The sequence below is a fragment of the Echeneis naucrates genome, chromosome 14 (genome assembly GCF_900963305.1).
Source record: "Echeneis naucrates chromosome 14, fEcheNa1.1, whole genome shotgun sequence".
Classification (NCBI taxonomy): Eukaryota; Metazoa; Chordata; class Actinopteri; order Carangiformes; family Echeneidae; genus Echeneis; species Echeneis naucrates.
In genome coordinates, this window is record NC_042524.1 from 11,500,519 (window position 1) to 11,644,697 (window position 144,179).

Genomic DNA, 144,179 nt, shown 5'->3' on the forward strand with positions numbered 1-144,179 from the left:
TAAATCACAATACAATAAATCATCATAGTTATTCCTATGTCACATTATTGAACATTTTAAAACTCTATTCTCAACAAACGCTCCACCCTTTACTATGCAATTTGTTCCACCCTCTGCTTAATATTCATGGTGGTACTTTAAATGCTGAGCCTCTGTCAGGAGTGTCGGTGCCTCTCTTGTGGAGTTTCTGGGTCTGGTGGTGCGTGCCCGCTGTCTTACTGTTTACATTTTTCCTGAGTCAGAGCCTTAAGCTGCTACAACTCGTGCCACCATGTCTAAACCATTGTCTGACCATGAGAGAAAGAAACAGATTTCAGTGCGAGGCCTCGCCGGTATTGAAAATGTTGCAGAACTGAAGCAAAACTTCAACAGACATCTCCACTTTACGCTGGTCAAGGACAGAAATGTAGCAACCAGAAGGGATTACTACTTTGCTCTTGCCCACACTGTGCGGGACCACTTGATTGGCAGGTGGATCAGAACCCAACAGCACTACTATGAGAAAGATCCCAAAGTAAGTTCAAGTCACAGAGCAAAATCACTGAAATGTAATTTACTGATTAGTTAGACAAAGATTAGTAACACTGCTGTTATTTTATTGCGACGCTAACAAAAATATAAACCTAAAATTTGCCATTGACAACATCTTATCTTATAGTTTTGAACAAGGTATAGAGCAAAGACCTGCATTTATATTTGATCTGAGAACGACAGGAAAAACTCAGATCATAGTAAAGTCTGTTGCTCTGTGATCTGTGGTTTCATTTTCCTAAGGAGTATTAATTTTGGAGTGTAACTGATTGCATATAGTTCTGTACTGAAGAAAGTTTCATAGGAATTTGAAATTTACACCAATATTATTTGATGCTATGTCTATGAATTTGGTGTTATAGCTGTTTAGTTTTGCTTCATGATATGTGAGAGAGAAATATCATGCCCATAGGTTTACAAATAACAATCTAATGCTGGATATAACCAGTGAATCTGAGCCTTTTTGGTTGATGACCTCACTCAAAGGACTTATTTCTTTTTGGGGCCTGTTTCTCAAATTTCTAGCAGCTGTCAGTGAGTGATTTGGTCACTTTCGAAAGAATGAGTCCTCTTCATTCAATGCGATATATTCATACACTGTCATGTGCTGTTTTCACTTGTAATTGAGTACTTATACATTCATGGCCTTGCTACATGAGTAAAGGATGTGAATATGTCTAAAACTACTTAGAGCGGGGGTTTGATATTCTCAACTATACAAGTAACCTGATATCAGTGTAATGCCAAGTCTTGACATTTAAACTTCTTAGCACTCTGCTGGTATGATGCTGTTCTTATAGTGTGTTGAAACATTACACCTCCCCATGACCCTCTGTTCCCATTCTGTCTGACCATAGAGCACCTAGTCTTTACTTGTGTCATATGAGCACATACCTCTGAGGGCATCAGAGTTCATTTAAAAGCACAAATCACACAGAAGCTTTATCTCTGTAAATATAGCAACTGCAACAGAATGAACCTGAAAGGAACAATAGGAAGCTGGCGTCACTGGAATAAAGTGTCAAAATTGCACACCAAACCATATTATTCCTTGAAGAACTTTCTGAAAACTGTGTGTAATTACAATAGGAGTTTGAGAAGCACAGGGGACCTCAGCTCCAATTGCATTCCTTATTAGCTCTACTGAATGAAGAGGATCATTTTTATTTTATGTCAGGAGAAAATATCCCTGGATGCTTTGTTGCACTCTTACTGAAGGCCTTTTGTTCAGGTACTAAGTATCAAAGCTTTAATGCAGAAGGATCACTAGTGAACTAGTTTTCAGAAACATTATAAGACGGCGATGGACTGCAACTTCTAACCAAGAAACCATCGTAGCCTCTCAAAACTGTGTCACCCTGGTCTGCTACTCTAGACTGAAAGGTCAAAGCTGAGTTCTTTAAAGGTCTTAACAGAAACATGGAGGAGGATGACGTTCAAACTCAATCGAGAATTTTATGCAAAGTCACACACTGAGGTTACTATTACTACAGCCAGAATTATTGTTTGCATTGCTAATATATTTTACTGGAGAAAAAAAGAGCAGATCAGCATAATTGGATGAAACAAGGATGGAAGTCAAAAAAATTGGAACATAGATTCATTTATAATTCAAAAGATCCTGTTAACTACTCAGTGATATGGCTCTGTCACTTGTATTCATTATTCTTTTACACAGCATTTCTCCTGTCAAGCCAGACTTGAACTCCACAATGAAAGGGTATCAGGCTCAGGCTGACCTTTACAGTGACCTCTACAGGAGCTATTTTTATCTGAGCCAAAATGTTGGTGTTATGCAATACCCAAAGTAATGTGTACACCCCCCACCCCCTTTCCTCTGCCTTTCCTTAGCCTGTATCTGCCCCTTCATTTCAGATTAAAAAAACCACACACTAAATGGCAAAGGCGAAACACAGGCTCAAGTGGCACATTTATGCACACCCAACCATCATAAAATCTGAGGGTTTCCCTGAGAGTGTGATGCAGATGCTATTGTGACATTTGGCATATGATTTCTCATTGTCAGTAGCAGAGTAATTGCCATCATGACTGTTGATAACAATACTGATTGCTCAAAAAATATCTGGCAGTGTTCGTACTGCAGTATCTACCGGCTCATTCAGTTTGATCCTGATTGACTGTCTTACCAAACGCAGCGGGTGTACTACATCTCCCTCGAGTTCTACATGGGCCGCACCCTTCAGAACACCATGGTGAACCTTGCCCTTGAAAATGCCTGTGATGAAGCCACGTACCAGGTGGGACAAACATTCCCTGTTTATTCCGACACATAACCATAAAACATTTTGAAACATCTGTTAAAAAAACAAATTAAAAAAAGGGTTGGCATGTCAGAATCACCCTTTCACTAGTCCCTGTTGCACTCCTCTGTCCTCTGTAGTTGGGTCTGGATATGGAAGAATTGGAAGACATGGAAGAAGACGCTGGTTTGGGTAATGGTGGCCTGGGCCGTCTTGCCGGTGAGCATCTTTTCACCCTTCCTATTTGAAAACATTTTTGAAAATTTTTAAATCGGGTCGGCTGAATGGTTAATTTACTTTTCATGCGCTGTCTCTCTGGCTTTCAGCCTGTTTCCTGGACTCCATGGCTTCCCTGGGTCTGGCTGCCTATGGTTATGGTATTCGCTATGAATTTGGCATTTTCAATCAGAAAATTGTCAATGGCTGGCAGGTCAGAAATGTTTAACTTGTCTCTATAATCCACAGAAACCTATTTTTTTCCAGTTTGTGAGAATAGCTATTTCATTTTCACCTCCTATCTCCTGGATCAGCTTCCTTGATCACCATCATGACCCGATGTTCCCGATCATTGTCTGTCTAAGCTTGGAGAGCCACACACCTTATGAGTATTTTTTTTCTCTCCTCTCTATGAATGCATGCCATCATTCAGGTTGAGGAGGCTGATGATTGGTTGCGCTATGGCAACCCCTGGGAGAAAGCCCGTCCTGAGTACATGCGCCCTGTGCATTTCTATGGCAGAACTGAGCACCACCCTGATGGCGTCAAATGGGTTGACACTCAGGTGACAATATGGTTTCAAACTTTTGACTGCTACTGTACATAACAGGCTTTGAAAGATGATATTTATATATTTAAAATGTCTGTCTGTCTGCGGTGGTGCTGGCAGGTAGTGTTGGCTCTGCCATATGACACCCCTGTCCCAGGATACAGAAACAACATTGTCAACACCATGAGGCTGTGGTCTGCAAAGGCCCCCTGCGACTTCAACCTTAAAGACTGTACGTGTCGCGGTTACGCTCCAATGTTCTCAATCATTCAACAGACAATGAGAACAAATTTGAACAAGATGAGTTTAACTATACCTGTTTTTCCTGTTACAGTCAATGTTGGTGGCTACATCCAGGCTGTTTTAGACAGAAACTTGGCTGAGAACATCTCCCGTGTCCTCTATCCCAATGACAATGTAAGAAATTATGACTGAATTACCTTTTAATCAACCAGAGCTGCACTCATTGGTTTTCCATGACCAGGTTAATTTGAAATAGAGGGAAGAGCTGAACGCTGATAAGTAAAGGAGCTGGGGACTGTATGGCTCCTGTAGGACTTAGGTCTCTTCTATGAGATGGATTTCCATAAATTGCATCCAGTTAGTATCCTTTGTCTGCAGCTACTGTGCGGTCTTTCAGCTTTCTCTGACATGATCGTTTATATCTGACTTAAAGCCTGACCACCATTCTGCTGACTCCCTGAAGGCTGAAGGAGGAGGATTTAGGAGATAACCATCTAGCTCAAGATATAACTCATGTCAGGGCTGGTAATTTATGTCTGTGCAAGTGAGAGCAGTAACTATAGTGGAGTTGATATTCCAGCTTTGTTTAAATTCCTTTTAGTCAATGCTGTGTGTCTTTACATTAACCATGAAACTTTTAGGTGATTAAATAATTAGATAATTAAAAAGAAAATGATGAGTTTCACCCATGCAGAGTTAGAAAGGTTCCAGTTTCTCAGACGTGACTGCTCTTCTTTTTTAAGGTTAGTGAATCGTATAGCTATTTGGCGACTTAAAAATGTGAAATTAAACATGAATTACTTTTCAGAGGAAGAAAAATAGACTTTTAACTCTCATACATTTTAAAGCATGCGGTCATTTCCACAATGGATGTACATACTTAGAGAAGCTGCATCGGGACAACTGTGCATGAAAAAGTAAATAAAATGTTTGCAACTGCATCACAACAACAGATATTAGGGATAATGTTCCTTAAATGCAATCAGCAGGGGCTTGAATAATATTTTTAGCAAGATGAAAAGTTTTCAATTGTCCATCAGTTGGAAATATGCAAAAGGTAATGTTTAGTGAATAAAAAAATATTCATGGTTTCCTCCAGTACAGAAAAAAACTAAAATTTGTCTTTACCCTCAGTTCTTTGAAGGTAAAGAGCTCCGTCTGAAGCAGGAATACTTTGTGGTGTCTGCCACCCTTCAAGACATCGTCCGTCGTTTCAAGGTCTCTAAGTTTGGCTGCAGGGACGTAGTTCGCACAGACTTCAACAAGATGCCTGAGAAGGTGAAGTGAAAAACTAAAAAAAATGTTTCTGTCAACAAGGATATTTTGTCCTGAAGTTCTTTCTGCACCTTTGTTAAATTGTCCTTGTGTGTAGAACAGGTAGGTGGGTGCGTTTCATTGTATCTTAGGAGAGTATTTCACGTGAACAGTATCAATGAAGCACTTAATGATGTATGCTAATTCTGTGCACACAGAATTCATTTAATAATGCTGTGCACACACAGGTTGCCATCCAGCTGAATGACACTCACCCAGCCATGGCTATTCCTGAACTGATGAGGGTTCTGGTTGATGAAGAGAAGCTTACATGGGAGATGGTGAGCAGTGACCCCAACAAAGTCTCACACTTAGATTAATCAATTTTCTTATTTTTCTTCCGGGTGTTTGGTTTGAATGGCTACAACCACCACAAATAATATTGCATACATAGAAAAAATTCTAATGAAATAAAATAAAAAGTGATCAAGGCTCTTATAATTTAAATACCTTGTGCAATCAAATGTACAGTATATATGATTGTCCTTCCTCCTCCTCCAGGCCTGGGACATCTGTGTGCGCACCTGTGCCTACACCAACCACACCGTCCTTCCTGAAGCTTTGGAGCGCTGGCCAGTCGACCTGTTTGCTCATCTGCTGCCCCGTCACCTGGAAATTGTCTATGAGATCAACCGTCGCCACCTAGAGGTTAGCACTGTACATTGCAAAGATATGGTAATCTACATGCTGTATTATTTATAATGTGTCCTTGTGGCTCAACCTCATTATATAGGGCGAGGTAGGATCACATTGTCATTCATATGTATTCATCCTTTTTTCTGTCTGGTTGAACATGAATCATTGCAAGGGAGGTACAAACTAGCAGGCCTTGATGGCATCAATGAACTGATGATGTGAGGATTACAATCAGGGATAAGAATTAAAAACAATGCAAAGCAAAAAACAACAACAACATGAAGTTACATATTTGAGGAAGCCAGAATAAAAAGCAGCACGATAATTAGAATCTCCATATTTGATCTATGTGTGTATTTTTTAGATGGTAAGATGGTCTTAGATTTCAGACAGTTCCCCTTTGAGGAGAGATGATAGAAACACCCATTAAAATGCAAAGAATGGCTTTAAAGATTGCTATGAGTGCCTAAGTGCTGCAATGTAAACGCCAAAGAGCAAACTGATGTTTATTAGCTTTTAACTGCAAAAATCTGAGAAATATTTCTGCCACGAAGCGGTGTTAAGGTTTTATGAGGTGGTAAAATAGTACAGTTCATTTCTTGATATGATATGATAAGATTTGAGAAAAGATTTAACAGCATACTTTCATATGCATGAAGATAGAAATCTATGTTTCAGCTAGCGAAATAAAAAATAAAAAAACACAACCTGCACCCTAGTTTGTCTCCTGTTCCTTTTCATCCTGCAGAGAGTTGCTGCCAAGTACCCTGGCGATCATGACCGTCTGCGCCGCATGTCCCTCATTGAGGAAGGTGGGCAGAAGAGGATCAACATGGCCCACTTGTGCATTGTGGGTTCCCATGCTGTCAACGGCGTGGCCCAGATACACTCTGACATCCTCAAAGCAACGATGTATGTCCCTAAAAATCTGCTCTAATTTGTGTGTCATTTTCTGCAGGGAGTAAATCAGCTCATGTCTGCGTAGCATATATAGATAGTGGTATCGGCCACATAAACCTCCAGTCCCTGAGGTTTCATGTTCTGCTGCATCATCTGTGTGAACTGATGTATGTGATGCTTCACTCTGTTTGCAGTTTCAAGGACTTCTATGAAATGGAGCCTCATAAGTTCCAAAACAAGACCAATGGCATCACTCCTCGCCGCTGGCTGGTCATGTGCAACCCCGGGCTGGCTGAGGTCATCGCAGAGGTTAGCTGTGTTTCAAACGCACAAATAACGCACCGCTCATATGGCGTGGTTCTCCCTTACAGTGGAAAGGGATGTATCTCTCACATGTCCATTTCTTATGTCACTTGTACTTTTTTGTCGACCAGAGAATCGGTGAGGACTACATCCGTGAGCTCGACCAGCTGAGGAGTCTTCGCAAGTACATCAATGATGAAGCTTTCATTCGTGATATTGCCAAAGTCAAGCAGGTGAAATAACGGAGACGTAATTTCATCTCAATAATAATTAACGCTATTATTAATTGGAAGATAAGTAGTTAGCTGATGTTATTACAGCTTCTGCTCAACAGCAAACGAGAGATGATACCTACTCCAAATTACACAGTATATCTACTCTGGAATAGACTGTGAATGCTACGACATGTGGGCTCTGGGTTAGGAGGTTAGTTCATGAACCGGCATTTGTTTTATGCAGCAAAACATATTTTTTTCATTGCAGGAAAACAAGCTGAAGTTTTCTGTGCACCTGGAGGAGCATTACAAGGTGAAGATCAACCCCAACTCCATGTTTGACATTCAAGTCAAGAGAATCCATGAATACAAGCGACAGCTGCTCAACTGCCTGCACATCATCACCTATTACAACCGTGAGTGCAGCTGTGAAATGCTTTACTAATTTCATGCGGTTGTTTAACCCTTTAATGCCGTGCATATCATATTTGATGCATGCATTTATGAGACCATCCCCTCTGCGCAATAAAAGAAAGAGAGATTAGAAAAAGGCAGCTGTTTGGATAAAAAATAAAGCTGCAGATGTTACAGATGACCAAGGAGAGAAGGTTTTGTTATTGCCTGAATTGGGTGGACTGCCCGATGTAACAAATATGGTATAAACAAAAAGGCAAATATGCTATCTTTCTGTTTTTTACATTTTATTAAAGGGCCAAATAAAGACTTCAGATTACAGGGCTGCATGAGTTTGAGTAACACACCTTCACATCTGTCTTGTAATCTCTTGATGTGTACTAGGCATCAAGAAGGAGCCCAACAAGCAGTGGACTCCAAGAACTGTCATGATTGGAGGCAAGGTTTGTAGTTACATCATGCAATTGGGTTTAATCAAGCTATGATAAAAACTTCAAGTACTTATTTCTCCAACTGTCCATTTCCTGCAGGCTGCTCCTGGATACCACACGGCCAAGATGATTATCCGACTGATCACAGCTATCGGTGAGGTGGTCAACAACGATCCTGTCGTTGGAGATCGTCTGAAGGTCATCTTCCTGGAGAACTACAGAGTCACATTGGCAGAGAAAGGTAATTACTTAATCATTGCACGTTTTTTCCACATCCATCTGATCCTCCACTTTCATCCCAGATGTCCCCAATCAGGAATGTTTGATACACTGATGAAACATCAACAGAAAACGTTCATTAGAGCGATCAATGCTCCGACTCTTGCAGCCATCCCTGCAGCCGACCTGTCTGAGCAGATCTCCACAGCTGGCACCGAGGCCTCTGGCACTGGCAACATGAAGTTCATGCTGAATGGCGCTCTGACCATTGGCACCATGGATGGAGCCAATGTTGAGATGGCCGAGGAAGCTGGGGAGGAGAACCTTTTCATCTTTGGCATGAGAGTGGATGACGTTGATGCACTTGACAGGAAAGGGTAAGGAATGAAACTTCATCTAAATTTGCTGACTCTGTATTTCCTCTACCTTAAGTTTATTTTGTCTAAAGTCAATACCACACTGTTGCCTCATGGATGCGTCAAAGTTGACAAGTTGATCCTTGTCTCTTTATCTATTGACACGACAGCTCATTACATCTATTAGTATGAGGAAGTTGTCTGTTACCTGCTCTCAGACAAACAGTCAAAACATTTTGCCATCACTGCTTTTGTTGATCCAGCAGCTTGAGTCTCTCTCGGGTTTTGATTGTGACCTCTTCCTTGCACTCTGCCTGCCAATGTGTCCAGACTCACATTATTTTTCCACACAAACTGATGATTTCTTCACTAAGAGCTGTTGCCTCCGGGAAACCTGCTGCTTCTACTGCATAGAAACTGACTGCTTTTCTTTTGTGAATGGGCTGTTTACTACAGCAACCACCCAGTGCTTTTCTCAACATGTTTATGTTTCAGATACAACGCTGAAGAGTACTACAACCGCCTGCCTGAGCTGAAACAGGCTATTGACCAGATTGCTGGAGGCTTCTTTAGCCCAAAGCAGCCTGACCTGTTTAAAGAAATTGTCAACATGCTGATGCATCATGACAGGTAAAGGCACATCTAACATTAGCAGCCTGCGGTGCACACATGCACGCTCACATACAAATAAGAATGTGAATAAACTTGTAGGCTAGTGCAAAAAAAGAGAGAGAAATATACTAAGTCTACTGCATTCACACTAAAAACCAGTACAACACTCACAGAAACAGATATTAACACCACATATGTTCACATAGCACAACGTACATTTTCGAAGTATTTTTTCATTTATTAATTGTAGTATTTCCTTCCCAGATTTAAGGTTTTCGCTGACTATGAAGACTACATCAAATGCCAGGAGAAAGTCAATGCTCTTTACAAGGTATGCTCATTTGGAAGTAATAGATGAAAAAGGGGCTTTATGCATTTTCTAATGGTGATTTTAATTTGAAGGGTTCTGTCACAAGTGATACCACTAATACAAGGAGATTCAGAGTTATTAGTCGATTAATTGTTGATCCAAATCATCTTCTCCACATCAGAACCCCAAGGAATGGACCAAGAAGGTGATCCACAACATTGCTGGATGTGGCAAATTCTCCAGTGATCGTACCATTTCCCAATATGCTCGTGAGATCTGGGGCATGGAGCCAACACTCGAGAAACTTCCTGCCCCCGACGACAAGCACTAAACTGTCCAGGTGTCAGACAGCACCCTGACTTTCCCCACTTTTATCGCCACACAAACACTTTTTTCCTGGTAAAAGCCCCCATAAACCTTCATCTGCATACATCAGCACTTAACTATTCCTGTTGTACTACAGCGAATCTCACACAAACTTGCAAGTTCACATGTCTAATACCTGAGTATTCACAATATCCAGGCTGCTGACTGCTGTGATAAAATCCTTGTAGTTATTGTTGGGAATGCAGAAATTGCTCATTTGCTGTCGTGAATTGGAGCTTTGTGGTGGGCTTTACAAATTCAATGCTGATAATGTTTTTATTTAAAAAAAAGCTCTTTTATTTCCACTCGGACCCATTCTGAATAAAATTTGTCTTAAATACGTCAGCCTGGGTGATGTTTTTCTCAGTTTCAGGTATTTCCAGATCATTTCTTTAAGTATCCACAAACACAGAAGAAATATGCCTTTCATGGATTTTTTTGCAGAATTTTTATTCAATAATGATTATATTTTGTACACTCAAGTTGGAGTTAATGATTTTTTTTTCTGTATTTTTGCAATGAAAATGCATTTAAAACCTTTCAGGTGTGAACTTCAGCTGTAAAACAAGAATGGCAATTCAACTGAGTCACATAAATCAAATAGCATCCCCTTAAAACTGAAGTATATCACATGGTATTTTTAGTCATTTCCCCTCAATCTATCTGAGTATTTCTCTGGAAATAAAAACAAAACAAATACACTCTTAAATGTCCAACGTAATGTGCTTCATGATGATTATGTCACTTTAGCATACATGAGCATACATTACCAGCCGTATTATCCATTAAGTATGACAGGCACGTGATTGAACGCTGAGCTGCCTTCAGCGTCTGCAGTGACCTCGTCTGTGTGCACTATGCTGGTATGATGAATTAAACTGTTTCAGCTCACAGTGCTGCAGCCAGATGCAGTACACAAAAAGCCCTCTGCAGCTCTCCCCTCACACACACACACACACACACACACACAAAACACTGTTCATTCAACGTGGTCACTTACGATAATTACTCATCACCTTTGTGGTAAATTCACAAACAAACACAACAGCATATTCAAATCTTAATGGGAAAAATCATTTACTTGCCTGTTACCTGTCCAAGAAAAAATTCAACAAGTTCTTTTCTTACATTGAAACATATCAGAAACAAACTAGGGCAAATAAATAAAGGAATGAATACACTCCATTTTTCAGCCTTCAGCTCATTGCTGCTGTTACCATCACAATTACACACATTGTTTTCTGATGAACATCTGTGGGGATGGAAGCATATTCACTGTTGGTGATAAAATTAAGCATTAGTGTGCAAGTAAGAAATTACTTTTAATTGTGATAAAACCAATGAAATATGATACCATTGAAAGGCATGTATTCTCTCATGCAATAGTGTTTTGACAATATTAAGAGAGAGTGATGATATGACTGTTCTAGTAGACCTGTTTTTGAGTTGGTGACTTTCATTATCTGAAATTTCTAGCAATTCTCACACACAGAAGAAGCTAGCATTTTAATCATGGTAGTGATTTCTTTTCTTTGATGGCATCGTCGCCTCTATGTTGCATGTGTTAAGATACACCCGGTGGTACAGAACTATACACGTGATGAAAGATTTCACTGAACCACTTTGCAGTCCCTTTAATTTGCCTTCTGTGCACCTAACTGCATTAGTAAATTGATGATTTTCAAAGTGAAACTGCGTTAGCCATAGTTTTTACTGGTTTTATTGGTTGATTTGCCTATCCCTATACTTGAATGGCCCATGGGCCCAACAACAGCGGTGCAGTCCTCCATCCACAGCAGGCAGAGCTTATACTGTATGTCAGCTCTTATTATGGGCTGTGCTTGACCACATTGTTATGTTGTTTTGTGCTAAAGAACAGCAAAGTCACAACTCCACCTAAGAAAAAAGCAGCTCTATAAAAATATATTTTCAATTCTACAAAGTGTATTTCTCAGGATTCCGGAGAGCATTAATCTGCAGATACTGGCATCCTGTTCCAGCCTGCTTGCCAGGTTTGGCTGTTCAGACAGGCTGCCAAACAAATACAAATTCATCACTCAGCTGCCCTAAATATATGGTGTTACATTATATTCAAAATATTTTACTGGCATAAAAGGAAGTAAAACAAATTTGTGGCACATAATTTGTCCTTAGAGTCATTTGAACTTTTCTCTATTTTCGTAGGTAAATCTTGCACTGGAAGCCTTCCCATGTATGGAGTTAGAAAATCACTGGGGAAACTATTTTAGTTTTTTGAATTGCCTGTTGGAGGAGCTGTTGACGCCCAAATGAGGAGAGGGAAAGGCCTTCTTTATGAGACCTAAACGTTTCTCTGTTGCAAAAATTGGTGTAATGAACCTTTTTCACAGCAGCCGTTTTTGTCCTTTCCATTCAGATTCAAAAGAGCCAGTGTCCTGCCACTGATGAGGTGTAGGGGGAGATCCCTCTGAACACTAGAAACAGCTTTTTTTTAAAGATGTTTTCACTAATTATTTATTGATTTCCTGCATTTTCTGTGGATTTCAATAAAGAGTCAGAGAGATAACTGTACAGTATATGGTCATTATAGCATTGCTAAAACAACAAATCTAATGGTGGAGTAAGACTTTTTCACAGTTCTTCGTATTAAAAGTTCTATCAACAATACATTATATAATACATAGATTGTATGGTAACAATTGTAAACTATGGTTTCAAGTCTTGATCTTTGACGCCTCCGTGTTTCTTACTTTAATGGATCCATAAAACACAAAGAGGAATTCTCATAAAATCTGGTCACGGCATGAAAACTGAACTTGTACGAAAACCATTTCCTTGAGCATGTCTGCTGAAGATGGTGCGGTATCTGCACGGGATCGAACATGGCAGTCATTAGGCTGTACTGGTGCAGGTCGTTCAGTCCCAGAAACTGGGAGGCTGCGATCATTTATAGCAGAACTTTGAATGGTTTGGTTTGACAGGAAAGGATTTACTCTTGAGAGAACTGTCCAGTGAGCATCAATACGGGTCCCTCCCTATTAATATCCATTAAAATACATGTTAGGAAAATATGAAATATCTAAAAGTATGCTGGGCTTGTTGAGAGAACTGCAACAGTAAATGTATAACATATATGTATAAACAGTATAACGCAAAGGTGTGAAATGTCAGTCATCTCTCATTTTCTGGGTTATCCATTTTCCAGTCACGCGAGTTAGGGAGCCAATCCCAGCCAACATTCTGGGCGAGGGCGGGGTACACTCTGGACAGGTCACCAGTCCATCACAGGGCCAACACAAAGAGACCAACAACCACTCACACTCAGACTCAGACCTACATACACTTTGGAGTCAACAATTAACCCAAACACGATATCTTTGGATGGTGACCCCAAGCCCGGAAATTGAACCCATGACCTTCTTGCTGTAACCAACAGTGCTAACTGTTATTGCAAACTGCTGCCAGGAATAAACCATATATTGAAATCATCCAGTATGAGTGCAATCTGAACTAACCGTACCTTCATCATACAAAACAAACATGGCCTCCCAGTTTCTGGGACTGAACGACCTGCACCAGTACAGCCTAATGACTGCCATGTTCCATGTGTGCAAACCCTTTTGAATCCTTGAGATCATTGACTCATGGAAACCACTACTTTTGGATAAAACAAAAACCAGAGTCAGACATTTGGCTTTGCATCCTTTAACCCAGATCAGACTTTTTAATATTTGACAAAGGGTCAAAGTGTTTCGTGTTCACTTACAGTACTTTTGTTTGTAACTATTAACAGAGTAAGAAGCAGAAAGCAAATGGATGTAATGTGTCACTACAGTCAAAGCTATTGCGATGTTTCACTCAGGGTTTAGTGGTGTAATAAAGTGCAATATAACTCGTTTTCTTCAGGGACAATCCCTGAGTTTAACATGTTTAAAGTCCAAGCTCATATCGGAAGACCAACAGCTGGAGAGGACTGCAGAAGTAAAGAAAACATCACTTTTGATTGTTTAAATGGCAGATTCCTGCAACAGACTTTTCCTGAGCTGTTAACTGCACTGTGGAAAGACTCTCGCACTATATGAAGCTAATCAAGAGTTCAAAAGTAGCACCAACGAGTCACGTTGCCTTACATCGCACCCAACAAGTTTTTGTTTTTGTTTTGTTTTTTTTTACTGAAGAAATACTGTCACCCATTATCATAAGGGTTGAAGGTACGTTATTAAGTTGAAAGCATGCTTGCAAAGATAGTTCTCCTCACCTCTTCCCTCCTTCAACTTAGAGCCCCGGGTCCCAACGTGTCGATGAGGCTAATCGTGTCTTTTCTTGAGCGCTATTGGCAAAGGTGCAGAGAGCTGGAAAAATTTGGCTGAAAAAGAAAAAAGAAAATCTTTGATGAATCACTTCACTTTGTCATGGGGCATCATAACAAATGTGATGCATCCGGTTAGTTGAAATTCTGTTTCCCGAAAGAAAAGTCTGATATGGCGAGAGCTGGCACGTGTCAGTGAGGGTCAAAGGGTCACAGCGGTTTACACACTGTAGTCCCAGGTGACAGCCGAGCGACCCATCCTGCCGTTTTATCTCATGTAGCCAGGAGAAGTATAATTCCTGCTTCAGAACAACATTTGTGGTTTTTACACAAGCCAACTGAGGTGTGAGGATCTCCGTGCTTCAGGTCCCGAACTAACTCAAACTTCTCTTTGCTACATTCACCAGCTGGGATACTTTGTGAATTTCTCTGTTTCTTTGTAATAACTTTGAAGTTTGCTAAACGTTGTTGTCCTCAAGATGTTTGTAAATGTGTCACCCAGGGCCTTGTGTTAAGTTACACTGTGAAAAACACTGTTTCAGCTCAATTGGTAATATGTTGGCTAAAGTCTTTGATATGAGATTTCATGGTTTTATATTTGTCTCCTCGACATTGTCAGCTTCTTCAGCTCTAAACTTATACCAGTGTGAAGCCGTTTAGGTGACACGCCTTTAATCTTCCTTTGAGATAACATGAGTTGTGCTTGTGTTGATGAAACCACGTGAGCAAAAATCACTGCACATTGACCCTGGATGGATTTCACCAACTTAACAGGAACTGTTTGCTGTTTACTAAATATGCAGAGCAGGTTTCCAAACAATCACTCATTTCCAAAGCAGCACATGAATGGAGACCTTGCATCCCATCATATTATGTACTTTGGATGTACTTAGTGTTTTCTTGCTTTCGGTGACAAATTAAACCCAGATTGTGCACATATCATCCAGATCTTTCAGTTGTCCCACCTCTTTTATGTGAAACATCAGGGCTGGAAGTAAGTCAGTCTGCTTTCACTGTGAAGCCTCTTTGGTTGAGAATTTTGGTTTGTTTCATCTGCAGCCATCAAACAGCTGCACCGTTTCTCTGCTGTCCACATTTCTCAAGAAGCCCAGTGCCTGCCAGGGCATTTGTGTGCGACTCCGTTACAATCTATATTTATTTCTCATCAATCCAGTCAGCTACCTGTGCGTTTAGGGCTAAAACATGAAAATACCATGAAAGAGGAGAAATTTTAAAGGACAGATCTCTTTCCCGATTCCAGTCTCCCACAGCTGAAAAAATGGAGTTTATTGTTTTGCGCTGGTGCACCTGCAGCTTCATTCAGCCTGACATCTCACGCTGATCGTTACACAAGCAGCCACATTCCTCAAAACTAATCGTCAGAACACAAACCAGACAGAAAAAAACCCCCATCAGATTGCATTTGTCTATGTTGCTTTGTGTACTGAAGCACAACTGTGGAATACAAACAATTACACTAAAATATACTGTGCAGGGCTACGGTGCAGTTCTCACAGTCTTCAGTCAGCATGTGTGTGTACATTCTGTTGTATAGCATGAAGGGAGGATCGGAGAGTTTGGGTGGTGAAGTGCATTTCAATAGTTGAACATTGTCCAGCATCTTTTACAATTTCTGCTACACACTTGTGCTTTTTCCAACTCCAACTTAATCTTGTTCATTTTTAACTAAGTGAAACAATCCATGTTGACTTTTGCACAGATCAATAATGAAACAATTACAGACAACTACAGAGCACAGAAACTGCCGAGGAAACACTGATAAAACCAAATGAATGAGATTGACATCACATGCACATGATCTCTCTCACACACACACACACACACACACACACACTATAGCCCTGTATTCTTCTGATTAAGTAACCAATAAAGGGCAGGGAGTGTGTCTCAGTGTCAGCAGGGAAAGCGCTGAGCACATTTATGTCCACTCCTGATGCTGGAGCTTACTCTGACACACTTCAACCCAACATTGTTCCTGCAAGGGACTCAGCATTCTACCTCAGAGCTCAATGAATCAGCTGCTAATACCTCAAGAGGTTACATTGCACTTCTAATAATCCCAAGTGCTAAAAAGCCGTTGGAATTTGAGAGGTGATTACACACTTTAACACGGTGGAGCAACAAGACAACATTTACTTGATTTTGATTTTTTGGCTTTTTTTTTTTTTTTTAAAAAGGAACTTCTCTGGAACACCTTGCCATTTATATATATAAAAAGATCCTGAACTGTCATTGGATTTCGTACATATTTTGTGTAGTGGAAAACTAACTCAGTAGGTAAGTATATAATATTTAACATCTTTAAATGCCAAGCATACTCAGTGGTCAGTCAACTGTTGATTCTCTTCAGGGTTTTCTCAGGCACTACAGCAGCATAGTATTAAAAGGAACCTGCCAGCGTCAGCATTAAGTCCACTTCTGGACACCATCTGTAACAAACTATGGCATTTGGGGACATCCTGGAACAGGTGGGCAGCCTGGGACGTTTCCAGATCCTGCATGTGACCCTCCTCTCCATACCTGTCCTGATGATGGCCAGTCATAATCTGCTGCAGAACTTTGTGGCCGCTGTTCCTTTCCACTACTGCAGCGTGTACACAAACCTCTCTCAGTCCCAGCTGAGCCTGGAGGAAACGCTGCTGATCACGGTGCCTTTCGACCCGACAGGGAAGCCTGAAAGGTGCCAGCGTTATGCTGCTCCACAGTGGCACCTTCTGGCTAAAAATGGGAGCTCTGCTTCAGGGCAGCTGGGAAACACTCAGGATGGTTTGGATGTTGAGCTGCAGGGATGCACAGAAGGATGGTCCTATAACATGACAGAGATGCGTTCAACCATCATAACTGAAGTATGGCTGTCCTTTTTATCTCAATGTTCTTTTTCTCACCAATTGTACGACACCATTTGTTTTACCTTGTGCCAATTCCTCCTCAGTGGAATTTGGTGTGTGATCTGCGCTCTCTGAAGCAAATGGGACAAACCATCTACATGGGTGGTGTTCTGTTGGGGGCTCTTGTCTTTGGTGCTCTTTCAGACAGGTAGCATTTAACTGTAGATGTTACTTGCTGCATCTTTTGTGTTTTATATGACAACCGAATTGTTCATATGCATGTAGGCCAGCAAGCCAAATAATGTGATACACCACAGTCACTTACTGCACTCTTTTTCAATCTTTCTTGTTCCAAGATATGGTCGACGCAACCTCCTGCTCATTTCCAACCTGCTGATGGCTGTGGGGGGAACGTGTGCTGCTTTCTCCAGCTCCTTCCCGCTCTTCTGCCTGTTCCGGTTTGTTTGTGGCATGGCCCTGTCTGGTCTCGGCCTCAACACATTCTCCCTCAGTAAGTTATAGAGCTGGATGCATCTTTTCCAGGACTGATGCTTGTGCAACGGTACGGTGACGACGATGAAGCCGTCAAACCAGCTAGTATTATCAGGGCTCACTGTGGCAGGCAGGACTCACAAAGCAGAGTCGTACACAGGAAATGTAAGAGATGTAGTTGTAATCAGTCCAAGGTCGGCAACGGGTACTTTAAAAATAAAGGGGCAAAGCCAAAAACCCAAAACAAGCCGATACAAAAGCTCACTAGGAAACACTGGGGGGAAACATGGACTCACTTACTGGGAACAGACAAGATGATCTGGTGCAGGAAGCTCGGGAACACTGCTTAAATACACTGGGTGAGGGAGCCAATGAGACACAGGTGAAAACAATCACAGATCACACAGGCAGGAACCAGACAGGACACGGGGAACAGACTTTCAAAATAAAACAGGAAACACATCTGTGATTCATCCCTTTCAAGTTGTGGAGTGGATTCCCACACGTGTGCGGACGGCGGTGGGGACAATAACAGGTTACTGTTACACGGTGGGACAGCTGATCCTGGCGGGCATAGCCTACTTCATCCGGGACTGGAGGTGGTTAACCCTGGCAGTGTCTTTGCCCTTTTATGTCTTCTTCCTCTTTTCATGGTAAGGAGCCAAATGAGAATTGATCTGAGTGCTCCAGCTCCAATTGCTGTTTGATACTCAAATGTCTCACACAGGTGGTTTCATGAGTCCTCCAGATGGTTAGTCCTGAACAATAAGTCTGAACACGCCATCAGGAACCTTAAAAGTGTGGCCAAATTTAATGGACGCCATGAGGAGGGAGAGAAAATTGACATTAAAGTAAGGGAACATGGTGTGTTCATGGGCAACATCACTATCTGAGGTTATTTTGAAGGCATTTGGATTGAGAGTTTGCTCCATACCTGTAGATGCTGCAAGAGTCCATGAAGAAAGAAATGTCCTGTTCTCAGGGCTCCTACACTGTCCTGGATCTGTTCCGCACGCCCACAATGAGGAAAATGACAGTCTGCCTCAGTGCTGTCTGGTATGTTTCCAAATCCTATTGTAGAATGGAAAACGTAATAAAAGCACCATTTATGAAGCTGCAATGATCCCATGCATGTTCCTTCTGTGCTCAGGTTATCAACCAGCTTTGCCTACTATGGTCTTGCTATGGATCTGCAAAAGTTTGGTGTGGACATCTACTTAATCCAAGTGATCTTCGGAGCTGTTGATATACCTGCTAAAGTTATTGTGACTGTGTCGATGAGTTTTATCGGCCGCCGTCCATCACAATGTGGTGCTCTGATTGCCGCTGGAGTCACTATTCTTATCAATGTGCTGGTGCCTTACGGTGCGTGAGAACTCGTGCACGCATGTTAAGACAGGATGCACATTCATTGTGTAGCTACCTCACTGCTGTGACATTACACCACAGAAGCAAGACATAGTTATTCTTATTACTCCACCTCTGTGCAGATAAACAGACTGTGCGTACCTGCCTGGCTGTCATCGGTAAAGGTTGCCTCGCTGCATCCTTCAACTGCTGTTACCTTTACTCTGGAGAACTGTACCCAACCATCATTCGGTAAGTAATTCAGTTCTTCCCTCTTTTGAGGAACTCTGCAGTGATCTCTATGTATGAATGAGCCAGACAACAAACAGATGGCTGAGCAATAATATAGTCTGGAGCTTGTCTGGTTTAATTTTAGTTTCATTCCGTGTATTGAGTAGGTCAACAATTGGACTGTATCTGCAGTTTCTTGTTTAAAATACTTTGGACCATTTTTTTGTTGACACAGGAATCATGTCCAGAAAGCAATAAAAATTCACCAAAACAAAATGAAGTTCACCTCGGTCCCATATGAAATAAGTGCTGAGCAGTAATGGATCACCATCAGCTCACTGGCTGCTTCATTACTTAGTAACATATAATCTAAACATGGAGTCAGTTTGACTCTTCACCGTTTGTGAAACTGTGTTGTGCCACACTGATTTTGTTACTGAGATCACTGTTTTGATGCTTTGATGCATTACTCACTGCGTGTTTGTTTGTCTGGACTAAGTCTGCCAATCATTGCAGGAGGCCTGTTGACCATGTGTCTTTCTCTGGAAACTCTGAAATCTGACATGTCACACTTCATATTCAAACACCGAAATGTTCAGTTAAAAGTCATTTCTAATCTTTTCACCCTCATTATGTTTACATGTTTAGTCCACAGAAACCATCTTCTGCTTTATGTATCACAATTTCTGATTTGGAGGACAATGCTGATGTTACCTGTTGATGCCATTCAACAGTTCCTTGTCTCTTTCTCAGTCAGAATGGCATGGGCTGGGTATCCATGATGGCTCGTGTGGGGGCCATGGTGGCCCCTATGGTGCTCCTGACAGGGGACACTTTACCATGGCTACCAGGTTTAATCTACGGAAGCGCTCCGATCATCAGTGGGTTGGCTGCAATATTTCTTCCAGAAACACTAGGCTCACCTCTTCCTGACACGATTCAAGATGTGGAGGACAGGTAAGACTGAACGTTCTTGTATCTCTGCCGGCCCTAAAACTGAAACATTCATTTTGGGAACAGTACACAGGAAGACTGTAGGTGTGGCATATTAATGGCAGATGCATCCATATTTCCATTTTCTATTTTCAATACAGGGGATCTGGGAAAAAGTCGGAAATGTCACAAAAGGAAGCAATAACCTTGCAAGACACCCAGGCGAAGGCCCTAAAGCAGACAGCCTGAGGGCAGCTGGACTGCCCTGCTGACGCTTTAGCTGACCTGCTAACACAGTAGAGTGGCACTGCTTTACCCCACCTTACTCATTTTCCTGATTACTATGAAGAGTGCATTGTGTCTCATAACTGTAAGTTGCAATGGTATTTTTGGAGAGGTCAATAAATGAAATGAATAGCTGCAGACAATCAGACCTATGTTTATTTGTTATACTGTATCTTTATGTTCTCCCTTTAGCGCATTTTTGTTTTATATATTAAATATCTATGTATACAATTAATGATCTTTCTACAGGTTAAAGACTATAGCATGCTTTTGCTGGTGTTTGTTTTTTTTTTTTTTTTTTAAACTTCTTATTACTTTATATTAGGATTTTCTGCATCAATGTGCCAATCACGATTAATAAAAGGTCATGATTAACACATCATTTTATTAATGGAATGAATCACCTGCTGCTGTTGAGTCCCTTTGCCCCATCCTTAACTTACCACCAAGCTGCCAGCAGCTTCCAGCTTCCTGACGGTGCTCTGTCATGGACGTGAACGACGAGTCGCTCCTGAAGATTCATTTTACTTAAAAAAGTAAGTTATGTTTGACTTGCTCAGGTGAAAAGTCCAACATAATTAGCTGTTTGTGTAAAATGGAATCAAAATATTTCATATTTCATATTTAAGGAAAGCCATATTTCTGTGGCAGAGATCGTGTTCTCTGCTTCAGGCCGACTGCATCTCTTTTGATTTGAAATGAATCTAACTCTTCATTAAATTCAAAATATATTCATCAATGTCTCGCTTCTCTTCTGGCCTGTGGATCTCAGCTGCACCGCATGTTTTTACATAAAGTGCCATTTAAATGGGCTGAGACTGTCAGGTGGATTCACTGAAACCACTCTGATGTGGAATCTGTCAGCATGCAGTGTAATCTATAATGCAGATTAAGTCACATTCCTGACTGAAGTCACTTTGATGCAGAATCAGAATCACCTGGCACTGTTCAGTTGATTGATGCTTCGTTGTATTATGCGGTGCACCTGAATGCAGAGGTCTCTGCATTTATCATGTGAAAAATATGGGAAAACACACCAAGTGGGTGTTTTCTCACTCTAAAGGATGTAGTTAAGTGTAATAAATGGGGGGTGGGGGTGTTGACAGTTTCGAACATCATTCTTCCTGAGATTAGTGCCGTGAGATACACTCTGTCAGTAACTTTTGTGCTTGTCTTTTCCCGTGCTGCTAAGCTTCCTCCAGCACAGAGAAATTGTATTTTGGGCTCAAACGAATAACATGATGTGGAAACTAAAACCGATTCATTTCCACTTGAAATACAGCAACTGGTAAACTGCTACTGGTCCTTTTTATTGATTCAAGTTCACGATGAAAACAATTCAAAACAACTTGAAACTCAAAGTATTACAATTTTCACGCACTTATGTTGCACAAAAAATATTAATTTATATATATAGTGGTGTGTTTTTTCAGTCTCCCTGTTACATATTAGTATGACTGATGCCTCAGACATAAAGAGTGAGCCTTAGTGTTCAGCTTCGCTGCCAACTGTGGCCACCCGACAGCACTGCATTTTTATTAAATGCTGAAATACAACTGGATACAAAAACATCAGACATTATAGAGGAGTGGACTTCGGGGTTCTGACTTATGAATCTTGCTGGTTTATGACACCACCTAGTGGTGTATGGATGCTAATGCATCAGCATATTTCAAACGTAATAAAATGAAAATGCAAAAGCTACAAGCGAAAGTGTAACGTGGCACTTTGACCTGAACATCATAAAGAAAGACAAAATGATACGTATGAATGCAGCTCTCTCTTACCTCATCAGCTTCAAGCGGAAATTAGCATTTGAAATTGTGTTTAATTAAAAATGCTTAATACAAAATGTGTGTGATTATGGCCATGTGAGGGTGAAGAATAACAGAGGATTAAAATCTTTTAGAAAAATAAATTATGCAACACTTAATTGAATAAAATATTCCTTTTTAATCTGATCATGGCCTAATAGGTTTGCTTTTTTTTTTGAAAACCCTTAATTTCTCATTGTTCTCAGATTTCACGCAGAATGTGCATTTTTATGTGTGTCTGGCATTTATGTATGAATTGTCACTCCTGAGAGCAAATCTAAAACAGCTTTGCTTTATTTTATGAACCCCACATTACCATATTAAATAGATCCCATTTCACAATCCGATTTTATGTGTCCTCCTGAGACACACTGTGTATCGTGTGCATTGTGCCAGATGAGTACAACCTTTAGCCCAGATAAACAATGAATCAAAATGCAGAGCACAGCTTTCTATAGAAATAACTACATCGTAAAATGATATGAATAAAGATTTATTTTCTCATATGAACAGGTGGATTCAGATTTCATTTTATTTTACAATCTATGACAATCTCGCATTGTTTTTCTTTTTTTTTTCTAGCATATTTCAGGAATGACATGGAGAAAGGTTCTTTTTTATTGCTGAATGTTAAATGAAATACACTTTCACTGACTGGAAAAGAATTGTCTGCTGCTTTTTTACCATGCACCCATCTAACCTTGACCACAAGGACATGCAGAGGAGAGGTGCTCAAACATTTCAAGCGAGGGTGGGGTCAGGTGGGGGTGGTGGAGGGGATGGGGGCTGGTGAGGTTATAAAATTAAACAGAAGAGACTGACAGGGCGTGCCTGGTAGCATCTTAATTGGATGTAGAGGACTGGCAAAGTGAAGGGAGTATCACATTTAAACTAGAGGAGCACTGTCGTTTCCATTTTTCAGACAAACAAAACTAGACCCAAGGGTGAGAAACTCTGAAATATCTGAAGGTGAAGTGTGACCAAGGACCATTCTCTGGAACGCCGTTGTGCATTTACCATATAGTAGGTAGAATTGCAGATCATCCATTTTAAGAGGTTTTAGACCAATAACCATGTGATAATACAAACATACCAACAGTGATGAAGCATCACTGACTCTCCTCTCTCACTGCGTCTCTGGCTATGGGTTTAACATTTCTTGAATTATCTTTTAAATATGTGGACGACTGAGGGGTTAAATGATTTAGTTTACTTTTAAAAGTAATATCATTTATGGAATAAATTTGAAATGACTAGATCTGTCAACAAGACAAAGCAGTACACATCACTATAGGAGGAGACACTGTTCGGATGCTATTTGACATTACTTGGAAGTGTGCAAGTAAAGTGGGACTGTCTAAAACAAGTGATGAATATTATTCATGGACACAGTCATTCAATGGGCATGAGTACGTGAATAAGAAAGGCTGACAACTTGATAGATGGCTGCATAATGGCTTTAAAAATTAACATGTAAATATGCATTTATATCACATTATTTCATTCTACACTATAGGCATCACATAGTTTTTTCACACACAAAACACTACAGTCACCTCTTAGAAAATGATGTAATCAAACAGCAAAATAGAAAGTTTGCATATTTTTGCATTGTATGATCCTCCAAAGTTTCACAGCAATTTCATTTTTATTGTTTACTATGGTCTGAACTCTTCTCTTCTCCACTGAGCTTTTTCCTTCTCTCTGTATTTGGGAGTGTTCGGGGAACTGGTAGATGGGATGATAAAATTTAGGGCCTCTACGTCTGAGAACCTTAGCCTTAGGTAGACCTTAAGTAGAGGAAAAGGGTGACCATGGGGTTGGGAGGGGAGGGGGGGGGGGGGGGGGGGGGGGGCATGTGGAAATCCTGAGACACTGTGTGGCCTTCTCACACAAGCCACAATAAACAGAATGGACACAGAAGGATGATGAGGCATGGGATTAGGGTCGGAGTTGAGTGAAAACAGATGCAATCTCTTTTGCCACCACCTCTGATGGCAGGGTCACCCTGTGCCAGGCGGCTCTGTGTCTGTTGGCCTCGTAACAGGGTAACATGAAGAAAACCTGCTGAGAATTAAAGAGGGGCTTTACTGGGGCAGGCTGGGGAAGGGGCAGAATAGCTGTAAATGACCTGCATAACCTACAACCCTACAGCAGCCTAACCTGCTCACCTACACTGAGCACTGTTCTGTGAGCCTCCGAGACTCCAGCAGACCCACACTTGATGTTACCGCAACAAACAATGAAATTCATCTAACAATCACATGTACATGTGAGCAAATTGACGTGCACACGCACGCACGCACACACACACACACACACACACACACACACACACACACACACACACACACACACACACACACACACACGCGCGCACTCTCTCTCTCGTTTTCTTTCCCTCGCTATACCGTTTACATTTGTCAGGCATTCTAAATCATGAACCCTACAGGCAAATCATATTAATGTAAACATACACTTTATGTTGAAGTGGTTTATATTGCGTGATATGGAAGGGATTATGTTCCAGTGGGGCTAGACTCGTCAAATAATGCAACTTGGAAAGAAAGTAAAACAGGAAACCAGAGAGGAAAAAAAAAACATAAATGTGTATAAAAAATGAGGCGTCCATATAAGAAAGGCTACAAAAACCTCCACTGGCCCTCTGGCATCGGCATACAGCAAAAGGCACCACAATATTACTCTATTTTTTACGTTGTGAAAAAACTGGCACATCTTTTTATGCTGTAAATCAAAATGTACATATAAATAGAGTTTTCCCTATAAAAAAGTCTTTGCTGTTAACTAGTAGACAACTTTTGCTAAAATGAAAATAAATATTTCATTTGTTTAGAATATCTGTCAGTTATATAAAATAAAAATATTTCTTATAGATGCAGGTCTATACTATATTGATTTTTGTTGGTTCATTTTCACTCTTTAATGGGGTGTATTCTCCGGTTTGGAGCGTGAGTGTGTAAGTCTTGTATGCATGTTCCCATGCCCACTGTTCCGCCCCGATGAGTGAGAAGTCCGACTGTCCGCCGGCCTGTAGATGGTGGAGGGCTCGGCGTTCATGTTCTGCATACTGAGAAAGGGCGTGCTCTCACCGTCCTCCTCTGACTCACTATCTGTTAGGCAGCTTCGAGACCCATAGTCCCGAGAGGCCTCATATCCTCGTGGGGCCACATGGCCATTCAGTCTGGATCTCCGCCAGCGTCGGCTACCAGTTCCACTGGACCCACTTCTCTTTGGTTGCTCCCGAGAGGAGAGGTACTCCTGGGTGGTCTCATAGTCTTCATCCTCAGCCAGCCTGTAGGGGCTGGAGGGCAGGCTACCCCTGCTGTCATTTAGATAGGTACGGCGCTGCTGCCGGTAAGGCTCCTGGCACTGGGCATCGTGTAGGGGCACCTGGTAGCGGCGCAGCAGAGGCTGGTCATCCTCCAGAGGGTACGGGTTGTGGACAGCAGGAGGGAGAGACATGGCATGGCTCGCATTGGGGGATGTGATCTGGAAGGTAGGCACCTGCGGGGGTAATGAGTAATGGAAATCCACCGGCGAGAGGCGGGCTGGTGTCGTCAGGGCTGACACATATCTGTGGTAAATACAGAGGGGAGGAAATCATTAAGGAGGGAACAGCAAAGAGCAGAGCGATAAGGGGGAAACGTACACAAAATATCGGTTAGGGTATACCCTAACATATTACAAATTCCTCTATTCCTGACCCAGTTACTCATCTGTGTGTAACAGGCTGTCCTTCATTGGGTGACATTATGGTGTAATGTAGAAAATCTTTTTAATGAACAAGTTGTCTATACTCAAAATAACTGTGGTTGTTCCTGAAGGAAGCTTTGTTCAAACCTGTCCTGAGCATGTGAACACAGTTTTGATAGTTAAAACATAGACTCGTGGTATCATCATAGACACAAAGGAGTTCCTACAGTCATGAAGCATAAACCCACTAAATGTTAGTGCCAATAATTTTTAAAGGTAACTTTCACTGACGGTGAATCACTGCAGGTCTTTGGAGTGTCTGTTTATTGGCTTTAGGAAACTACAACAGACCGTGTGAGACACAAGCCTCAGATATTCCCACAACAGTGCTGATTCAGCTGATGCAGAGGCCGTCGCCATGATGGAAGAGGCGTTTGTTACCTGGGAAGACTCTGAGGGGATGTTGGTTATGCAATCTGGCTCTGAAAAACAACTCAGTATCCAAGCCCCTATTCATGCACGCATGATTGCTACAGTGTAACCCTGACCCTGGCATTGTTGATTTCTCACAAACTAAAGCTTGCTTTGAATATTACTTATTTGGGGAACTATTGCCAACACCTCATAAAGCATTCTGTTCAGTCCTCTTCCTTGTTCTTATGATTTATATCATATTTGAGCCGAAACATTTTACTTTTTGAAATATAAACACTAATTCAACCGAGGATTCGGCAATGCCTGCTTCATTTTGGCTCACTGGTTTGAGCATGACTGAAGCTGCACAAGTTCTCATTTTTGTATCAAACAGCTCAAAAAGAAAAGGCAGCCATAAGCACAACTTCAGCCCCATTTAGTTGATGTGTTACATTAACTCTACATCTGGTCCCAGCTGTCTCCCTGGTAGACCTGAGTGTTATCTACTCAAAACTGTGCAGCTAATGGAGCCTTGCTCATCTGAAGGACAAACACTCACCAGTGGGTTCACCCTCTTGCATCTTAGCTGGTGTGAGAAAAAAAGTGTGCACACTGAGCCAGTGGTTTTCTCTGAAGTGAACAGCTTTTTTCAGGAACTATTATATATTTGACGCGGATTGTGTTGCTTTTATTTTGGCCATGTTACACTTTGAAAAACGAGACGTTCCTTCATGTGTATGAGGTGCACAAATGGGCTGAGGATACATCGGCTTTGCAATGGCAACAATAATTGCTTTCAATGGCACACTGAGCAAGGGTTAAATTACTTGAAACACTGTGACCATTTTAAATAAGTGATGTCATTAGTTCAAATGTTTTGAGATGTTAAAATAATATAATACTAGGCTAACCAGTGGACTTGTGTGTTTTTTTTTCCTTAATTTTTTATCGTCATGCAACGGTGCTCACTCTCATGGTGACCCATCTCAAATGGATCAGCTGACGACAGGCACAATCACAGTTTGATGAAGCCATTAAGCCATGAATACATTAAGGTCGATATTGATTCTGATGATTTCAACCAAAAGATGGAGATATATTAAAGAGAAGGGCAGGATGTCCTCAGGAATAGCTGCCTGTAGAAAGCAGACAGGCGTGCTCTGGTGAACTTGTCCTTCATTTCCTTTCGTCGCAAAATGTGTGTGCTACTACTGAAACACCCAATCACCAGTTTTTTGGGGGGTTTTGTGTATACTTCTGCAACATGTGTATTCCAAAATTTCACTATACGACCCAATACTGCTCCCATATCCAAGAAAACTGCTAAAGAGTGACGCTCATCTGTGAACCACGTTGGAATTCATTACATAAGGAATGACGGTAGGTATTGTGGTGTTGGAGCTCACGTTTGGGCCTGATAACAAAATTAAGCAGTGTGTCTTTAAAAAGCAACCTCAGATTCAGGAAATACATGACACTGAGTACTACTGAAATGGAAAACATTAAGAAGACCTGAAAGCACATTATTTAGAGTGAATCAATTAAGCTGTCAACTTCTCGTTCACATTAAAACAACACTGGAACATTTCGGGGAAAATAGGCTTGTTTGCCATCTTGCCCACATCACTTGAGAAGATTGATATCTCTGAGCCTTCAGTACAGAAATAGGTACCTGACAAATAGATGGCAATGATATTGCTGAAAGTCATATTTCTTCACCTCTGACAGGTGGGGCAAGCTAAATTCATGCTTCTCTGGTTTGTGCTAGACAAAGTTAACACATCCCAGTCCTGGCTCTGTGACACAAACATGAAATTTAAATGTTCTTATGTGACTGTGGGCAAGATGGTAAACATGCATTTCCCAAAATGTCACATAGTTCCTTAAAGAGGGCTAAAGGGAACACTTTTGCCAATCAGAATTACACCCTGGCCACAGAATTACTTTACAGTAGCTATATGCACAGAGTTCCCATTGAAATAAGCACTGTTTCTCACTCTTGCCTACCTTAGCGTATTTCATCATCATGCCTGCTGTGTGTCAGTTTCCACTGAGTCTCTCAGAGTGCCCTGACTGGCCTCTCGAGGCTGAGAGAGAACCAGCAGAGAGAGGAAACTTCTCAAAATGTTCATAACAAACCCAGAGCCATATCAGCGACACAGGCCTGTTTCCCACCTGTCACTGTGCGGAGAGTCTCCCAGCGAGTCAAAGGAATCCCCGTACTGTAGGCTTGGCCGATGGGGGTCAGAGTAACCACAGTGTGCGGCGCGTCGTGCCCGCGCCTCCATGCACGCAGGACTGCTGCATTTACTGGTCCCAACAGATGATGACATCATTCCCGGCGAGTCAGAGAGGATACTGTCAGAGTGTTCCAGGCTCCATGTCCGTTCTTCATGTCTGACAAATAAAACCAGTGTTAACACACACACACACCCCGGTGTGTCCCAGTATGCTTCACTTTGGGGGGAAAAAAGCTTAGCTTTTTAAAAAGAAACAAGCAGCAGTTTTCAAACAGTTAATCAAATGAATCAATCTGTTTTGTTTGGGTTTGGGTATTTGGAAAGTGATATACATTGCGTGCTTACCTGTGAGTCGATGAATGGGCTCGTGTGGAAGAGTTGTGAGATCTTGAAGAGGCATGGCTGGCAGGGAACGATCCCTCTGTTGCAGGCCGTATGACTCGCTCAGTTGCAGGGACATTCTTTGATTTGTACTATGTTGGGCCAAAAAAATGGATTTGACAGATGGACAGATGTGAAAAAGGGCCAAGCTTAAAACCATTTGGTCTTTATTTGCAGGTGTATAGATTAATAAAGTCACAAATACTTTCAGAAACTCACATCTACCATAGGGATTTCCTCTGTGCCTGGTCCTGGGTGATTGGGTCCATTAGCAAGGTTACGATTGGGATGTTCTGGACACATGTTTTGTCGCAGATGATTGTGCATCTTCTTTCTTTGTTTCCTATTGAGCAAGTACCAATTAGTCTGTCTCTTATCATTGTGGTTAATATGATTTAACAATGTGTTTTATTGTTTCATGCAACAACTACATAAATTGTTTTACCAGTACTGTATTGATCAAATAATAAAAAGAAACACATTTTAAGACACTAAACACAATAATCTAGTAGTAACTGGCTGATAGAGTAGGTTTATTCATACTCATTGTAATAAATATCATCAATAAAATCCAAGCAGTAAAAGAAATCTAAAAGCAAAGTCTACATGTTCAAAAATCATGAGTTGATCCATTTATTAGCATAACTTACTTGGTTTTACAGTAGGCAACCACACACACGATGCCCACCACCAACAGAGCCACACAAATACCCGTGATTGTCAGGACTCTTTTCTGGTAGAGTTCCTCTGCCTCTGTCAACATCACACCCACAGACACACAGCACACCCACACACATACACACATTGAGAGAAATAACAGGAAAAGAAAAGAAAAAAAAAATCAGTCTCTTGAAGTTGAACAGTCCCACTTTACATTTTTTTTTTTTTTTTTTTGGGGGGGGGGACTAAATCCTGAGCAGTATGAAGCTTCATCTTACGTGGTAACTCACTTCACAGTCAAGCCTCTCCTCTCACATAATCACAAATACAACAGATGTTGTAGCTCCCTGTGCTGCAGTAAGGCAGCGTAGGTGTGGGCAGGGACTCAGCAGTAGTTGGACTGATTTATTAACCAAATGTGTTCCATGAGGAATTTGAAAACCTTTCAAATTAATTTCAAATTACATTTGATATTATCATGGTTAAGGCTGAAGATTATTAAAAATTAAAAGCTGCAAACTGTGCAGTATTGTATTTGAACTGGAAATGTGCTGTTTTACACAATCCTTGAATTCTAAAGTTGAATCATTCATGGTAAAGACGTCTTCATCAGCTCAGGCATTTAGTAAGCTCCTTGATTTTTTGTTATAATCACACATGAAAGAGGGAATTTTGAATGGAACATAATAAAACTGAAGAAATCTTAACAGAATCTGATGGCTTTTCCAGAGAAGAGCTTATGTGAGGTTGAGTTAGCCTCTCGGTTTCCCCAGGGGAAAATGATGGCGCTTAGACGTAGTGGGGTCCCTGATAAATAATATAATAAGAAGTAATCGGATTCGTACAACCATTTCCATCTGATGGTTCCTCCATTCATTAACAGCAGCCATTTTACATGGACTTGCAAATTTGTGATGTCATCAATAAATCACTGAAGTTATTTATAGCAGTAAACTACATGTAATATTTGACCAACACTGATATAGGTACTTGTAAAGAATTTAAAACAGAGGAAATGATTCTGGTGATGGTGTAGCAGCACAATATCCTCCTGGTGCAGCACATAAATGGAGTTGTATAACAACATGATCTCTGAAAATATGCAACTTGCATGCATTTTACACTCTCAACCACTGAAGCACTTTTCTGGAAAACGGAGCAGACACAACGTGGATTGAAATAATGACAGAAAGAAGAAAAAAAAACAAACTTTAAAGTCACAATTCAGTTATTCAAACGACGGAGTGCAAGAAACATGAATAAAAAGACAGAGATGGCGTATCAAGACAAAGAATAAAAGCATGAAACTAAAGAAATCAGACAGGTAAAGCAGAAGATTCAGGAAAGGAATCTGGTAACTACAAACATGACTTAACATGCTTGTTACAGATAGAATAAGAAAAGAAACTCTTTCTAAAAAGGAAACTACCCTCACTCAAATTTTGTTAATAATTTCACTTTCCATCATACACGTATGAGAAGTGCAGGTGTTAATGATGTTTGATGGAGGATCAGTTTTGGTGACTGAGGGTACGCCATTTTAATGAGTTACTGTATGATTGGTCGAGAGATTGATCGGTTAATCAAGGGATGACATGATTTACAGTTCACACCACAGACGAAACGGGAACATGTCAAACCAAACGACGTCTATTTAGGATCTATGCTAGGACTGAGAATCAAAATGCATTGTTCCATACCCATAAATTCAATTCCAAGATGCTCTGCCAGTGCAGAGGGTTGACAGTTGGAAGAAAAGAAAAAAAAAGAAACAAAAGATTAAGAGAGTGGCACCTTCTAATTTATAGTAAAGCAAACAAAAAATGGACATTACAGTAATTGAGAAAACGTACAATTGTCAGTAATTGTCAGACTGACGTGATCAGTTATGTCACAGACAAGACACCAGAACACACTTACAGCATGCAACACACATTTCACATCACAGTACACAAACTACACAGCTATCATTTTAACACTAATACTTGGATTTCAACAAGTATAGTGACCCTAGCTGTGGAGCTTGGCTTTGGATGTTCCTTTTGTCTTTGTTGTGTATGTCTCAACCCTGTCCAGTGTTATTGTTGCTTTTACAGGAGGCACCTCACTTCTACATTTTACATGTATCTCTTGATGGCGCTTTCAGGTTTACAGACAGCGAAGCTCTATTTCATGTATCAGGAAAGTATGCGTCATCCACTGAGATTACCTGTGCTTTCAGTTTTCTGCTTTCTAAAAAAATGTTACAACGTCAGTTCCCAAACACACCCATCACATGAACAGGCAAGTTAAAAAGATTTGTTTGTGTGCAGTATCTGACTAATCGTGGTGAATAAGAAGAATTATGGTTCCTTCCTTTTATATAGCACAGTGAGGCCATAGGGAGGTTGCACCAACCAGCTGAATCCATATCTCTGGCAGCTCACTTGCTTTACTTGGGTTGAAGTGAGTCCCAGCTGTTCTTATGACAACATGCTCTTGTTAACCAAACCCTTATGGCTGAGGAGCAGAAGCCATCCTCCTTCTCTGTGGTATCTCCTGGGGATGGGAGGCGCCCTCCAGGAGGCGGGCCTGTAAGCATGGAATGGATGTGTGTGCACACATTTGTCTGCTCTTGCAGAGAAAATCTGATGTAGTCTCCTCAAATAAAAGGAGAATACAAACCTGAATTATGATTAAAAATGTAAAAATAAAAGAAAGAAAGAAACAAACCCTAATGGTGTCGCTATAGTGCTTACTTTAAAATCTAAATCCAATGCAACAGTCATGCTGGTTTTCATGAACCTGATTTAGACTGTGAATCTGCAAACTTTGACAGCTATGTACAGAAAAAAATATTCAATCGTATACTTAGACTTGGACAAGTGGAGACTTAATATTTTTATCTTAAATCATAACTTTTAATTAAATGAAGAACATTTTGAGGTATGAATACATCTTGTACCACCAAGGATTTCACTGCCCTCCCTTTTTCACTTTTAAATTTCTCTCTGATTATAAACAATCAGGGCATTGATTTGAACATATATGTGTGAGTAGGCCAAGTAATCAATGCTCAGTCTGTGTTGGCTGGATGAGAACTGGAAATAAATGCTGTCCTTGATGCAGTCGCACAGCTGCACCGAAGTTAAACAGAATGCAGAAATGCAGGAGTGATTGCTCCCACTGTCTTCTCTGCCAAAAAGCAAGTAATTTCATCACAGTGTATCACAACTTAATATGAGATAAAATTACTCGCAGTTAAGAAGGGGATTTTTACATTGCACTCTTAGCCAACATACAAAAACACTATGTGTAAATCAGACTGAAGGATGAGATTCAACTCCAAAAGCAGATGCAGTTCCTTTAAATGTGTCATTTGAAGTTAAATGGTAACCACATGAACATGTGAACACATGAAACTCACAATATGTAGTAAGAAAGCTGGAAATTCTTTGCTTCTCCTATCCTGATTGACATGTCCTATCATTATTATTATTATACTGTATCTTTGCATACCTTTCCCTTAGAGGAGCAAGTCAAATATATGTCAGATCTTAGTTGTTCATGTTTCATTAATGTCAGCTCAACTTTCAACGGCATTTAAGATTCTTCAGAGGCAATCAACCACCAGGTAACACTGATGTATGAATAACTCAGACTGCAGTAACAGTAATCTGAATGAATGCGATTCCAGAGCATGTGGATGGGTTTCAATGTGAGAAACCTATAGGGCAAGACCTATCAAGCTGTAGTCCCCACAAACCTTCATCTAATCATGGTATAAATCTGCTGTTGATGGATGTGTTTGCTGATGTTGCCGTGTTGGGTTTGTGCATGGCTAAGTTCTCTTACCCCAGGCTAGCACAGCAGTTTGACGTGGTGCTCTGGTATAGTGTGTGAAGTGCACTTATAGGATTTCTGCTGTGAGAGCAGCATTTTGTTGCTAATGTACATCTGAAGCAATGTTTGGTAGCAACAGGTGGAATTCGCTGAATGTTCACAGAAGAACAACCGTATCTTAGTTTTAACCAAGTTATTGGCTGTTCTGGAAAATACCATCTCTTAATTAACTGCTGGAGGTGAAAGCATATCTAGCTTTTTTTGTGCACGTAAGATGTAATTAAAGCTACTGTGATCATTTGAGTGAGAGAAGAGTAGCCTTTAAAAGATTTGGACCTAGTGGAAATCCCTAATTATCCGCTTTTATTAGCTTTCAAATCTAATCAATCAAGACTTGCAAGATTGCTGAGTGGACTATTTCCATGTTCTGTCATGTGTGTTCTACAGACTGACTGTTAAAATGGGGTCTCAAATCATACCAATATATTTATGAAGAAATGTTAAGCTTTAACTCATTGGATTGTTTCAAGTAGCTCCCAATAACTTATTTTCTAAGAGTAGCCGATGTACCTAACACATTCAGTTATCTGTTATGCAAATTAATTATTGCTAACTGTTCAGCCCTTCATTTGCATGTGTTTGTTGTGGTCTGAAACAAGCATCATTAAAATGTGAGTCAAAGGTAAATTGTTAGTGACTGCTTTGCCATTAGATCGCGTTGGTACATGCAGCTGACTATATGCAAATCAAAGTCCACAGAGCAACTAAAGTCACACTCTATTTGTTTCTACCACATTTACTATCAGCTTGTGTTCTGAGAGTGCACATGCAATATACTATCAGTTAAGGGGCACACACTCTCACATGCAGAGCAAGCACAATAACAGACTCCACTAGACTATGCCAGCTTGTGAATGAGTCATCAGACGATTTACAGACACAAGTATTAGGTAATAACACCAAACTAATTCTGTCTTTTCTCCAACCAGCATGCACACATGACACAAAGACAGTCTGACAGAGTGACAGAGGAGGAAATTGACATACGGTAGAAACTGGCCATAACGTAGGTTTGACAGCGATCACCAGTAAAGTCATTTGGACACCTGATGGAAAGAAACAAAGCCATAGGAAGAGAGAGAGGAGATGGGTGGTGGATGAGTGAGGGACAGAAAGAAGACAGAAAGAGAGAGAGAGAGAGAGAGAGAGAGAGAGAGAGAGAGAGGGAGAGAGAGAGAGAAGGAAAGGGTGGAGTGAAAAGAGGAGTATGCGTAAGGAAAGGTGAGGAGGGAGGGTGGGGGGTAGGGAGGGAGAAAGAGGCAGAGAGACACAGAATTAGAACAACAGCACAACTACGGACAGCAGAAGCAGAGTGTTCCCATGGATGACACCACCATGAACATGGTGCAGTGCACAGCTCATTGCATGTTGACCTGAGAAAGAGAAAGAGGAGGAGAAAGACGAAAAGAACTGGGGACTGGGCAGCAGGAGTCCACAGAGGTAATCCAGTGACAACTGTGTCTCTGTTTCAGCTGCTCATATCAAGTGAACATACTTGGATTGGGCATGAACAACCGCCGTGGCTCAGTCTGTAAGCATCGTGGGCCAAAGTATCCAGCCGGACATCTGGGAAGGAGTGAACAGATGTTATGAAGAAGAAAAGACGGAAAGTGAGGTGCAAACTCACCCCTCCACACATATTGTTCCAGGTCACAGAGAATCCACATGGAGCAAATGAAAAAAAAAGGAAAAGGAAAGTCCCTAATTTGACGTTTGTGTTCCAAAAGCTGTGCAACGCTGATTACTGTAGACACCTGTTCATATTATCATTACAACTAAATAAATGAAATTTATAACATTACTAATAAAATAACATAATATATATTAGTTAGCATACGTTAGTAACATAATTATTATAAATAATATTATTACTTTCCTGATATAGTAAATTTAGAGGAGGAGGTATTTGAGTGAAAGAAAAACCACTCAAAGTCAGTCAGCAAAAAAAATAACTATATATATATATATATATATATATATATATATATATAGTCCACCTCTTTTTGACCTGACTTCAGTCTTTACTTTGGGGATGAAAGAAAAGCAATGCTCATGAGTTTAGGGACAAAAATGTGGAACATAGCTGGGGATAAACTGTGCACTGCTTTGTAGGTGATCAATAAATCAATCCTAGAGAGGCTGTGCAGCAAAGCTGAAAATGGGGTAATGTTGTTTCTTTTCTTGGTGCCTGTTGGAAGTCTGGTAGCTTTGGTCATAACCTGCAACTGAGACAGTTTTATAACTGATACCAGAGGAGAGTAAGGTAAAGTAGAGTAAGAAAAACGAGCAAATAAAAAAATACAGCAGCATGCATCTCTGTTGACTTGTGCTTTGATACATACATCAGATTTTCTAACACGTAGTTTTATCCTTTTGTGAATGAAGACAGGCTTCTTATTATCACCATCAGGTGTGCTGGGTCAAACGACACTTCCTCATTAAGGACAGGCAGTTGGTCTTTTAGGCGTGCTGATATTACACAGTCACTACTAGACTACATGACTAACAAAAGCCATTGGTCATGATCACTGGCTTCACACAACACAACAATTCCTCATCCTGAGTGATGATATGTAATTAGAGTAACACCTTTACTAAGAAAACTTGGCCTAAACTTAAAAGAGGACACAAATGAACTGTCACTTGATGATTAAAAAATCAGATGAGGATTTAAATATCCACTGTGTTGTAGCTGACAACTCTAATATCTTAATAATATTTTAATCATGTATCATATTTCCCAAGAAGCAGTACCTGTACATGAAAATACTGTCCAAACTGTAGATATAGTAGACTGAAACAGGTTTTGCCTTTCTTCACTTGCAGATGGACATGATTTTCTAAAAGTTCCCATCACACCTAGTTGGTAATCCTGCTCATATTTTGTGTTGTGTTAACCTTTCTTGATGAAAAACAGTCACTTGATCAATTCGTCATTAAAGAGAAAATCAATCTGAACTACAAACCATGTTTGGCATTTTCATAACAAAACATCATACTGATGCTTAATATTAGAAGGACAATTGATTTAACCACTTATCTACAGTTTGTTTGTTAATGTGTCAATAATGTCTCTATTACAGTTGAGTCTGTTTATGTTTAGGAAATCATCACAAATATATGGTTCCTTTTGTGAGTAAGCTTCTTTGGATCATTTATCAACCTTACCTTTCCCAAAACAGTAGAAGTAAAAGTTTATACTTCAAAGTGAAGGAGCCGGACATAAAAGTGGGACTAGCTGTCTGCAGGACTTGTTTAGCCAGTTAGTAATACCCACTGAAGCCTGGCCTATATTGAATGAGATGGCTGTGGGGCAACAAATCCCCGCAGGCCTTCACTGCATTATCCAACTTTTCTGGACCCATGCCCCAGCTGTGAGTGAATTAACTGCAACAATTGAGTTATTGCTGCCTCCAATTTGTACACAGCGTATTGAACGGCTGTTGCAGCCGTGTCCTCATTGCTCGTCAGGCATTCTTCACTGGGCCAACTGGGCACAGAAGACGTAGCCAATGTTTCAGCTCTATGTCAAAACAGGCCAAAGGCCCTATGCTATGCTGACATATGGTTTAACAGAACATGCAACATAATATTTGACAACCATGACACACTATAATGTGTGTGTTGCTGATATATGTTATTAGGTTTTGCCGGTTGTAATGGAGCTTCTCAAAATTGTATTGTCCAGAATAAAACTTCATTACGACTATAGCTTTCATTCATATTTAGTCTATTATTTTGTGATCGATTTATAAATCCATTGGCCCATAACAAAACATATATTTTCAAAACTAAACAACAAAAGCTGATGTATAAAATTTGCTTTCTTTTGTTGGACATACATCCAACATGAGGATATTCAATTGAATTTGACAGATGGCAACCAGCGAATGTTCACATTTGAGAAACTGGACCCAGGCCATGTTTTTGCTTTTTAGGCTTCTTATGATCAACTAGTCAGTTAATCAAGTCGTCATTACAGCAGAAAAACAGAAAAAAAAAAAAAAACATGAAAGAAAACTGTTTGTTTTAAATGTTGACTTCTCCTGAACATCTTTCCAAATAATGTTTCTTGACCTTGAGTCCAACACTAAACTAAACTAAAACGTAAATGTCAAACATAAAAAAAGGGTTGTTTCTTGGATAATGTCAACCGTTTCTCTTCTTGAAAAGCAAAGCGACATCTTTCCTCCATCCTACGTTACACATGGGTCTTGATCTCCTCTGCCAAGGACCTCAAATGTAAGCAATGATTCTATTTACCTCATTGGGGGCCTCTAACAGGCATAAATATTTGCTCACTACTAAACCAGTGACTCATGACATTTTGAAAGGGCTTTTAATGTGCAGCCCCCCTGTACACTAAACATGACTTAAAAGGATGAGCACACCACCGCCTCACTCCATTATTAGTGTTAAAATACACAACAGGTGGGTAGTTAGGCCTGTCGCTGGGAAAAAAAAAAACAAAACAAAAAACTGGAATAGAGGGCTCTCAGGAAAATAAACAACAAGATCAAAAAGTATAGTTTGGGGTTGAAAAATAATACAGTGCAAAGATTTTCATGACAGTTTTGTTTTAATGAATGAATCTTGAACAAAGAGAGGTCGAAAAAAGAAAATTCTGAATTCAAAGTAAAGCAGTAAATCAGATGAGATAACTTACTTGCAGGAGAGCTGATTTACACCATCTATGAAGTAACAGTCGCCGCCATTCACACAGTAGGCCTTCTCTGTGTCGTTGCATCTTCTGGTGTGGCCTGAGCCTGGAGATAGCGTTGTGGTTACTGAGGGGAAGCAGAGAAGGAAAAATAATTCAGTAATGACCAGCTTTGATTATATTTATATTTCATGTTTTGCATATAACGATTTCAACATACTGGCCCAGTATAATATATATATATATATATATATATATATATATAACATATATTTATATTATATTTTATATATATATATATATATATATATATATATATATATATATATATATATAATAAATAAATAATATAAATAACTTAAGGAGAAAACTTGCTACATGATCATACGCAAGAGTTATATCTAATGTTACTTTGGCTGTCATTTTTATCAGTATAATAGTCTTATATCTCTGCAAGTATTCTCAGCTTTACTCATATTATACACTTATATTTCCATGAGGACTCTTAGTTCTCCATCCACAAATGTAATTGTGTCTCTAAGCAGTGTTGACACTATCTTAAGAAGTTCTATGAGCAAAGATAAATATTTTCCTGACATAGCGGAGGAGTTGTTTATGCATTGACTCAGGTCCTTGGAATGGCCTAGTATGTCATGTATCTGCACTTCATCCCCCAACTGAATAGATATATGTTTGGGTTAAGGTCTGCTTATTGGGATGAAAGCTGGGACATTTGGAGGAAGAGAGGTGCTGAGAGAGGTGCGCGGCAGCAGGATCGGGCTTGAGAAGGAGGGAGTATGCTTTTCATGTGAGATGTTGACGCATGATCCCAACTGTATACCTGCTGTCAGATGCTATTAGCACCTTAGTGGAAGGGGACAGTTTTCTGGAAGTTTAGAATTGGAAGTCCATTGCAACTACAACACATCACCTTCAGCAGCCTGTTACTTGTTTTATGCAGAATGTTGTGATAAGAAATAACCCTCGGATTATATTCAGCCGAGCCCGGGCCTCTGACATATATTAGGCTGGTTGACGCAACAAGATTTCACAAGACTCCATCCTGTGGTTGGACACATTTGCACTGTTTCATTCAGAAGCACACATCCAGTTTAGTTAAAACAACAAAGCTTCAATCCCATGCTAGTTAGCATAAAAAAGCAAACAGATGACATCAGTCATTGCTCCACTGCCCAGTGTGAGTCCAAAGAAGATGAATAAATAAGTATTTTGAAAATTACAGTTACATCATGACAACTAAATCTATGTTTGGGTTTACTTACTTTGCCAAAACACCAATCTAACATCATTCGAGATGTGTATGAGTAATGTCTACATTGAATATTTTGCATATTTAGATTCAAGTACCAGCCTTTAGGTTGTTATTCTCGATAAACAATTCAGTGTTTCCAATAACACACAGGACCTTTTCTGCTATTACAGCTCAAAGTTTTCCAAAAACATTTTCTGGTTTACCAGTTCATAAGACGTACCCCCCGGTCACTCCTGACCTCTCTCTTGGTGTGCTGGCATGTAAAACACCCCATAAAATGATCAGCCAAAGCAGTCAGGAAGAGGGAACCTCAAAACAAAGTTTCCTACGCTCAAAAAAGAAACTGTGTGCTATCTTCATATGTGGAAACAAAGGGCAGCAATACAGGCTACATGAATCTACAAGAATCTGTATGACCTGCCTGGCCTGTCCCAGAACACATCAGCGGTAGGGGGAATGTCCTGGACAGCTCATCATCAGTCCTCTGCAGAGGATGGGCTGACACACAGACGATTAGACTCACACATAATCCCCAGTCCACCTGGCTTACATGTGGGTGGACTGTGTGTGGAAAACAGATGACCTGGAGAAAGCCCATACAAGGACGTGGAGAACATGTAAACTTCACACCGAAGGGATCAAGGCTGGGCCTGTTCTGCTGTCAAAGTTTATAAGGCTACTGCACTTACTTGTTATTTATGTATACATTTTTTTACTCTTTCTCACCATCGTTTTTAGATTATGGCTTTGCGGGCATAGTCCCATCTCTGTTATCCATTAAACATTCAACAGGCCACAATCTACGCTCTCTTTATCAGATTTGCAGGAACTCATCTGGAAACCGGATTAACATACAATATTTTTATGCAGAAAAATCACTTTTTTTAAGTTATTTTTGGAACGAACTGATAAAACATTTATATGCATCTGTTGTGATATTTCTACAACTAAAATGTGATTTTTATGCCAATTGGTCTGCACATCAAGATAAAATAGAATTAAGTACAGTCTGTAGAAAAACTCGACTCAGTTTTAGGCCCTTACAGCTTTAGCACCAGTCTTCCCAAGTTGTTTTGTGTTTCCACGTGCTTGCAGTTGAAGAGCCTACACATTATCCCTCTGCAGTACATTTGTCTAAACCGCAAACACCACCTGCTTGTATTCAAAAGCTAATAGATGTAGCATCAAACATTATTTCCTTCTCTATGTGGTAAAAAAGGTTAAATGGGGCTTTTCCTTGATTGTTCAATAAACTCTGTAAGAAGTATCTAACACTGACAGTTCATGCATTTAAAGACATGGTATAGTGCAGTTGCTTGAAGCTATTCATTTGTAAATCTCCACCACTGATAGACTATTATTTAATACATGCAACTTCAAAGTCAAAACAACGAAGGCGTTCCACATCACTCTGGTAAAGAGTTCCCAGTGGCTCATAAATGCTAACCGTGGACATCCTCTTTTATGCTTAGTATTCGTTTTAACTTTGACAAACTAATCAAAAGCCATTAGAGTTTTACGGTGCGTCACAGGGATGATTGCAGTCAAAATCTTTCACAATAGCCAGATTTAGTTGTCCCAAACTAGTTACTTGAAGCAACTCTCAAATAACTGCTGCAATTCATTTTCAGTGGCTTCAAAGATGGCATCAATCCCAAAACTAACAGAAACTATCCATTGGGGACCATTTATTGGCCTGCAGTCATCAGCTGACATCCAATCTATGACACTGCACAGTTAAGTGTCCCAATTTTCTTCTCCTTCCTACTTCCCTCAGCTGTCCTCCCTCCTTTTTGGTGTCCTCCAATTACTCCCCCATAGCAGACATGCTGTTGTAACTGAGGAGAAAGGGAAAGTTCTTGTTTCAGAACGTCTTGTACAAACTCAGTTTCAGTCCTTGTGCCAAACTTACATACTTCTTACTTTACATACGTAGTTTAACTTGAATAATAAAGCAAATATACATTGACAATGAATTCTAGTGTCATGACTCCTTGGACATGACATTCCATATTAATCATTTTTATGGCTAGAGTCTGGTTAATATCAGCAGTCTATGTAAGAAAAACATTTGTAAAAATTAGATGTATACTAAAAACCTGAAGGCATATGGAATTACATCAGCAAACAGAGATTCAACAATTCATATCACCAAATTAATAATAAAGTTTAAAATGTGGTTGGTTTGATTGAAACTGCTTAAGGCCAAAGTGGGGGAACTAAAACTACAATGATGCACTGAGCATCTATAAATCACACATGTGCACCCACTTCAGGTTTTATAATAAACTTGTAAACCTTGACAAAAGTTTGCAAAAGCCTGCTGAGCAGCAGTAAAACATACATGCAGGAAATAAATGGCCTCGCCTCTATTAACATAATAAGTGAGCATTACTTTAAAAGATCTGAACAATATCCACTAGTAGCAGTACTACAGGATAATTCAAGTAATTTAAATTGATTATCTGCTTTAAATATTGAAAAATGTAATAGTTACTTGGAAGATGAGATGTGTTTATTTTGATAACCAGATCCATGTGCTTTCCACAGCCTTAACCAGATCACTTTTGCTACCATATGAAGTAGTTCTGCAGTGTGTGTGCTAAGGAAAGGAAAATAATCCTGACTGCAACTACACTTACACGCAAAAACTGGGAAAACAAGTTAGCTGAGCAACTAGAATTTCTTCCAGACAGGGCAGGATTATGGCATTAATTAGCATTTCAAAACATTGTGGTATAGTATAAAGGGTTTGGTCTAGACCTGCTCTATATCTTAAGTGCCTTGTTGTAACTTTGCTATGATTTGGCACTGTATCAATAAATCAGATTTGATTTGATTTGATTCAGTTGAAAAGTGAAGATACAATGAATATCTTGAATAATGCATGAACCTAAACCCTGAACCCTGCTGAACCTAAATACCAAGTATGTGCTATTAAAGTAGCCATTGATAGTTTTACTGAAAGTAGTAAACTAACACTTTCGCCTTCTCTTGTCCCATTTTACAGTTTGCTGTAAAAATTCAAATTTTTTGGATACAAGTTTCATAAAACCATCGTATGACAAAACAGACACAGGGAGGGTTAAAGAAACCTACTTGGCTTTGTTCACATCCATCTTATTGCACTTTGATATGACTATCCAGAAAACTAAAAAAATGACAGCCATCAACTGGTAATAATTTTCTCACTTAGTGGAAACCCCATACAAGGAGAGCTACACACAGACTCCTTCCAAGTTAAAAAACCAAAACAGTATTTTCTTTCTGAGGTGATCTGGTTCAGCCAGTTCAGTGTTTACTCAGACTGCACCACATGTTTACGCCAAATTGAAACTAATGACAAAGCTGAGAAATGTATTAACATGGTCAAAGTTATATATATAAACACCAGAGAAGCATCTCATTTACAGGATGTCAACACAAAATGATATTTCAATTACTCCACTTGTTTGGTTGTAATAAGGCTTAAAAATAACTTTTAAAAGATTTGTGGGACTCCATTATTACAATTGAGTGTAGACCTACAGAGATGTGCTATAGCCAACACAATTTATATTTCCACAAATACAAATATGCACTTATTTTTTTCACCTTGGATAAAAACTGATTACTTGGTAACATAAAAAAGGGTTTAAACAAATGTTATCATGGATGAAACAGGCTTATATACAGAAACCCTAGCTGTGGTTTTTCAAAGACAGGGAGTTTCTTTTCACAATTTCTGAATAATGTTTTAATAACTAAATTCTTTAAAAGTTGCAGCTGTTATAACAATACTGAACAAATATATACTGTACTGGGGTAAGTGATGTGATGACATGACATGAGATTTATGCTGCTCTGCTTTTAGATTATACTGTTTGGACTGGTTCATACAAGCCAGTTATTGTATGCGAATAATGTTGAATCCAAATGGCTGATCTGAAGTGGACTCATCTGTAATCATCCACTGACACTGCTGTGAACAGACCACAGCAGTTCCTGTTGACAGCTGGCAAGGCAACATGTGTAGTGAATGCTGTACGTGTTCATCATTGCCATGTAGAGCAGCTGCTCGCCTATATTAGAATGACAGTGTTTTTTCATGCGCTAATAAAGAAAAAAATCATTTATGTAATACATTTTAAATTACAATCCTGATAAAAGGCACACTATATCTTACAAAACAATCATTTGTGACGTTTATTGTGACTGCGAGCGCCTCTGTTCTACCTGTCCCAGTTAGCCTTGTCAACTGAAGGACTGTTTCCTCTATTTATTGTTTGAAGTGATCATTAATGGGAACAAAAATAACACTGTCTTTTTTGGAAAGTAACACATTTGTTGTAACTCTCCCTTCTGAGTGTGTGTGAGTGAGTGATATATATATAAAAAGTGATAAAAAAAGAATATATATATATGTATTTTTTTTTTTTTCCCATAGTTTGTCATCTTCTTCTGGAGATAGCACTTTTATCTGCTTCTATCCTTAAGTGCCAAGATGGGATAAAAAATTGTGATCAAAGAGAAACCTCAGTCCTACCTGGATCCTGGATATTTTCTGCTCACCTTGCATCACACTAATGCATTTTCACCCACTGAAAATTGATTCAAAAGTGGCATCACACTCCATTAATCACAGTCTTTATATGTGACAGTGAATATTTAGATGTCTTAAATCTAAATGACTCAACTTCCAGTAATTTGTTCTGGTGCATTTCTTTGCCTTGCCATATGGTGCTGTCTGTCTACTTTTAAGCAGGCCAATCCCCCGACCTACCAAAAGGAGACCAGGGTTCAGGTGTATTTGTCAAGGTTGACACTGCTTTCCTGACTGTGTGCTGGAAACACATTCCTTTAACCTAAGGAGGAGATCAGCTGCACTTTTAAACTGTGTTAGGGGCAGAGTTCATTTATTAGCACTTATGTGGTCATACTTGAGTCAAGTTTGCTTGGTTTTTGAACCTCAGGTTTCAACTTTCCCTGGTCCTGTAGCCCAGGGGCTGAATCTGAGTTGCAGTAGAAGAGAGGTTCCTTCTGGGTTAGTGAGAGCCACAGTGTTTAGCCATCAGCCCTTGCCACTGACTTTGATTAATCCTTCATGGCCCAAGAACTGAAAAGAAAAGCTGGGGGTGCAAACAGGACCATCTGGAAACCTTCATAAACATGCCTGTCTTTCCACGCTCTCCAAAGGATTCTAGGAAAATCGTAAAAATGAAAAGAGAGGTCCCTATTGCACAGTTTTTTCCTCTTGAGGCACCCTGTTCATGTGCAGCAAACAAAGAAGGTCTCATTCTGAATTTTTGCCATCACAACTCAGCATGTAATGCCAAATTGTGTAATGAAATACATTTTCAATTGGCTTGTCCGTGGAGTAGAGTTATACATGTGACCATGTAATTTATGACAAATGTTGATAATTTACTTCAGCTTGGCTTAATCTTTTTCACTTCCCCACTAAAATTGTACAGTGAAGCCATCACAAAACACAAGACAAACTCTGACTCTATACAGGAAAAAAGCCAATGCAGTGATTCAGCCAGTGGTGGATCAGGTCCATCTGGAATTTGTTATGGACCTGAGTTTTCACTCTTAAAAGCAATGTTATCAAAATAAAAAGTATAAATTATGTGGTCTATTTGGAAGTATGTCAGCGTGCAAGAACAGTGTGCAGACCAGGCCCACCTCAGACAGCAACGCATTTCTGCAACAAAGCTTGGTGGATCGGGAAGTCAAGGGTTCAAAATTTTAAATTTTAACTTTCCACATAAACGTATATATCTATGTTAGGAACATTAATATAATCTTTTATAGCCTCTGAAAATTAAAAATCTCTAATAAATTAGTATATGAAATAGTTGTTTTGTGGTAAGGCGTCAAAAGGTGGCAACATACTTCAATACCACACAGGAGCTTCAACTCTTTGCTTTATCCTATCGTGCATGTCATCATCATAGTTTGAAACAAGGAGAAAAATTAACGTTTGGCCAGTAAAATTGGATGGGAATGTTATACATGTCTTAAGTAGAGACCCCTTCAGCAGACACATAAAACGGTTGGTATCTGTAATGGCTCTGCCACCCAGTATGCTTTTCCACAAGTCAGTTTTATGTACCAGAAAAAAGATCTGAGTCCCCTCCAACAACTCTGCTACATCTGTCTCTCCTGCAGTCAATGAATTAACAAGAAAAATGGATAAGGGAGAAAAGTACCAAGGACCCAATTGGCATGTAAGGTTTTGGTTGAATTATGAAGTTGCTGATGGATGCATCTGATCTTGTGAAAGTGGATGTGTGGTTAAGATGATCCCTGCATGAAGGAACAGATTTTTTTTTAATCTCTGGTTTATACTCTTTTATATTGCAGGAGTATTGCTCTTGAATATTAATACTGTTGGTCTCAAAAAACTGGAGCTGATAACAAAGCATGATAAATATTGTTTGCAGAGCAGCTGCATGTAGAAATTTGCTTTTGTATTCATGAAATGTTAATACTTATTATATTATTTGGAGTTTGTTGATTAAATCATTAATGGAAGAGAATGGATGTTTTAATTTTCAAATGGAGCCCAAACATAAATGGTTTAGCAGGAGCTCAAGTCCAGACAAATGTTTCAACACTGAAGAAAGAATGAGAAAAATAAAATAAAAAATAAAAAATGTAAGGAAAACTGAGTAATACAAAGACAAGGGTTGAGAAAAGAAGATTTGCTGACATAATCTTAACTTGGAAAATATTTCAGCTTGCCAAAGCCAACAAAAAACAAGCACGTACCTACTTCTACACACGCAGTATAGACACACCCAACCAATGGCAATATCCAGCATCTTTGGCTGCAAGTGTTTTGTACAGAGTTCAAAGTGAGCAGGAGATATTTCATGTCAAATAATCAAAGAGGAATTAAATTACTATTTACTGTAGGTAGGACGCACCAAAGAATCTATTATGAATGAGACTGCACTTAAAGCTTTTTTTCAATAGAAAATTATCCACAATTCAAACACCTTCAATATGAAACAGGAATGTTTAGAAATGAACAAAATGGAGCCTGCCAGGAACATTAATCTACCGCCCACTCTCCAGCAAGACTGCCACCGCCACAACCAGTGTGTCTTCTTTTATATTCTTGTCTCCTCTTACCATTTTTCAGTCACATAGTTGATATGCCTGGTCTTGCCTGCCTCAATCATCTCAGCACTGAAGTTAAATCAAAGAGCAGCCCAGTGTGTGATTGCACAACAGCTGCTCATGCACTGCAAAGAAGAACAGTGCACTTAGGAAGGGAAGGATATGTGCGGGTGCAGAAACGTGTGTTGGTATGGCTGCTGGCAGGCACCAGTATGTGTGCAGTTGGCAACAAAATGACACATGGTGTTTTCCGCGGCACAGTTCCAGACAGGCTTGCTTCCTGCTCTGTCTTTCAGGAGCAGCTCAGGCTATGCCTGGTGTTCCAGCTGCTGCTGCTGCTGCTGCTGCTGCTGCATCCTTGTTTTGAATCTGGGGATGCCTGTTGCTTTCATTTTGTTCACTCTGACCTTAGTAACTATTGTTTACAACATCTCTCCTGGTTTGTCTATATAGTCACAGATGATCACCGCAAAATGAGGAGGAGCAACCTCTGCAGTAAACCTTCAGTGAAAATGTAAAGGGATGTGTGCTGGAATATGAACTCAATACAAACCACTGATCCAATCTGGTATAGAAGAAAGTCGATAATGTATGTCTAGGTCATTTAATCATAGTGCCACCACATCAGGTGAGATCATTTGGCTGAGTTCAGCTGACAGATTGCCAGCTTTAAGTCACCTGGTTTTAGGGCCCGTCACCTGTCATTGGTCACAATTAGATGTCTTGTGTGTCATTCTTAATCCGGATCTATTGAAATATTTAAAGCATGTTGGCAGTGAAAATACATACTTCCTCTTGTCAAATTAATCAAAACAAAGTCACACACCTCTGGGGAAATGTATGTCAAAGATTACAGAAGAGACCAGAGGTAGCAAAAGTATCTGGTTTGAAAAAGACAGGAAAAGGGCCAACATGGCACAACACTAAGAGGGGGCTCACTACTGAAAGGAAAACAATGATGATTTGTTACAATAAATGTACAATATGTTACTAGAAGATTTAATCAATCAAAATCAAACAAGATGTAAAGTGTGCATTTTCATTGTCCTTTCATGGCTGGCCTTCATTCTCAAGGAGAGGAAGACTTTGCAACCTCGTACCAGATAGAAGAAATACCACACCGGTCCATATTTGGGTCTTTTGCTCACAGCTACAGTAGAGGCCGGCTGTTAGGACTAAAGGTTTTCCCTTTGCTATTCCCAAAAAGCCAGAAAGCACAGCTTGTATGTGCATGCTGCGACCCTCCTTCACTCTTATATACACACACCACCCACACATGCTGTACATTCTGAAAACAGTCGATGAAGCGCTGCTTTTGTTAGGCTACCGGGCCTCTATGCTAAAGGATGGGTTCACTGTGAGTGCATCAGCTATTAGAGGGGATCCTGTTCAATTCACAGTTTTCACCAGCACACTCCAAAGGAAACCGCTTCCACCCTGATCCACCCTGATGATGGGAACTCTGCACCCATCACACTCGTCATTCCATAGAAAGGCCTTATTCATCCCAACAGATGTGTTGTGATAAACACAGTTGCAAAATAGCCAACCGAAAGAAGAAGTTTGATGGACAAATGGGAGGTTCAGGGTGAGAGACAGCTGTGACAACCAAACTATAGCACTGTGCCCCTATAGTTTAAACAGAGGAATGGTAAGTATATGTTTCCACTTGTGCTCAAAGAAAACTTTGAAAAGTCCAAAGACACTTAGGATTGCTCACATCCTATTCTGAAAACTGCAAAGTAATAGGAGGAACTGGGATTTTGTTTCATGTGGGTGAACAATAGGGCAGTCACAGAACAATTTTCAGTCTGCCGGCGCTGCTCAGGGCAGCACGGCAGCATAGTGGTTAGCGCTATTGCCCCACAACAAGAAGGTTGCCGGTTCCCAGCCTGGGGTCTTTCTGTGTAGAGTTTGCATGTTCTCCCTGTGCCTGCGTGGGTTTCCTCCCACCGTCCAAAGATATCATATTTGGGTTAATTGGTGACTCTAAACTGTCTGTAGGTGTGAGTGGTTGTCTGTCTCTGTCTGTCTGTCTGGACTGGTGACCTATCCAGGGTGTACCTTGCCCATGCCCAATGTGAGCTGGGATTGGCTCTAGCAACACCCACGAGCCCAAAACAGATAAGTGGTAGAACATGAATGAATGACGGCTCTGCTCACTGGACATCCAAACAACTGCAAATTATTACTGGCTCAGTACAGTCAAGCACTTTGGGCAATCTTTTTAGCTCTTTGAGAATGTTAACAAAGATTTAATTACTTATCCGTGTTTTGAAGCATTAAAACAGAGCCCTCAGTCACCCATATTTTAGGTTACCATCACAAAAAAGACCACCAGGACAGCTGAGGAGGCCTGAAAGGGAATTTTTTTATCCTATGAAATTAAGTCTCAGATAGGTTTTGTCCCGGGTCCTGGAAGAGTAATAAAGCCCAGCACAACCTCATGTCACCTCCTGCTCACATCACTCAGCTTTTCAAGTGTAACAGCTGCTTCCTTCCACACACATAGCAATATCCTCACTCATTCACACTGAGGGCTTAAGTGTCCCACATAACATAGGGAATATCCTACAAAGTGTGTTGCATTTTGATTTTCAATAACTTAGTCTTTTTGCAAAGATTTAACTGAGTCCACCCACTTGTTGCATTGGATCGACAGGATTAAAGTGAATAAAGAGAGCAAGCATAATTTAGAGAAACTTTTCCAAGTTGTTTGATTTCACATTCATTTCAAATTTTTATCTGATTCCGATAAAGATAAAGTTTAACAGCTGCCTCTTCTCTGACACATTAGCACACAGACATCAAAGCCAGTAACTCATACCATGCACAGCCTTGTGAAAAAGCCCTGAATTACTGACATATTAGGGAGAGGATTTATGTTTTATTTTTCAGCAGTCAAACATTACTTGTCAGATTTACTTGAGTTAGTTGGAGTTGAGTGACTGCTCACGTGGCTATGGCGCACAAATACATTTGAAAACTAAAGCTTTGCATCACTGTTCAAGAATGTGCCTTGTAGCTATTGCAGCAGTTTAACTCATTTATGCATTAAGTGTGATCAAATGTAATTATTAAAGACAAAATTAAAACATGCATGCCCAGGCTGAAATGGTTTTTAAAATATGTGCACCCAGATGCCAAAAGAGCTGCTGCAACATGAAGGTGTTCCTTTCCTTACGGTAACCAAGTTGCTGCCTGGTGTAAGAATTTCTGTGGAAGTGTCCCTTCAAATTGCATAGCATTTTTCACAAATTAGTAATTCCTTTTGCATTTTCCTTTGGATGCTATTGGTTGCGAAAAAAACTGTGGTGTATGTACACACCAACCCACTTATAACATGATGGCTCACTGATGCCGTATGAGAGGATGGTGTGTGCGTACGATGATGTGGGTGTTCATCCGCTTGTGACATAAACTCTTCCATTCACTCATGATCTTCCCACTATACCGGATGTTGTGCCCACTAATACAGAAAGGCTGTAACATTAAACAAAAACAACATGCAGTGTGGGTGATGATTTTGTGACTGCCTCGAGAACTTCAAAACAAGGTCTAAACTCTGACATACTGCAGCTGTCATTTGGTATGGTATGACATTGGACACAATCCCAAAATATTTCTTCTTCTTTATTAATAATTAAATTGGGCAGTTGCTCGATATTGCTTTTTTTATTTTGACTTTTATCTTGACATGCCAACTCACTCACTGACCAATGCTATGGGAAGCTGGTGCAGATAAACACTTTCTCTCTCTCTCTCTCTCTCTCTCTCTCTTTTTTTTTGTGTGGTCAATTTCATTCTCAAATAAATTGTTTATTTTTTACACTTTTAAGGCAGGGCAACACAGATCCTGATTAAAAAATATCTCTGGTATCTTTTTAAGATAGTTTGATGTTTAAGGCTACAATACAGATTATTTGCTCATATTACTGTTGAATGGTCACATTGAGCAGCATTTCAAAATCGCACTGGTTCATGTGTGTGTGTTATGCAACGTGCTTTTTGCCCCACAGAGCCTTAAGTAAATCCTGATTTTGTGATCAAGCCGGCCAGATGACGTGACCTGAGATTCTGGTCCAATCAGACAGCCACCTCACAGGAATGTTTGGACAGCCACCTCTGAGGAATGTCTTAGGGTCTGGACAGACCCCAAAACTCAGGATAATTTTGAAAAAAGTGGGCATGACTAACAACACAAAGCTTTGATCCAAAGAACTTGACAAGCTGTTCTCCGGTGGCCTGTAAATATAGAAGGCTTGGCAGATGTGAAGGCCTGTTCTTCTCAGACATGGCTGCTGCTGATGTAGCTTACCCACACCAATCGATACAATTGACTGGGTTACAGATGCTTCACATTCAGCTGGGGCCACAACTAACATCCTTTAACGTCATTACAGATGAGTTTATCTTGTTGCTTGCGCAGTAAGAGTGAGTAAGTTTTGTTTTTTTTAGTCAGGCCAAAAAGAGACTTTTGGGGGAAGTTGTTGTTTATGTACTTCAAAGTAGCACTTACTGTAATGTTTCACTTACGTAGGACAGATAGCAAGGCTTACTGGAAGAAAACAATAACAAAAAAAAAGGTGAGTGATGTTTTTTTTTTTTTTTGGAGAAGAAAGTGAATAATATAAAAATATCATGATAGTATAAAATTTTTACTCAGGATTTAGACCTAAGGTGCCTGGGGTGTAATACGCAAGCTTTAACTGACCTGAGAAAGTAAAATGCAGGATAGTGGCTCTGTTCTCTAAATAAAATATACTGTGTGATTTTATATTTTTGGTTATGGCTAACTAATGAATTTACTACTTAGTGAACATGCACATTCTAATTCTCTGTAGATGTTATTCTGTTGTTCATCAGTATTTTTGGCATACTTTGGTCTCTTAATAGACCTACAACCTCCATGTTATGGAGTAAAAATGCATAAAGGTATGTGGACAAGTGTATTAAAGTGTATATGTGCGTTCGTGCGTGTGTACATGTGTGCGTGTGTGCCTGCATGCACGAAATTGTTGCTGGTGGGCCCCAGCATGACTGCTGAGGAGCAATCATATGTTCAGCTGTGATTTCCATCAACACATTCCTGGACGCTCACACACTCTCTCAGTGGAGCTGTGCACAGCACCCCCCGAGGATGTGACCTGCAGCCTGCAGACACATGGCTGCCTCACAAGCGCTTATCACAACACAGCAGCCTGTAGGATAATGGGAGGCCTTAATCTGAAGCCACGTGGAGCCAGGCAAACTTTGACTAGTGTTGCTCTTTCGCACCGGCCTTATAGAAAACAGTTGATGATATACTACACCGTTCTGCAGAAGGCCAGCAGCCCTTACCATGCCAGACTGATTACAGGGTAGAGGTCAAACCACACGGACAACAAATGGTCCCTGGTCCTCAACATTGGGGGTTGGGAATACGACTGAAAACGCTAATATGGAAAAGGCAACAAATGCTGCAGAAACAGCTAAAAGGACCACCAGGACACACACTCTCACACACATGCTGTGTTGTGATATGCATTCAGCCACACAGGACAAATCAAACAATGAAAGATGGAGGAGCGTTTGGATTCAGAGAAGTGTAAGAATTGCTAGGCTGATTGTTCTGATATTTCAAAACTCCAAAGTGGCCAAAATGCAACCAAAGGGGAGTATTAAAGGACGGAGTATTAAAATGAGTGTTATGGCTAAAGCATTGATAACAAATAACTGAAACATTCAACACAGCAGAACTAAAATACAATTGTGCTGAATAATTATACATTAAGTGGCACTTAATAAGCTGACACCATGTGTTTCTCTTCCCTTGGAACAACAAAATGTCATGAGCAAAATGCCTACATAGGTCCAATCATTCAATACTATTGGCAAACTGAATGTCTGACATGGAGCCACCATGGGCTGTGTGCCTTTAAATGCATGAGGGGTTCACTATGAGTTTGCTTCATCCCTGAACATCCCTTTTTTTTTCTTAACCTGGCCAAGTGTGTAGTTTGCACACTATGCTCCACATCTCAGAAAGAGTTTGGTGTCACATTTGTCTTGCTACACAAATATTGATACGGGTTGCTTGGTTTGAGAAATGAGCAGATGTTATATATTGTATTAAAAATAAAAATGGCAAATGGCAGGGTGTCAGCTTCTTTAATTTGCATTTTATTTTTAATGTTTAGGCAACCAATAAAATCAAACCCCCGGGCTCTAATGTGGGTTTTTCTGACGTAATGCATATATTAACTCAAAGTGTCCATGCTCAAGCTTGTTGATAGTAAAACTACAAATTTGCAAAAAGCTAGAATCAACGCACAACGAATGCGGATGTTTTTCTTTTCTTTTCTTTTCTTTGCATTTACTAAGAGAAAATATTGAACATTGAACAACACCCAGTAAAGGAAAAAAAACTAACAAACAAAAATTGCAGATAAATGAAGCACTGCCCTTACACTACACCGCACTACCAAGTATCACTGTGCCAGTGAGTCAAATCAATGACTGACAGCTGGCAGTGCAGGAGTCTGTGTGAGCTACTGAGCTGTGTTGTGGTGGCCTGCATTCACCATGTGGTGGAGCTGAGTGATGGTTTCCCAAAGTCAGCTTTCACCAGAACAGACATCAGGCCGCCACAGCCACATGATACATTGTACCTCAGTAACAGGCTTAGTAGGATGCTTCTCTGCCAAGCTGCTTTTTGACTTTATTATCTGTCATCGTTAGCTTTCGCTTTCCGTCTGAACAAGTCAGAGTCAGAGCTGATGTTTCCACTTATTGCATTTTCCTGAGAGACCTCACACTGACAAAGCATGTTCAAGCTGTCTAAGCATGCTTGAGTGCTAGACACTGTTACTGGTTACAACACCACAAAACAACAAATACAGCAGGAAGGATGAAGGTAGCGGGCACTACCTGCATTCTAAAATGTGTGTGAAAGTCTGCAACACAGCAGGCTTTTGTATTCATCCTTTTCTTACTCCTTTCTCTCACTTCCTCACAATCTGCCTCTCTTTCTTCTGTTTCTTCTTATTGTTTGTTATTGTCATGCCGTTATCCACACTCTCTTCTTCTTTTTCTCACGCTGTCCATCTACATCTGTACCCCTCCCCTTTGCTCTCCCTCCATAGAAGGCACACATACACAGATAATACTGCGGCTGCATGCTGCTTTGGCAACACACTGCAGCAGTCAAGCATTCTTCAGTGCAGCCCTTTAACACAGTAGCCATTTCTCTTATGATCTGAGGATGACAAGCAGCTCTTGCTCTAAGTGAATTACACGTCCTTTGAATCAAAATCATGCAATTAGCAAATTTGGTTCCGATACATGTATTAAAATCCAAACAGGTTCATGGGAAAGGAAGCCCATTATTGTCACAACCATTTGCTGAGATGCGTCTTTTTCCCAGCTGTTCACCAGCATATGACAATCACAACAATATGCCCTGTTTGCTGCCATTTCCTTTTATTGACATATATAGTTTCGGTGAAGCCCTCCCCCTGCCTATGGACATACCACCCCTGATTCGCCCTGTCTTGCCTTCTCCCCTGAAGCATGATGGAACTAGGCGTGCTGCTGTAACACAATGGGACTTTTTTTTACTGAAGAGTGAACAAACACATTCGCACACACACAAACAAAAAACACACAGAGACAGACATCTAGTGATCGTGGCACATTGCACATGATACAATGATGCCATTGTTTGAATATCCTGGAGCGATTTAAGCAAACGTCAGTGTGAGTGCTGACAGACAGACGCACAAAGACCATACAAAGATGCACTATCTCAGACATATATGGAAGAAATGTGTGCATGCATATATAGTGGGGACCAAAAGTCTGACACCACTTCCTATTCATGGGAAAGAATGTGCAATTGCACATATGTGTATATTTTTGCATTGGGTACAAATATACACATATGTGGTTTGACATCCGCCTTAAGTATTAGCACCCACAAGTATCCCCTGTTTTTGCACCAGATGTAAGGATATCATGTTTTAGCGTACTTGTCGGAAAAAAGAGTGTGCTGTGAGTGAAAACACTGTCTAGTGCACCGAATCATTGCCCAGTCAGGTTTCCTCCATTGTGGATATTGTACATAGCAGACCACTTGTTCATTACTTTGTAACATTAGATTTTCTTTGATATTGTTGTATTACCAGAACTTTTGCCTGCTAAGATCATCATCTAGGGTTTCATGGGCCAAACGTTACATGTCCTTAAGCCTTTATTAAACACTTGGGCAAACAGGTGCTACCACCAGGGATTCCCCTGACCTCTGGTGCGTGCAGAGCACATTTAATCTATTTGTTCAACACAACATGATCATTAATTAGTGATTACCATTCATCTAATTACTATTAGTTGAAGCATTGAATGAACTGGAATCTGGTGTAACTAACACTCTAAAAATTGTATGCCTATGGGTTGAATGAAATATATCTTCACACCAGAATAGAGCCAAGTGTCACAACAAGCATAAATTATAAGTCATACAATATGGCTTTTATACTCCACTGAAGCTTTTTATACCTCAGAAAATAAGAAAGTCAGGCCCTTTTAAATCCAAGATGGATAACTTCTTTTCTGAAGAATTGTTTGTAGTAGATCAAACCTTCAGGTTGGAACCAAAGTGATTCTCTGTTTTCCAACATAATGGGTTCTTTCTTTATCTGGCAAGAGCTTCTCTAATAAGACAACCCAGCTTAGGCCTGTTAATTGTAAACAATTACCAAAAGGCAGCACTGAAAAATGTATAGAGTCAGGGGTGTGGGGGGGGGGGGCTGGTGTCTGAAGGTCAGTACAAGGGCACTGAGTGATGGCTACACTCCAGTCCTTCCCTTTTCCTCGCCAGCTATGCCTCTTATGCCACTGTAGGATGTCTACAGAAATCATCTGCTGTCAAAGTTGGTAATGAGAGTATTTCCTCAGCATTTAACTCACTTATTCTCCACAAGCTGTTCATATATGACTCTAGTGTGTGCTTGACCTGCAATAGCATGAACACAAAAATGGCATCACGCATGTTAACTTCCACTAAAAACCACTTTGTCATGGACTCTGTTCAACATCACAGGCCCCCTATCTGCAACACATCAGAATCTGAAACATTATTCAGCAGTCTTCAAAGGAAACAGGCAGGGGAACTCAATGTGCAAGTAAAAAGAAGCAGTTGTCCAACCACATCAAGCACTCTCTGACCTGTGTGTTCCAGATAAATTCCCACAAAGTTCTTTGTTAGAACAGCACCAGATAACATCAAGTCCTTGCTATAGAGGCAGAAGAAGCAGAAGCAAAACTACATCAATTGTATCAGCTGTGTGAGGTTCTTTTGCAGATATTTTTTGTATGGGCTTCATCCACTTAAACAACAAGCTACCCACAGCAATCACACAACCTGCATTTCATAATTAAAACACAAACTCACCGACCCACCAAATACAAACAGCTGCTATGTTTCTTTCATCTGTTACAGTACTTTGCAAACTTCAGCAATAAGCGCACACCTCTATCGGAGAAGCCTGTAAGATTCTATCACACACTTAAGACGTTTAGACACATTATACAATATATTCATGTTCTGCTTTGCTAAGTTTTAAATTTTATACTGCTTCTTTTGTTGTACCCTATTGACGTCCAAAGGCATTGTGCAGTGTAGTTTTGTTGGATTTTACAGCGACTGAAAAACTGAGTGCTCACACCATATATTGCATTTAAATTCCATCCTTCTTCAAGTACAATGTATTGTTCCACTGATTAATGGGCCAGAGACATGTGCAGACAGTTGTTCTTCATGCATGTTACAATTGTTACATGCCTGTTTGCAATGGCTCCTCTGGATCTCTCAATTGGCAAGAGAACAATCATTACAGCAACAACAATGCCAGTACATCTGTGTTACCTCACTTGTTGCTTAGGAGTCAATACTCACTGCTTTGGACATTGACAGTGCCAGTGGAGTTGTCCTTTCCCAGCGGGTTCTCCACCACACATGTATAATTCCCAGAATCCTCCAGTTTTGCTCTGCTGATCTGGACTTTGGAGTTTTTCCTGTGGGAGACAACACTCACACAGCTGAGTCAGGGGAATCAGGGAAGGGAGGAAATAGCATGGAAACACAACAAGTGAAAACATGGGGGACAGAGAGACAGTCAAGAGGGCAAGAAGTAGCATGGCACGAATGATATATAATGAACTCTCAGGTCAAATTTGACGAGGGGAAAAAAACTAACAAAAGGAAATATCAGGACAACAATCTAGTACATAGTTAAAGAGGTTCTTTGTCAGGCACTGTGGTCATAAAGGATAATCACAAGATTAAAAGTATTCTCTCATCCTTATTTTGACTTATTTATGTGATGTGATTAGCTCTCCCTACAGATTGAAAGAGTGTAACGGGACCATGCATATATTTGGTGAGCTGAACAGAGTGTTTTATTCAAGTAGAATAGGCATAATCTCAGAGTCTTTTATCCAGTTCAAACAAAACACCCATGGAATCAGAACAAATCAGCAAACAAGAAAATGAGAGCGACTGTGAATTTTATCAGCTATATTTGTGTAATTTAATCACTAAAATGTTTATGTGGAACATTGTAAAATGTAATGTACCCATAATCAACAGAATCCCTACAATGTCAATTATTTCCACCATTAGCTCAAGTTATTGAACATTAGCTTGCGTTGTACTTTGTAAAACAAACTTGATTTGTCATAACTTGTGGATAAGGGTGGTTGTGTTTTATTACCTCTAAATGTAGCTTTTTATGCTTTTTTAACACAGACAGGTTGATTTAGAATAATTATTGTTCTACATGTGAATGAGGAAAACTCTTCAAGATGCCAAATGTTTTATTCAATCTGTCCTAATGCTGAATTTCCTGGTGATAATAGCAACCATGCCCCGCCTTTAGTATCTACTCATCATCTTACACAGCTTGTGTTAGGGTTACAGGACATGGGTGATTTATACTCACTGGCTGTTCCTTATTTTGACTTTTTTGTTTTTCTTCAGTTCGTTGCCATCTTTGAACCATCTGTAGGTGGGGACAGGGTTCCCTGTGGCCTCACACTTTACTATGAGCTTTTTTCCCTCGTCCACTATTATTGGATTCTTCATCGGTTTTAACTTTGGAGCCGCAGCTGAAAACAGAGAAGAAGAAAAACCCAGAGTTATTAGCCAATATCAGTACAAACATGATTATAGTTTGGTTAGTACTGTGGTTGTATGTTTTAGGAGACATGAGACAAATAAAATGCGAGAGAGAGCAATAGAGACAATCTTCATCTCTATGGACTGAGCCAGCAGCTCTCTCATGTGACCACCAGATGTTGTCACAAGAGACTTTATCAACTTTGCCTGAGACAAATAAACAGGCTGAATTTAACTGTGGCTTTGCTACCATGAAAACATGTGAAGCAATATTCACCATTGACGGGCTGATGAAGAAAACCTGCAACCACAGACTCCTGTGCAATCTTGGGTAATTAGTAAACAGGAATATTTGAACTGTGGAGTTTATTACAATCGACATTTGAGGAAAAACAGTGTATGTCTGTCTAGTATATTCTGTCATTTCTTTTTATATGAAAAATTTGCTTTGTCCAAACACCCACATACATGTACATGGAACACTCATGCAAATACTTGCCAGCTGACAGCTGCACACATGTTTAGGAGAGGACTCATCCGAGGCGGAGCAAGAAAGAAGGGGTGACCAGGGGTCAACCAGGGGCTGGCCAAGATGCCCCTCTCCCTCTCTTTTACACAAACACACACGGTCTTTTCTTCTATGTGTAACATTTAAAATTTCATGGGTATGCTGAACTGTACAGTCTATCAAATTACAGCTATTTAACGTGCATCACCTACTGAGAATGCCAGAAAAATTAAGACTTAAAAAAGCATGACAAGCAAAATGAAGTACACAGTACATATCCTATGGCTTCAATTAAACATTGAAATAGAGGTGCACTAAAATTATTCCCTGTTGTCCTCTTTTTTGAGACTGTCCTACTTCACTGACCTAGTAAAGGCGACATGTCGGCACAGAAAGAAGAACCCTAATGATGCTGCATTTTTCCTTTGTGGATTTAAGTGGGCAGTTGTGATGGATTTTGGATACTGTTTAATTCATATCTAAAAAATATAAATAAATTAATTTATACTTAGAATTTTGAATTTAAAAAAAAAAGAAACCTCAAAATTGTGTGCAGTAATTCTAAGGCATGATCCCATGCCATTTCTGCAGAGGTCACTGTTGTGTATTACTGTTCTGAACTCCGCTCACCAGCTCATTCACATGCAGAGTTTATGTACAAACAGCAGCCCTTTCTGAGGCTCAGTAAACCTGACAGATGTGGACATTAAAGAGCTCTGTCTACAGCAACCAGGTACCTTGTTACTATGTCCTGTGTCTGACAGAGTGTGCTCTAGTCAACATGCTGACATCTAAACCCTGCTCTGCCACCTCTGGTCAATAGATACTAATTCTTCCTAATAGGTGTCCAAACATAGCTCTCTCTACCCGCATTAATCCTAGTATATGAATTTGGGGTTTTTTGTCTTATTTAAAAATTTCTGATTCACAAGGGATGCTGATGCTGCCTAAATTAATTTACAAATATGATGTAATAAGCTTGGTTTGTATAGTAATCTCAAAGTAATCATTCATAGTCCTAAAAGATATTTACAGAAATTTTTTGACCCACTGGCATAAGACATTGCCTAATTTAAAGGGCATCCATGGCTAGTTTTGAAATACAATGGCAATTCACATTACAGGCAGGCATCGTTCCAGGATAATGAATATCACATATACTGAGAGAGTCTGTCTAAGTGGAGTACACTTTTTGCTTATTTCCACTGGAATCACAGAGAGCTAAATGTTAAATCTAAAATAGCCCACAAATGACACTGATCAATGGACAACAACTATTTTTACTTCAATGGCAGCTATTTGTTACTAAAATTACTTCATGGCTAGTAAGACAGTGAACTTTCATCTGTGAACAGCTTCCTGTTGGAAAATGTGAGTGATGATATTCATGGCATCTTGAAAATAAAGATTCTAATAAAAGGAAGATGTGCTGTTCTACTGTGGTGCTTCAGGTCCATAATGAGCTTTTTCTGAAGATGGATCTTTGTGCTGCAATCATTTGCCCAGTTAGTTAAGGGTTTTACTGTCTAAAAAGGGTTTGGACCAATAAAAGGCATGCCATAATTCGGATTTGGTCATAACATTGTATAAATTGAGCATATCACCATTGAAAATCAACACGGCAAATAGTGTGAGTTAATCAAGAGCCTCTGGCAAGACCATGTAGTGAACATGAGACCTCTGTTCCAGATGTTCTTCATTTAACATTTTCTGTTGCATAACAAATATAATGTACCGTATGGGACTTTATGTTGAATAAAGATCAGACTGCACAATACCCTATGTTCTACTGATCCCCCTAATTTTCACATTAAAACTGGTTTAATAGTAAATTACCAGCATTGCTACGGTTGTACTGTACATAGTGACTCAGAGTTCTGTAGCTAAATGGCAAATTGATGAATACTATAACATATTCACTTGTGCTTTGTTTGATAAACAGCTTCATCACACATTTTCATTAACATCGCAAATGTAATTTAGCAAGACGTTAAATCTTTTACTTGAATATAATTAGAAAAACAATTTTTTTGTTTTCTGATTCTCAGTGCTTACAGAGCACGACAGGCGGCACGAGTCCATGATCCCAAGTCTGCACAAGTGAACTACTATACATGATTTCCATACACACTCAGCCCAACTGGCAGCCTGAGGAAATCCTTGTCAGTCATAGTCAGAAGAACAGCAGGAATCAGGCTGCGCCATAAAGAGGAATGTTTAGTACTTCGCCTGGATACAGGTCCATCCTTGCCAAGCAAATTAAACAAACTTTGTCCTTGCCTGGAAAATTTACAGAAACAAAGTACTGCACTTCTCATCAGCCCAGTAAGCCAGATGTGTAAGAGAGTCTGCTCCAGCTACAGGATACAGTCCTAATGAAGACACAGGAGTCCATCACACACTCTAGCTTCAGGATACAGATGTTTAACATCATGCTGCACAGGGATTAGTTGTCACATTCACATTAAACAAAGCCATCTAATCTTCCCTGCTCTTTTATCTGTGTACCAAAAGATAAATTAATGTCTCCACAATCCATACTCTTGCAGGAATTAATAAATAACACACTGACAGCTTCAGCATTGATATACAGCAATTGCTAATGTTAGAAATGACAAATGAACATCATCCAAGTACAGTATAATCAGGTCGAATCTACTTGACATAAAGCATGACAATTTTATGTACTCACAATTCATATTTTTCAACGAGAAAATAAAGAGCCATGATCATTTGAAACAAAATAATTTCTTTGAGACAAATGGCTATCTCATTTTCCATTACACCAGTGGAAAAAGTGTCAGGCAGCAATGATAAACCCCTGCCTCAACAACAGCCTGATTCTCTCTTTTTGAAGCGGAGGGGCAGCTGCAGACATGGACTATAAAAACCAAATTTGAGAATAGAAGCCTATCCGGTGTGTCAACAGCTCATGCCTTGAGTAACAGTTGGAAACCTCAGCCTAGAGAGAGGTTCAAAAACAAAGTCACTTAATGAATTAACAATGCACTGCTCATATCAGTGAGTTAACATTTCTGTTTTACTTCCAGGAGCTTAGTAAAGGAATCTAAGGCATGCTTTTGTATTTGTCTTCTAGACAAAGTTATCCTGATTACTCTGGTGTTATGTCACTTCACTGCACGTTGTCAAAAGACAAATTACATGGTGAGACAGCTAGAGAAATGGGTTTTGCATGTGGGAATGGTTTTCAGACACTACACACTAGTCACTGTAACACAACATCTGTTCGAACAGATCATTTCAACAGCCTCCCACAGCCAATACACTTTCACCAAATAATTATGCGGTACATTGTTTATATATGACTCAAAATGCTCTGCTACTCACTCACTAAGTCCATAGACATGTTGTTAATTGTGTTTTTATTTTACTTTTAAAAATGACATGTCAAATGTATGACAAAGTCCTACAATGCATGTTGAACTAATCATTTCTACTTCGCTGATTTTACCTCCCATCCAGAGAACCAAGGCGTTTTGTTGTGCAAGACTCATGTTGTTTTGAAGCTTTACCTCAGTACAATTTTAGTAAATGTCGAGACTGTAACTTTTCTTCAAATTATTAATAAATCATCATCACATGCATTACGAAATCCATAATTTTACTGCTCTCCAGCACTGACACAAATCTGGTGCTCATAGTTTGTACACATCATTTCTTCATATCTGAACTGAAAAAAGTTGATGGTTTCCATAGCTTTTTTAGATAGTTTTTGCTTTTATCAATATTTCACTATTATTGTTGCACAATGGAAAACACAAAATCGCTGCACCTTTTGGTGTTATGGTTGTCTATGTCCCCTGTGGCAAAAAGTCGTCATGATGCTGCTACAGTACTCTGCATGAATTAATTTGCTTCAAGCAGCAGAACTGGTTTCCATTTATAGTCTGATGTACTCAATATATTGGAGCCAATATGTTGACCAATAAGGCTGACATAAACCATCGTCCAGATGTCTGCAATACTTAATTTTATATTTAGCTATGCAGTCAGATCAGTTAGTTCAACTAACTGGATTATAGACAGTTTAATATACAGTTTCAATGGATCAGTCAGCATTAGAATGAATGTAAAAGGCTGGACGGTAAAACTGGATAAGTCAACAATGTGCAGACATTTATGTTAACAGTCCGCCCAACTTGTCGAATTAAAACCAAAGTTAAAGGCAAACTGAGTCCACAGTTGTCTGTTCACAAACCATCAGGTATTGAACTGAGGTCTGTTTAGATGTTATAAATGTTTCATCCCGTTTCAAAGAAAACGGTCAAAGAAATAAAAAATGTAAAATCATTTTGTGCAACTTAAACAGTAGAAATTCATCACTTAAGTTTAGTTTGTGTTGATCTTTTGCCATAATATGAATTTTTATGAATTCTGAAACTGTGGATTTCTGTTTATGAAATGTATATACAGGATATTGGCGATCATTTTGGAAACTGTAATGAATGTGTTTCTGTGCTACAAAAAGTTTTAAGTCATGTCTTATTTTCACGACATTTGCATGAGAGGGAATTTCAATGGTAGAAGGTCTGGTTATGCTGGACCTGTTGCTAAATGTTTGTCATCTGAACAATCTTTTATAGTAAGTTTTGTAATATAAAACGGATGGCAATGCTACTATTTCTCCTTCAAATCATCACCCCAGCGTATGCATAACCCCCCGCAGCTTTCACCCACTCTCCAGCTCTGTGTTTTGGTTTGCCATGGTTGAGGTCTTCTGTGAGCGGACGTTCCTAACACACAAATTCACCCACCTGGACTTTCAGTGCCTGCACTTGCCTAAAGTGGCGAGGACACAATGTTAAATACAGCCAGGTGAGCTAAAAACAGTACTATGGTATTCTCTTTCTGGTAGATGCGTAATGGCTTCTGACTCTGTCAGTTGGGTCAAATTCATCAGAAATGTAAAGGTGATGCGGATTGGATTATGTTTCCAATGCATATTATTAAGCCATGTCTCTTGACATACCTGACAATTTGCAAGAATATTGATATGAAATGGTATAAATTAAATATTCACAAACAGCATGTTTCTTTTCTCCGGTGTGACATTTGGTTACTCCCTAATCCCTGTCCACTTCAATCACCTTTGACCAATTCTATCACATTTCACAAACAAAGCTTCTTAGATCCTGAAAAAAAAAAAAAAAAAAAGTTGCCTCTAGTCAATGATTACACTTCTGACCACAACATTATTAGGAGCACAATTTAGCAATAAATTATTTTTCAGTAGACAAGGTTGTGCCACAACAAGACTTGGAAGGTCTTTGGTATAGCAGCAATTTCAAGTTTCATATTGCTGCAGATTGCTGCCTATTTTCTTTGAGAAGACTTTTATACATGTCGAATTGCTATGTTTTTGAGATTATCATGAACAGTGAACTTAAAACAAAAAAATGTCTGTCCATGACGAACTCAGCAAACTCTTTGATGTCATACACTTTTTATTACTGTATGTGGAAGTCAGTTTTATAAATACTGAAGTTCTGTTAGCTGCCTGTCTGATTAGTTTAGAGCAGAATTTTGTAAGAGTAATTATGTGGTGCATGATCACACCCGAACTGGAAACTGAGGTTGTCTGAGGCTACAACACCACCACCCATGACTACTGGCCTCCATAACCATTTTGTTGCTAAATCATCTAAGTGGCTCTATTTCACATCAAAAGGTGTGGTAGCTGTTAGGTCTTGATAAACAACATCTGGCACATAATGAAGGATCCTTCACTTCCGTAAATAATTATTACCACCCTTACTATGCAAACAAACACAGTCATACTGAATTAACTTATGTTTTTTCATCTGACCTGGTTTATGACCAGTAAAATTAACAATGAAATACTTTAGATGTCAGTTAAAAGGTAACTGTAGGCGAGAAGTACCTGCTGTGAGGTCATCTCTTTCAATTAATGTGCAGAAGAAAATTAGTGACGAACATAGGGCACACAGGACACAAGTTTTGTTTCCATGACGTCCGTCTTGGTCGACTTCCAGCCAACAGCCTCAACAGATCATAGCTAGAGTCCATGAATTTAATTTTTCACACACCCCATTTTCACAACACATCTGCACATGCACATGCAGACTGTCGGTTGTATAATCTATAAACCATAATGCAGCATATTACTACACCTATGTAAAAATTGAACTGGAACAGCTTCTTGAAAAAAAAGTTTAAATAGATTTCAAAAGCATTTGAATAATACATCTCTGTGTAAGACATGCTTGCAGCTGCAATTATGAGAAACGTCCTCCCATTTGAGTGACCACCTGATATGATCCGTAAGTGTGTCTCATGAAATGGCAGCCTCTCAGCAGCAAGCACACTGGATATGCACCATAATGGTACCAATAATAAACATGTGGCTGAGCTAATGGTACCGTCATAGTTGGATTAGGTTTAACCACAAGAGCAGCACAGAGGGTTTAAGGAAAGATCATGATTTGGGCTACAATTTACTTCATAAAGGTAAAGAAAAAACGTAGTTGTCATGGCTACAGCAGTAAACACATAGTTAATGTTCAAATGGGTATCAAACAGCAGCAGCTGTGTTAAAATCCAGTATTTTGTAGATCAACCTCTAGAACCTTGCCAAGTGAAAACAAGTTGACAAGTTTATTTATTACATCTTCTGCTCCCATCATAATTACAGTTGTCACTAAATGTCACTAAATGCTTGCAGAGAGGATTTATAGGTTTGTTTTTTGGTTTTAGTTTTGGCCAGAAAAATAAATAAATCAATTAATCAGCAGAGATAAGTTGTGCCTTTGGAGGCTCTGAGACCACACATGGATCCAGTAAACTGCTCAACACAAACCTGACTCCAGTTTTACATAGTTTCCTTGTCATAGGTCTTTACATCTAAATGCAGCTCCCAGCAAAAATATGCATGTGTGCCCAATACTACAGAAGCTAACATACACCCAGACAGGCAGTAATCTAGATTAGTTTGAGCACATTTCATTCTGTTTTTCTTTTCTTTTAGTTAACAAACCAGCAAAGCCAACTAAGTTCCTAGATGATCTTTTCATCTAAGCACAGAGAAGGAAGCTAGCTCTTCTGATGCCTTATACATACATTTTAATTCATACACATCTCTCAAATACCTGCATACCTGGTTATACTGCCTGGTTTTCAATTTTGAAAACTTTTGCTTATTTTTATATGAATTATTATTAAACCAAATCCTTTATGAAATGACCCTTAAGGACGATTACAAACTGTGAAAATGTATTGAATGGCATGATCAAGCTGCGTGAGTGAGATTCATCTCCCAAAATGTGTCTCTCTATCTTTGATGAGCTATTTTGGAGTCTTAGGCACAGAACACATCTGATGATGCATTTAACTGAAGTGCAGACACAACAAGCCTCACCCATGAGCATGTCTTCATTATGATCTAGTTTAAAAGCTATTTTACAATGGGTAAGCACCTAGCTTGACACAGGTTACCCATTTACCCAGTTTTGTGATAATTCAATATTAAATTCAATTTCACAGGGAAAGTTATCACAGTCTTTAGTTTTGGCACATTTAAAATGAAATAATATTAAAACCTTTCACACACAATTAAAAGTCTGTTGATAAAATTCAAGACATAGTGTGGCATTGTCATTTTCTGAAAAGGGGAGAAAGTAACCCAGAATGTGCTCATTAGAGGCTGCTATCTATGTGAACAGCAGCTGTACTTGTTGATTAGCAAAGGAGCCAAAAGCATTGTCCAAACACTCAATGTCCAGTGTAGTTTGGGGAGCTGTTTATCTTATGTGTTTATAGATCACAATCAAACTTGGAATGAAGATCAGTAATTATTTATATATTCAACTTTGTATGGGTGATAAAACAAGGAAATTAACCACAAATGCCAAAAACAACAGTAGCACATGTAAACTATAAGAGAAGAATTTTATATAACTACAAGACTTGAAAAGCATCTGCTATGTAATAAATCTTAACCCTATCTGCTGGGCTATCTGCTGGAAGATGACCAGAATGACATCAAAAAGGTACAAAATGGCTACCAGCATTAAGAGATGCCTTATAAGATAATTGACAAGTCAATATCTGATCAACCCAAGAATAAAACATGATAGTTAGTGCAAAAAAATCATGGAATTGCCCTCAAAGTGTCACTGAAATGGGGGTTGGGCTTCCCCATGACCTGAGGTCAAACTACAGTGACATGCTGCAGCTTGTAGGATCTTCCACTGAGCAAGCACACTGCCTCATGAATGACTGAGAGACAAGTAGCTCCTATGCTATTCCAGCAAAAAGACAAACACAGATTAATGGTTGATGACTAAACACAGACTCATTAAGAAAGACTATATAACAGCTATCACTGCAGTCAATGAAGTACTTAATTAAAACTCTTCTTCTGCTATACAAACTCCATTTTTATGATAAAACCTGGAATTTCTGACAGCGCATTTTCTGAAAATGTGATCATGAGATAATTTAAAGAAAAACTTTGCAGCACAATTATTTCCAGTCATTAGGTTTTAACAGAACTCTTAATACCACTGTACTTTGCCTCTGTCAGAATTTTCCTTTTCGTTGATTTTGCAAAGACATTATATCCTTTGACCTCCCTAGAATTTCCAAGTGCTCATAAAACCAGATGTGCCTCTACCCGATGTCCACATTAGGAGACCTACACAAGTGAGAACCTGGCAACAAGCTTTGACAAGCCAAAGGGCTACTTTGTAAGTGTTTACACTTCGGTAACAAAGTGACACAAACTTAATCTTACTTTATTTCTCTACAAATTTCTAATCTCTATAAAGTCTTTCTCACAGACACACACAAATATACACACATAAATACACGTGTTACACATGTTGCAACCTTTAATTTAATTTTACCTTTGGTGGGATCTGTCTCTTTCTCCTTTTGTCCTTTCTTACCCCCCTTCTTTCTCCCTTTCTTATCTTTCCTCCTGCTCTCCGTCATGCTGTCAGAACAAAGTAAATCCTCTCAGGAAAAGACAGAGAAAAAAAACAGGTAGTCCTGCTGGGAACGTGTGGCAAGTGGGCACCACCAGACTCTGAGTCTGTTAGAGCGTCTCTCCTCCTATATAGACTCACACCAATCAAGTACAGCAAAGAACCACCTACTCACAGCAGGGCAGAGGGAGAGAGAGGGAGAGGAAGGGAGGGTGAGGGAGAGAAAGGGAGGGAGGGAGAAGGGAGAAAAATAGGGAGAGAAAGGTGAGAGAGGCACTGCTCAAGAAACTAAGACGGGAAAAGTGAGTGAATACAGAGGGAGGGAGAGAGGAAAAAGGGAGGGAGTAAGCGAGGCATTTCCCATTGCTTTAAGGCAATCAACTGTTCCTTTACTGGATCTATCAGATAAGCAGTGGCTCAGTTGTGGCCCTGCAGCCACAACTGAGGACAGAGAAAGGCTGGTTCTCCAAGGAGTCCACATAAAAATCTGAAGTTGGCTCAGTCACACTCTGTGGCCCTGCTTGTAGCCAGCTCTGTTTCCTCTCCCACGTGAGCATCTTTCCTTTGTAATGGAACGCCACAGTGGAGCAAGACCGGTTAAGTTGTCCCTTTTGCACTGCTGACCCCACCCAAATAATTCAGGCAGAGACCTGCATTTGCCAGGTTGATGTTAGGGTCCCAAAACACTTCACATCTGGTTCTGATTTGCTGGGCACAGATTCTGTGGATATGTGTAAGTGAGTGGTGGGTGAGGTGCAGAACACGAGATCACAATCTGTCACAGACTGCTTCTTACAATATTACACAGAATCATCTCTGGCCTCCCTAGCTGCTCCCCTTCCTCACCTCTTTTGTCTATCAGTTTCCCTCTCAGCACTACAGACAAGCTCTAGCATGTCTACAGTTGTATCACTCTCTCTCTCACACACACACTTATCAGTGTTAGCCCACTTTCATCAATGTCCACACAGCAAGAATTATAATTGTATTTATATCAAAAGAGAGACAAGTTGCAAATCCATTATTTCTCACTCTGAAAGATGAGAGGGCAGGTCACCTTTCCTTCACGGTTTTTCATGTGTTCGGATACAGAAAATAGGGCAATGGGAGACAAGTAAAATCAGTGCAGGACAGGACTGAGTTGGATGACAGCAGGGGCACATGCTTGGCTCCAGAAGAGGCAGAAAATAGTGTAGAATGACTCCCCATCTGATATTAACACATGGGGATATTTTAGTCATCTGTGTGAAATGATATCTGATGGAAACAGAAACAACTATGCTGTTTATCTTCATTTGACATAGCTGAAACATTTACAATGTAATGTTCACAGCATTATTTTTAAGCAGCTATATCAGCGTGGGGTGTTCTAATTTCATGCTGACTGAACCTCACTGTCCTACTAAGTGGAAAGAAAATAAAATATGTTGAAACAGCAGAAGAGTGACTCTCAATGAAACTCGGGTGTTTAAATAAAACTATATATGAGTCATCTGCGGGGCCCTCCCGAGGTTTTCTCACTCCAGCCTCTGGAGGATTCTTGACGTTACTTGGGAGGAGACGTTAGCAACAGGGATTGGAGGGGGGCAGCAGAGGGGTTGGGTCTGAACAGGTCAGTACACTCAATAGCCTAAGTTTCATCTGTAGGAGAAAAAAAAGAAAAAACTGGAGGGATCAAATCAAGGCCAAGGTATGGCATGTCAATCAGGTGAAGTGCATTTTCTACTTAAAAAATGAAATGCTCTTTCCCCTTTTCTGCCTGCAAAGAGGTTGTTCTCGATGACCTAATCTGTCAGCAGGGGTAACTGTGGACTGGCAGGGGATACAACGTGTCAGGGAGTTGCTGTCCTACCACCTTACCCCCCCCCAAATCTCAACACTCACTTCCTCCTCCACTACTCTACATGACGAGACTCGCTCCCAGGCCTGTGTGCTTGTGTGTCTGTGGGTGGGCATATAGTTTATGTATGTGTCAGAATGATGAGTATTTGTGACGTCAGGAAAAAGAAATGTGACTTTTGGGTTGATTGGATTTAGATTTAGGTTTTTCCTCACCCTTCACGATCCCATGCTTATCTTCAAGACAACCTGTCTCCTAGGCATTGCAACACAATACAAATAAACTGCAACGGCAAATTTGCGATTGCTGGTTGTCACTAAACGTACAGGCACTAAATGATTTTTGAAAGAATGCATCACTATTAACTGCAGTGAGGTTTCTATGAGGTTGCAGGGGTGAACAGACGGCATCTGAGTACAACTGTCACAATAAAGTCCTATCTGTAGTTGTAGTTAGCAAAGTCACTTTGGTTATCATTTAGGAAATAACATAGCTTTGGTTATTTGTAAACAAGCAGATAGTGCCATGTCATCGTGAACACGTCAAGATATGATATTGTGGAAAAGGAAATTCCTGATATGACTGGTCTGTCAATGTATTTATTCATAAGTGATTTATAAGCGAAGGACACAAAGCTTCAGTCCACGAGCAAACCTTTGTATAAGCATGCCAATAGATATGCAATCTATTTGATAAGTGCATGGAATGAATAAGTGAAATGAACAAGTAAACTAAAAGTGCATAGTAAATACCAATTGGGCATGATAGGGTGTTTAGGATAAGAGTTGCTCTCAGAAGAAATAACTTTTCATGAGAATCTTGACGATAGAGACAGATGCCTCAGCATTGATAGCATTCGGTTGCTTGTTCCACAGTTGGGACACTGCAGATGGGATAAGGCTGCAGGACAATTGCTTTGTGTTCAGGGATGACAATGGCACACAAACCTACATGAGTGAGTTCAAGTAGATGAGTACTGATGCAGAAGTCACTGCGAATGCAAGCATTACTGACTTTCTTTATTTTGATATCAAGAGCATAAATCAGTTGCACACAACATTTTGTACAAAACATATTTGTTACTGGTTAGTTTTAGAGAAACATAGAGAAACATTTTAGGGGCAGGGTTGCGTCAAGCAGAGACCCACAGGATGCTGAAGTTGTGAAATATAACAGTAGCTGACACGACTCATGGGGGTACAAGGCACATAACTTCAGGGGCATTTGGATCTTGTGAAAAAATTGGATGGTTGGATGTTTTGAAATGTGAACAAACTTAAGAGTTTGTTCACAAGTTACTACTTTCCATATGTGTCCAGACAGCCAGAGTATTGCAAAAGATAGATATGCATAAAATGCATGTATATAGAGACAAAAAGGGGAAAGGAAGAAGTGTCACAGAGTGGAGGGTGTAGAAAAATTAAGTTTTAATTTTCCAACACCTATAATTTTCCTAATTAGGTTATAATTTGTGCTCATCACACAGTCTTGTGTAATGAGCACTTATCAAGGCTGAGCTAATGTTTATCAGATTGTGGGGTACAGAAAGAGTCTGAACTTAACTTTTTACACCCGGGGACAAATATGGTCATGGACATGTGCATCTAAATCTCTTTCGCTTCGAAGTCTCTTCGAAAGCATCTGCTGTTTTTCAACAGCCGTGGGATGTCCTTGGATCAGGGTCTGGAGTTGGAGGGGCACAGTGGGCCAGTGTGGGAGGGGTCACACTTGAAGAGCATGTGCATACACACTCCCCCAAAAAAAAAAGAGCCAAGCCCTAAAACTCTGTATACCCTGCTCATAAATGCTTCACAGACCCCATCTCCGCCTGCCTCCTAATCCCCTTTGCTGCTCCCAGAAATGGGCAGACAGCTTTCTTGTATGATGGAGTTAAACAGCTCTCTCCTAACAACAGCATACCTGCACATCATCACACTGATACCCCTCAACAGCTCAACAGCCCTCCTCCATTTTCACAGACACAGGAGTTAATCTTTTTAGACATAATGGCTTTAAACAGCCATTAGGTTATGTTGTTTACATCTAACTGCTTTTTAGCCAACAACGTGTATATTGGTGTGGGGGGCCGTAAAGCAGGGGATCTCGCCTGCTGTAGTCTTTGCCATCAGATGTGAAGCAAGGGCAGGAAGGGGACGCACTCTATTGTACTCCGCTCAGAGAAACAGGGACAAAACTGAAGAAATTATAAGAAAGGAAGCAGGGAAAGAGAGGTGAAGAGAAAAGAGAAGGATTATAAGTAGAGCTAATATAATGTCCACATGACAGTAAACAGCCCCACCTGCTGATATGTTACCTTTTAAGATGGCATCTCCTTCCTCAGCTGACCATGCACTGAGATGTGCTGTTCAAATTACATAGAGAGGCTGCCTTTTTGCTGAAACAAAAACATGCTCAGTTTCTGTGACCAGGGTGATTGTGTAAAATATACGTTTCTGAACATAAATATGATCTGTTTTCAGTCTTTCTGCATTCCTTATGAGTTTATAGTGTACACGCACTATATGTTTGTGGCTCTCTGTATGAATGACAGGCAAAGGATTAGACAGAGAGGACTTATGTCACTGGATTGGCTGGTGAAGCCCCCTTAAGGAGAGACATGACACAAATCAATGTCTGTGGCATCTGGAGGCCTGAGGAAGGGGCTATTTTCTCAAGGTCAGCTGTGCCAAGGTCAACTGAGAGTCCAAATCTAAATGTTACAAATAACTCTGGTCAGCAACAGCTGAGATCAGAGAGACTCACATTCAGTTCCTCATTTATTGACTTAAGCAAAGAAATGTGTGAATTTAAATCAAATATTACCGTTTGGTATTTACAGAGAGCTTCTAGAAATCAGGCAGAACATCAAGAAAGAATTTAAGTGTTAAACAAGGAAGTGATACTGGGTGGATACAGCTCTTTGATTGTTTCTTCAGCACATAGCTGTCACCATGGTAACCACAGACTTAAGGGTAGCAACTAGAGTATGTGAGAGAGAGAGATGAGGAGGGCGGAGTGAGGATGAGACAGAGAGAGAAGCAAGAGGATGCAAGTAAGAAAGTAGGTGATAATGTGTAAGGAATAGTGGGAAGACAAGTGAGAGAGAGGCAGAAATAAAGGAATGGCAAGACAGGTGTGCAACAAAGGCAGAGCAAAACTGAGAAACATACAGTGACAACGAAACACAAAGAGATATTCACTGATCAGCTGCAGCCTGGCCACTGTATTGCTCCAGAGGAGTGATGTCCATGAGTAAGCCTGTACCAAGCCTGCTGGGAAGCACTGCAGTAGCATCTCAAAGAGGGAAAGATGACAAACATCAGCACTGAGCATGCTCCACTCTCAAGGCCACTGTGAAAATGAGATTCAAGCTCTTTAGCCTCTCAGTTTGTTCTTTCACTCTATTGCAGCCTCCATCTGTCACTATCCAGGTTTTGTGAGCATAACATGGCCCCAGTGCCTGTCTGTCTGATTCAGAGGTAGCTCCGCATTGGCCACAATCTGACTGATGTGTCTGATAACTGATTGATCTAATGGTAAGGGGCACTTTCCCCCACTTATGGCTACGCTGATTCATATTGTGACAGGTGTGATTGGGGTGAGAGGCACAAGACATGAGGATAGCAACTCATCAGCCAATAGGCATGATACTGCAATGATAGACCACCACTCCAGCAGCCTTGTACATACCGTTCTGTTGACAGATGTGATCTCTGTGCCTCCAAACTCTTACTGATCACCTTTCACATCTGGACAGCTGCCAGAGCTGCACTGAACAATGGCAGCCATACATTTGTGCAGGAAGTACAATCAAGTTGAGGCTGATTTTTATTAATTATTTGCTTTACATGCATGTTCTGCAGAGATACAGACACACCCACACAGTTACAATCCTGTGCTTTTCTTTGTCGATTTGTGAAAATGAACAGCCCCCTTTGGCTTCAGTGAAGGTTATGTGATGACATGGCTTGTCATGTGTTCATGAGAGACATACAGGTTGCATGCACACTAAATATATTGTACATGTGTGTTAGAGGAAAAATAAGTTTAAGGTGATGCCAGTTGGTAATCAACTTTCATTGTAGCTCAAGTACTGAACATTGAAAATTGAAAATGCTTACCAATAGCAATGGTGGTACATCTTCATTTTCTACATATCTTTCTTCCCTTAAATAAATTCTTTCATTTGGGCAACAACTAATAACAGCACTAATACTAAAATAAAGAAAATATTTTAATGACAGATGCTGTCTGAGCATGACTTTGATGATCCTCTTAAACAAAAATCCTCTCTGTCTTCTTAAGGTTTTATGACTGAAAATCTCAACTGCTCTCTGCCTCTGTATTTTTCCTGTTTTTAAACATTTTTAGGAGTCTCAGTGTCTCTGGCTGTCTTTCTCTGCCCGTCTCCCTCCTTTCTGTCTAAGGAAGCGATAAAGAGGTTTGTGTGACTGTGAGCAGATTGAGTTGAAGATAGAGGCTGGAAGCAGATCTCTTCCACCTCCTCATTCTGCTCATTCTCTCCCGCTATCACCCAGATGAATAGACAAACAGTCTCCCACATGCTCTAACAGTTTATCAAACACACACCCACATAGAACCAGGTCTTCACGCAAACACATATGTGTGCTCTCACCAGAGAGAACAACACACGCTCAATCTAAGAGTCCTCAGGCCGACAAAGTATACAATGTCACACTCAAATACAAACATACCCCCTCAAACACGCACATACGCATACGCATACAAACACACAGGTGCATCCAAATGTAAATAGAAGAAACACATGGGCCACAGATGCATTCAAAATGGACCTGTTTTCCACTCATGGTGCACTTAATACAAACCATCTCCCCGGAGCAAGGGGGGGGGGCTGTTAGGATACCACATCTGAAAAACAGCACAACACCTGTTGTGTGTGGTTTTTTCCCATTACGCACATTTTACACTCTTAAAACCAACTGAGTGATGTTTTCCAGCTATGTTTTACATTTTTCATATTATTTTAATATTAATTTATTTTTCTAACATTAAAATTGCAACAAATGCAACAAACAATCCAACAAATGCAAATATCATAAATAATTATCTATAAACTACTTTATTGTTCATGAGCTCAATCTAACCTTCGGTTTGTTTTTTTGAGCCAACTTTTGACTGTAATAGTGCTTAAACATTAAAATATCTTATAGATTATATTGATTATCATCAATTCACTTGTCATACATCGTAAAAATGAACTTAAAATGCCAGAAATGTAAATTGACACAAGGAAAAACATGGGAAGGTTGGGGTCTTATCAGCAACCGCTCTCCCATTCAAAAACATACGTGCATCCGCTCTCTGCTTTGCATTCTTCACATCAAATCAAATTCCTTCAGCGCTCTGCGCTTGTCCTTTATCTCCAGAATGTGCTTTTAGAGCAACACAAACATGTCACAATGAGGACACTGAGGAGTTTCACACAGAGTGAAATCAGCTCCTTGGTCAAATCATTTGCATTTCTGTTTTTGCCTCTTGAGCTGAGCTTGGGCTTATCACAAGCCTTTCTTATCTCTTTGTTTGTTTTTCACCAATGTAGGCTTTTCCTGGAAAACAGGCCACTACGCATGTGTAAGCTTAGATCATACTCTGGCGGCATAAGCCCACATCAAGGCGGTCTCAAATTGAGTGAACTTGATAAGTGGGCAAGAGAGTGGTCCCAGCTGACAGTGCCAGGATGGCCTCACATTGTGGTCTAGCAAGCCAGAAGTGGCTAACAGGAATCCAGGGCTGTGGTGGGTCATCTTAGAGCTACAGAATGACTGCACAGGCGCACGAAACCCTTTCCACCCCTGTAGAAGCAGTTGAATCTATTGCCAAGCACAAGCAGTGATGGACAACGCACATACTAAGAAGGAGGTCAAAGCTAGCTAAAGCTTTAATGAGCAGCTTAGGGATGGAGGAGCAGTACCGAAGCTTGAACTTAAAATCTAATAGTTGAGTTTTAGCCAACAGAGAGTGAATTGTTGCTCAAAAAGCCAAGTAGTAATAATATAATGCTAAACTATGCTTGTGTGGATCAGGTGCCAAGGCAGAGGAGTACAGGTTAGTGGAAACTCACTGACCACAGGGTAAAACGGAGGTCGATACTTCTAACTGAATGGTATTTGGGAGGAAAATATGAGACTAAAGCCTTTGTATAATTTTTCAGGTACATTTTGTTATTTTGTAATTCTGACTTGTCTATATTTGTTTACTGGCCCATGGCAGTTGCAGTAAGAGAAATGCCTGCTTGGAAGCCTCATGTCATGGAGAAAACAAGGGAATGAAAAGAAACATGCCTAGACAATGTGTAGCAAAAGTACACATCCCAACAGATGTGATGGAGAAAAAGCGGAAACGGGGCTACAGGGCTCACGCTACAGGGACTTTCTGTAATACTGATCTTACTGGCTTTTACTTGTATAACAGACCACAGTGAGGAATGTTGCTTTCTCATTTAGGGCAAAACACCCCCAGAGTTAAGGGGTATCAATATCACAAGGGAGATATATTCCTCTTTTGTCTGCATTTGCTGCAGTGAGGTGATGGTTAGTGTGCTGGTCTGTGGGCCAGCTGGGACACATCTCAGTTCACCCATGTGCACACCCACACACACAAGCACCCACACACACAAATGTACGCACATAGTGAAGCTTACTCTACACTGCTCACTATCTTTCAACAACAAGCTGAGCAGGGACCAGACGGAAAGAGGTCCTATTTGTGCAGGAAGATAAATACACTTCTGCACCCAGTCCTGTCCCCTCCAGATTAGAGCAACACAATAATGAGCAGGAGCACTGGTAGAAGGTCAGAAGAAAGCAAGGGTAAAGGATAGAGTAACAGCCTACAACCAAAACACACCCCCCCCCCCACACACATACATGCAAGAGTGATCACAGACAGACACAAAGGGTTTATCTTTAATTACTGGTGCTTAATAATGAATCATTCACAATATGTATCCCTTGTACTGTATTTTGCCTGTGAATCTTGCCACTGAGGTGTGTTCCTTACTTACTCGAATAAATATGAATTTACTCCTGTGGGGGATTTACTAGCCTTTACTTTCCCAAAATCATTCACTCTGGAAAAGCTCCAAGTCTTTACAACTTGATGACACATAGATTTTAGAAACACAGACGGCCCGTGCTGTGAGAGTCACTGCAAGAGTGGGTGTCAAGTATCTGGTCATCCCATGGGGGGGTGGTAGTGAGATCAAATGTGTCCAAATGTCCACATATTTATTGTAAATATTCAGAAATGCGTGTGCGTAGTTGTTTACAAGTGATTCCTCAGTGAGTCAGCAATGTCCTAATCTTTGATCAGCTCCTCCTCTGTCTTACATTCAGAATGGGAACACTCAAGAATAGGCCACAGACTTAGGAAACACACCTTCACTCTGACATGAATATGTTGTTGTTTTTTAACTCTAAAACAATCCTGAACTAAGCAGGAGACCCCTACACTGTTGAGGGAAACAAAATTTTTGCCTTGGTCCACTCCGAAGACTCCTAACAAGCCATTCCATTGTGTTTAAAGTCTTTTCGTGTTAAGACACACATCAATCCACACCTACAACATACCTGAGGAAACAAACCTTCTCTCAGGATATGTGCTGTGTGTGTGGGGTGAACATGGCCGGACACGTCCCTTAAACACACCGGGAGGCGCCCAGCGGGAGTGCCAGCAGCCCCTCTTTTCAACACCTCAGCACGCGGCACACAAACACAGTTGCCCTTCCCATGGTCCTTTTGTTCCCTTTTTGTTGAAGTTCCTGTCATGGACACTGTCAGTTTTCCCTTGACATTCATAACTGATAGTTATATTACACTTTTATTTTGCAAAAATTCGTATCAGTGTACTAATCATGCTTGAAATTTGCCATCTCACAAATGACGCAGGAAAACATGCATATGCTTGCCAACTCAGAACTATGGCAAATGCACTTCCTTCACAGATATTCATACAATTACCCAAACAAACACACCCAGGTACTGGCAGGCATCATCTACATAAGGTATGGAAAAATTGCTAAAATTGTTAATTCCTCACGAAAACCGGTAAGGAAGTAGAATTTATCAACCAAAACTTTTGGTTAAACACCCAAAAGAAACCATGTTAGTTTATAGTTATATATGTATTTTAAGATGCTGTAAAGTTACTAATCTGAGAACATGTGGCTAAACGTAGTTTTGTAACTGAACATAATTAGCAGGCCATTTTCAGTCTCTTGTGTTACAACAACGAACTTTCTAACCATGACATGATCTATAAACAGCCAGAAAACTGTGATTTCTGCAATCAAATCAGAACGCAACACAAATGCCCACCTCTTCAAATGAAACCAGGAGAGGACTAGAAACTGGCGCATGGTGAGAGTGAAGCAGTGGCCCGGGGCCTATATTAAATGAGAGAGAGAGAGCCAGGGAGAGTCTGCAGTGAAAGGTTATCTCCGGCACTGTCCTTCAGTGTCATGCTGCTTCCTGAGAATTTACCTCAGTGACAGCTTGGTGGGGTAATGCTGCATTGGAGAAGCATATGCAGACACATTTTATGTATGATCTACTTCTTACAATGAGGAAACTCAGTAATAATGTCACCGGTATTTCTGTGCAGTTGAAGATGTTGCCTTGTTACAAGAACATCATCATAATTTGTCAAGAAATGCGGGAGTTATTATTAGCTTTTCCTCATTATATTTCAAATATACAAAATACAATTATAGAAATAGTGACATTGTTCAAATTTAAATCCACTTTCAGATAATTACTTGACATGCTCAACAGGACAATACCCATATTTTTTTAAAAATCCGCCGTGACATTGAACTATGAATAAACTGTAGCTGATGTTGACATTGAGATAAGCTGTTTACACAAACCTTGGATGCCCTGTGATTGAGGATCCCTGTTGTCATCTATAAGCCTGTTTATGGAATATTATGGAATGTGTTGTCTTGGTGTTGTGCCTAAAGCTAAAAAGATCTACAAGGGAAACAACAGAAATTTATGCCCGACAGCAGCACCCTCCCTCCTTGAACTGAGCAATAGTAGGTTACCTCTACACCAACAAGCCAAAACAACGTTGACCTCAACAGTAATTTGTGTGATTGTGACATCCTGACAACAAGCCTGATTTTACAGGTAATTATACTAATACTAAAAAGCACCTATCAAATACGAATCCAACCATGTGTCAGTTTGAATTAGCAGAGACAAAAGGCACTAGAAGTGGGAAGAAAAATATTTTACATGCCACAGAAACCACATATTTGACAGACCAAAGTGGCTTATTCAGATTTCAATTAATTGAAAAATGAGATTACCTGTGTTTCTCGGACTTATGCCATTTACATGCACTCAGAGCTGGATAGCAGGACCAAGGGTCTAGGGTGAAGCTGTCGATACATCCAAACAAAGCCAATTCTATATGAAACAAGGTGAAATAAAATACTAGTAGTTTATTTCTTTCAACTATTAGTCAACTGCTATATAATGTATGTACAACTGTAAGCAGTTTGAACAATTACTGAATGTAAATGATGTCAAAACAAACAAATTTGATTTGTACAACATTAAGCGATCACATTCTTGTATACTGACATATTGTACAGTAATGTTTATTTAGTTTTCATATTTACCAATTACTTGTATTTTTCCACTCAGGCCCCTTTGGATTTCTGCTTCAATTCCATTTCCAACTTTAAAGGGTTAATTTTGTTGACAACCTTTCATGCTGTGCACAGAAAAAAATCTTTTAAATATTTAATCACATGCACTGGCTGCAACCTGTGAAGGAGGGGTATTGCAGCCCAAGATAGCTGAAAATTACTGAATGATTCAAAACAGAGAGTAAACTTAACCTGCCATCACAAAGCTGTAGGATATAAGTGATAAAAATCAGGCTAATATCAACATGTTAGACATTGGCTTGGGATGAGAAAAAGATCTAAAGGGGAAATTATCAAGGAGCTTTTGTGCATTTCATGCCACTCTCATTTGTGATTTGTCTTAAGTGATATTTAAACTTGGCACCTACCCTCTACAGTTCAGAACTACTTGTGATTAGCGAAGGAAAAATTGTATTCCCATGTTTGTAAGGCATCAACCATATCTAATGTGTCTTATTTAGAAGTGTTCACTAGGGGCAGATATGAACATTTTAATCCACACAGCTGCTCAGACTTAATGATGGGCATCTTTTTGACCACAGCCAGTGGTGTGACTGTGGCCATTTACACTGTAAATGATAGACTCTCCCTGGGGGCACCCCATTCTGGTCGGTTTAGTCACAAACACATCCACTCAGAGAAGACTGCAGTATTAACAGCAGAGGTCTAACTCCAGAAATGGCTTCCTTCAGTGAACAAAGTAAAATCCAAATGGCAGACTTTCACAGTTGTTTCCTGTACATATGCTCCGGACGGTACAGTGACTGTGGGCTTTTGAGTGTTTTTGACACAGCTCCAAGCATAGGGACTGGGAGTCTAACAACTGCTGTGACATTCCCAACGGACTCATCCCTTTCAACTTTTCGGTGTTTGTCCTGCTTCCTGATCCTGATCATATACTGCCTCATTGTGGTGAAGGCTACATTCTTCAGGAAGGCAAAGAAGCACAGTATAAACTAATGTTTTACTGCTGTTCTGTTTGGTATGACATTTACTGTAAGTTCTCCTTACTTTTTTTTATCTCAGTGGTGCTGGATTTATAGTGAGTGTACAGCAACAGTAAGTAAATATAGGTCTGTCTGTTGTTGCACAAACAGATGTTTTTTGCAGGGCAGTAACAGTAGCCTAAAGTGATAAATGGACACAGCCAAAAATAACTGAACTATATAAAGGACTTTTTTTCATCAGTGTATAAAAATTATGTCAGTTTCGGACATAACTTAGAAAAACATCTATCACTACAGTGTTCTTCTATTGCAACTAAAACATCTCACACTGTGTTTCTCTCTGTTCTCTGTGAACAAATAGCTCACTCTAAATAAGGTGTAGTGCACAAAATTTTCTAGAAATATCATATGCACCTCAAATTATTTGGTATGGTTGATTGTGTGATTGAACTCTGAAATAGTAACATTCTGTACCAAACAGTTTGGCTGATGCACAAGCAGCTTTCATCCCATTTTATAAATTCAAGCCAGAGATTAATGGAGATTATTGGTTGTGACATTATGTACAAATTGTAAAACTAATCTGCATTCACACCACCAGCACCAGACCCAACTTCGCTCTGATGGCTGACTTCAGACAGCTGTTTGCAAGCTTCAGCTTTGCACCAGTGTTCTGGGTGATTTGGTTATTTTAGACACAAGGCAAGAGTGATATATAAAACACAAGCTTTACTGTAAACATAAAAAGATGATGGTGACCTTCTTTTCTGGTTTGTTGCAAATGCATTTGCTTTTTCATAAAAAGAGCATGGCTCTCATTCAGTTCCCAAAGAACTGTTCACCACTTAATGATGTTGAATGCATACTAACAATATGAAATAAATAGTAATGAACACTGAACAAATTGAAGTTATTGCGAGGTGATAAAACATATATTTAATGCACATTTATACATTTCTGTCAGATTTTATGAAATCATGTTTTAATGGAAGCAACAAACAACAACAAGCTGTTTCACTTCCTTACCCCTCTAATGACTTTTGTGGCTGCTAGTTGCAAAACCTCCCCTGCCCGAGCACTGAAAAAATAATTAAAATTCTTTGAAAATATCACTGGAACAATTTGCAGTTATGTGGAGCATGTGATTAATTTGATATAAATCACAAGCCTTACACTGCATTAGTTTGCAGACTTGTTCTCATAGTTCTTATCCAGCTGAACTTATAGTAAGCCCATTATTCTCCTTGAGCCCAGAATTCTGTATTACAGCATGGAAATGTATAATCATCCAAAGCATTGCTTTGGTGTGCGAATCAGAGGGCATGCTCAACAGACATTCAAAACTGTGAAAAATACAGTATCTGTCACAGCAGAATGGGTAAACCACTCATGTAGAACTAAACTGCTAGTACTTTAGTTTTGTAGTGCAGCACATTAAAGTAGAATTATGGGATGATAACAACTTAGTTTGATGTCTTGTCCTGAGCTTGTCTTACTCCACAGGCAGCTCTGTAGTTAATCCAAAACTTTTTGTGATAAGAGTATGTACAGTATAATCCAAGGTTTGGTTTACCATAATCTATCAAAACACAACTGTGTTTTTGATATTTTGGTGTGTAATCCTGAAAATCTCCATGCACATAATTCCTGCTCATGGAATTCTCATAGTTTGAGATTTTTTTTAAATCACAACACCCAAAAAGACACTGATAAGCTCTGTTTTTTTCTAAATTTGGATATTGGCAGCATCACTATTAAACCTTGCCACAATACTGTGCTTGTGATGTGACACTGTCATTATCACATTCTCGATCTCTTCATCAGAGGTCAGCTAGTGTGAAATACCAGAAAAGCTGCTTAGACTTCTCTCAAGGCAGACATCTTGTGCAACTAATAGTCTTTATAATGGCTGCATTCCATTTAGGTGAGCATGTGCTCTGTTGTTGTGCATTCAGGCTTTATCACACCTGTGCTTGTCTTATCATGGTGCATCATATTACAAATAACATGGAAATGTGGGAATTTTCATTTCACAACACATGTCAAGTTTCTGGACATGAAGGCATTCAACTGTCAGTGATTTGGAAAACACTCAAATCCAAAACTAAGAAGTTTAGCTGGTTTGAAATAATGTTTCTTGCAATGTTTTAATGGGCTACCAAGTATGATTTTTTTTTCCTCAGTTCTCTTCCAACTACTGTGTCATCCATCCTCTAAACCATTGCAAACAAGACAGAGGTGGCTACATGAGATTATTTTATATTATCTGCAAAAGAGATGACTTAATGCCATAATTGACTTCCGAATGTCATTAGTGGTTAAAAAATTTTAGCCACAGGGAGTTTGATTCAACATTCTCTACACTAGTCAGATTTGCTGTTACAGGCACACGAGGTAGCTGTTCTTACTGAAAATGAATCAACAAGCTGAAGCAACACAATCATGCAAGCCTGTCCCGTACCAAACAGCAGACAGTTACCAACTACCTAGATGATGAACAACCAACCAAAAACTAGTGGAGGAATTTTTTTTGACACTTAACCCAAACCCCACCCCCCCCCGAAGAAAACACTAAAGGAGAGTGAATATTGGAAATGCAACCATAAAGTAATCACAAAAAAGCCCCCCAAAAAAATATGAATAAACAAATCGCAGGAACTATGATTTTTTTTGGCTAAAGGTCAAATGTATCACAGCATTATTGTGCAATGTTAATAGAAATGCCCGAGCCTACAAATCACATCCTACAATGGTAAATGCTTGTTTGGTACAAAAACTGCATCCTCATTGTTTAAACTAAATAAATAAATAAATAAAAATATGTGATGGTGAAACTCTGAAATAATTATTCCAATTATGTTTTATACATAATATTTAATTACAATATCGATGAAAAGTATTTATAATATCTTGCAACCTTACATCACGATAATGCTAGTGTTGCTCTATATTAGCAGGTTGTACAGGGCAGCTGTCTGTTAAAAAATATCTGAAGAGCAATGTCAGGTACAACTACAAGCCAGTGGGACTACTACAGATGCCTAAAGATACTTTGGCATCCAGAAAGGTTTCTTCAGATCTCACTGGTGACTTCAATGACTGTTTGCTTACATGTTAGCTACAACAACTAGAATATGTCAGCTTGTTGTGCTGTTCCTATGCATCAAAAGAAATGAAAAACATACAGAAAAAATAAACAACAAATTAAACACAAAAGAAACTGTTTAAATCTAAATTTGTTTGAGGATGAAATATGAAGACAAATCATTATATTGTACAGGTGATTCAACTCATTTAAACCCATTTTTGATTTATTACATGCATAACCTTTATGAAGCCTGGGCTGATGCAGTTTAACAGTGCTGCTGAATGTAAAAGCCCCTGAAAGAAAATCCCAGACCAAAACGGAATTAGATCAGGAATTTGAATTCTGTATTAGTCATTTAACCTCATCAGACATGCATCATTCCTAAAAGCACCACAGTGCCTTTATAACATAAATGCATCAGCTGATATTAGTAAACTTGGCAAAGTATTGGCTCACACAATATTACTGCCAGGCAACACACTGCATTGAAGATCAACATAGGGTGCTTCTGTTTTTTTTACCCTGGTCCCAGATATACACACTTTGTGGTATAACTCTGGTTGGCAACAATCACAAACAACACCCGATGACATCTCCCTCATTTGACATTTGTACAGGTATAGCTCAGTGACTGAAAGGCACCTAGTTTACCACTTATGTTCATCACACATCTGCTGTGTAACAGTCTGTAAACAGGTACCAACTACTAAATCAGTAAACCTCAACTCTACCGTGAAAATTGGTCTGTCACTGCAGAATTGTGACTTTTCTGGGCACAAAAGATAGAAACCCAGGATCATCATTTTGTCATAATAATAGCTTGTAAAATTCTCTTTAGAAATGTGGAGTACAAGGCTGAGTAATGGTGAGAAGATAGGGCAGGAAAATCAGCAGCCAATTACTGAAAATAGCCATGTCCTTTTTTCATACATATTATAAATATACATCATGCTAACTTGTCATAGTAGAGTAGCCAAGCTAAGATTAAGCAGGGAATAAATTCCACTTAAGTAACCCTTTGAAAGCATAAAACAGACCCTATTAACATATAGTGTCACCTCCATTAAAACAGTTCATGCCTCCAGCTGGTCAGCCATTAGCCTGAACCTGGATTACAGACACGACAGCACTGACAGTTGAAAACAGTTCCATCATCCTTATCTAAACAAACATACATCCTGCTCATGTCAGTAAATGAGCATCTTTGTCACAATTGACAACTGTTTGCTGAATTGCCCTGGATGGCTCCATTAGGGTATACTGACTGACCTGTAGATGCATGATGATCCATACTACCACAGACTTGTGGGTTAAGCACAATCACCATCAGCAGCTGTCATTCTAGTTCTATGTCTAGCTCTTCTCAGGAACACTCTCAGTTCACAGAAAGATGCACAGCTCAGGGCATAATCCTCCCTGTCTACCACCTCAATGCAGCAGCTGCGACCTGCATACAGTGGTGCGACTTAACAGTGGCAGATTAGTGATCAAGTATGCATTCATAACAACTGCTACATTCATTTGCTTCCCAGAAATGCATGACCTTAATGAACAGATAAATAAACACAGTGAGAGTGATTTGCACATTTGATAATTACAAGAATGAGAGTGGCTTTAAGGTGAGGTGTTATTTATCTACTCAGATTACCTTTTTTGTGTTACACAATTTGACCCCTTCATACTTATACAGTGCTCTGCAGTCTGCATGCAACCACATGCTTGTACACACAAATGGCAATTATTCGCATCTCGTTTATGGAGTGGCTTAATAGACAAAAAGCCATGGGCCTCAACTACCACATTTTTTCACTATATACACTTTAGGCTTTTAGACTTTTACACAATTTAGGCTGAGGAACATAACCACTGTTGTTATGCAAAGCTAAAAGGCAGATGTGACACATTTGAAATTAGGATTCTGCACAATAGAAATGTCTGACTATTCCAACTGAGAAAAAATTTCTTTTCTGTCAACTCATCTCATCATATGATTGAAAAAAAAAAGAAAAAAGCAATGTGAGGATGTAACATGGCGCACGATCAATAAAGCTTAGTTATACAAGATAATCAGGATATGCTTCATTTGGCAAGCCTCTGTCATAAAAAAAACACTCAGTGTCAAAAATGATTAGAAGTACCTCACCACAAAGGGACAAATGCATGAATGTAGAAGATGGCCTTCTGGTTCATGTATGTATATAACAGGTCTACTGGGATACATCCAATGAGCACTTCATAAGGAACACGTGTACACCTGCTTGTTCATGCAATCATCCAAACGTGCCAATCATCTGGAAAAACCACATGGATGCAGGTCAGGGACCTCAGTTAATGTTTCTTCAAAATGAAGACAAATTGATGCAATCTCATTGACTCATTGATTCATTCTGTAGACAGAAAAACGTGGTTGATGCAGGAGGTCAAAGGGGTTTGGTCAGACTCACTGGTGCTGACAGGCTACATTAGCATAGATAACCACTATTATGGGCAGAAAAACATCTCAGAATCAGCATAGGGTATCTGGAGGTGGATGGGCTACAACAACAGAAAACTATGTCAGGTTCTTATCCCCTGAGAATAGAGATCTGAGACTGCAGGCTCAAGAAAACAATTGAAGACTGGAAAAGTGCAGGCTGGTCTGAAGAATTTGACATTAATAGCATGAATCATTGGACCCAATCTGCCTTGTGTGTTCTGGCTTGTGCTGGTGGTGTAATAGTGTGGAATATGATTTCTTGTTTCGCTATTGGCTCTTTCATACTAGTATATCATCATTTGAATACAACTGCCTAAGTGAGTGTTGTTGCTGACCGTATGCATCCCTTTATGGCCACAATTTACCATCTTCTAATGGCTGCTTCCAGAGTAATAATGCACCAGTACAAAGCAAAATTGTCCCAAAGTAGCACCAGATATGAATTCAGCTAAACACTTTTAGGGTGTGGTAGAAGAGATACTGACAGCACAAATCTGCAGCTGACAGAACTACACTAGTTACGTTAAGCAGTTATTAGCATTTCCAGGAATCTCAAATGAAATATGAAATCAAATCTCTTAATTTGAGCCAGAGTTTGCTGAATTCTGCTGTTGCTGCATGTTTGTTGTCATCTATGTCAGAGAAACAGTATATGAGCAATCCCAGCTGACTGAGTCCTGAAGAGTCGGTGCAGATTGTAAGCATTGTTTTTGAGGCAGGCCTTAGGAAGCAGTAGACAATAACGGCATCACTTTTAGAGCTCTAGAGCACTTATATTCAATCCCCTGGTTCACACTCTTGGAAGCTTTGTCCCTCTGAGATATGGATATAAGGCAGGTTCAGCATGTGTGCTAAAGGTCCTCTGGACTTACTGTCTGGGCTTAGACAAAGCTGCATATGCAGCAATTCAAGACTCAAGATGAGTGCATGATGGCCAATATTACAGATGCAGTGATTTGATGTTAGGGAACTTAATATGTCAGAAAGAAGCAGTAAATAGAGCATTGTTAAGTCTGCTCAAAGGGACAAGAAAATGTCAAGGGAATGACTGTTATATCTGTCTTGCATTAGCTATGTTGTTGGATAACTTGAACTGAATAAAAGACAGCAACAGAGGCCCACAAAGAAGGCATGGCAATTTTCTCAGGTAACACGGTAAGGTGGCCATGTCAGTCTGATCACATCGCTGATAAGCTTTGGTAAGTGGCAGAAGAATTGGCAAGGGATGTTTGGGCTGCTCAAGAGACTCAAGAGGCAATGAGGTCCACTTTGTGTAACCTCTCTAATGGGATGATGAGTTTAAAAGCCAGAGTGAGTGTTGCAAAATTGGGGCGAGGGGGGAGGATTTGAGTCTCAAGAGTACAGGGTAAGCGGATTTAAGAAAGGCAGCAGGACAGGGTACACATCATGCATCATGTTCCCGACTGAAACACTTGAGCGGTATTGCAACTCTGTGTACAGGCTTTATTATTATATCTGTGACGTATAACCTATTTGGCTCAAGACATTCAAAGTTTAGAAGACAAGCAGCCTCAACATGGGACATTAGTTGTAGAAACAGGTAAAAGAGTGGCTGCATGGCAAGCACTAGGAAATGATTAACATCCAGTTGCTGACACTTCTTTGCAATTACAGAAGCGAAGAACTCATTTTGCCCAAGAACAAGAAACCTCTATGGCAATGGTGCTGTTTGGCTCTTACAAGTGCAGTAACGACCCATCCCACAAATTCGGTCAGTAAGCAATGCAGTTTTGCATCAGAAAATGTGTCAGTGAATCCATGCACAAATGCACGTGAATGGAGCTACTTGTGTGCAGTCGTCTGCACCGATGCAACACTATGCTGCATTGTACTTAATCAATGGGATCCATAGCCTATTCAATATGATCGACCTTGATTTTCATTCCTTAAATCTTACCACCCATGAAGATGAGACGAGAGAAAGAGAGAACGAGAGAGTCTGTTTAAATAATATATAGCCACTTGGATATTGTTGGTGATAATTAATAAACTAATAAATAAACAATGGCTTACTACGAATAAAATGTGTCTCATGCAGTTTAAAATTTTCTCATCCCGGATGTCATTTAACAAACAAAACAGAACCCCCAACTTTTTGAAAATGAATCTATGAAGGGGGAGGGGGGCGGGTGGGGGACTAAATTGATGTGTGGTAATATTTATAATTTCCCTTTTTTTCACAACGACCGCACTGATTGCAAACTAGGAATAAAAGATAAAGTGCTAGGCAGCACTGAGCATGGTTGTGTGTCCACAGGTCGGGACGAGAGACTATGCCAAAGTGTAGGGTATGAAAGCTTTAAAGCAGGGCGTGAGCCTAAATATAGCCAGGGAACCAGTTCGCTTCGGGCACACGTGATACCAGCGAGACAGGCCGCTGTCCCTGGTCCTGAAATGGTGCTGAGTCCATCAAATGCATATGTCCAGTGTTCACCTAACAAGCTGTGACGTTTCAGTAATGCTAAAATCTATGTATAAAAGAGGGAAGTGACAGCTGCATTGTTAAAAGTGCATTAAGCGTTTAAAATATAATGCGGGTTTGCAGGATGCAGATAGTTCGATACAACTGCAATTCCTCACAAGCAACAGTGCGAGGCGCATGTCTGATGCAGTTCAGGGGAGAGAATGGGAGAGAGAAAGCGAGAAAGAGAGTTTGATTGATCATGTGGGCTATGGGAGCCTGCGAGAGTTGTCGAAAATTGCTGCATAGACGCCCCTTAGGCACCAACCTGGTACCCACTGACTCCAAACCGCGCTGTGGCCATAATAACCACCATTCACTAGAGCGCCTGTTTGCAAAAGCCCCAAGTCGGGGGCTGTTAACAGACCGTATATTCTTCCGGGTTGGACTTCCCAGGTAATCCACAATACATTAACTTACCGCAGTCCTCACACAAGATCTTCCCAACATCCTTTTTAAGGTTCTTTCCACTCGTGTCCAGAGGCGCAAACGATGCTTTGAAAACCAGGGGCTCGTCAGTGGGGTCCATGAAAAAAATATACTTGTGGTTCTTCTTCACTTTGGTGCACGGAGCCTCAGATCCAAATTCCCCCACGGTGACGAGCTGTTCTCGCTCCAGACCCCCACTGTTTAGGGGCCAAACATCCAGCACTTTGACATTCACACGGTACGGCTCCGCGGAGACGTTCACAGGCGTAGACTGCACCTTGCCCTCGATCACCACGGCGGATTTGTAAGCCTGGTCCTGCAGGGAATTCAAACTCGGGGAGTAGCAGGCGAATGAGACCCCGATGACCAGCATGGATAAATGTACTGAATCAAGCCTCATGCCGCCTGCTTTGGCTCGGTGGTCGCTGGTCGCGATGCGGCAGGGCTCTCTCGGCTGCGGGGCGATGGCGATGGAGCTGGGTTGAATGAAGAGACAGCAAGTAGGCTCCAGTAGCACGGCAGCGCGGCAGACCTTGCATAAGTGTCCATGCCATCGGGATTCGCTGCTTTTCGAGTGATTTTCAGTGGGTAAAGAGCAGCTTTGAAACGGGGAAACCGCGGGATGATGCTGGCTTTCAAATCCAGTCACTGCTTTCAGCTAATAATAAGGCATGGTACATACGCTAAGCAACGAATTGGCGGATTATCCCCTCCAGAAGATGCCCCCTATGCTGCCATAGTAGCCTTTACTGCAAGACGACGCCACTCTTATCTTTGCCCAAAAATTGCAGTGGTGGGGTACCGCTATGATGCTATTCTGTATCATCTGCAGCGGAGGGAAAAGACGCAAAATGCTGCAGTGAAGCACAAGTTTGGTAGTCCGGTCGCAAAACAAAAGCCACGTTTCATTCCAAAAAATAAAACGGCATTTCTGATCGGCAGCTACAACGCTAATACGCCGCCTTCCACCGCGGTTCTCTCTCCGCCTCCCCCACTAACCACAGACGGAGGGAAAATAATGCCGATTGCCAAGAGGCTCTGTCAACAAAAACGCAGGAATGAGGCAGAGATACAGGCAACCGATGGACCAAAAGGTCGATCTCCTCACTCCCTAAACCCGGTTACTGTGTGTCAATCACTCCATTGTGTTTTATCAGCGGTGATCTCACGTTATAATGAGACAAACGAAATCCTAAATCCATGACTGTCCCTCCTCAAAAAGGCATCTTACTGTAGCCAAGGCATTACTCCAAAAATAAAATAGGATCACATTGAAAAATACAGCCGCATAAACTCCGGTGGGCCTAGAGAAATCATATGGCTGCGATGACTAAGGCTGCGAAAGCATTTCAGATTCTTCAAGAGACTGTTTTGAATGAGTTTTGCGTCTCATCCCATTAAGTCATGCCCTGTATTCAGGTCACATTCGCTGCTCTGCCTCTAAAAAAAAAACTGATGTTGAAGCACCGCATCAAATCCATACGGGTAAAACAGCTGCAACATTAACGTACAAAGCAGAAAAAAAAATATATTTCAAACACTCTGATCGGAGAAAATTCCGTCAAAGTATTGCCTCTCGTGTTTTTATACAATTATAATATATGTTGACATCATGATATACCTCTGGGAGAGCAGTTTGATAAATACAATCGAACATAGGATTGTAAAATACAATTTGATTACCATCAATAGTATTAGGCCAAGTTATCGAAGTAATGGTTTGGTTTTGTTTGGTTTGGTTCAGCCTAAATGCCAAATAGAATGCGGATACAGGATGTTGTATTGACACATTTCACCAAGAGCGACATCTGCTGACCACAATGATTTTATGAGCTCTCTGACACACAATTGCTGTAAATGCTGCTGTTAATCATACCATTGGAACCACATTTGAATCCTATCCAACAATAACGGCCTGGACCAGAATAATATCACTGACCTTCAGTTTATATATTTACCAATAAATTCCAAATTAATATTGAAGTAATCCAACAAATTGGTTTGTCCTGAGCACATGATCCAGACCACAAACAGTACAAACTTTGGAAGAATCCCTCAAAGCCACACATTCAGGCTACTTCTGCTCTCCTTTACGTTCCTGTAGTGCAAAACTGACCAAGACTTGGCTGCTCTCCAAGGTGCTGAAAGGTTACTGGGCCTCTAAAAGCAGCCTATAGAGAGCTGATGTCAGACACCGTACTGTGTGACTGCTAAAGTAATATGCTTAAACACATAGCAGAGCCACAGAGGTTATGTGCACAAATGTAAAATTGTAACATCCCTTTGAAAATCTGCCATAGGGTTTGTGCCATATAGTGGAGCTTGTAACATGTAAGTTGTAATATGGTATTGATGGAAGCAATACCAAATTGTTTCTTTAGTTGTTGCCCTCCATTACGGTTCAGCCAAATGTTGCCATACCTGTTACTGTGAGAAGGCAAAGCCGCGATTCTCCCAGTACACCAAAAGGAGGCGCACCTCCACCGAGTTCCCACAGTGCGTGTTGACATCACAGGTGAAACGTGCGGCGTTGAACTCGTGCGTGTGTCGCTCTCTGTGCCACGACTCGCCGTTTCTTGTCCATCTTGTGCAGCAAGCAGAGGCAGTCCGTACGGTGCTGTCATTAAGGCCTCCCGGCAAATTCACATGTGTCTGTTCCCTTGTCTCGTCTTCTGCGGCACGCCGTCGAGGCTGTAAGGCGCTCCGCCAGCAGACTGAACGGGAAAAGGTAGGTGTGTTATGAGATCTGGCTTGGTGAAATGACGCTTTATTTATGTATGCCATTCAGGTTGTTACTGTTGTTTTGCAGCATTTAATGCCCCAACATGCAGCCAAGAATGTGTCATTGCCTCCCAGAGTTCCCGAAGAAGCATAACACGCAGCGTGCGGCCATGTGTCTGATGTGAAATACTAATAGTGCTGCGGCGCCGCAGCATTCCTGTGTTGGGATGTAGGACAAAACTTTGTGAGATGATCACAGCTGCGGCCTTTTAGAAACTGCGACAGCAGCGTTTTGAGGCGGATCTCAATGTTGGACGTGGCCGTGACATCCGATTAGAACTCTTTCTTTTAATTCATGACTATTGGGGGGAAAAGGACTGCAAGATAGGGCAAGTAGCTACTGATTGTTGACAGATTCAATAAATTGGCAGGTTGGCTCTGATCCATCCACCCATCTCCCACAGACAGGAGGACAAATAACGCATAACGACATATAATGTGAGATTCTGAATAAGGAAGTGGAATGAAACATTCAGCTGGGATTTTTAATGGACTCATAAGGCCAAGAGAAGAAATGACTATTAGACGTCCTATCCTGGTTACAAAACAACAAGTTTTGTCCCCCCCCCCCTAAATTTTATTAACATATGTTTGACATAAATGTCCTTATTCTTTTGCAGAATATTTAACACATAGGCATATCCTCATGGTTGTGGAAGGAGCGCTCCACAAGAGTGACAGGAGCGTCATGTTAAAGCACAGAAAGGAGGACAAAGAATTCAACAAGAAGGGAAATTAAGTAAAGTAACTGTATGAAAATAATACCATGCTGATAAAAAAAGCACCCTTTTCTCCATAAAAAACCCTGTGAAACACAACAGACACCTTGAACATCAGAACATAGGCCTGTATGTATGTATGTATGTATATATATATATACATACATACATACACACATATATATATTTTATTCTCTGATTAAGTGAACCTTAACCTCTCTTATTTAGATTGATAACAATTTCCTCCAATCATTATGAGAAAAGTGACGGTTGCTGATCGAGAATTAATAAGATCACGCCATGTTTGAATGCCTCAATATAACAAATCTAACCACAGAGCAAGGTACAATAAGCTTGTACCAAATAAATAAATAAACAAGTAAAATTTTAGAAAACATTAAATAAACTAAGGTAATTCATTTCAGCTTCCCTCGCCTCACCATTGCACATGTGAAAAGGTCTTATTTACGATGCTCTTCAATAACTGTAGCCCATGCTGTCACTTCAACATTTTTAGTAGAGAAATAAAAGTATGATGGTCGATATCGGCTTTATTAGCAATTAATCCAAATATTTTGTCCTTCTAATACGAGACAATTTCACGTTTTGTAGTTCAGGAGCCTAATAATTTCAAGTAGAAAATTGAGAAAAATGTATTACCTCTTTCTTTCATCGCCATTTCTTACGTCAAATGCTCGTCTACTGGTTACTGTTTCATCATATATGGCCATTGACTTTAGGTGCGATGTTTTCAATTATTTTTGGGAATATCTATTTATTTATTTAAAAAAAGTTCCTTAGCACTTTGAATTGATTAAGAAAAATATAAGCAACAATTAACATCAAATCGTTTTCATTTATGGAATAATATTTCACTGCATGACAACAGTCAATATAAATAAAACGGCGTTCAAAAATTATTTTAAGTGTGATAGACAAGTGGGACGGTCTACCCGTGGTTGTACTGGTGAAATCCAATAAGGCCTTAAAATAGCCTTCAAGACACATACACCGAAGAAATGTTCTGTTGACAAAGCAGACACTTTATAAATTTACTCTTTATGATTCTGTCGCTTTTATAAATATATTTAATGAAAAGAAAATTGAATGTGCCGATTGAAAACAAATGTGACAAATAAAATTATATAATTGACCAGCCCATCATAAATAGAATAATCTACTTATTTTGAGATAAATTAAATGCTGAGCATTGTTGCTGAATTTTTTAAGATAAATTTTTGATAGGCGCACAACGAATATTGAATTAAAGGCTCATAAGTGACCATCTAATGTATAGAGGGTCAAGGTGCTAACCATGCCGTTTATTTAGACTTTCAGGAGGTATAAGAGATGTTTCCCTGCATACAGTCCGCATACAGGGATGTCAGATAGGCTTCAGCCTATATGTGGCCCGGGACTCCACAATGACGACAATATATATGAAATTCTCATATATTAATGCTGACTTTTTACGGCTCTCTCATAAACATATTCATTCTATTTTATTGACTGACATTAATCACCAATAAGTGTGTAAAGTCTTGGAATTTGCAAACGTCTATAATCTATCTGTAATCAAACCAATACATAAAAAAAATAAACAATTGCTTCCTTTTTCATTTTCTTATAGCATAGATTATATATTTTTCAGAAACTATAGCTGTTTGAAATTTTTGCAAAATGGTCAGGTAAGACTGCGGGCTTCATACATGCATGAGGAAATTTACACCATCGAATTTGTGCCTTTTTTTTATGGCCTTTATAGCCGATGGTACGATTGAGAGGTTTGCGCGACCAAATTTGTTTCCAGGAGGACCAGGAGGATTTATTATCACAGAAAAACTATCTGCAGGAGCAGGCAATGAGCCCTCATGGCCAACAACAGGTACATGTTTAGCAGGCTTTAAAAGTATTCCTTCTCAGAAATAAATAAAAATTTTGAAAAGCCTGTATGACAGTTACGTCCAAGATGCTTCAGTGTGCTGGTCTCTGTCAGTCTATCTGCTGTTAGCCTACATACAATATTTTCATGCAGGTCGATCTGATGCAGTTTTTAAGGTTGATGCTGCTGTGAAAAAAAAGGGAAAAGAGAAACTAACACAGTTAACAGCTCCTGCTGTTAATGCGCCAGCAGTTGTCCTGACAGACAGCGGGATGAAGAACCAGGCCCATGGGCAGCAGCCTCTCTCCTCCTCCGGGCAGGCTTGGACATGTAGGGACACACACAACCGGAGGGCCGCAGTTAGGCCAGACACTAAAATCAATGCTACTCTTCCTTTTATGACTCTCCTGTGCGCCGTCGTGTTTGGCTGCAAAGATATTCCGCACCACCGTTAGGCCCAGGGTGGAGGTAGTCGGGCGCAAAAAAGGGATTGAACAAATAAGCGGCCGGATATTGTGACTGATATGAACGGTTTGATATAGCAAATATTTTTTTCTGGGGTCAATTCAAACTGATCACAGCCACAGGTCAACGAGAAGAAATAACTGTCGGGTTTTACTCGGCCTCGCTTTCTATGTTGAATATTGAAAGGCCACTGAAAAGACGGATATATGTCGGGCTTTTAATCCAGCTAGAGGTAAGGGTTCATACTTTTTTTTTGTCACATCAACTATACACAATGTTGGGATGACACCTTATCTTTACATCCTCTAATACAGTTCTTACATCTATTAGGCCTGCCAACGGTGAAAAGGTTACTGGCCCTTTACAGCCATGCCCGGACAACAAATCTGAAATTAAGTTGTAAAGAAGCAAACTGTAATATATCCCAATTTAGAGTGAAGAAAAAAAAGATCATATTTGTTCATTAACAGGAGACGTGCCAGATTTTGAAATAAATTATATTGCTCGTCCTCTGTGTTGCTGACTGCCTTAAAGTTGAACAAGGCGAAGTGGACTCGTTAAACCGGGATCTGTTACAAGTCCCGAGCCACTGGTTTTCCAGGCCTCTGAGGAGAAAAGAAACGACCACTCATCTTATTAATATTTTTTTTAGATATTAGGTAAATGATAAAAATATATTTGTAATGAGGGGAGATTAAGACGCGAAACGACAAATTGAAGTTAGGCTACTAGATTACCAAGACAGTATTTTCTTATGATTAAAAAAAAAAATCTTAAACTGTGACCCTGTTTGGGTGCGTGTAAAAAAATAAATAAATAAAAAATGATGGAAAAAAAAATCAATGAAACAGTTTATGAGCGGGAGAAATGTCACCCAGGCCATTGTTTGTAACATCTTTACTAGGCAATAGCTATGTTAAATTGTGTTTTTGGAAGAAAAGCATCAGGACTCTCTCTCGTGTTGAACAGAGGGCAAGCTAGGGTCTCAACAGATGGAAAAAAAAACACCTTCATTTTAACACGCAGTATCGCCAAGTATGAAAGTAGCCGGAGTGTGAGAGTGTACCTCCTGCGACCAACCTTTACTTTCGGTTCATCACAACACGTAAAGCTCGTGATCTGTAGGGGAAAGTCCACCTTCCTCGCTCTGCATTAACGTCTCCCTCGTTTTTATACATCTGTGTAGATCTCGCGAGAGCTCCGGCGTTGGCTGTGGCTGGCCGTGGCTTTGCAGCAGACAGAGGGAGAAGGCAGGCAGGCAGCATCATGGCGGACAGAGACAGTGGAAGTGAGCAGGGAGGAGCGGCCACGGGCCCAGGCTTCGGGTCCATGCACCTAGCGACAGGAGGGGCGGGCTCGGCTTCCGGGCTCCAGCATGAGACACAAGAGCTGGCGTCGAAGCGAGTTGACATCCAGAACAAACGCTTCTATTTGGACGTTAAGCAGAACGCCAAAGGCCGCTTCTTAAAGATAGCAGAAGTCGGGGCCGGTGGAAACAAGAGCCGCCTCACTCTCTCCATGTCCGTGGCAGTCGAGTTCCGTGACTATTTGGGGGACTTCATCGAACATTATGCCCAGCTGGGTCCGAGCAACCCGGGGATGGTACAAGACGAGCCCAGGCGAGCACTGAAGAGCGAGTTCTTGGTCCGAGAGAATCGGAAATACTACATGGATCTGAAAGAGAACCAGAGGGGACGGTTTCTGAGGATCCGACAGACCGTTAACCGGGGGCCCGGTTTGGGATCCACGCAAGGCCAGACGATTGCTCTGCCGGCCCAGGGACTTATTGAGTTTCGTGACGCTTTGGCTAAACTTATTGACGATTACGGTGTGGAGGACGAACCTGCAGAGCTGCCCGAAGGGTCGTCATTGACTGTGGACAACAAACGGTTTTTCTTCGACGTCGGATCCAATAAGTATGGTGTGTTCATGAGGGTAAGCGAGGTGAAGCCAACGTACCGCAACTCAATTACGGTGCCCTACAAAGTGTGGTCCAAATTTGGGAATACTTTCTGTAAATATGCCGACGAAATGAAGAAGATCCAGGAGAAACAGCGGGAGAAAAGGGCATGCGAGCTGCAGCAACAAGAGGAGATGCAGGCGGACGATGGAGACGAGGATTGATATAAGAGCAAAAACATGCAAGAGTAATGAAAATAACAAGAGAAATATAATTAAAACTCTACTGTATAAAAGAAAGAAATCTAAAGATTTAACTGTAATGGTTTAACTCCAAGGGAGCATCACCCACAATATAAGAAACCTCCACAACCTGACAGTTATGACATGTTGTCACTCATCGCTGGATGTTATCCCACTTATACACCATTAATACAGTTAACAGGCTGCTAAACAAAGTAATAACATTATATTTGAACATTGTTTCCTACTTGACAAACAATATTGAACTGAGTGTTTATTTCCCTTATTAACAGAAAACTTTTGTACCAGTTAAAGCTATTGTAAAAAAAAAAAAAAGTGTTTGCAATGTTCAAATGGAATTATTGCCGAGTTCCAATGAAAAAACGTCTCCTTTTCATGTGAGCTAATGACTTCAGCACAAATCAGATATTTTAATTTTTAAACCAAAATTCAAAAACTTTGTAAAAGGTTGTCACATGTACTTGCCATCCTATTTACCTTTACCTGTGAGTAGAGATGTGTTTACACATAAATCATATGAGGGCTAGGCCTGCTTTGGAAACTGGTTAGATGTCATGCAGTATAAAAAGGAATATAGGCATTTTCATGAGATGAAATAAGTGCTCTATTTGTTGTGCAATATGCATTGCATAAAAATCAAATATATATTGAACTGGTCAATGAATCTTTACATGATGACATTTACCAGAGGCATTCAAAGAAATATTAATATTGTAATTTTTGTTTCAGTTGAAATTGTTGCCATGCAGATGGATATATTATAGACTACCTTTGTGTCTCGTTGTTAATGCAATGTGTTCATTTTAAAGGTACTAAATGTGTATTTGATAGAGGAAATGCAGTGAAAACATGTAGCAAATGGCCTGAATTGCAGATAACTTTACAAGACAAACACCCCACATGGACTGTGTTAATTGGCTTAGTGGTCTTGGAAGAAGAGAGGCAAATTTCAGCAGAGCGCAATCGGTTGGTACACCAGAAACAAATATTTTTTTTTGATCTTGTTCACTTATAGAAGTCTAAATGGTGCCAAGGAGTGCTGTTGCTGCATGTTAATCTGCACTAAGATTTCGTTGGTCTCCCAAAATATTGGCTCAAGGACCCTTCTATATGTATCTTTTCTGCCTATATTGTACAAATCTCAAGTTTGAGTACGGAGTGATTCCATCCAAAGGCTTGGTGTATTTGTAGTCAAAGCTGTTTTCGGAGCGTGATTTTAAAAAGAGCGATCCTGCAAACTGTATTTGCAACATCACCATCACACTATGAGGAGGGACACCAAAGAGTATGACTGGATAAGTCAAGACGAAGAGGGCTCAGGTTACCCATCGGTGAACCTCCAGCTGTGTGTCAATGGATGTGCCCATCCCCACAAGTTTAAGATCAGAAGATGTGAAGTTCAGTGGGGCTGCTTTGGATACACACTCATAGCTCTACTTTAGATTTGTAAGCCCAAATATCTACCTGGGGTGATGAGATTCTGTTTAGGTCTAATTGTAAATATTTGGGCTGCCACACGGAAAACAACTGGTTTTAATCCAGTTCAGTCGCATCTCATAGATGTGTGATAGCAGTTTTATAAACTCTGTCAGTAAACTCCAGAGAAACTGGCAACAATCAGATAATGTCAGATTTACCTCATCATTGAATTAAATGATTGCTCCCATGTTTAGATTGACTGGAAACCAGCAAACTAGACTGTCCTTGACCACCTATTTTTGGAGCCTCTGGTATAGCCTAAATGTTATGTAATTGGGAGCATCCTCTTCAGCATATAAACAACCTGGTGCCTTACACACTCCGCATGCTTACACGCTGGCCTGGTGCTTTGGATCGCAGTTTGGCTTCTTTTTGTTGTCGTTTTCTCTTTATTTCTTCCATTTTTGTGTCTCAGCCCCTTGTGTGCTAGTGCACGACTCGTGGTGCTAAAAGGGTTTATTACAAACTCTTAAAAAAAAGTAGGAGCAGAATTCTTAACCTTTTTCTGCTACCTTCCTTCTTCCCTGACTTCATTGCCATCCCCATTTCCTAGCCATCCAGGTATCGGCCTACATGTAAACATGGAAGGGGGTGGTCACCTAGATGCAAGATGATGCAGAAGAGTTGGCTCTTCACTAGCCAAGCGCATTGGCAGAGAGAGCAGGGGCTGATTGGGAACATTGGCAGCAGCCGGAACTGATGTAAATTGTTGGCAAGCCCCCCTCGAAATGCTCGTTGTATGGCTAGTTATGTGTAAGTTGTAAGTTGCTCAATTAATGGGGAGTAGCAAGCATGTCTTGTTTTGTTTTTTTGTTTTACGTAGTTTTACCTTTTCAGCATTATTCCACATTATTTGTAATTTTGGAATGTTTTCGCCCACAAAAAATATATCTATTTTTTCTGTGCAACATTTCATCACTGTGTGCAATATCGTATGTGCCAATGGTGGCAATATATGTATATCAATTAAATATATGATTACTATTTGAAAGCATGTGGCTGAATTCCATGTTTATTTCTCATGAAGGAGTTGTATGCCTTTATTTGCACTCAAAGCTCCATCCAGGAGGAAAATATAGTAAACCAAGGTCTTAGCAGCCTGTTGGGTCAAGCAGTTCACATAAGTACTTTAACTTGAAACAGAACAATGTCACTGTAAGTATGCCTCTCCCTCGGAAAAGGGTAAACTTGGCTCATGGGTTGTTAATGGTAGACGATAAACACAGTGGAGTTTTTGTGAAAAGGAAAACTTAAACAGTGAAATCTCCATTTTAGCTTTAAGCTAAGAAAAGGTGCTTCAGTCCAATCCTCATTAAGGTGTATGGTGAACTGTCTTCAGTGGTTGTTGTGTGTAGCACTTTGCTTTCCCAGGTTAATGAAATGCCTGACTAATACTTGTTTAAAATGATTTCAAAGAATGTCATTCTCTCCTACGTTGCCTCTTTTTTTAAAAGAGGGTATTTTATTTGCTCATTTGGTTTTGATGCATTAAATATAATTTGTGTACATTTGACAAATTTTAAAATAAATTTAATTTACCCATAAGGGGAAATCTGCATTCAAAATGTATGTGTTCTTTATGTTTCCTTTCTTCCAAAATGTCAAAATTTAACTGAGGAAAAGTATGTTCAATTTTGATGTAGTGTTGTCTAAAATGTCTAACTCTGCATTTGCAGTGATACTAATTACCTAAGCTTAATTTTACAGCCTTTAAAATGCAAACTTTGCAATGACAAGTACCAGATAACTCATGTCTTCTTAGAGATTTTTACATTAGTATTGTATGTGTAATACCAGGCTGTAAAATAAAGCATTACTTTGGTCTCAAAATATCCTGACTATGCAATTTGTGATCATGAGTTTCCTTTGGAGCTTTACTGCTAACACTAAAACTACAGAAAGAGCTTACTGATCATGACACAACAGAGCCTTTCTGTTTTAAAGTCTTGACATGGTTTGTGTTATTTTTTTTATGGGATAAATTAGGGGATTAACATTGATAGAGACACATATATACATGCAAACACTTTCTTCTTCTCATGGGCTCCAATGTTGAGAGGATTTGTAGTACTTATAACTGTCTTGTTCCTTATCCCTGAACATTTCCCAGATGAAGCCACATTTGAAGGTGACTCGACTCAATTTTATTCTACAGTTAGAAAAGGTTTCCCCAGTAAGGTCAAAAACCAGTGCCTGGTGCTACATTTTTTTTTTCCGTTGTTGTTGGCTATGTTATGAATTATGTGTGTCCAATGCTGGTCAGGATGATGCGTAGAAAAAAAAAGATGATGTGTAACACTAAGATGGACTCCAACCCAACCCAGACTGTGACTTTGCGCTTCATCCAAGAACACAGAGAGGACTGGTTTAGGTCATCACAGCGTACAATGCATCTGAAATGATGTTATATTGTACTTCAAAGGGTCATCAGCTGTCAAATCAAAAATATAAATGGTCTGGTAGTGTTTACTATCAACGAAAGGCTTTATAAATCCTTTCACACATGGCAGTATACCATGCTGCTCAGAAGCACAATGTCAATTATTGCTTCCAGGAATGCTGCAGGGGAAGATTAATAAAGTAGTTTGTCAGATCCAGTTGCCAGGCTGCTAGCTCAGAGAAAGTCACTTGACAATTTTTTTTTCCAGAACAACATGGCTGCGATCACCTGACAACAATGAATGTTACAAAAACGTTGTTTCAAAGTACAATATCTGTTCACTTTTTACCCTTTGTGAAGATGCTTCATCTTTATTTGTAGGGTTGCGTTGCTGAGCATAACAGAGCCAAGAGGTGGCAGCATATATTTGGAAATACTGCCTTCACTTTAGCGTCGCTTCCATTTTTACTCAACATTGTAATTTGGTGCCATATTCTTAAGCAGTTAAAAAAGCTTCAGTGGTGACGTAATTCATTTCAGGCTCCTCTGGTTTTTGACCACTAGGTGATGCTCTTTACTTAAAAATGATGACACGAGAACAAAGGGAATTGCATACTTGTCCCAGGGGAGAAATATCCTATTGCCTGTGATATGCTGGAATTAACCACAGACAAGGTAAAGTAAACATCTGTTTAAATGCAAGCCACTGAGCATAGACCTCTGTATACAGAGAATTGTGCCAATTTAGAACACATTCATACAATTGACCACAATTTATATTTAATTGTTTGAACTTTTGCTTGATAGATCAAGATAAACAGCCGTGGAACAAAAATCACCCAACCTCACATTTTAATTACAGAGTACCTGACAAGATCACGATCAAGTCATTATTAAAATCTCTTAAACAAAAAGCTCCCACTTCAAGGAAGAAAACAACCAACTTTTTGTACAGTATATCATATATATTTGTGCTGCATATCAGATGGCTGATGAATAGGTAATTAGATAAATGTTTTATACACTATTTTATGTAGTGGTATTAAAGCAGAATATTTGAACATTTAGATCTTTTCTTGACAAATTACAATCAGGGAGGTGCCCAATCCATCTCAAATTCATTCACATATGGCCAGTCAAAAAAATCATCTTCATGTGACAGGAAGTACAAGCAGTCCCTGAACACTGACAGCGTCGGTACAGTTGCAGGTGCCTTGAAATATTAACATATTTACTCGGTAAACTGTGGCTGTTTTAATTTTTTTTCCATTCGTTTTCTTTGTTTACTGCTTTTTGTTTGACATTTGTGGCAGTATTTTGTAAAACCCCTGCCTTACTTTTAAAGCCTAAATCCTGGCATTGTATGCGTATAAAGTAACAACTGCAGGTTATAACTTTTTGTTTTTAGGAGATAATGTGGTCCCATTTTTGTAGCTACTTTATTTTTGCCTTCATTGTTGAAAAGCTTAGTGAGTGAAGCTTGAAAATCTGGTTCAAGGTTTTCTTTCTCTCTTTTTTAAACATCATCTATAACACGTGATGCCAACTTCCTGAATTGCTCTGTTCCCTTTTCATAAATGAAATGCGTTTAGTTGGTGTGTGTGTGTGTGTCTCTCTCTCAGAGAGAGAGTGGGCGAGCAAGAGGAGGAGGGAGGGAGCTTATGGAATGCTGTGATGTCATCAGCTCAGTCACTCACACACACACACACACACAAAGACAAGGAGGACCCACAGGCACTCTCAGCTTAGTTAGCATACTCTGCTGTGGAGCGGCTGTCTACATCCTACTGTGAGTACTTCAGCAAATTCTAGCCTTCTCTAACAACTCCCTTTTATCCTGTCTCACTTCCTCTCTCTACTCACAACCCCCCGCTTCCCTGGTTTCCTTCTCTGCACCCTAAAATGTGTTTAGCAGACACCATTCTGTATTACACCAGTAGATACTTCTCAGGCTGAGACAAGCTTTCTTTCCCTCCAAGTACTGCATATGTGCTAGCCATTGTTTAACTACCCACTGTGATTGGAGCAGGTCAGTTCAATCCCCTTGTAAGACAAACCGACTCTTGCTGTCCTAGTCTGTCACCTTGTGTGTGTTTTCTTTCTCTTACAACCTGAAAGTGACGCTAAAATAGACTGCTATCTCATGGGATTGTGGGGGAGAAAGGAACATGGCTTTGGGAAGGGATGTGTGGTAGGGAGGGGAGAAGAGGAGGGGTGGGCCACTGATGACAGAAACAGTCCCATTCTTTCAGAATATCCTCCCATTTCTGGTCAGTGTTTGTCAGTTAACCAACAAGATTTCAGCTCGTCTGTACTGAAGGAGGGGAAGATAACAACAGAGCCTAAATGTCCAGAGTAATTACTGGAAATAAAGTTTTGTTTTGATAAGAGAAACGTATATAACATTGCAAGAAAGGTGTACAATTTTTAGGACACAAGACACATAGTCTACAAAATGTTTGTTCAAAAAGTTGTTTTGTTTTTTTTTCTCTTATAGATGATCTCAGCAATGTCATCCACATTTAAAGAGAACTGATACTTTTGGGGACAGCCCAACACAGAAAGGAAACAGGATTTTGTGTGCGTTTGTGTGTGCGTTTGACTGGGTGAGTGTATGAGCATGAGGGAGAATGAGCCGTGATTTATGAAGGGAAGTTTACTGGGCTAAATAAGAGTGATTAGAAGATAAAGAAGCTGTGAAAAACTCTTCTGACATGAGGCAGTAAACCAACGCTGTCCACTTCAAGAAGCTGCTGGTCAAAGGACAGTGCCTCCTGCCTCTGACTGCTGACAGGTGGTACCAAATTAACCCACCTTTCAGCCACAAACATGTTGCAGCAGATTTTACAAGATATGTACATCGACCCTGATGTGCTAAATGCTCTTAACGAGGACCAGAAAAAGACTCTATTCCTGAAAATGCGCCAGGAGCAGGTGCGGCGCTGGAAAGAGCGAGAAGAGAAGCTAGAGCGAGAAGGGGGGGATGCCGAGTGCAAGCGAACAAAGCCGAAAAAAGGTAACCATGCCAACTCGTCACTACTCTTCACCTTTGTTAACTTTTCTTTTTCCTGTTTATCTAGTGTGACAAGGCGCTACTTCAGGTTTTTCAAGCATACTGACCGTCACTTTCAAACAAAGCTTGTGACAGATAACCATCTGTTCCTTTTTTTTAAGGATTGCATGATGAACCCTTGTAGTCTTAGTGTTTGCATAGCGTGTTGTGAATTACCTGATAGAGAGTTATGAAGCTTGAAAAGTACACTGCAGAAGCATGGGTGCATCAGCTGTGACAGACATCTACGCTGCTAGATATTATGTAGCTGCTGCAGCTCATGTTCCCCATCATCTCAACAGCTGTTTGTCAACAAAGACCTAGCGTTTAGCTGAAGTACATTGGTCCATTGGTCCAAGTTTTCTAGTATACAAACTTGCACTAACAAACACCAGCTGCTCCAAATTAATGTGTTGTGGAAATTAAGACTTGGAACAAAACATACCACATGGTGAATGATATACAGAAGTAAACCAAAGACCATTTATACTTCACTAATATGGAGTTCCATTCATATCTCAATTTAACAACTACAGCAGATTGATAGTGGTGAGTGAATGTTAACATCACACTCACAGTTTCTATTAACATTTATACAAATAAAGCAGATAGAATGTCTTGATAAAATTATATTTACCCTGAGTGTCTAATAAGAGACATGTGTAAAGAGAGCTTAGGAACAGTCTGATAACTCTACAAGTATATATAATCATGAGGTATTTAGTAGTGTGTGTTCACATACAGGTTTTCGCTCTCAGATTTGGCTCATGTTGTCCCGATACATGCACCACAATGTGAGCCTAAGACAAGAGGGAAAATATATTGCTGGGTCACAGATGCCACAAGTCTAAAATGTGTGTACAAAAGAAAATAATGACCAGATAAAATAAAAAAATGCTCATGAGGGCGATACGCATGCAAATAGGTTAATCAGGAACAAATATGCAAGTTGGAGTTCCCAGTATACATGCAGCAATCAAACAAAGTAACCAGAAACGTACGAGGCCACAGGTCTGTCCTTAAACTGGTTTAGCACATACTACAGCATCTTGCCTGTCTGCATTTTCTCTTTCGTAGAAGTCAGTCTTAGTGTGAGAAAGACATGGTGTAATGACTTTGACATAGGATATTTTTTATGATAATCTTTTATATTGCAAAGGACTTCTACATGAAACCCTGTGGAGTCTAACTTAAGGCCAATCAACGTTACACTGCAGTTGGAGCATTAAATCTGACACAGTAATGTGATCTTAGCTATTAACAAAGCACTTACTATCAGCTGTGCTGCAGAGTGAGGGAACAGTCCTCTTTCTATCTCTTAATGACCAATGCAGCTGTCTTTAGGAGGCTGGATGGAGACTGCAGACTGTGATCACATGGTCCCAACTGCTCTCACACAGTACATGCATCTGTAGTGTTGAGGAAATGGTGGATAGTTAGGGTTTCTGTGTAAAAATAGGAAGTGAGTCAGGACTCAATCCTTCAAACAATTAGTAGGGGACAAAACAGGAAGTGTGCAGGAAATGTATGTGTTTGTAAAACAAAGAAAGGTTGATTTTAATCAGGCTACCCTTGTGGAAGAGCTCACATGCCAACTGTGTTTTCATGCATAGAATGAAAAGCCATCATCTCTCTCAGCTGTTGTTAACAGTACATGTTTAGCCTTGAGCCCTCTGATCATGGGACTTTTGCTGTGGTTAGGCTGACCTAACTCTAAATTGTTGTTTATGTACTATATGGCTATATGTGTTTGTGTGCATGCATTTTTGTTATGGGCAGACTGGTGACATATACATGCACACAAAGACTTTATGTAACTTAAATCTAATTTTCTGGACATATAAAACCTTGCCTCCAGATATGGTAATGTGTTCTATAATTTCAGAAACATTTGTCTGTTCACTTCGACAAGGCAGCACATCATACTCTCACAACTGACTTTTAGCAATGTCAGTTATAGCAGGACCTTCAGCATACACTAGCAGTTAAAATTGTCTTCTATATGTCACCCACACCTGACAATGGTATTGTTGTAAAGCTGCCAGTGTCTTTACCAAGATATGTCATGGCTGCTGTTTTCATAGTAATCCTGATATACTCGACTGGAATGTGATCCACAGGGCAGGCTGGCAAAACCAGTTCTCTACAAAAGTATGTTATCCTCTGTCCAACCAGACAAGCTCTCACTGTCTGAAGCTACGTCAACTTTGTTATCTGTAAAGTAGCTTCCCAGTGCCCTTAAACATAATCATAAAGGCACTAACATATTTTTATGCCTTTGTGTTTTTAAACTTGTGGCAACTCAATATCCTCACAAAGACACTGTTTAGCAGAGGTTAAATGAGTATGTGCGGCATCTCAATTACTGACACAGGAATTTTATTTAGGGATAATTATTTCAAGAAAGCGCATACTTATCTATCTAACTGATTTGCTGAGAGATCTGGAATAATCAATGCTGTGTTTTGGAAATGTCATCTACAAACTATAACTAGGATTTAAAAAAAAAAAAAAATCTGAGAAAGTAAGAGATAGTTCAATTTATAAAATTTGGTTGAACTTGGAAAAGATTTATCTAATGACTAAGGACACAAAATATATTTGTACAAATTGCTTTGATGAAGTACATCTTTTCTTTAAAAGCATTCCAATTTAGTTATCGCTTCGTGAACATTACTTTGACTGACATTTATATAAAGAGCCACTTCACATAGTCTTTCAAAAGGCTGTTAACTAATGGTTTGCATGTGCATTTGTGATTTTTTTTTTTTTTTCCCCCCACAGCCAACAGTAAGAACGTCAGCTGGCTGCTTGGTAGGGATGGAGATGTGGCAGTCATTGTGATTGGGGAAGTTGATGAGCTGACCTCCAAATTCATCTGCTCAGGGTTTGGAGAAAAGAATGCACAGAGTCTTCAAAAGAGCACATAGTAATACACTTTTGTACTATTAAAAATGATTTGTGAGATTACTGACATTGAATGACATGTAACATGAAAAAAGTGAGTTATTTAAAGACTAATTCAAGGGGTTATCAGGTTGGGTTTTAGTTATCAATTTGTTTGTTACATCAAATTATGCATAAGGGACAAATCGGTAGATAAAAACATTAAGAGGCTCATTTAAGTTAAGCTTCGAAGCTGCTTGACATCTATACTGTCGGTGTTTAATAAAGGACAATATTCTTACAAAAGATATTTCCCATAGGTTTAAGTGTCAAAGAGATTCTGTGGCTGGGGAGGTCACACACACAAAGTGACCGTAATCATAGGATGAGGGTGGTTATTTAGAACAACTTTGTTTTGATTGCACTGACCGCATCGTAATGTTACATCCGGCAGCCCTAACAGGACAACTACATTAAAACATGGCTCCCTTAAGACAAAGTTAGGGAAACACCGTCGCCATTGCACCAATGGCTGACTCCGTCTGACTCCCGGCTAATTCAAACACGGGCAAAGAGAAGAGCTGTGACTGCAGCCATGACTTCAGGAGATGCTGCTTTTATCAGCAGCAGAGCTGGCACGCTTCTCCAAGGCTAACACAACGCTAATCATTAGCTTTCCGATTAGCCCCTCCACAAGCTAAGCTAACAAGCCAGGTATGGTGAACAGTGATACTTGTTAATTATTGCTAACGTATAAACAAAACAATTCTCACCTCAAAAAAAGGAGCAAAGCCTTTCCACGTTCTGTTACAAACTCCATTATTGTTATTTTTTTACTAGTGTGTCCAGATTTTGCTTAGAAAATCCTCCATGAAGTAGTAACAGGAGCCAGATCACAGTGGATCTAAATAGCTGAGATGACGTCATAAATCACCTATTGGCCAGACCACGCCCATATAACAAGTTCATGGTTTTGTGTTTTTTTATTTTTTTATTTTTATCAACAGTATTATTGGCACAAGGAGGAAAATTAGTTAAGCACAATGAGACCAAAGTGTCGATCATCCCAGGCTAGCAACATTAAATTGGGTATTTTAACATGTACAGTAAATGGGGTTAACCCTTCAGTCTCGAAGAGCCATTAGAGGAACTGGAGTTTAAGGACACTTTCATGTTGGCCTCTTTTTCCAGTTGCAGAGGCTGCCTTGGACCGTACATGTACAGAAATAACCCCTGGTCTCATTGTGTTTTGCAGTCATCAAACTATCCTGAAGAGCAGAAAAAACACTGAACCTGTCAGAACTGAAAAAGAACTCCTTCCCCAAAAAGCACAGCCAGGAATCTCATTGAATTTAAAGGTGGGTCATCTGTTTGATAGATTCCACATTGTTGTTTTTGTTTTCACAGGAACGTCATCTGTTCTTGGCTGCATATAATGTTATCAAACAAAATGCATAATTTGTCATCTTCAGCTTATTCCAATGTCCTCTAATATTCCTTTGTCCGTGTCACCTTCACTTCCTGATTGATCCACCTTCTCATCCCATCACTTCAACTTCTCCATCTCTAACCTAAAATTCCCATAACCTAATTTGCTCTTCTCATACCTGCAGTGCAATATGTGAAAACTATCAGTTGGGCTTATGAGCATAACTGGTGACAATCAATCTGCCCCATCTGAAAATTATCTGGCTCTAATTTGAGCTGCCATTTTCTGTCAAAATAAGCACTCAGTGAGGATCATTTCCAGGATGCTGATATTTTTGGGTGTGTGTTTTTGTGTGTGCAATTGGCAGTGTGTGAGCTGTTTATTTTGGAGCTGGAGGGGTGTGCAACAGAGGGGGCGGCTCCTGTTTTCACGCTATCTTAAAAAGAGATTTGCAGCGTTGTCATGGCAACCTTGCACACACTGAGCCAGAGTGAGCTGGGGCGGATGGTCTCATCTGGCCTGACCACGATGGTGCTCTGAGCTGAATCCGCAAGCTGCTTACTCAGTGGAAATAACTAGCACCTCAGCTCATCGTTGGTTTCCCTGCAGTGAAATTACCATGACCCCTATACAGATAGATATTTTTTCAAATGTTTATTGTTTTGCAATATCATTTTATTTGACTAACTCCCCACTAATACTTAAACTCTTGCTCTCTTTTCCCTGCTCACTCCAAGCTCATTCTGAACTGACTCAAAGTTAGGGAGGATGACGTGTCACCTCTAGTATCATCTAACATGGCACTGTCTCTCCAAACAGGGGAAATGTGAGGAGACAAGCACTTTACTCCCTCTGCCGGTGAGTTCGAGCAACTGTCTGCTATAATTGAGCCCTGAGGTCTCAGGTTGCATCAGGCCTCCAACACTCATGTAATGTCTCTGTTAAACCCACAGGTGTCAGTGAGTGAGCATTCATCACTCCCAACCACAGAAAAGGTATTTCTGATTTAAAGTCATAGTTGAAGATTGTTAGCTGTACTGTATTTTTCCTGATTTTTTTTTTTAATTGCTGTTTTAATAAATTTTTTAAAGCAAAGAAGTTTAAAGCAAATGGTTTATTTTCTAGAGTCACCTACACTGGCCAACACGTTTTAAAACACATCCTGAGATATCCCAGAAAGGTGTGATCAAAAACACAAAAATCCACTTTTCAGTTCTCTGAAATGTGGCTTTAGCATATCGCCGTGCTTTTTTCATGACAGTCCCGCCACCCTCTGTGAGTAACAGGAAATGGTGGCTAGTCCAGCTGTCCCCTCACTCCCAGCCTCTGTGCAGATCATCTTTCTCCCAGCATTCTCCCTTTCCATGTGCTGTCGCATCTGAGCTGCCGCACCCCTCATAGCTCTCTCTGGGGAACAGCTGAACTGAACTGAACTGTCCTCCCACTGGCTCCATCATCGCTCCAGCCTTGGGTTGCCGGGGGAGTATGCGCTCTATCTCCCCTTGGCTTTCTTTCTCTCTCTGTGATTGTGTGTGTGTGTGTGTGTGTGTGTGTGTGTGTGTGTGTGTGTGTGTGTGTGGTTGTGCAGGTGACACACGCAGCAACAACAGCTGAATGACTGAATCACAGAGGCAAGGCAGGATTTCTGGACTGCCCTAGAACAGATGGTTGATGAACTTGATCAGGGAATTAAAACGCCAGAGATAGAGAATGCGTCAGCCGCAGATGGATGGGATTGTGGGATAGCCTCCTGAGGTTTGGACACGTGAGCTGTCCTCTGTTCTCCGGTTTTCCCCCCTCTTTGCCACAGAAGGAAATGTCTCTCCCTCACTTCTTGTATCTATACCAGACTCTCTTTATTGCAGGCCCCAACACATCTCTAGCCAGCCCATACTGATGTGATCATGAATATCCACACCTTTAGAAATTTGGCAAGCCTGAAAGCCAAGGATTTAGATTGTATGCTCCCCCTCCATTACAAATTTCATTATTTTGCTGAATGCCTTGTTCGTAGATTGAACAATTTCTTCCTGGAAACAGTACTGTGCTGCTTTGGTGCTGCAGCTGAAGCAGTGGCTGTTACTAGCGCTGCTGCAGGTTTTCTCCTGTTGATTTAGAGCGAAAGGAGTCAGTTTGATAGAGGAGGAGATTTATGCTGCTGATTAAGAAGGCGTAAGATCACAAGGAAAGATTTGATTGATTTCCAAGTCACCTTATAAATTCCCCACCACACATCCTTAAACTCTTAATCAATGGTCATAGTTCTGTGTGTTTCATTATAGTGCAGTGTTGTCACTGGAGAACTGTAATTTGGTGAATCGTTTATCCAATGATTTAATCAAACATGACAGTAATTCCACTGTATGTGAATTAGCTGTCAACACTGATCGCACTCTTCTGTCCTCTTTTGTCACTGTTCCCTCTGCAGCCCAAGCTGAAGTCAGCCAGTGCAACCGTAGAGAAGTCAGTTCCCCAGCCCTCCATCTGCTCCAGGCCTCCCGTGAGAGTTAGCCCTGTCAACGTGAGACCAGCTTCCGCAAATGCAGCACCAGGCTCTGTCAACACGAGACCTGGTCTCACAAATCTGAAGCTGGCTACCACCACGCCACACTCTTCCACCAGCAGCAGTGTCAAAATTGACTCTGGAAGCACCAAGAGGTGCTCTCAAGAACCTCAGAACCCCCAGGACACACAGGGTGGGAATGGTGAGTAAACATAGCATCCTGGGCAAGGGTACATAATGTGTATGATATCAAAATAAATGAATGTATCATTATAGAAACATTTTCATTAGGGGTGTGCCAAAGAATGGATTCATTGAAGAATTGCGATTCTCATTTACTATGATTCAGAATCGATTCAAAATGTCCCAAAATCGGTAAAAAAAAAAAAAAAAATCCACAGGCTGTCTGCCTCCATTTTGTATGCGGGACATTGTGACGTCACCACGGAGCCGGTTCTGGAACATACAAATGCGCTGTAAGCACCAAAACAAGGAGGAAAGAGACATTCAACCAGCCCCGTCCTCGTTGAAGGCAAAGATTTGGACTCATTTTGGTTTTTACCTAGAGCCCTATAAAATCTGTTTTATTTTTTCCCAAATTCCGTTAAAATTTTTAACACAAGACAATGTTTTGAAGTAATGAAGTATAGAGAATTTCTTCATATATAACTGAAAACTTCAATGCTTCCACACATTTAAGCAAAAAAACAACAATGAAACAATGAAACATAAGTCCCATAACTTTGGTGGAAATATCAAATCCACTGTAAACTTTTTAATTTCTTCTGTCCCCATGCCTTTTTAATTTTCCACTGATTAATGACATCTCAGTTGAAGTACGTTAGTCAATCTCTTTGTGTTGAGCTCAGTGAGTGACTCAGACGGCTGCTTCACTGGTGGGGGGCACGCATTATTAGGGACCCCCTCAGTAGAATTTTCCCAACAGAAATGTTCCTTTTTATCCCGAAGAAAAAAAAAAAAAAGACCGGGGTCTCGGGGTGGTCCGGTCTAGGTCCTGGGGCAGCATTAACCACTACGCCATGCTGCTCAGGTCACCTGGTACATTTACATCAATTAGCCGAGACATGTTCAGGTGCCTCCACTGGGAATTAAACCACGCCCACTACGCTCAAGACACTACATTCATTCATTCTTTCATTTATTTATTTATTTATTTATTTATTTACAGATATGTTCCTTTTTATTCTGGAAAAAAATGTTTATGTAAAATTCCAGCCAGTTCCATGTTATTTCGTATTTATGATGAATTCCGTTTTTTCGTGATCGTGGATTTTATAGGGCCCTATTCACTGAAAACCCGGGAAGACCAAGCTTGACATGAGCTTCACAGTGTGCAAGGTTTGCAAAATGAGGAAACCATGTTTAACTGCGCTATTTTGTTTATAAAGAGATACTTTTATTTTTTGTTACTTAAGCAATATGTGATATTGCTTTTATGCAACATTGATCTAAGCATGGATAAATGTTGTAAACTTAATAAATGAGAAAAGACACTTTAATGTCTTAATTTCTGTCTTGCAAAGCAGACACCTTTGCACACCTATAGATTGAAGCAGAAATCATTATGAATCAAATCATTTTGAATCGAATTAGAATAGAAATTGAATCGAATCGTGGCCCCAAAAATCTGAATCGAATCAAATTGTGAGATAGTAGAAGATCCCCACCCCTAATTTTCATTTCATTTTCATTTTAGTCCTTCTGATGAGCAGTATTTTTTACACTCCCTGCGCCCTGTCTGTTGCCAGATAATTATGAGAGATACATAGTCAGTTATATTAATGGTGTCATCATGAATAAGCACAGCTAATGGAGATGTCACCTGAAATATGCATATGCATGAATCTCACTCTCCAAATTATGTTATGTTTTGAGCAAGATTTATCGGAGAAAGACTGGACACAGATGTGGGTTAAAAATTAAGTCAACTGCATTGCACAAAGCCTACATGAAAATCACTACAAGCCACTGAGCCAACAAGAGAACCTTTTGCCACTGCGTCTTCTGTTGTTCGAGAGTAATAACGGCTGTAGTGAGTTGAGCACAACCAGTCTGAACAAAGTTCATACTATGTGGGCTTCTTAGTCCTGCAGCAAGTAAGAAGGATTTATTTCCCCAACTCCAATGTGCTCACCAAATACTGCCACAGCCTGCGGGAATCTTTATGGACTACAGGGGTAAAAGCTCAGTGACTGATATCATTGTGATTTTACCACATCACCCTGGCACACCTGCTTGTTTGGTAGGATCTTAATTGTCATGGGATATTAGAAATTACTCTGGAGTCTTTCTGTGCGCTCATATACCCAGATCAAAGCTCACATTAGAAAACAAGCCACCGTACCGTGCAACAAAGGTCCTTCCGCTCGATATCAAATTATTTTGAGGTAGATGTCAGATAAAATGAAATACAAGGCAAAAATGATCTTTGTCTATAACAGTCATAGCCTTAGCTAATGTCAATATTTAACAATTAAAGTGAAAATCTCTTAGTTATTTGGCATATTTAGTTGTTGTTATTCCAGGATTGTATAGAACCATTCATTCACTTTCTATTCATTTTCAGCTTTGCAATATCATAAATAAAATATCTTCATTTTACCTCTAAACATAAACATCTTATATGATTTTTTTCATAATTTAGTGATATGGATTATTACCAATGAATGAGCCACATTGTGAAGGATACAAAGAGTGTACTTTTCTAAGTATTTCATCTTTGATTAGATTTGAGTTTTTGCTGTTCAAAAGGTATAACAGGTAACTTTATAATGCATGAAAGCAAAGTGGTTTTTAAATTTTGTTTTTGACAAACCAGTCAGATAATATGGGGTCTGTCTTTTTTGTCCTCTGTTCGTGTCTTTAATGCGGTTTTTATTCACTCGAGCCTTGGCGTGACTATGTTTTCCACTATGTCTTACTTCTGCAGATGAATTGTTCGAATAATCGTTTTGAATCTTAGGTTTCCTGTCTGAACACAGTGCCACATTTCATGAATTAACTACACTCATTCACCATACAGTGACCCAGATATCCAGGAAAGTGTAAGGGTGAAATTAGCACCATCCAGTGGAAAACGGTGATACTGTAGAAAAAAGTCTAGTTGGCTAGAAAACCTCATCTCTATATGGTCCCTCTGCTGGAAAAATGCTCATCCTACATTAAAGTTAGGGAGCACATTCATGCAATATTTTACCCCACACCAGGTTTTCTCAGTTAGGAAACAGTTAAGGAGAATAAAATCTGAAACAAATGACATGAACCTTTGGGAACCATTGCATTGTGTGTCTAGTGTAGTTTGAAATTTATGCAGAATTATCTGAGGTAAATCCTGATAATTTTGATTATTTCCTTCAGAATATGACACCAATCTCCCAGCAAACCACCAATATAATAACACAGTAACAGCCTAACTGAAAGTTAAGTGTTGTTTTTTTCAACTTCACTTTAGTACCTGCTTCATTCTTCACATTCCTGCCGGTCACATGTAGATTTTGGACATGGGAAAATTTCTCAAAAAGCCAGACATAGAAAGGCTACTGCAAGACTCTTCATTGTCATTAAGAGACAAATATGACGACAATGATTTTCTAAACTATGTTTATAGCCTGAACCAGTCTGGACTGACCTGAACATTGAATGTCATAATCTTGCAGCATTTTAAAGGAATTTTTCTCTAATGTCATAAACTAAAACAAATAAATAAAAATCTGCAGTTTGCAGTGCGCTCAGATCTTTTAAATAACCAAAAATTTGGATATAAAAAGACACCAGAGGATACAATTCAAATAAATTGCAGTTGCATGGGTGTGTTTATGTGTTTGCCTGTGCCCACATTAGTGATTGAATTTGAGCAATATTGGACAATACCAGGTCAGCAAATAGCAGGCGAATGGAGGGAAGAGGAAAGGAAAGGGAAAGGAAAGGGAAAGGAACAGCTGGTGTGGTGGGAGTTGAGGTGGGCTGAACACAGTGCTGAATAAATGTGTCTTGACTCTGGACAAAAAATACTGACAGAGTGTCTGTTCTTGACAATGGCAGGAAGCTTGGTCCAAGGGGAGGGGGAGGCAAGACTAGGATAAGGCTCAAGCCTCAGCTGTTTTCTTTTGAATGTGGTTAATGACAAGGATTCCTGCATCCTGTGAGCAGCGACTGTAGCCCACGCAACACTTGTAGAAGATGAACTTAATAATCTGTTGCTGTGCATTCAGCCGTTGAAGATAGACAAAACCTCCTGACTAGAGAATTCAAGAAGTTCTACATGAGATCCAAAAGTAGAGCATGACAAATACCTGTATTTTTTTGTTTCGCACAAGGGGTAAGGTAGAAGCTATCACCAAAGACCCTATATCAACTTCTGTATATTGCCAAGATGTAGTTGTCACATATCATGAAAACAACAAGCAGGGAGGAGTAATTTCAAATTCTCAAGCCATGTGGGATTTCTTTGCAGGTGAAAGAGTAAACCTTTCTCTCAAAGTATTTATTTTTTGCTGTGTGAAATACAGCATTTGGGATTCAACTTAACCAAGCAAAGTATTATATTTACATTTACATGACATTGCATTTCCCCTAACATAGAAATCACAAAATAAAACTAAATATCCTCTGTGAACAGCCCTTTTAAAAAATTGCCACCTGAATTTATTTACCCACTGCTAAGTATTTGATACTTGATCATTTTTTTCTCCTTAGTTCCACTACCTGAAGCGTTTATATGTTGTAGTCAAGATAACTTAATAAGTGGAAAAAATCATAGTCTTTTAACTGGACATAAACCATAAAAGACAAAGGGGAAGAAATTAAGTATTAATATAGATTTTTCAATCAATCTCCTCAAGCCACAAAACGTGTCATTTTATTTTACATTGGAAATCGGTTAGAATTGAACATGAGGACAAATAACTTCGACGTAATGGTAAAGTCGCATGTTATCTGCATAAAAATGAGAAAATGAAAGGCAAAGACTTAAGAGAGTGGTTTCAGATTATAGGGGGAGTTGGTAGAGTTGGTAATGGTGAGATGTAGAAATGTGTGTTGTTTTAGCCTGTGTCATGATCTGAGCAGTAGCGCGTGAGCATGTAAGCGTATCAAACTACAGCAGCTGGCGGCGTATATTCATGTGTATGTGTGTGTGTGTGTGTGTGTGTGTGTTTGTGTGTGTTCATGTTTATAAACCCCTTCTCTGTCTGTCGGTCGGCTTTCCTCTCCTCTCTCTTCACCTTCAGAGGGAAGGACACACATTCCAGCACTGCTTCCCGACTCTAGCCCTGGGCGACGCTCAGCCAGAGCTGATAAGTGACAGGGGCCCCAGCCCCCACACAGGCGCCCCCCCAACAACACACATACACAGACACACACACACTTCCTCACCTCACTGCCCTTCAGTCCACGGATGTGCTGCTCGGAATTCTGCCCTCTGCCCCACTTCTGCCCCCCCACCCCCCTCCTCTCTTTCTGCCAGAGAGACATGGAGGTCTTTAAAGAGATAGATTGGTCTTTAATTTTTGTGCTAGCCTGGTCAGTGACACTACTCCACGCCCCTTCCTCTTTGTCCCCCCGTACATTTACGAGCTGGACTGTGAAAAGTGGCATCCGTAAACTAAAATTGGAGATTAATCAGTCCTGACGAGTCCTTTAATGCTGAGAATCTTTTCCATTTTAATAGGTGTTTTTGCAGGTAGCTTTAAAGGAGGAGCTCACAGTGCAGCTGCTGAGGCATAGGGCTTAAGCTTTGTGTGTGTGTGTGTGTGTTACAACAGGTTAGTCCGGTTACCTGGAGGTAGCAACTATGGATTTGCTTCAAGATACAGTCTCAAGTGTATACATTTGTATTAATTCTTTACATCAGTTGCCCATAAAAGCAGTTCTCCCAGTCCCTTCTATCTCGGTGTCTGTATTAAGCATTCCACTCAGACCTGCACCAAGGCTCCGAGCTCAAAAACTCTGACCATGAGTGTGTGTGTCTGGGTTTTTTTTTTTTTTTTTGCGTCTCTGTGTGTCCGTGTGCGCACTTGGTGCGTGCCTGAATGTGTGTTAGCCTCAATTGCTGGAGCCTGTCCATGGTTTCCGTGGTGACCACACAACACAACGAGACAATCAGAGGCAAGCCCACGCAGCGCAGCGAGAGGACATTAACGCAGGAACCGTGGGTCAGGGGGCAGAGGAAGGCAGGGCAAGGCGGAGAGAGAGGAAGACGAGGAGGAAGGAAGGTGTTAGAGCCACAGAGCGAGGGGCGGGAGAGAGTGGGGGTGCAGAGAGAGAGGACAGTAAACAACAATAAACAATAACACCACCTTAAAGGCTACTTTGGGTCTCTCCCTTTCATGCCTGCAAGACATCAAGAGCTCTAAAGGTTTCTTGGCCCCAGGAGTGCCTGTGTGGTTTTGGCTGTACCCCAACCTCTGTGTGTGCGCTATGCTGTGGTGTTAGTCAGAGATGGCTGCATGCGTGACTGAATCCACGAGCAGGAGGGCTGTACGAGGGTGTGTGTTTGTGTGTGTGTGTGTGTGTGTGTGTGTGTGTGTGTGTGTGTGTGTGTGTGTGAGTGAGTGAGTGAGTGCGTTAACATGCATGGACCTGAATGAAACGTGAGCTTGTGTGTGTGTATGTGTGTCTTTTGAAATTCAACTGTTAGAAACTGTGTTCGCGTTTGAGCCTGTTTTCACTTTATTTTGTGTGTGCGTGTGTGTGCGTGTGCATCTTCAGCCATGCACGTGGGTGCTCTCACATATCTCTGTCCCCCGGGGATGACGCTAAAAATATGTGGCTCCTCAAGCCTTCTGGTGTCTGAGCAGCGTCTGTCTGCTCTCCATTGCTGTCCCTGTGGCCCTCCCTCCCCTTCCTTACTCCTATTCCCTCCTTTCCTCCCTCAATTACACCCTCTTCCAAACACAGTGTCTCAGCAAGCACACACACACACACACACACACACACACACACACCAACTACACCCAGCTGTGTCCCCACTTCCACTGAGGATGACCTCTGCTCAGCCAGAGTCGGATAAAGGGATGCGAATGAAAAGGGGTATAAAAAGAAAAAAGAAAAAAAAAAAACGAAAGTCAAACAGAAAAATCTCAGGTACAGTATTTGCAGTATCAGCTAGTGTAGCACATGGGTTTAATGGACAATTATTGTTTATTGTTTGCTGATTTTCACTCAGAAAGTCAATTTAAACAAGTTTTCACAGTTCTCAATCGTGTATCGTGATGCAACACTGATGACTGTAGTTTACAGTGAGAAGGTGACAGGTGCTGCCCAATTACCATCCTGTAATAAAGAAGAAGAGAAACAACTGAAAAGTTGTTACCACATAGTGAAACACAGAAATCCATTAACATAGTTATCCTAAATGATGGTATAAAACTAATGAAATATTTGTATTTGTACTCGGTGTTAAACTAATAAGCAATATAAACCCAAATGAAATTTTTATGCAAAAATCTGCTGTAGATTTATCAAAAACGCCAGCATTATATTGTAAGCAGACTCTAGAAACTCATGCTCTAAATGTCATCCCCTCTTTCTGTCAGATGCTGCAGGAGGCTCTCGGAGGGCGGCATCAGAGGAGACTAGTTCGTCAGGGAGTGAACCAACCTGTGCAGGGCGTGGCCGGGTGGCTCAGCTGATGAAGACCTTCAGCGCTGAAAACACCACAACCACCACGCAGACGCCCTCTCGCAGCGTCAAGCCTCCTCTTCCCACCAAGCCAAACCACTTGCGTCTAACAACACCACCTACTGTCAGGTAATCCATACACTCTGGTGCATGGACGCTGCCCCCCCCTTAACAGGCATATATATGTTTTTCAATGAAAGTCAAACGGGATGATGCCAGACCCTTGTTGTGGCCGGGGAAGGAGAACTCTAATGGTGGCCTTCAGAAATGGTAATGCTACAGGCATTACATCACTCCCATAGTTGAGCAGTGGAAATGCTTGAATTTCCTTTTTTTTTTTTTTTTTTTTTTGCTGCTGCAGTACTGTAAACACTTTGTGTGGGGAAGAAATTTCAAAGTAATTGATTACAATTGAATGTTTCTTTAGTTTAGCAAACAGTTCTTATACCTTTTATGTATTTGCCAGGGAATTGAAGACTATCACATTTTGTATTGACTTGTTGCTGATTTTTTTCCACTTTGTGTAATGTGGAAAAAACCCACCGTCATTCTAACAAATACTTTTTAGTCCAATTCACAAAGCCTGTGCACACGATGTTGTTTACTTACAAATTTCTTTGTTTTCATCTATTATGAGACAGTTTGGAATTGCTTGTTTGGTTTTTCTTTTAATTTCTGCCTTCTTGAATAAAAAAATGTGCACGGGCAGGCAGAATGGAGTGAAATAAGGTACAGTAGGGTCTTCCTTCATCTTGCTGTCTTCTCCTTGGGAATAGTGTAGGGTTGTTTATTTGTCACAATGCAATGTATGTCTCCCTCTGCCACCTGGCAGGAGCCTCACTGCGACCTGTTGTGGACCAATGACAGTGCCAAATGCCTCATCTGTCACTCCCAGTGGATCAAATCCTGGCAAGTTAGACAGTTGCTGCCAAATTACCCAGCTCTGTGCTACTCCCCCCATTTTTTTCTGTTCTATTTGTGGTTGAATTGTGTTTGCGATATTTTTTTTTTGTTGTTGTTGTTGTTGTCCTCTATTATTTTTTATAAATTTTTTTTCACATTTTCTGCAGGGAGAAAGATGTTTTGTAATGGGATATTTAGCATTACAACAATGCTCACTTGTAAAATGACATCTTTATCTGATGTCAAATTTGTATGGTGAAATCAAAGTAAAAATAAAATATTATGACTTCTACAATCTTAAAAAATCTATTTATTTTGGTGAAGTTCCTCTCCCCCACATTGCCTGTCTCTAAATATCCTTCATAATTCCATACTGGAATGAAACATCATAGGCAAATGTTTTAAAATCAACCATCCATGGGAGCATTACAATTCTTTCTACCACTGTAATCATAATTGCACACAAACCCACAGCGCTGATATACTGCATGCTTTTTCTGTAGTTCACTGAAAATATATGCAAATTTTGAATGTCCAGGCCATGTGAAATCCTCACTTGAATTTCAACAGCTTCTTATTTCTGCACTCAGACATTTCCCGCTTAATTTCTAGCAAAAAAGCTTCTGAGCTCGTAAATGACATTTAAATATTTGCTAGTGTTAAAATTGTGAGGCATATTTTCACATTTGTATCTGTGATTTCCATTGCAGATGATGGTTAATGTTTGGCAGCTGGCTAATCTGTTTAAAGAAAATCTCCACTGAAACAAATGAAAGCAACACTTCAGCGCGGTACAAATGGATGCACCACTCAGTGATTTATGATGGAGTGAGAAATGCCCCATGCTTCTGTACACAGTATTCATTAGGAAAATGTACACATCACATAGTCTTTTATTTGACATTTATCTGGCATGATAAAGTCCATCTCATGAAATCTGGTAATGGGTGTTGAGGAAAGAGCACCTGTCTCATAGGAGCTGAATGATACACTGTATAGCTGCAAAATCGTACATTTCCTACTTGTGAATGGCATTTTAAAAGGGAAAAGCTGGGAACACACACCCACAGAATATGCTGGTGTCTCATGCCCTGTGATGGCAGCAGTAGAGCTGCAATGTAATACACTTACGCAGTACAGTAGAGTACAGGAGTGGATGCTTTCTCTACTGGGGACGTTATGTAAGTGTGTGTTTAGGGGACAGCAGTTTATCTCAAGTCATCCTTTATCACCAGGCTGCTTTCAAAAACACACACATACACATTTGTGCTATCAACTCCACTGCATTTTTCTTGTGACCAAACTTTTACGAGCATTGTTATTGGTCAATGTTTTAGTCAGGCTGAATGGGTGAGCTTTCACTATTTAGCACCAGATGTGCCTCCGATTGACCTTCAACTCATATCTTAAAATAGATTGCTTCATAGATGATATTACACGTTAATTACATCTCTTTCAATGAATGCAATTTTTGTTGCATTGCACTCTCTTTAAGAGTTCTGTTGAAAGCATTAAAGTAACTGAAGATGTTGGAAATCAGCTGTACACTGAAGTTAGGAAACACTGTACTTCGTATTATATTCAATCTACAGTGTAATGGACGAGTGAAGATAGTACTATATCTATTACTTACAAACAGCCTGCTGTGTTTAGGTATTGAAATCAAACAAAATTACATTGAAAGTATTTTTTAAATGCTTGATATGAAGCCTGTTGATAGTAGTTGTTATATTAAGCTGTAAAGGCATTTTTCTTCCTCACTGAACTCATTTCCCAGCTTGAGAAACAGATTTTAAAGTCAGGTTTTACTGTTGTATAATGATCGCACTGCGATGACTTGATGACTTGGTGAAATACAAGCCTCACTCATGTTTCATTTAAAAACTCCTAGTAACATGCTGCGTAAAATCATTATGTTCATGAGTGAAATGCTTATGTACCTATTACTTTTGCCAAAGTGATCCTCGGCTCTCTCTAAAAGTTCTGTCAAAGGATCCTTTGATGCAGTTAAAAAAGACTAACAAAGCTACACTTGACCCATTCTCTGTGTCCTTTCACGGCCAAACTGATAAGACTCTGACGGCAAAGCATGCACTGAAAACAATGCGCCGCTGTCCAAACACACATGGATCTTGTTGTATCTTTGTAGGCCCACAAGAGGTAGGCTCCAGGGTCACAGATGTTCATTTGTACAAAGAGGAACATGCTTTAACAAATAAGGAGCGAGGAGCCGACACACCTCAGCACGCATACATATGTAGTCTTTGCAGCCAAATTTACAGACAGCTACTCATGTTAAAAGGTGATCCATGCAGGACTCCACTTCTGTGCACACTCTGGCGCTTGTGCAATGTGAAAAATAAAAAATGCTGAAGCACGCAACTGTGCGACACTGCCTGGATCTCTCTCTCCCAATGAGCCCAACAATGGCTGTGGCTGTTCTCTGATGTGCAGAGACATCGTCGGGCAGTTTCCAGGAGATATCTGTGGCGAGTCCCTTGGTATGCCACCCCCCCCCCCCGTCACACACACACACACACACACACACGCACACACCCCACCCCTTCTGCCCCACACACTCTTCATCCACCGAGGCTGGCCGCTGCTGTCGTCAGGGCCCTCCGATGGGAGATAAAAAAGAGGCTGTTGTTGTCTCCTTGCAGGAGAGAAAGACGTCTGTTTCTCTTTCTTATTTTTCTGCCTCACTCCCTTCACACTCATAGAAGGGGAAGTGGAGAGGGAAGAGAGAAAAAAAACAACTGTGGAGGAAAGAAAGAAAGCTATATTACGTGTCGTGGCGTTCCCCCCCACCCCCCCCCCCCCCCCCCCCTACCCCCGTCCACCACCACCAGCCCCATCCACAGCACTCCCAGTAGAGAGAGAGAAAGAGCAAGAGAGGAGGGAAGGGAGGGGGGGCAGGGCCATGTGATATGGAGACCATGCGGGCACAGCTTCACCCCCAGGCAGAATGAACGGGGGCCTGCTGTGTCTCTCCTGCATGATTAATCTGGCTGAGGGGCAGGAGGACTGCCACAGCCCTGCCTGCATTAACTCCCTACTCTCCAGTCTCCATCAACACACACACAAACCGCCACACCAGCAGTAGAGCCATGGTTGGACACAGGTAGATTTACCCTGGCTATAAAGTATATTTGCTTGGCTGGGAAAGAATGGCGTCTGGCACTTAAGCTGATGCCTATCAAAGTATCCTCCTCAGTTCACTTGAACCCTACACTTGTCTTAAGGGCAGCATTTAACAGTCTTTTATGCCTTGACATGACACTGATCCTTTTGCATGACGAAAAACTGTAAACAGCACCTCAATGTGAGGCCGCTCAATAGTGTTGGTTTCTGGGTAGTTCTGGGTTTCTGTGACTCATCCTCTCATGTGACCTCTGTCTCCCAGGCAACGTTGGGGATGTTTTCTGGTGCCGGTCTTGTCTTTTGTGTAATTCATACGAGGCAGATGGTCCAGGAAATGTGGCTTACTCTTCCAGATTCTCCCAGACAAAGAGTATCTGGCATGTGATGGTCAAATTTTCAAATCACCATGACAGCTTCTGAGGATTGCACAGCAGGCCTCTCGAATTGTCTCACTGTATTACACTCAGCTAATGTAGACATGATAATGGAAAATAATGTATACTGTAACCGTTACTCCCACGGCTGGCAGGACTGATTTCTTCCACGGACTGTCCTGGAATGTTTTAGCCCCAAGCTGCTGTAGAGCAGGAAGTGCTGTGGGGAACGGGTGTTGTGCAACAGTAGACACAGCATCAAAAGGCAGGCAGAGGGTTAACATCCTGCAGTCCGCACCACATTAACTGGAAAGGAATGAAGTGTCAAGCATGTTTTCACCACAGCGAAACGGTCAAACCCTACCCCCTCCTCCTCCCACCGACCAGTCACCCCTCAAATCTTCTCCCCCACATCACCCATCTGCCTCCCACTCCCAGCAACCTCCCACAGCCATGACCAAATTATTTTCCAGCCTTCTGAGATTTGCCTTGCCAGACAAAAATCTGCAACGCAGTCCTGATTCAGTGCGCAAGCACATTCAACCTCCCTAGACTCTTAATGCCTTTCTGCCACCAACAAGAAAATAGATCGTCTTTTTCACCAACTTGGCCTCTGTTGAGACGCCTCTTTGTGTGTTTTCCAGACAGATTCTTACAAACCAAACAAGTTTTCCCTCTGTTTACTTTCTTAATTTCACAAAGACTTATTTAAGTGAAATGTTTTGCGAAATCAAATGAATACATTTGAAGAAATCAAGGTATGCTACTAATATAGGTGTCTGTGTGAAGGGGATTGAATGGAAATATTGAATAAGCAACAGGGACAAGGAAGGGAGGAAGGGAGCGAGGAAGCACAAGACTAAAAGAGGACGCCGCTCAGTGATTGAGAGAATAAGTGAAAGGGGAAGTAGAATGAGAGTGAGAAGAGACAGAATGAGGGAGGGAGAGAGAGCCCCACCAGTGAGCAGGCCACACAGCCCTGCCAAACTGCTTGAAAAAAAAAAAGCCCCCTCTGTTTTATTTATAGTGCGCTGTATCCATGGCAACCAGAGAGGTCAGGCAAGTTGGGCCTGCGCTTCACCCTACTCTGGGGATTAGGATTTCACAGAGGTTCTCAGATGTGAGGAAGGTGGGCTAGAGCAGCTTGCTGCTCGCCAACGCAGCCCTCCTGCCTTTTGGTAAAGTCTGGGCCCTTCGAGGGAAGAGAGGGGGAGCAGCAGAGAGTCATGGGAATACTGTGGGAACAGTGGTTTGTGGTGATGGGGCTGGGAGGAAGGGAGCTAGCACGAATGGGAGACATACACGCATGTTCGCCGTTGCATGAAGAGGCTGTTTTGATTTAGGTACCTTCTGTCACACAAAGGCTCATTTGACTTTTTTGGATTATTTTATTTTTATTTTATTTTTTATTTGTGGTTGGGTTGTTCTTGTAGTATTTCAAAAGAGGTCATGCAAGGTCATGGGAAAGTTTCTCTTCTGGTAATACACATCAAACTGTTTTATGTATTAGATTTCTGTTTACAATTGACCAAAGACTAAAAAATTCACCAGCCAAAATTTGGATCTTCACCTTGGTTATATTCTTCTCTTAGGTCTAAATATTAGTTAAGCTTTGCCTTGCAGTTCATAAGAATTGAATTTTCAAAAAATTTTGTGGACTTGTTATTTTCATCCCAAAAAAAGAGTCCTTCCAGAACAGCTAAGCCAGTTGGAATGAAGTATTGGCGAAGCAGAGAGAGGTAGGATGAGAGTAGGGGAGTTAGAGAAGAGATGAGGAAAAAATCTGATTGCCCTCCAGGAAATGCATGGTGTGACTACAGCAGAGACCTCCAGATTCCTCCTGGGGCAGAGGACATGCGTTGCTAGGAGATGGTTGTTGGGCTGGTGTTGCCATGCGTGGATGCTGTTGCCTGCCATGCTTCGATGTGCAGGAGGGCAAGGATTCAATACTCTTTCAGGAAGCATGTGTGAAAGGACCTTAAGAGCCATCGGAAAAAAAACCAAAAAAAAAAAAAAAACAACTGTGGCTCATCATCATCATCATCATGAACTAGTAATGACTCCTGTCTGTAGGGGGCACCCTTAGCACCAGAGTCACGAGACCAACAGTGCCAGCTTTTCTCCATTGAAACTGTGACCAATTCATCATTTGTGGTTGCCAAGAATAGATGTCACAGGCACATGATCATTGTAGCTGCCTCAAAGGTGGTCAGTTCCCCGTGAGTATGGTTCCAGAGGGGGTGGAGGACTAGGTTTCGACATGTAAAGGAAACGAAGCATTCAGCTCTCCTGGGCTTGGTTGTCAGCGTGGAAGACTGAAGCATGACAGAGGAAAAGCTAGCAACATTTGTGCAGCAGGACTCATTAGCAGCACTGGTTTAGATGATGCACAATGTGGTTTAGAGTATTAACACAAAAGCGCAGTAAGTCGTAAGAGTTGAATTCAATTCAAGAACAACCACATAGCGCCAACCTTTCCACAAAACCAGAAAGCAGGACTATCAACACTCAGTTCAGAGATCAGGGAACAGTGATCACACTTACCCAGATTACAGAAAAATGTTCCCACACTTACCTGTGTGTACCTTTTCACACAGCGTAAGATAACAGGGTGACAGACAAAGGGGTTGTTCAGTCAATAGAATAACCATTCATCTGAGTGAAAACCTTGACATGTGTATCTGAACCTTTTTAAATTTGTAAAATTTACTTACCACTTGTAAATGGATTGAAATTATTTTTAAATTATGTGCATTAAAATAATTTTTTATTGTTGATTTATCCGTTCTTCGCCCCGAGTTATTAAACCCACAGATCAAGGAAAGTGCGTTCCCGTAAAGACATTCATTTCTATTTCATGGCCCATCAAATTTGTGTAACTGAAATAAAAATGAGTGGTGAATCTTCTCTTATTTTCTTGAAAAAAATAAAATAAAAATAAAAAAATATGGGCATTATGGCGGCATAGTGGTTAGCGCTGTTGCCCCACAACAAGAAGATTGGAGGTTCGGATCTTTCGTGGGACCTTTCTGTTTGGTGTATGCATGTTCTCCCAGTGCTGTGTGGGTTTCCTCCCACCCTCCAAAGACATCATGTCTGCGTTAATTCAGATCTAAATTGTGTGAGGAGTGGTTGTTGGTCTCTGTCTGACTCTGTGTGTTGGCCCTGTGATGGACGGGTGACCTGTCCAGGATGACCCCGTCCTCACCCAGTGTGAGCTGGGATTGGCTCCAGCACCACCTGTGACCTGGAAACGGAAAAGAGGTTGAAGATGAATGAAAGAAAAAAGAATGTGGGCTTTTAAAAGTGGAGGTCTGCATTTCCTTTGCTTGGGCTCTGCTTTTTCCTTCATTTCATTGTATTCAACACTCATAAAACAACCACCTACATATTAGAGAAACTTAGCTTTATTGGAAACTCTGTAGACTTGATTGAAATGAGAAATCTAAACCAACAGAAATCATACTGGATATAACTGGTCAGGCTTATGTAAGTTGTGTTTCTCTTATTTCCACGCCATGAGACGGACTGGTGGTATATTTGACTCAAACACTGCACCATGCCCCAGTGATGCAGATCGAGTGTTGTGTTTCTAAGAGCAAAAAGATGATTATTGGTTACAATGATACCTACACCCACCCAGATTCACAGGATATAAATTATACTGCACATTAAAAACTGCTCTGTGTGTTAGTGTAAGTAGTGAGACAGGTCTCACCCGAGCAACCAAGTTCAAGCCCCTGCGGTGAGTCACAACTCACCTGCTCCGGGCTGCTGTTCTGCAGACTGAGCCCTCTGTGGAAGAGGATTTTACTCTCAAATATTCAACTTTTATTACTTTCCTAAAGCCAGAGATATAGAGAAGAAATTGGAATACAGAATAAAATTACTGTAATTGCCTGTACGAAAGCTTGTTCCATAAAATTAAAAGTAATGGTCATTTTTGTTTTGCAGTTTTCAAAGATTCATGATTTTAGCATAATAATAGAGTCCAGGGAAGTTTTAGCAAATGTTACATTTTCTTGTTAGTGTACAGTTCTTAGTGGGCATACAGTAGATGTTTATTCCTGGGAATAACCCCCCCGGGTGTAAAGGAACTGATATGCTACCAGAAGCAACACGAGCAGAGAGTCAGTACAGGAAGACTTAAGCAGTTAGCATACCCACGTGTAGCCAGCATGGTCGAACTAATAAAAAGACCTGTTTCCAACAGAAACAACTAAATGTGAATATGAATCTATATTTGTAGGTCTGAATGCTTTTTCAAGAAATGACCTATTAACGTCATAGTTTTCACTCAAAACAAAGTGTAGAGTTATTCTTATTTAATCCTATCAGGAGAAAAACCTTGGAGAGGCTTTGCAGGGACAAAAAAGAAGGAGCATAATGTCCAAACTTTTATTCAGTGTTTCTATGTGCTTCTACTCTGCTGATCCATCAAGAATCTGGAATATTGTTCACTTCGTAAGACTGGATGATAGCACTTTTATGTGTGAATGTTCAGAAGTACAGCTGTATGAAAGTTTAGGGCCTGAGGGGTAACAAGGTGATGCAGATCCATTTACTGAAATGCACACAAGGTCTTTTGTGAACCGAGCCATCCTGATAAGTGGAGGCCCTCATATCTGCTCTTACTGAACACACATAACTCTATGGAAGCAACCTGATACAGATATTGCTGGCAGCACTGGACTGAGTCTCCAGCATTCACCTCATTTCGTTTGATTCAATACACAACCTCAAGAGTTCTCTTCACTCCTCTATCACTTATTTATTTCTTCAGACCAACTTCCCTAAACTACAAATTCTGCTAAACTCTTTAAGTATGAATGATCTCTAGGTTGAGCTTTCCTTTTTAAATTCGTTTTATTTTTATTTGATATTTGTAATCTTTCTCCAAATTAATTTCATGTATACATTTGTAAATATTTGCAAATGACTAAAGTAGGTTTAAAGGGAATGAGTAATGTTGCAATATACTGGCTCTAGCTGGCTTTTTAGTATTGTTTTGTGTTGTTTTAATGCTGCTCATAATTCATTAGATTACACTGCTGTAATGTGTTTACATATTTTACAATTATATTTTTATATCTAATAAATATTTATATTACTTGCAAACTTTGCAAAATTCAAATCCAGTTTTGTATCTTATCTAGTGGTTCAGCTGTTGACAAAGATGTTTTCCTGTAAAGCAAGAGTCCGCTGGTCAGCTGTGCCAGCACCTTTTTATGACCTATAGTTAGATTTTATTTTTCAGTGAACTTCTACCGGCCAGAGTAATTATGAGAAAAGCAAAGGAAGAGTTAAGGTGACATTGAGTGAAGTGTCACATCTGGGTGGGTCACATACATAACTGACAGGAGAGGCTCTTATTCACTGTCTGTGCGAACCACAAGTCAGCACTGTTTTTTTTTTTTCTTTTCTTTTTTTATAACAGCACGCTCACTATTAAAGCACAATGTTAAGCACGTTGGTTTTTATAGATAAATCTAGCTTAGCCATTCCATAAGCATAACTGCATATTTATTGTTGTTTTTGTTTTGGGGCTTTTTATGCTTTTGTTTTACTTAGTTTCTGGCAGAGAGGCAGGAAACAGGGAGAGAGAGGGGAATGACCTGCAGCATAGGTCCCTGGCTGGATTCAAACCAGGCACACGCTCTAAACCAGTCAACCACCAGCGCTCCATGTTTATTATTGTTATCCACGACAATGAAGCTCTGGTACACCACCACTGGTGTCAGATCACCGAAACAAACACTAAACAGTCTATACATTCGATCAGGCTGTTGGACTTTCTGCAAATGAATCCTTTGATTTCATAACGTAGTGAAATATGATGGTGTGTTTTTAGCACAATTCTTTAGAAATTTGCTTCCCTTATAGGAAAATGTCTTTCCCAAGACAACTTTATAGTTGAATTTCCTCTTGTTCTTTTGTAGTTTTGGCCATACTCCTGTGTTTCTCTTTCTGTCCATCTCTCTTGTTGGTATTGTCCAACCGTTCTGTTGATGTCTCTTTCTGTTTAGCTCATTTTTCTTTTTCCTTTCCCAGCACAGGGTGATTGGGGACTTACTTTGGTCTGTGGAGGAAGGCTGTAGCCATGGCTGTGAGGAGCTCAACTTGGTTCTGCTCCGGTTCTGGTGCTGGCTGACCAGCAGGCCCCTGCGGCTCAGGCCCAACTCCAGGACAGGCAGTAGTGGAACAGACAAAGGACTTCATTCTCTATGGGGGGAAGAGGAGGGGGAGGGATGAAGGGGGGGCGTTAGGAGATGAGGAAAGCGAGAGAGGGAAGAGGGCTGGCGAGGCTAGCGCAAGGGGTCTTATCCTCCTGGCTCAAACACATGCCACCAGCTGCTGCCCCCTTCCTGTGCTTTCATTAAAAAGCCTCCCTGTACTCCGCTGGGTAATCCGCATGCTTGACTGAAAAAGTGTGCGGCAAATATACTATGTCTATCCATTTCTCTGCCTCAACCATCTCTATTTTTCCATCTCTTTCCTTTCGTTACCCCTTCTTTCTCTCTTTCTGTGATGTGCTCTGCTGGGCAGTAGAGAGCAGTCCATTCTGTGTGTGTGTGTGTGTGTGTGTGTGTACCTGTATGTGCGCCCATGGAGTCTGTCAGACTCTCAGTATTTCCAGCACTCAGCCCAGAGCCAAGGCAAGCATTGCCAGAGGGAGTGCCTGCAATGTAGGGCGCCCAGCAAGCTGGACGCAGGCAGAATATCAACGCCACACGGCAGACACTCCTCCCAGCAGCCCACCTGCTGACTTACGTGATCCAAATGTGAGGAGGAGGGGGTGTTTAGGTGGAAAGGAGGCAGTGGGGGGAGGATAGGCTGCAGGAAATTGCCAGGTAGTTTCCAGACCCACTTCCCTGTGTTGCGCCCAATTAATCAGGGTTACATCTGTGTTGGATGGACCTCTACCCTGAGGGGAGTGGGTGGAGCAGAGACGTTTGTGATTTTACCGGCGTGCACACACGTTTCATACCTCCATGAACGTGCCAGTGTGAATGTACGTGCTACCTGTGAGAGTGCACAGTATGCCTGATAGAATCGAAGTGAGTGAGGCGGTTTCGTGTGTTTTGTGAGTATTTGCAGGCACAGATGAGAGGAGGTTGCTGATGCTGGGTTCATTCCAGCCTTGCAGTCAAAACTATAGTCATAGACAACTTTCTCTGCTCCAGTGTCCTCCTACTTGTTCATATTAATCTCCTGGTTTCAGTACAAGCCAGTCCCCCTCACTGCTACCCACCCTTCTGCTGCCCCAACTCTACTCCCTATTCCCCTAACACATGCACACACACACACACACACATCCCTGTCTGCTATGCTGGGTCTTGCAAGGAAGAGGATCATTTTTCAGCACCTGTGTAACTCTGTGTCTGAATGTTTACTTCCTGAAGCTTCTGGCGCACCTGGACCTGAGCAACCCCTCCTTCTTTCATCTCTGCTCTCCAGTTTTTTGTTTTTTTTTGTTTTCTTCTCCCCTGTTTGGCTGTTATGTCTCCAGACTCTTTCCAGGCCTATTCATATGAATAACAAATGAAATTGAATAATATGAGGGCAGTCAGTGTGCACGTTTTCCACAGAGGAAAAAGGAAAACTGCAGCTTTTGCCGGTTTCCCTTATTCCTACTAGAGACTGGATGAACATTTTTTAGATTGAATCTTTATTCTAAATATTTGCATTTCGAATGATGTAAGATTTGTGTCACCCAATATGGTGTGTTTTGGCTTAAGTTTGCATAATTGCGTCGATTTGATAGTGTTATAATATATGAGCACATCTCACTTTCATAGGGACGTACTTATATTTGAAAGAAACACCAAAGTAGTAAGACTTTAACAGCCCTGGGTCTGATGTGTGTATTTAATTTGATGGAATTTGATTTCTGCGGTTTGGGTAGTTTGGTTCTGGAAATCAATTGATTTAGTCTGACTTCTCAATTTGAGAAAATCTTCTGACTTTACACAATAAAACTATGAAAACATGTCTTATCCTGCCTTGGCACGTATTAATGAAATGTGTGAGTTGCTCAGGATCCTGTGTAGAGGCCTGGCATAGTGTGGTGCAGTGCAGAGTGGAGAGGAGAGACAGCTGCCCTGACAGATGCCGGGAGGCAGGACCCCACTGGGAAGCAGAGGGAGGGAGCTGGCACTGTCTCACCCCAGCGGAAACACCATAGGCTGCAGAGGAAGTGGGCAGGGGGACAAACCAGGGGCTCAGTGTGTGGGTGTGTGTGACTGTGTAAGTCTGATTCACTTTAAGAGGACATTGGCAGTCGGTCACGTACATACAGTATGTATTTATGTATGATGCACACATGCAGGGCAGTACATATGTATATTTATATATATACAGCATATCAGCCTACCCTTATCATGATAAGGAACAATGAGTTCACAGGAAAAACAGAATAATCACTCAGCATACACCTAGAAGATATAAGAGAGAGAGAGAAAGGCTATTTGATCATATAAGCAGTGAGTTTGCCTGAAACTGTAAGTTGAAACGAGACAAACTTTATTGTTTGGTGATTTAAGATTCAAAAGAGTTGAGTTTCAATTGCTGGCAAGAAGACTGATGTCTAGGAAACGGTCAGTTTTTTCATGTAAATAATGCCCACTTAATGAACACAAATCCTCTGAGCAATAACCCGAACAGTCCTAATCCAATGCCTCCATGGATACCAGAATGAGCTGAAAGTGATATTTTAACACTGACTGTATGGAGAATAATGCAAACCACGGACTAAAAGCCACAGCAATGTAATTCACATTGCACCATTGTGATGGGTGATGTTAGATCATATCTTCTTTGGAAGGACATAAAAAATGCACCACGGTCTGTTCTGTAGTCTGTCTACCAACCACTACACCAGCACACTGTTCACCGTTGGTACTTACAGCAATGCTTTTTGATTGTAATCCTTTAAACACCTTCAGGATACATATAATGTTTCATGCAGCCAGGCAGTTACTTTTTTAACTTTTTCATTGATATGCAGTGTTGAAACTACATACAAATTAGTATGCAGACAACTTTTTCCTCCATGACAAATATGTGAAGAAACACACCTGACTGCAGTAATCAATGTGGAGAAAGAATCTCTGGAGAATCTCTCTAAAATATTGTTGACAAAAAATGAGGGGACTACAGTAATGCAGTTCAAAAATATACCAGTAGAAATTCTCAGAATCTGTAGAGGAGAAAAAAGCCCTTTCTTTTTCTTTTCAAACACTGACACGTCCAAATGTCCTTCTTTCTTTGGCTTTCACGTTTACTTTCTCCCCGAATCATCCTCGTAGTTACCGCGACGCACTCACAGCATATTTGTGAGAGCATTATCAACTGAGCTACCCCACAGTACGCCGTTAAAGGCTATTGCTGTAGCTGCTTGGTCAACATAGTTAGGCTTGGTAATAAAAACATGTTGCAGCTTGGACCCACTTCAAATATAATGCTGCCAAGAGAAAAGGTGAGAGTGTAGAGCTGTCAGGAGAGAAGCCCTGCAGCTACTAAACCACTGGGAGAAAACCACAACTGTGAAGTGAGACCCCAAAGATCACCCCCATGGAAACTGACATAACAAAAAATTCTGATGTTAAACAGTGTTATCTTACTTTTAAAGCCATATTAAGTGAACTTCTAAATGGTACACCATGCATTAACACACTTATATTTATTGAAGAGGCAGAACCTGCTGAATTGGCTATCCTGTGTCTTATTTTCTATTAGTAGGTTTTACTAATACAGCATAGCCAACATTAGCATTAATAGCTATTTACTCACCACACTTGCCAAGAGCTTCAGCCATCATTGGTGTTTACAAAACAAGAGCCTCTAATACACCCTCTGAGCAGCTTCTTCAAGGCAGACTGGACATGGCAGCAACTTGGTATCAAAAACTGACAAGTTTTGGCATGTTAACTTCAGCAGAAAAAAAGAGAGGTGGCAGAAATACTGTACAAGCAATACAAATTAATAGCAAGTTAATAGCTTTCCACTGCTGGCTACCGCTCTGGGTGAATAAAGGAATAAAGTTTGTTGCTGAACTCAGAGCAAATGACAGGCAGCAGAGCAGACGACCAATCACTTTTCTTTTCTTTTGGTGTCTCGAGGCAGAGAATTTAAAGTTAACTGAAAGACCGTCTGCCCATTCACAACTTGGAACACTTTTTAAGCTTTTTATCTGTGCACCCTTGTGGACTAAACAAATGCACTGAGGATAGTCAATCCGTGGACAGTATGATCTGACAACCACATTGTTGAGCAGACATCAAGACTTAAGAGACTGAAGTTATCACCTTTTCACCCTTACAAATTTGACTTTGTGCTCATGATAAACAGTTGAAATCTATACAAAGTATAGCTAGATGTATATCACCTCTCTGCTTTGCGCAAACTTTGAACAGATTACTAGTGACCAGGTGGTTTTAAGAGACTCTGCCACATCTCAACAAGTTAAACTGGGTGAGAGTCAGGACCAAAGTGAGAAACACACTCTCTATTGAAGTAGTGGACCATGTTATGGAGAAGAGGGGGGTCAGCTCCTATCTCAAACAAATCACATATTTTGAGAATCTAACCTATAAAATGAATGCCCTACAGACAGTGAAACACTCATGCATGCACACGCACTTTGAAAAAACACGAGATAAGTTGCGTGTCAGTTTAAGGAAGAACATGTGCCCTCAAAATTAAGAGAATGTATTTTACATTTGTTTTTGTGTTTCCTTGTTTCAGGGTGAACAAAAGTAATACACTATTAATTTCAGCCTTGTATTTGTACACTTTTTCGGCTCTCATTCACATGCACACATTCATATAGCGCAGACAACATCAGGCTTGTCCAGTTGTAGCTGGTCCAGGCGGCAAACCTGCCCATGAACAACAGGCGCAACTGAAGAATGAGAAGATCAATATATATACGCACTCTTTTTTTCTCAGTGAAACTATGATCATTAGGTGCCATTTCTCATGAAAATACATTGTGTTATTCTCTGAGATCTCCTGAGGAGACACATCATTCATTCTTCCATTGTTTGCCTGTCTCTGACAACCTTCAATAAAGTGCTGGTTTGATTATTATGATTGATAAAACGAAGTGTTGCTTTCTGATCAGTAACTCCAGGAATGGTACTGTATGCTCTGATGAAAGTGTTGCTATAGCGCAAAACTGAAGCAGTGATGCAATATATGAGCCAAACACTTGACATAGGTCCATCTGTGTATTTATCCATATTTTGGCAAAAATATGCCTGCTTGAAACATATTGAGGCTACAGATGGACAGAGGAGGCTGGATGCTTCAGGATCGGTTTGAAAAGTTTCTGTGGACATTTTACACTTTTTACCCACTGTGATAGCAACTGACAAAATCAACATGAATTTACAATGCTCTCTCAAGTAGGAAGGAAAATTTCACAAGTTTGCAATGTTTGTCACAAAAATAAATATAATGTATAAAAATAGAGATATAAAATGTTGGCTGGTATAATGCCAATAAATGTACCCAATGTAAGGAAAGTCTTTCTTACACTTTTATGTTTATTCAGTTATTCATTGTCACACTCAGCCCATACTCACTCACATCCTGCTTCACCACCTCATCAGGCACAATCTCCTGCACCTGGTCTCCCCGGCTGAAGCTCCAGCCAGCCCAGTTCCTCACAGACGCTGCCAGATTATCTTTGCGTCACGCACAACTCTCCAGGACTCTTTTCCGGGCTGATCTCCTGGTATTGACTCTGCCCTGGTAACCTGACCTGCCTTCCGTCGATGACCACGTCTTCTCGTCTCTGCCCTGGTAACCTGACCTGCCTTCCGTCGATGACCACGTCTTCTCGTCTCTGCACTGGTAACCTGACCTGCCTTCCGTCCCTGACCACGTCTTCTCGTCTCTGCCCTGGTAACCTGACCTGCCTCTTGCCCCTGACTGTGAGTTCTGCCTGTGCGTCTCCTGGTTCTGGTCGCTCCGGTTCTCCTGGGAGGAATTGCCTGCTACCTCTTTTGAGACTTGGTTCCTGCTGACACCTCAGCCAGACTGCCCTGTGGCTGAGTGGTATTATCACTCTGTCCCTCCAGAAAACTGGGTTTACATCCCGGCAGGGACACAAACTCTGAACATTGGCAAAATTCTTGTGGATTGTTACTCAGTTGCTGTGAAGATTTGAATAAAAACTTTTTATATCTATACTCCTGGTGGTGTGCTGCTCTTGGGTAATGCCTAAACCCGTGACAATCCACTAATACTTTTTTTTTTGGCAAAGTAGATTAGTGGACACTATATATATATATATATATATATATATATATATATATATATATATATATATATATATATATATATATATTACACATTTTCTGTGTGAAAATAATACAGCTTTTCTTCCATTTAGCCAGTTGGGCTGAAATGTTACACTTGTAAAAATACACCAAATTTCTTTGATACAATTTACACACATTTGAACCTTTCAGTCAGGAGCACAGATTTTCTGCCATTTGCTGCACAAAATGTTACACAGTTTACATGTGGGTGGGAGTCTGTGGGAACACCAACCTTAAGAAAACATAACCCATTAGTCTAGTTTCACATTTAAAAATTCAACCATGGAGCTCACAAACATACGTGTCCAATTAAAATACAGATGAAAGAAATGGGCTGATAGGTAGTTTAAACAGTACAACCACTGATTGTCATTTAAAGCAGGATGGAAATGTGAATATCCTGCCTATCTGAGGTGTTAAAAAGCGTCTGGTATTTTAGCAGTTACATGACCTGTCTGGACTAAAAGGTTGAGTTGTTTAGCATCATGAATAGACTTCTCAGGCTTTTCAAAAATGTACTTATTTCTGGATTTTATTGAGGCAGGTCATATCTCATTAACACATCACCCTCCACCTCTGCTATCAGCCTCTGCCTCTGTCCAGTCACACATTAGTTAGATTGGATTTGGAGGAGACTCCACATTGTTTGTGTATTTATGTTTCTGTTGTTGCACATTGTGATTCTGGTGTGTTTTGGGTTAGTTTAATTGTGGAGGTTGGTTGCCTTCCCATTTTTTTGGTTTCACATGGGATTGGGCTCTGATGTAGACACTTTCCTGTTAAATTGTGTTTGGGTCTTGTAGAAGCAGAGAGTTGGCTTTGATGGACACACATTTGTTGGCGCTGCTCCATATTCTTCTCCATTGCCTTTTACTTTTGCACGTATCCACTATAATCTGTCCTGTGTGCCTTTACCAAGGTTGTGGTTGCTTTAGGGTGGACAAGCAGGAGGAGTCTGTGAAAAGCTACTGCACACAGATCTATAGCCACAGAGGATCGTTGTTATTGGTAAAATATGATGAGCATGGTGTAAGCAGTGCCTTAGGTGTGCCTGAGTTGTTCATAAAGTTGTTAAAATAGGTCTGGAAGAGTAGACAGATTTTAATGATTTTGTAGCCAAGGAGCAGCAGGTGGCCCCTCTGGTCTGGACTGTGGTGGGTGTAGCACAGCTCATAGACAGCTGCTTACTCAGTGTCACCAAGCAAAACCCCCAAGCACTTTGAACAAATTACAAAGCATTGATTCAACTCTTTACCTTTCATCCTTGATAAAAAAAAAATAGGTGCAGGAGATTCACAAGAAGGACTCAAACACCTACAAAACTGAAAACCTTGAAGAGAACTTGCCTTTCTTCGTGAATGAAATTACTCCTCAGAAACAGTAAGCCAAGAGTGATGCACACGGAGTTTCCTTCTTTGACTCCAACTGAAAGTTATGGGATGTAGCTGTTTTGGTGAAATTGTACACACGTGCCATGAAGCAAAGTGTTTATATGTAGTCTTTATGTGGTGTGTATGTGTCAGTGTTGCTGGAAGCCTGGTTTGCATGCAGTGTGCAGAAGACAAATGCAGCTGCAGGGCTAGCACAGTGGGAAGTGTTGCCATGGTGAGCCGGGCTGTCGGGGCCAGAGAGACCATCCTCCCAGGCCACATGGACAGAGCAGATATCTGTGCTACATGCATCTCAGGTGCAAGGATGTGTTGATGCATAAATGCCACTCATCTATTTCCGGGTCGTGGGGGGTGTTGGAGCCAATCCCAGCTCACACTGGGTGAGGGGCGGGGTCACGCTGGACAGGTCACCAGTCCATCACAGGGCCAACACACAGAGACAGACAGAGACCGACAACCACTCACACTCAGACCTACAGACAGTTTAGAATCACCAGTTAACCAAAACATGATGTCTTTGGGCGGTGGGAGGAAACCCACGCAGACACAAGGAGAATATGCAAACTGCACACAGAAAGGCCCCAGACTGGGAACTAAACCTGGAACCAACCTCCTCGTTGTGGGGTAACAGCACTAACCACGATGCTGCCCTGCTGCCCTTCATTGTAAACAAGTACTAAATAAAACTATACAATGATAAAAATAATGGGGTAAAAAGCAAAGCAACAGAGTAACCGCTGTAGCTATGATGCACAAACTCACCTCACACTGTCTCGTCAGTCCCCCTCTCTGCAGACACAGAAAACTGACACAGTAAGACGTCCTTCGAGATCACGTCCTCAGGGACCAGCACCACAGAAGCAAAGTCCACAGAGAGACACAGTGACACTGTCCAAGTACAATGTGTCTGTTATAGCCATCCATGTGTGACGAGCTTCGGAGGGAGGGACTTATAAGGTGTTTGTTTCTCAGAGGGACGTCCAAGAAAGCACTGACGACCATATATGTGCAAATACTTAAAGAAATAGTTTGGCATTTTTGGAAATAGACTTTTGCTTGCTGAGCGCTATTTGGGAACACAGATACAACTCTCAATTCTAATAGTCCAAAGTGCATGGTGTAAAGCATGTGGCACAAATGCATTTAGGGTGCATCTACATCACTTTTGCTATTTTAACAAGGGAAAGAAGTGTTGCTAAGTGCCCGGTTCAAAAGGAGAAGTCTCTTACTTAATCGTGGGAGTGTTTTTGGTGTAACATGCAATAAAGCCATCAGATGGCCTTCTCCCATTCCCATTTAAAATCTAGGTGAGCCTTCACTTTGGCAGTTCAGTGTTTCACACAGAATTTGATTGTATTCACAGTGAACTGATCACATGTTGTGACTGACGCCTCAGCTCAGTCCCAGCACATGCAAGCAAATCCCAAGGGGCAAACAGGGGCTGAGTGAATCAGTGTACTGCTCCTCTGCAACGAGGCAACGATGCAAATTATGTTAGACATTTTTCATCTTGGAGTATGAGATGTGTATACATTAGCAGTTCATTATGAAACTGTAGTAGAAACAAATTTAGTCCAGGTGATGAATAGGGAATGCTGTGACTGTGCATGCACATGGTGCAACCAACCCATGTGGGCTCATACTATTCTGTTCATCCTTGAAATAAGTGAAATACTGCAATTCTGACTTCAAACAGGGTAATTGCTGATCAGTCGCACAGTTGTGTTACTCGACTTCAACGTAGCAATGCACCAACAATTCCCCCAACCGCGCCTCGCGTTACAACCAAGACATCCATGGGAGTTCAGATGGGCTCAAGTCTATTTACGATTTAAACAACGAGAGCACTGGACAAGAAAATGACAACTAGACTGTTCTCTGCAGGGGGTGAGAGAGGGGGCCTCAGCTTCTGAAGCCATTAGTCTGTTAGCGTAGCTTAGCACAAAGACTGAAAAGAGGGGGAACCAAATTCTACCTGTCAGCCTCTGTCTTTGTTCCCAGTAAATATCCAGTCCTTGTGATAAGCTAACTGGCTGCTGAGACCATCAACCCCAAAGGTCATCTGATTAAGCAGCTTATTACAACCCATAGTTATATTGCATTATTAGGCAACCTCTAGTGGCCCTGGTAATTATGAGGAGAGCAAAAGAGATGAAGAAGTTAAAAGGTTTAAAAAGTGCTTGGTGAACGGGGACGGGTTAATATAGCCCAAACCTAAATTTTAGGAAGCACCGTGCAGGACCTTTAAATAATGTCTTGCTGAGACAGGCAAAATTGGATGTATGATATTATAGATGGGATGAAATTAAAGTAGCAAGTATCAATTTCATCTAAATGTATGAAGCATCACAATCATCTGAGCATAGAAGTTTAGTAATGCCTCTCTGCTGAAAATGAAAACACAAGGATGTAACAAATACTGCTTATTTTTTAGTCCTGACAAAATTCAGTTACGTGATTACATGTAAATAAATATTTGAAAATTATCTTTTAAAATTGAACCTTGATATATCCACACCCCTGGCTATTGTTTAAGCTATTTTTTACAAATAACTTGTCACATTTGACATCCAACAAATGTCATATGCCTTCACTGAAAAAGTTTCTCAGTGATGCTAATGAAGTCATGTTAAGGTGTTTCTATTGTCCTTTAATATAAAAGTGAGGGTTTAAAATAATTAATGAGTGGTGTTATTTTACTTTTTTTTCCCAAATAAATGTAATCAAATCAGTTGTTTAATGCCAAAAATATTGGTTCATTGCTCTTTTTGACTCTAAGCTTCCCATGTGCTACAATGTGGTCATTAAATAAATAAAACATTGAACAACCCAGCTGATGATTGCAATAGCTCTCAAGGAATAAGCATAGGCTATTTTAAAAATCACACGAGCCTGAGACCAAAACCACAGTTACAAGCTATAAAGATGTTTCTCCACACGCTGTTTACTTGAAATGCTCTGGCCATGCTTAGATGCAGTGGATGAAATTGACGAAATGGAAGGAAACAATCCTGGCCGATGGACCAGACTGTGCCCTGTGGAAGTTTGGTGATGAAGAATTTGTGAGCATATCTACTTCTGGTGAGCTCAGTGAGGTATGTGTTTGAGCAAAGCACTTAAATTAGGCGGCATAAAAAATGGATAAAATGGCAGCATGTAGTGTAGCTCAGAGGGGAGAAAAAAGTATTTCTGAACTCTGACAGAATAATCTCAGCGCAACAGCCGTAATCAACTGGCCCTTGAAACCTTTATCAGCAGCTGGAGCTGGCTCAGTTGTCATCATGTTTGTGAACTGCAGTGTGGATTGTTTCTAGTCAGCAGTGCCTGGTGACCTTTTGTCACTGAGCGTTATTAGGATTGATATTGAGTATGGAAATGATTAGAGATGTTGCAGCCTGTGCGTAAGCGAAAGTGTAGGCGCAGCATCGACGTGTGACAGCATAATGGCTGCTCCTTCACCCAGCCTTCCTGTTTGTAGCAGGCGCCCATCTGAGTCCAACAGCATGTGGATTTGTTGAATCAACTGCGGTCAACTGCGTGTCAGACTCATACATGCTTTGACAAAGGTGCTGAGCACGTAGTCTGAGGCTTTGTCGTAATTTCAGGTGAGGTTTGGCCATCGTGGCATGATTTCAAAATATGAGTCATGCTGACTCATCCTTGTCTCTTATTGAATCGTGGTCTGCAGAGAATTTAGACTTTTGCAGCGTAAAACTCCATTTGGGCATGGAAATATGGCACTGATGTGGTTTATTTCACTGTTCAGCTGTCTATTCTAGCTACTTTGCTCCAAATTATGAGTCGCCTGACCCATTTTCAATTTTCTTGAAAAACATGTTTTATTAAAGGAATTAGGCTTTTTGTTTGTTGGTTCACTCACAGCGCAGGAGGCTTTATTTCCTCTCAGGCTAATTTGTTCCTTGATTATCTTGTCTCAGACTTGTCTTTCTTCCTTTTGCCCAGACAGAACCCAATCCCAGTGAAGATCCACCAGTCTACACATGCAGTCTATATAGTGACTGTGTGGGTTGGTTTAGGGTCATGGACTGTCAGATACTCAGAGGATGATTTGTACACAGCCGTCTTGCTTTCACCGGAAATTAAAACACATTTAAAAGTGGCAAGAATGCGTTTATCACAACAGATCATTACAGGCAGTGTGAATTACACACCGTACTTTTAAAAGACATTAAAGTCAATGAAAAGTATTTGTTACCAGGGTAACCCTGCTTCTGGTATTTACTCACCTTAACCTTTGTGTATGGAGAATATTATAACGCTGTAAATTTGTTGCATTGTAATGACAAAAATGTTTCGTCTGTATGACAGAAAAGTGCCGATTTGAGGATGCAGAGCTGCACAATGACGTGTGAGTGACATAAGGGAGCGGTTAGAGACAGCAGAGAGAAAACTGTGGAGCCATGTTTATCTATTTACACACACACACCTCTAAGTCCACACAACACTGTGGTAACCCTTTGTTACAGTCTTCGACAACAGAATGGTGTGAAATTCTTGGTAATTCTTTTGCCAGATACTGCTGATCTAATTGCTCTGAAATGGCATGCGTCTCCCCATCCCCGTGTTTCAGGAAGCAGTCCCTTCACATGACTGCTCAGGATGTCCTGTCTTCATATCCATTCAGCCAAAGCTGTGACAGATGAAAAGTGCTGAAGCTCTAAAGCTCTAAGGTGAAGTGAAGAGCCTTAACAACTGGCTTGCACCCAAGTCTGCATTTTTATCATACATAAAAGCCAACATGGCATAACTGCTACAATTGGCAAAATCCCACAGTGCAGTGCCATTAGACTAGAGACAGGTAATGACTGCAGACTCCTCTGCTGAGGAGACGTCTCAGTTGGTAACAAAATAAATAATAAAAGAAACAAGGCAGTTTTTTACTTAAATACAATATCAGTTTATAAAAAGCTAGGTTAGTGTATCAACGCATTCCTGAGGAACTAAAGTGTGATCGCAGTCACATTTGTCAGTTGATTGCTCTGATTTCCTGAGCTTCGGTGACAGATGGAGCTGTGTCTGCTGCACTTTTGTGGATCAACATTTCAGATGACAAAAGCTTTCAAAGGCAAAGTAGAGATATTTTGTGTCTTTGGGTCGGTATTGCACTAGTCACGTGACAGCACTGTGATCTCATTTTCCGTTTCTTTTGGTTTTTAGGGGAGGACATAAAACTTTACTGGAACTTGCGTGTTGTTTTGTAGCAGCAGCTGAGATGATTGACTTACCATCAATGGTGACGTCAGTGAAACAGGAAGTAGACTTCATAAATATGGATTTAAAATATGCATTTCATATTATGAGGTCCAATGTTGATTCAGCATCACAGAACACTTTCAATGCTAATCTGAACTGGAAACAAGGCAGACGTTTATCCCCCTTGATATCACAGAAATGTCACACACCCTGCTGTGGGCATCAAGGTAGCCATTGTAAATTAATGGCCATTGTGATGTAAAGGTGCCTATTGTGATATGAAGGTGCATAGTATGGCCATTTGTATGTGTATTAGCATACTGGATATTTATAAAAACAAGTGTATAGCCTGCACAAAAGAACAATACAACCACACCTAAAGCTAATCAATTCTGGGAAAAGACAGGATTTGTTTTTTGTGATGTTCACAACACCTGTTTATTCTAAACTATTCAAAAAGAAAGTCTGTCATGGCACGTTTCTCATTCAGCTGCCTTTTGTGTGGGAGCATGACACAGTTGCCATGGTTGATGGAGAAGGTACACTTTGGACGACTATCATCTTGTGAAAAGTTTCTTTTTTTAAAGCAATATAACAATTAGAATTTCTGAACTCAATTGATTTTACGCATCAAAGTCTGTGAACAGGTCTCAGGGAATATTAGAGCATATGTGAAAAGATTGTCCAAGGCCTCCTATGGCTCCAGTTAGAGAGAAGTGAGCTTATCAGACTTGTCTAGCCAGACCCTCATCTCTGCTTGAGGCTAGCAGCTTGAGGCTACATTAGCTGCTTCTACAGTCAAACACCTGAATCTTCAGCCAAACAACTGTCAGTGGTCCATCGGGGGCTAATGCATGCACCAAGACTTTGGGAATGGATAAGAACGACCATTTAAGTTGACAAGGAGAAGTGCATCTTAGTGCAGTCTGATGACTCAGTTTTTTTCACTCCATAAACGCCCATTCATATCTGGCTTTTGTCTTTTTTTTTTTTTTTTTTCTCAAATACCGTGCATGAGTACGTGCGCTCATGGATACCCGACTCCTGTGTGAAAGGACAGACTGCAGCCAAAGTATTGTAGGGACATTGACACACATCTCCTCCCAGCACTCCTGCGGGAGGATCCATTCCCTTCCAAACACACACCATTGCCTCAGGGGCAGAGTGACCGCTCAAGCAGTGCCTGCCTCAACACATGCATACACACACACACACACACACAAAAGCACACTGAGGCACATTGTTTTTATGCTGTTGCAACTTGCACCAATCTAGCCAATTGATTAGAGAACGCAGAATGCCAAATGGACTGACCACCTATTAATGATTAACCAAGCTGCGTGGAAGATATATGCTGCTCTCCAAGCAAAGGTTGAATGAAGCTGTGGCTGCTGTGCAATTTTTTACATTTTAACACAATAACCCTACTCGCTCATCGCGTGTCTATGCCAAGGTCAGAGCACATGTTCCTGCTTTGCATATTTCTCAGTTAGTAGACTCATTTGCTTTTAAAAAAAACAAAAATTCCCACTTACAGTGAGATGTGACACGTGTGCAAGCACTTCCTTCACTCCCCTTCCCGACAGTGTCTCTCCTTGTCCTCCTGTTTGTAGCTTCCGCTCACTTGATAGCTGCACTGGCCTCTTTTTTCACATCATAGCCACATACCTTCGTGTTTGTCTGCCTCACATCATCCTCACCAGCTCTTTCTCCTCTTTGCCGGCCTTTGTGCTTGACACCATCCCCGGCCCCCTTTGGCATGCTCCACTTCATGTTATGAGCATCACATGCCACCTCGTTGGGTTTAGCGCCTGTGTGTGTTTATATGTACGTACAGAGCACATGTGACCGCTTTCCGCAGGAGGTGAGTGTGAAGAAAGGAGAAGATAGAATGAACAAGGAGGGAGAGTTTATGCGTTTAGCCCAAGTTTGTTAATAATTAATGTGTCACAGGTTTGCAAAATTGCCTCGCACTCCCTCTGCTCAATCCTCCCTTCTTCCTCTCTCCCTCTGGCTTTCCTCTCTCTCGTTAATTCTGTCTTCCCTCTCCTCCTCCCTGGTGGTGTGGGCTACCTCACCCTCATCTCAGTTCTTCCCCAAACACAATGCTGTGTCTTGTGTTGCCACGTGCTTTAGGGGAAGAAGCAGTGCTAATACACTCGTAGGGAAACAGGCAACACGCATTCAGCCAAGATGCCCACCATGACTCCGTCCTCCTGACCAGCAGTGTGGGCAGCCCTGGTGACAGTGTGCTGCCATAACAACAGGGGGATGTCAAGCTCACAGTGAAATTTGGTACTACTGTCAGAGAAAATTAAGGTTCCCTCACTTAATAGCTGTGTAGCAGATCCTGCTGCGAAGTTGCTCATTGCCACCTGGTTAAATTTACACATGAAATAACCACTAAATGGTCTAAATCTTTAAAGCCGCCCATCACAACTAAATGAAAGACATTATGGTCATGTTTCTGCCTCTCCCTCCTCTCACTGCAGTGCCCGTCACTATGCCAGCCGTCTAATGCTTCAGGGTGCTGGACTGCGCAGGCGGCAGGTGACACGGATTTCAATAAAAGGGATTATAGATGTGGGGACTGCAGAGAGGAAAAACAACACATTCATGTATGCGTTTGGGGCAAAAATATTGCCTGAATTATGCACTATGTACATCAAAACGAGTCCTATGTTTCAATTCTGTAGACAAAAATGATTTAAATTTGAGGCAGGATATGTAAAAGTCGAAAACCCCACATCAAAAAGCACAAAACAAAACAACAATGTGGTTTAGAAGACATGATAGATAAAGCAGTAGGAAATGGTGAAAGCTAATCTCACTAATCATCTGTTATCTGAATGCATAAAAAATCCATATTTCCTCAAATGAAGCAACTTTACCAGCTCTCTGTGTCTAAGTGCTGCAAGAATCTGATAAAACATCTGGCATTCAACACTAAGTTTTTGTGTTTCTGCTTGTTTTCCTTAAAAAAAAAAATGTGTTTAGTTTTTTTGTTTCTTGCCAGATATTTTCTTGCTTTATTTTTATTTCAAAGCTTTCATTTTTTATTTTGTGATATTTTCTGATAATTGTACATTTTTTAATGATAGCTTTCAAAAACGTGTATTTTTCTTCTAACAAAGCCAAATGTTTCAGTCCTGCACACTCCATTCTTCTAAGATCATCAACACATCTTGAAATGACTGAATATATTAGGCCAGCATTTAGTCTGTCCTGCAATGAAGCTTAAGCATTCTGAGGGCAGGTGACAGCAATTCAAACAAAGTGCTCTCGAGCTTTTCTCATATTTGAAACCCTTTACAGTGTGTCCATTGTCAGGTGCTGGACTTATGGGTCTCAGTAGGTGGACAGAGGACCATGGTGTGACCTGCTTGGGACAGCTGCTGACATAATG

The 144,179-nt window shown here is 40.5% G+C and overlaps 5 protein-coding genes across 12 annotated transcripts; 4 read left to right on the top strand and 1 right to left on the bottom strand.

Moving 5' to 3' along the window:
* The first annotated feature begins 271 nt into the window (after nt 1–271).
* Nucleotides 272–10,222, top strand: pygma (phosphorylase, glycogen, muscle A). 3 transcript variants are annotated; one of them, XM_029519262.1, is made up of 20 exons: nt 272–514; nt 2,688–2,789; nt 2,933–3,011; nt 3,119–3,222; nt 3,442–3,573; nt 3,679–3,790; nt 3,893–3,975; nt 4,936–5,079; nt 5,304–5,396; nt 5,617–5,763; nt 6,500–6,663; nt 6,846–6,960; nt 7,086–7,187; nt 7,438–7,585; nt 7,968–8,026; nt 8,114–8,255; nt 8,403–8,610; nt 9,085–9,219; nt 9,466–9,532; nt 9,693–10,222. In XM_029519262.1, exons 1-20 carry the CDS (start codon nt 272–274, stop codon nt 9,840–9,842), a joined length of 2,529 nt encoding a protein of 842 aa, XP_029375122.1. In that variant the 3' UTR covers nt 9,843–10,222. The 3 variants fall into 3 exon arrangements, with proteins under 3 accessions (XP_029375122.1, XP_029375123.1, XP_029375124.1); XM_029519263.1 differs by lacking the exon at nt 2,688–2,789; XM_029519264.1 differs by lacking the exons at nt 2,688–2,789; nt 2,933–3,011 and having other exon boundaries at nt 3,202–3,222.
* A 6,405-nt stretch (nt 10,223–16,627) lies between these two features.
* slc22a6l (solute carrier family 22 member 6, like) lies at nt 16,628–20,266 on the top strand. The gene is made up of 10 exons (XM_029518772.1): nt 16,628–17,032; nt 17,119–17,222; nt 17,371–17,525; nt 17,991–18,159; nt 18,234–18,357; nt 18,447–18,562; nt 18,657–18,871; nt 18,997–19,105; nt 19,838–20,041; nt 20,179–20,266. Exons 1-10 carry the CDS (start codon nt 16,628–16,630, stop codon nt 20,264–20,266), a joined length of 1,689 nt encoding a protein of 562 aa, XP_029374632.1.
* A 3,289-nt stretch (nt 20,267–23,555) lies between these two features.
* Nucleotides 23,556–88,441, bottom strand: nrg2a (neuregulin 2a). 4 transcript variants are annotated; one of them, XM_029518771.1, is made up of 11 exons: nt 88,030–88,441; nt 57,430–57,595; nt 56,385–56,503; nt 38,074–38,194; nt 34,395–34,453; nt 31,226–31,249; nt 29,516–29,618; nt 29,085–29,208; nt 28,830–28,957; nt 28,420–28,641; nt 23,556–25,711 (listed from the first exon to the last, which is right to left on the bottom strand). In XM_029518771.1, the coding sequence occupies exons 1-11, from the start codon at nt 88,436–88,438 to the stop codon at nt 25,057–25,059; spliced, it is 2,130 nt and encodes a 709-aa protein (XP_029374631.1). In that variant the 5' UTR covers nt 88,439–88,441; the 3' UTR covers nt 23,556–25,056. The 4 variants fall into 4 exon arrangements, with proteins under 4 accessions (XP_029374631.1, XP_029374628.1, XP_029374630.1 ...); XM_029518768.1 differs by lacking the exon at nt 88,030–88,441 and adding an exon at nt 66,999–67,332; XM_029518770.1 differs by lacking the exons at nt 31,226–31,249; nt 88,030–88,441 and adding an exon at nt 66,999–67,332.
* A 2,194-nt stretch (nt 88,442–90,635) lies between these two features.
* Nucleotides 90,636–96,389, top strand: puraa (purine-rich element binding protein Aa). Its single transcript, XM_029519023.1, has 2 exons — nt 90,636–90,766; nt 95,072–96,389. The coding sequence occupies exon 2, from the start codon at nt 95,152–95,154 to the stop codon at nt 96,007–96,009; it is 858 nt and encodes a 285-aa protein (XP_029374883.1). The 5' UTR covers nt 90,636–90,766; nt 95,072–95,151; the 3' UTR covers nt 96,010–96,389.
* A 5,176-nt stretch (nt 96,390–101,565) lies between these two features.
* LOC115054317 (SH2 domain-containing protein 4A) lies at nt 101,566–118,609 on the top strand. 3 transcript variants are annotated; one of them, XM_029519488.1, is made up of 9 exons: nt 101,566–101,696; nt 102,405–102,923; nt 105,744–105,888; nt 106,300–106,344; nt 107,122–107,203; nt 108,094–108,132; nt 108,228–108,269; nt 109,703–109,979; nt 117,334–118,609. In XM_029519488.1, the coding sequence occupies exons 2-9, from the start codon at nt 102,737–102,739 to the stop codon at nt 117,549–117,551; spliced, it is 1,035 nt and encodes a 344-aa protein (XP_029375348.1). In that variant the 5' UTR covers nt 101,566–101,696; nt 102,405–102,736; the 3' UTR covers nt 117,552–118,609. The 3 variants fall into 3 exon arrangements, with proteins under 3 accessions (XP_029375348.1, XP_029375347.1, XP_029375349.1); XM_029519487.1 differs by lacking the exon at nt 106,300–106,344 and having other exon boundaries at nt 107,101–107,203; XM_029519489.1 differs by lacking the exons at nt 101,566–101,696; nt 106,300–106,344 and having other exon boundaries at nt 102,751–102,922; nt 105,742–105,888; nt 107,101–107,203.
* The last annotated feature ends 25,570 nt before the right edge of the window (nt 118,610–144,179 follow it).

Excerpts from the sequence above, each read along its gene's own strand:
- LOC115054317 (XM_029519488.1), top strand. The coding sequence starts at position 102,737 with ATGTTGCAGCAGATTTTACAAGATATGTACATCGACCCTGATGTGCTA. Across the intron at positions 102,924-105,743 it reads GCGAACAAAGCCGAAAAAAG|CCAACAGTAAGAACGTCAGC; the intron begins GTAACCATGCCA and ends TTCCCCCCACAG. Across the intron at positions 105,889-106,299 it reads AGTCTTCAAAAGAGCACATA|CCCTAACAGGACAACTACAT; the intron begins GTAATACACTTT and ends TACATCCGGCAG.
- slc22a6l (XM_029518772.1), top strand. The coding sequence starts at position 16,628 with ATGGCATTTGGGGACATCCTGGAACAGGTGGGCAGCCTGGGACGTTTC. Across the intron at positions 17,223-17,370 it reads TTTGGTGCTCTTTCAGACAG|ATATGGTCGACGCAACCTCC; the intron begins GTAGCATTTAAC and ends TCTTGTTCCAAG. Across the intron at positions 18,160-18,233 it reads GTCTTCTTCCTCTTTTCATG|GTGGTTTCATGAGTCCTCCA; the intron begins GTAAGGAGCCAA and ends TGTCTCACACAG.
- nrg2a (XM_029518771.1), bottom strand. The coding sequence starts at position 88,438 with ATGAGGCTTGATTCAGTACATTTATCCATGCTGGTCATCGGGGTCTCA. Across the intron at positions 29,209-29,515 it reads GTTGCCTACTGTAAAACCAA|GAAACAAAGAAAGAAGATGC; the intron begins GTAAGTTATGCT and ends CTTGCTCAATAG. Across the intron at positions 28,642-28,829 it reads GCCCATTCATCGACTCACAG|ACATGAAGAACGGACATGGA; the intron begins GTAAGCACGCAA and ends TTTATTTGTCAG.
- puraa (XM_029519023.1), top strand. The coding sequence starts at position 95,152 with ATGGCGGACAGAGACAGTGGAAGTGAGCAGGGAGGAGCGGCCACGGGC.
- pygma (XM_029519262.1), top strand. The coding sequence starts at position 272 with ATGTCTAAACCATTGTCTGACCATGAGAGAAAGAAACAGATTTCAGTG. Across the intron at positions 3,791-3,892 it reads CGACTTCAACCTTAAAGACT|TCAATGTTGGTGGCTACATC; the intron begins GTACGTGTCGCG and ends TTCCTGTTACAG. Across the intron at positions 8,611-9,084 it reads GATGCACTTGACAGGAAAGG|ATACAACGCTGAAGAGTACT; the intron begins GTAAGGAATGAA and ends TTTATGTTTCAG.